Consider the following 111,975-nt stretch of genomic DNA (forward strand, 5'->3'; position numbering starts at 1 on the left):
AAAAGAGTCTTCTTTTAACATGTACATGACTAGGTTTTTCCCACACTGAGTTCACATAAATGCCACATGAGGGATAAATAAGAGAAGTCAGTGAGTTCACCAGAATATGTGCAGGGCAGCTTCTCGCAGGCCGACGTTCTGGGAGTTGACTGAATCAAATAGAAACTTGAGCAACTCTGGCCACTGGTTGTTCCCGTCATCATCTAGAGGACAAACATCAAATGCAAAAGGCAAAAATCAAGATCAGGTGAAACTTTGCAGAGTAAAAACAAAAAACAAAAAAATGTGATGGGACGAAATGCTTATCTTAACATCATAACGCCTCAAAACACACTATGGAGTTCAGGATTCAATGCAATCACAGTATGACACAATAATAAGTCTGAAAACAAACTATGACTGTGCAGAATTACGCTCAATTTCTTGGCCACAAATCTTTCCAGTGATGTTGCCGACTCGCTGGAATGTAAATAATTTAAGACTGCCGTCATTGCAATGGCAAATAATCCAGTTTGCTGGTGAGCTTATTGATACACGAGAGGATTTTTGTCCCGTGATACAAACTGACACAGTTCGCATTGCAACGAGTTTAATTTCAAGATATCTAATTTCAACATATCACCCTTCCTTAGATGGACATTTTGCTACTCTCTAATAACAGAGCTCACAGCCACGTGCTTTTCTAAACACCTGGCCCTCCATGTAATAAAATTAAATCTTTTCCACAGAAAGATTTTATACACAAAAAGGCAGCTGTGGAAAGGCTCAACAAGCTCACAGTAACAGGTGTGAGCTTTTTCTTAAACATGTATTCTCCTGTCAAACAAAACAGGGGAGCCTTACCAATGAGGTTGCGAGAGAGCTCGGCGGCGATGTCGCAGACCTTCTTGCGGATATTGGGTGAAGTCTCCTGCTGGATGCTGGTCAGCAGCTCTGTCTTGATGGCCGTCTGCATCTCCAGTGTCAGGCCGGGGTAGATCTCTTCGAAGGACGAGGACAGCAGCCGCCGCAGCAGCACCGCCGCCATCTGTTTAACCTGGAGGGAACACACACATTTCAAGATGTGACAGGATTCTCCACAATGACTTTTCCACAAGTTGGGATACCTGCTTTCCCTTTTTGGCAAGTTAAAGTTGACAGCTTTTGCTTTGTTTCTTTTACCAGCGCCCTGTAATTGCCTGTCTACAAACAACATGGTGCAAGAGAGCGCAGAGTAAGTGGGAAAAGCTGTCAGGTCAAAAATAAACAAAAAATTCAGAGACAAATTAAGTGACTAAATTAGAAAAGACATGACTAGGGGAGATGCTTTTATGACCAACTGTGGTGTGTCCACTGGTTCCTCTTCTTGATCATTAAACCTGCCGTAAACTTGAACAAAGAAGTCTGATCTCAGTCACAGATAATTTGAACAAATACTTGTCTACCTTTGTGATGTTGCAGTCGTCTCACAGCACTTATGGCACAATGGTCTTATTTATTTATTTATTTTTTTAATGAGGTTATCTGTGATTTGAGCCAAAGATATTTCAGGTCACACCAAATTTGCTGCCAATTTATATACATAAAATACATGGAAACAGAAAGTACCAAGAGACATTCAGCTGCCAAAATAAATATGAAGAAATTCCAGTGGCCTGAGCAGCATTTCCAATTTAGATGAAACATAACTATTTAGAGAAATAAAGGCTGCCCTGGAACAACTTGCAGCATCTCAAAAAGGCAGAGTCACACTCCTGCCTGGGCTGTGCACCTCCTTGGCTGCTCCCATTTCAACACGCTAAAAATATCAGCCTTGAGGTAAGGAAAATGAGGAGGCATGAGGAACCAAGCAGCTGGTGGACGCAGAGTAAACATAACCTGCAAAATGCAAAACACTGCTCAGATGTGATGAGCAGATGACTAATGTATTACATTCTTAAAACGCTGTGTGTTGTGCTTACCTTTTAAAATCAAGGTTACTATAAGAGTAGAGGCAGTTCAGAGCGCACTGTAGTGAAATTAGAGTACGGCTGTGCCGGGTGAGGCCTGACTCCATGACTTTCCAAAACTAAGCCAGTACCTCCATGACCTCAGACCTCTTCGTTCTTCCTGGTTTAATATTTTCTCAAAAAAGGAAGTCAACATAGTCTGTTCCCCTCCAGCTAGGCTGAAATCCTTTCTAACACAACAGCTGTGTCTAACTTACTGAAAACTACATGGGGAAAACACCGATTTATGCAGTTCCTTGATATTTCCTAACTTGCGCAGCAGTGAACACACCATTCCCTTTCCATGATATTCTAGAAAATGTGAGGACAGGTGGGAGAAATCTTTTCACAACACCTTTTCTCTCGAGGCAATTTCACTGTAACAAAAGTATACTGGCAAGTGTTTAGCCACTAATGCAGCAGATGACATAGCATCACCCAGTGCTGACCTATTTTGACAAGCAAGTTCACACTTCCTGAAATACACCCATTTTCCAGGCAACATATTAAAGATGCTGTTGATTGTACCAACCTCCTCAGTGGCAGATGCATCTCTAATGGCCTGCAGCAAGAATGTGATCTTGTTCGGGCCAGGGATGGTATCATATGTCTCCTGCAAAGAAAGTTAATGGACAGTAGTGAGGATAAGATAAGGCAACTAGAACTGACAATCATGAATACAACATAGGCCATTTGGTGTACGCTGATATCTTTAAGCTTAAACAGAACCCCTGGCCCAAGCAGTGCAGCACGTCAAGATGATCTAGTGTTTCTGGTGCTTTTCCAGTCAAAACAGAAGGCGACCTGTTCAAAAAGGCTTTGTACTTAATCTTGAGCTGTTTTGTCTTCTGACTAAAATTCAATCCACCAGGACACAGTCAGGGTGTTTTAGCAGAAAGGAAGCCAGGTTTTATGAAGTGAACACATCTGGAATAGTACGACTGGTCGAAAGATTTATGTACCCGTAATTTTATTTGTTTATTAAAGATACAACAATGGGTATCAATGTGAGGTGTTGAGAAGGTTCATTATAAGAACTGTCTACAGGGGAGGGGTGACATAAAATCCACCAGGAAACCCAGTCACTGGTCTTTAGCAGCATGTTTAAAAGAAACCATCAGCTGTGCGTGTCCTTGGATGAAGTCTTGTGTAACACACTCACTTTACACTCAGCTGGCCCATGGAAAGCTATGCCAAATATGCAAGAACAGAAAGATTTGTGACACAGTGGAGATGAAGTGGAACCTCGGGGTGTATGTGTCGGCTAGCACGGGGGGCAACTCTTAAGGACGGACTCATCCCTGCAGCGGCTGAAATCACACGAGGCTCTGTCTGCATTTCTATTTCCACTTTGGTCTCTGTAGTGTGTCAAGTTCCACAGCACAAATGATGACTTGCAATACTGCTGAAATGCTGCACTGCAATGCTCGCTAACCATCTCCCTGTAGCTTTACTGTAATAAACTGACCAACTGAGGCACAGTAAGTATTCCAATAACATTAACAGGGGTAGGGAAAAAACTGATTCACTTTAGTATCACAATTGCTTTTTTACTCTGTGTTTTATTACTGAATAAATTGTATCATATGAAATGAGCCAACTTAAGAAATCTGTTGGCACCAAGCATGTCATGCTAGGTTGTTGGCAAGAGGTCTAAATATCGCTCCAAAGTTAGGCTACATTTTGGCAAGGGAAAACAGTCATGGCCGTTTTGAAAGGGGTCCCTTGACCTCTGACCTCCAGATATCTGAATGAAAATGGGTCCTCTGGGCAGCCACAGCTCTCCCCTTTGCAGACATGCCCACCTTATGCTAATCCCATGCAGTCCAAATGTGTTCTTCTGGCCTGTTGTAAAATGGTGTGTTTGTGCAGACTGGGGCCTAAACAGTCTTGAAGTTGCATCAGTTGGTTTTGAGTGGAAAGCTGAGACTCTTGTGGATTCAATGAGCCACATTTGATTCATGTGTGGTGATGGGACAGTGATAGGATAATCACAGCTTCATGAAACTTTACACCCACAAACTAGAGCATAAACATTACCCAGACAAGAGTAAGCAACTTCTCTAATACCAAAAACTTACAACTTTCAACTGTTAAAAGCAGCTTGTCAGTATGGTGTTGCATTCATGTACAGCTGGACCCTTTGCTAGTAGCTCTGAGTGAGTGAGCGTGTGTGTGTGTGCTTCTCTAAAGGATGGATTCCAGTGAGCTTAGCCATCGCGGCATACAGTCGGTGTATTATAAAGGAAAGTGCTGACTGCTAGTGAGGGAGGATGATGATGATAAGATTCAACTCGCCCGTCCACAACTCGGGTGCTGAAGAGCAAACTGTGACAACAACAATGTAACACAGCGGACAAGGGGCTAATCATGGTGGGGGGAAAAGTTGAATAGGCCGGCTAACGCAGACTCCAGACCACAGAAATCCTCCGGGTGTGACTAATCCAGTGAGAGGGGACTACCAGACTACCTGATCCCACTGAGATGCACCACAGGAAGTCATTCCTTCCTGTTGCCATCACTGTACACTATTTCACTGTTAAACCATTTCACTGTGCAATAATTAATACCTGTAAACTTGGTGTGTGGTCTTAAAATATGCTCAGTTTCTTATTTCTGCATTTATACTGTTGTATTTCTATAGGATTAATGCACATATTTAAGCCATATTTTTATATTTCTGTTTCTTCTTCTATTTCTTAAAATTTGATTCTTCTCTTGTGAATCTGAGCAACTGCAGCTGACCCAGTTTTACCCTCGGGGATCAATAAAGTATTTCTGCTTCTGATTCAGAGGCAAGGCTCTCCTTTCCGATGACGTGTTTGGAAATGGGGGCTATTTCGTTAGAGACATCCATAACGAGAAATTACAACACAACACGGTAACGCTTGACAGATGTAACCCGCCTCAATAAAAAAAGAAAAGAAAAAAAAAAAACACCTGAAAATCACTGCGGGAGTGACGCTGCCCTGTGAATAAATGATTGGCTCCCAAACTCCATCGTCCACCGTCATCCTCGCCCTCCTGCTCCCACATTAGCCGGCTAACATTGTCAAAACGTGACACGCAAGTCAAGTGAACGGCATTTCTTCTCAACTCTGCCTTTCCACCCTGCCCCAAGTGCTAGCTTAACGTCCTCCTCGGTTTTCCTGAGAGGGGAAAACATTAGCCTGCTAACTAGCCTCCGTGCTACTTCCTCTACTCTACAAAGCTAAGAGGCGAGCTAACGGTCCACTTGATCAGTTTAAGAACGAACAACTAACGGTTTCATTTGAAAAACCACCGACCCGGTAAAAGACGCCCAAGTGTGGGAAATGTTACGACTCAATTCGTGGCTTTACATGCTAATATCGAGCTAGCACAGCTAACTACGCAACATGGTGTTTGTTAGCCTGTGCTAGCGGCGGTTGGTTAGCCGAGTGTCGGCTTCACCTCGCACGTGGGTGCGCGCGGCTACGCTGGATAGCTAGGATGCTAACTCACTAAGCTAACCGGATCGGACCGCTCCGCTCCCCGGCGCTGTCATCCACCGAACCCGGCCGTGTCGCGCCTTACCTCCGCCTGTTTCCTAGCGGTGTTGTCGGGGCTCATCAGGTTGCCCAGCAAGAGGTAGAACTGCTGCTGTTCCGCCATTGCAGTGAGATCCAGAAAAAAAGACCAGCCCGGTGGCGAAGCGGCGAGATGAGCCCGGCAGTTAGAGTCACCGCTCCGGTCACACAATGCTGCTAGGAGCCCATTGGGTCTAATTGTCGACTGGGCTCGCCGCTCATTGGTCAAACGGCCCGCGGCAGAGCCACGCCATTGGCTCACGCAGCTGCCCAGCCCCTATTGGCTGGAATCGACACGGGAAAGTAGATACCTTGTTCTTATTTGTTCGCGGGAAATTTCCAAAGCGCGGGAAAGGAGCAAGTTGCATCAAAGAAGAAAATAGAAACAGATATACACAATGTGTTTCTATGTAGATGACGTGTGGACGGAAACAGTGACACTGAGCCGCAGCCCTGATAATAATGATCATAATCATATCTATTCATGAGGCACTACTCAAAATCGATGTTACAACATGCTTCACAAAGGCAGAAAAAAAAGAAATAAAATAAAATAAATGACTTCACTTCCAACAGATCTTCAGAGAAAATAAACAGCCTGGGGAGAAGTATACTTTTGTTAAATAATAGTAAAGATAATGATGATAATAATAATATTTATTTAGGGAGTACTTTTCAAAATCAGCATTACAAAGTGCTTCACAAAGGCAGCAAAACATAACATAGAATTAAAATACATAAAAATAAAAATGAACAATGAAAAATGAGCAAAATGAACAACAGATTAATTGTACCATAATTTCACTCAGTATGATTAAAAAATATATATATAGTTGATAAATGTTGAGAGGGGTGATAAAAGTGTAACTGGTTTGACAAATTCAGTCCTAAACCGGGTCATTATTTATGTATTTATTTCTAATTTTTAGATGAAAGCACACCTGATTTGACAAAAGCAGAATGAGTGTTGGCTTTGATGAATACTGCAGTCTTTTTATTGATGCAATCTTTACGCTGTAAGACATATATATACAAGATAGATGATTACACATGACAACAAAAATTAAACAAGTGATTTGCCTTTATTTAAAAAATGTTTATGTATCCCAGTAATCCAACAATGCATTGTTTATATGCTGCATCTGCTTCAGGGAGTCCAAAGGCAATGATGAAAACATAAAATGTATTCAGGACCTCAGTGCAATGTGGGCAATCTGCCAGCAGATGGCATCCAAGCATGGATCAATGAACTGTAGCTACTTTCAATAAATAATAAATGGTTGTTTTACTGGCTGTTTACCTCCCTGCATCTGTGTCTGACACAAAAAGTCATAAAAGGGTTTGGCTGAAATTAGCTAGACAGCCGGCCTTTGTGCCCAAGAATCATTTTGTTTCTTGATGAGTTGAATCTTCATCAGGTTTTAGTATTTGTGGAGGTTTATGCGACACAACGGCCTTCCAGTTCTTGTCTTTGTCTAGGTTTCATCTTAAAGACAAAGGCCAGCTACAAAGGCCTTGTATGACCCTTTTTGACTGTGGAATGAACCTGAAACTTTCCTTCATCTTGGAGCAGCCAGAAGCCCTGTGAAGCTCAGGAGCTGCCCTTTTGTTTAGTTCATCTACCACAGTTAGCACTCCCTTATACATGAAGGGTGTGTCTCTTTGCATGGCTGTGCACAGCATGTGGGCCACTTCACCTTCCTCACAGGTACATTCACAGTCACACACACACAAAACAAACACAAAAATAGGGGGATTTGTTTGACTTGAAAATTGTCACATATGAAGACACAGTGTATTGGTGCAAATTTCTTCTCTAGGCAGATTAAGTCCCAAATCATCAGCTTCAGAAACCCATTTTTCATTTCATTTAATACCATTTATTAATTAAAGTTTGACAGCAGCAGCATAAAATCACAGTCTAAAATAAATCTGTAAATTAATTTATGAAACAATCATTCTTGGTGTGAGTGTTTTCTGCACTATCCTGTTTCACCACTAGGTGTCCCTCTTTATCCAGGAAAGAAGCAATCACATTCTCTATCATTCAGCCACACATTTCACCTTTTAGGAGTGTAATCAGTATAAAAACTGTGAAATAATAATAACCAGCAGCAGTTTGGGGCCTCCTTTAGGGATACAAAAGAGTCACAGAGGCTGAGCACATGCAAAAATAGAACTGCCACGTAATTTTCTTTGACGTTTATTGCAATTATTTCTTCATCTGGAGCAATTAGACTAACTGTGGTATGTACCGGACTGCCGGGCGGTTTGTGTTGGAGAGAAAAATGCCTGGTTGAAATAATACTTAGAGAGAAGATGGGATTCACCAGCTCGGCACAACTCAAGAGCTATCAAGTCGAATGTCATTCACAGAGAAGCAAATACTGTGGGCAAACCCTTATTTTCCATGGCATTTCTCCTTAAGCAGCTTCAAAGTTAGAAAAAAGAAAAAAAAAAAACATTTTTCCCCATTTTCTAGGACAGTGTCACATCCATATTCTGTGTATGTTGGCTGCAACACTTCATTGAAGCTCCATCACACTGATACTGAGTGAAATATTCAAAGATGCCGTTTGCAGCGTCACATCAAATAGAAAAGAGCTGCATGTCTTGTGCATCATTTTAGACACATTTCCCTGGAATTCAGCAGCTCATGTTTGGGGTCTTTGGAAACCTCGGGATCTCCGCTACAATTTAAAATAAAGTTCTCTGGGTTTGAACAAAGCTCGGCCACACAGCAGTGGCGAACAAGCCGAAGGGCCTGGCAGAGAGTAAGTAGATTAACTTTCTCTACATCTGCCTGTGTGTGAAACCCCACCAATCTAAAAAACGTTGTCTGCCTTCCACAGATGTGAAACGGCGGGATGAGAGACGAGTGACAAGAGCGAGTTGGGTATTCTGGCGCGGCGCCCTGCAAGGTCAATGTCAGCCTCCTGTCAACATGCCAGCCCGCCTCCTCCTCTTGATCCAGCTGGCCATTCTACTCTCTCTGCCTTTTCATTCATTTTCTCTGCAATGAAAAGTGAGCCAGAGAGGGACTGTGCTGTAATTTATTCAGTGTGCAGCCTCAACCCCGGCTTTCTGAAACATCTTAGATCAGCATCAACTTCCTTCCATCAGCTTACAGCAGGCTTACAACAGTCCACAACCGCAGTGGCAGTATAGCTGTGACTTACTGCAGTAATACACTGATAGATAAAAATAACACGAGGATAAACTGTGACATCGAGTTGGTGATCACTGTCACAAAAACAATCATATTCAATTATATTTCCGACTATATTTTCAGAAAAAACACTGATTTATGTTATTTTTTCCCTTTCCTTAAAAGACTGTCTTCAGTGTATCATTTAACATGACAAAATCTTTACCAGATGAAATCAATATTTAATTTAAATTACATTACATTAGTATAATTATAAATAGCCCTGACTAATCTTTAACCTGTATTTTACTTTGTGTAGGATCTGGATCTGGTTTGCTGCACAAACCAACAGATTTATTTATTAATGTAACAGAAAAGTTTCAATAGTTTCATGTTACACTGCCTGAATATGTAAGTAATGTTTTTTAGAGGAAATGTTCCTTAATTGGATAGTCCACCCATTCTGAAAAATAGGAGGTGGCTAACGGTTAGCAGTTGGAGCATCCAGCCAGTATCCATCACTCAGTAACCAGGCCAGTCGCGTTTCCATCGTCATTTCCGGCCTTTGCTTGTGCCAAACTAGGGCTGTGACGCGGCCAGTTTCCAGGTGCTAATGGCCCACCAAATACCTGTGGGCCAAACAGGGCTAACTGAGGTCTGAGGCGGAGTAAAGGGTGATAAGTGGGGAGACGGTGCAGCTGACAAGTACAGATGTCAGCGCAGCAGCTTTCTTCGTAGCAGAAAAATAACAGAGAAAAGAAAATGGAGAACGGCAGACAAAAGCAGACAATGCATAAAGTGGCATCCAAAGGAAAAAAAATCCTGTGTTACATAGTTCTGCAGTCGTTTATTGGTTTTAACCACTTGCTTCCTACTTCAGGATGAGACTGCGGGGCTATAGGCACAACAGTGGAAAGAGGAATGTTTTTTTTCTTGCAGGTGAGGGCCACGGGCTCGCTCTCAGTGGCACGACAGTGGAAAGATGCCTAATGGGAGGAAGATAGCACCACTACTGACCTACATAACAGCTAGGGGTGAAGTGAAATACTACTTTTTTTTCAAAATGGGTGAACTATTCCTTTAATTTCAAAGCATATCAATGGCTGACACAAAGTTCACATCGTAAAGATTTATGTAGAGTGTGAAACGATGGTAAACTCTACTTCTGCATATGAAACGGGGTGGGTAAAGTGTGCTTAAGTGGCTTTGCCGTCCATGCTCTTGGGTATTCTGGAAACACTATCTGCATCTTACAGCTCAGGCTGACCCTCTTTCCTTTGAGGAGAAGTATTAAATCATCTCCCAACACCGACAGCAGTGTGTACCTTGAAAGAGAATATTTATCATCCTGACGACTTCGGGGACTCCTCTAGTGCAGCACAAGGGCCCCTGGGCTTTCCATGTTGACATATTATATGATAAACTTTATGTCTGATCATAGAAAGACTCGCTTATACCCGGGAGGAGTGGAAAAGGGCTCTCAGTATACATTTTTTTGGAAGGAGTGATGTATTGGAAAAGATAAATTCACCTCAACTCACTTATCCATCTTTTACTGGTGGAGCAGAGCTTTTCATCTTTTTAGGCCCGACATAATTATAATGTAAGTTTGCAGTATATAAAGCCATTTGCAGATGATAAGCGTTCATACTAAGATGTTCATATTAAACTGAATGGGGTGTGAATGGGGGTTAAGTGGTTTTAAATGGGTAGTTTCATGCTAAAGCACAGTCCATTCTGCAAAGTGAACAACCCCCTGCAGATATATTACTGTCATTGATATGAGGGCAGGAAAAAACTCTTTTTATAGCTTTCCATAGGGGAGGCAAAGTGGTATAGTAGTGTTTTTTTTTTATTGCTGTAGCTGCTGTTGTTATTTATTCTCTCTGTCCAGTGTGCCACTTTTTAGACAACAGCATCAACTTTTTGGCTCAAGTGTTTTTGAAGGCCAGCAGGCTTGCTCCCAGCTCTCAGCGGCGCATGAGTCAGTGACAGTAATCACTGCTGGCGAATATGCAGCTTTTTTTTTTTTTTTTTTTCTGATCCATCTCTCTGCTGAGTCAGCGCGGCGGACCAGACACTTCATCCCGGTGACAGTCAGCCCAGCTCCGCTACTGGCCGCCTCACTTGTTCCAGCTAATTGAAAATCTTTTTAATTATCATGAGCTCAGGATTTGGCCTTCCTGGCTTTAACTATATGCAAATTATGATCAGTCAATAGCAATGCACTTACATAGTAAAATGTGTTGCAGCTGGCATACTGTTGCACTGAAACAAGTAAAAGAGTGTAAATTGTGGTTTCTAGTGGATGATTGTCAGGTTAAAACACATGAATATGAGCGATATGTTTGCAGAAAAAAACTAATTTAAATTAATTTAGCCTTTTCCCTCTCCTTAATATCCCGTATTTTCAATTACTTCCATTTAAATGTATAATTTTAATATTTATAGATTTCTTGTAATAATTCCAATGGTTATGTTTGCTAATTTTCTTTCTTTTTCTTTTTCTTTTATTGTTTTTGTTGGATTTTTTTCTGGCAAATTTTCATGTACTTTTTTTTTTTTTTAAATTTAGGTTCTCTTGATGGGTTTATCATTGCTGCATGGCCAAGCTTTGTTAAATTTTAGTGGAGATCCTGAAGTTTCCAAAGATCCCAACCATGTGCAGCTGGATTCCAAGAAAATCCTTATTAAATGATGCACAAGATATCTAGACACAGGGGACTCATATGGGGGAAATGCTTTTTCAAACTTTGAAGCAACTTAAGGGGAAAATTAATTAATTCAGAGTTTATTTCTAGGATTTTACTGTGTTTTGAGGCTGCAGTGACAAACAGCCATTAGCCATAAGTGGTTTTGCATTACAGCGTTGCATGGCTTTATACGAAACAAGGATAATGCGACATAGGCTAGCAGTTTCTTAGTCATTTCGCCCATTTTTAAAAATGGCTTGATCTAAAAATGTCATTCATTTTCATTACAGATAAAAAAAATCCTTTAGATCCACTATATCCTTTACACTATGAACATTGTGATTTCTTCGTGTCAGTTACAGGCCAACATACTGTATATTAAAGGAGACATTACAAGAAGAGACTGATGAATGTTATTGCAATTATACTGATCGCCTATAGAGGTCGATACAGATTATAAATCACTTAGGCTAATGCCGCTTTAAATCATCTTAATTCTATGAATTTATGCTATAAAGATTTGTCATTGCTAAAGAATGTTCTCTGCATCCCTGTGCACATGTTTCCTTTGGCTTTACCTGCACGTCCACCACACACTGATTTGATTTTAACAGGAATGCAGGCTGTGTGAGCTGGAAAAAAAAAAAAAATCCAAAAATATCCACTCTCAAGTCTCAGATGAAATCATGTTATTTAAAGGGATGTGTGATTTTAGAGCTCCTGCAGATTCTTTACATCCCTCGGTCAGCTCTGGGTTTGTCAACACCCCCTCCAGCCCAAGTTAAGCCTGCCCAGTAACTTCCTACCAACCCTGCACAGCTGTGGGTCTACTGTCCAGAGCGCTGGATAGCAGGAGACTGAGTGTGTGTGAGTGAGAGTGTGTGTGTGTGTGTGTCCCTGCACCGATCCTGACTCTGCAACTTACCAGGCTGCAACTTGAATCACCAGGAATCTCAATGAGCCTCAAGTGAAAGGTAAGTTCTGTTTGGTGCAGTATTTTCTGACTGGGTGTGAAATTTGACGACTCAAAGCAGGGGACTGAAGGTTAACAGCATGCATGAGTGTGTGTGCGTGCGTGTGTGTGCGTGTGTGTGCGTTCCTATTTAATCTGAACTGTGAAGGCTATTATGAAGATATTTGAAATGTAATTCGAAATTAACACAGTTTGCGCTCTGGGTGTAGCCTGTTGTAATTGTTTATTATCTAAATCACATATCAATATTAGGGCAAACAGTGTTAAACATTTATTTGGACTATATAAATTAAGCCATATCGCCGCCAGCACATTTTTCTCACTCTTCCCCAGTTTATTTCACCAGTTTCTCCACGTTTCTCCATCAATCATACAACCATATTTTATTCCCATAATCATTATATTCCCGTTACTATCGCGTTGGAATTTTAATCATCATATTATATTCCCATAATCATTATGTTCTCATTACCACACCGTCGGGATTATAATCATTATATTCCACAATCATTGCATTCCCACCGCTACCGAGCTGGGCAGCGGTCACAAAGCGGACCTTTCTGTTTTCTTCCACTGTCTTTAATCTTGTGTGGTGACAGCGTTGCACCGAACTCCGTGCAAAATTATGGCAATTTGATGCCGGCAAATATCCACGCCTCATTAGAAGAGAATAGAAGTCACTAAGGAATCTATTGGATGCAGTCTACTATTCGGCATACGTCTAGTAGACCAAGCGGCAACTACTGCGTTAGTTAAACTTGCTAATTTGGCTATTAAAGGTGCTACCTTCATGGATAAAGTGAGATAACAGTAAACTGCATATTTTTTGAAGGGAGTTTTGTGCGACATTCTCCCCCACACAACTGAAACGCGAGGGTACATAGTTTTGTACAGGTTGTTGCTTTAGTCCTGCGACTGACTTCGTGTTTATTTTAGTGTGTTTTGGTGTGGCTGCGGTCTAGGGTGAGTAAATAAAACTACTGACACCCCCCTTCTTTCTTTATTATTTCAAAAGAAATTAATCTCGTAGGTGCAGTGAACAAACTGGAATTTCCATTTGAAGCACCGGATTGTACTTAACCCTGTCACCGATTCGACCGTCCCGCCAAACTTCATTTAAAAATCTTGTCTTTTAGAGTAAGCCTGCTCTTTCGCAAGGCTACACAGACCTACACAGATCTCAGTGAACGACATAACATCTTTAAGGTCTACGGGTAAATTCGGCATAAATATCCAACCCACAAACCAGCGCTTTGTCACATTAAAACGATGGAAATGTTAACTTTTTGAGCGGATGGACGCTTGCTGCAGCCCAAACACGGTGAGCTTTTTGCAGAGGAAGTTAGGTCGTTACAGTGAGAACCAGTTTAAAAAGAAATAATAATGATAATGCAAATAACACACCATGCTTACATTGAGGTAAAAATGTTTCTTAGGGGTGGAGGATGGAGCATACTTTTTATGGATATGATAAATTAACAGAGTGATGTTTAAATGACCAATGAGGAGCATCAAAAGGTGGAAATGTGACACTAAGAGGGCTTGCAACAGTGAATGTCATATAACTGATTACTTTCCTCTACCCTTCTATCAAGGGTTCAGTTTTCAAAAGGTTGATGCACATGTACACCACTTTCACACCCATTCACTCCATCCTCCTTGTTAATTATTTTTGTATTCAAGGCACTGAAGGCTGTGTGTGTTTTTACTGCTCAATCAGACTATGAGGCTCAAGTACAAGGACTACAGTATGGCCATGTAGTAGCAGCATGTCTAAAAAATGTGTAGTGTGGATCACCGTGAAATTTGCTGTCAGCATTTATGTTGACTCAGGGATGAAACCTGACAATTTTTGTGACCCCATGACCTTCCCCCTTGTCCACCAGCAGGCCTGATGTCGATGTCTCAGTGTTAAAAGTCATTTGGGTTGCACTCAATCTCTTGCCATTAACCACAGTTAGACAGGGCTGCAATACAAGCCTACAATAGATGAAGTTGGTCTAAAAATATGTGTTCTTGTCTACTAGTGTGCTTTTTTCCTGTTTTTTTTTCCCCGTTCTGCTCAGCTCTGCCACTTTATTGGTCTCAATGGAGACTTGTAAAGGTTCAGTCATGCAAATGTAGAGGAGAAATTCACACTCAGAAACCTCTTACACTATTAAATATCATCAATCTGTGATGTTCACCACATCCCAAGAGTTATTCTGTGATGAAGTGTTGCAATTTTGTTTTTTTTTCCTAATGCATTCACTTTCCCTCAACCTGCCTCATGTATTTCTTCATCACTTAAACGATTTCCTATGTTTCCCTGTGTGCCTTTTGGCAATCCCCGAGAGAATCTGCTTGCAAATGGTTGTGCTCGGCTCTGGGTTCATACATAAAGGTGGAGAGAGTTAGAGATAGTGATGAGGTTTTCCAGCTGGGAAGAAGGGACAAAAAAAAAAAAAGAGAAAAGAATGGAGAGGAAAAATGCTGTGATGATGCGCTCGGTAGTTCAAGTACAGGGTGTCGTATTTCAAACACAGCTGATGACAGATCCACAAAGGTGCAGCCTGTGGCCGCAATCTGCTCTATTGAGGCTGCCGTCGGTGGTCAAATTGGTGTCTTTGCCCTTTCTAAGATGGATTTGTCCCTTCTACGCTGCAACATTCAGTCACACCCACAGGCAATTTAGATCCCGCTTCAGTCAACATTACATGTACGTTTTCATTCAGCGGCTAGATAGAAATCCGATTGCCCTTTCCCTGCACTTTCTTTCTCAATATGCTTATTCAGTCCACAGTGACAGCGTACAACAGGTGTCATTTGTACTCAAGCCGTGAGTTTCATCCATATCCGAGTGATGGCAGGGGGTTTTCACCAGCACCCGAACCGCCTAACATTCATTTCCTCCTCAGCTCTGCTCAGGTCAAAACAAAATCACACACAGGGCTGTGGCATTTTGAGGATAGGCTGTAGAGATTACCAAGGTGGCTGGAAGGAACATAACAATTCACACTTTGACAACTTTCGGTCAAAATGCGCCTCAATCCGCCTCCCAATGCAAATGCGTTTACACCTGGGTTTTTTTATGTGGCTATGTGCGATCAGGTTGCTCTCAGTCACGACACATTTTAATGACAGGTGTAAATTGGTTCTTCGGCTCCGTTCACATGAGTGCTAAATAAGGTTGTCGCTCCTCATTTTAGGGCTTAATCAAGTCAAGTTCACACTCAGAGTGACTATTAACGAGAGCAGCAACTAGGAGCAAGCAGGAAAGATGGCAGATCTGTTACCAGTGTGTTTTTCCGATCATGACTGCTGCACTGCTAATAACAAGGGGTGTAAATCACAAGTTTCATCATGATACAACATTACACCGATTCCTTGGACAATGAAGTAGTAGAATGGAGTTCTCCTCCGTTTTGTGGGTGTGTCAGAGGTGTTATCCAATCAGCATCAGCCTGTACTTAAGCCTCTGATTTAAAACACTAGTGCTTCATTATGGCTTCCAAGTTGCTAAATCAGTGTAGCCAATGTTTAAAATGTTACCCATCATTTGAAGAGGTAAAAGCAGGTTTTTCATATTTTATCTCGTTCTGGTGTTGTTTGTACGTGGCGTGCGATTGGTCAGTTGATCTGTCTTTTCACTGAAGTGCGAAATATTTCCACGGTACGGATTTATTTCCTGAGAGGAGTGTAGCTGTTATTATTAGCCGTTATCCGCACGAGCATTATTTGCATGTTTAGGAAGGTGGTGTGCTTGGATGGAAATTGTGACACAGTCATGCCTTTGGATTTCAAAATAAAAGCATATCGGCAAGTTGTTGATATGGATCGATATTTTTGCTTAGTATTGATTATATTGGATGGTTGATCGTTAGAATGATATATTAACCCAGATCAATGGATTGTTACACCTCTACTAATAGCTAGAAATGCTCTCAGAAGAGTGCAGACCTCTGCTGAGGATGCAGTTCACTGAGGAGTGATTTAACAGATTCAACCAACTTTAACCAGTTTTGACGCTGTTCTGCAGTGTCCTGGTTGGTGGAAAATGCTTGCAGGGAGAAAAGCCTTTTGAAGTGTTTGTCAGGCCAGAAATATCTCCTTTAAATGAAAGCATGTGTGTGTGTGTGTGTGTGTGGGGGGGGGGGGGGGGGGGTAATTTAGAAGTATGAGTTTATCCCCATGCTTGCATGAAGATGCGGCACAAGCCGGAATTGGTTTCAGCTTCACCTGTCCTGGGCTGCTGCTGTTCAGTCCCAACCAGCCAATCAGGCGCAGCTTTGTGAGTGAGGTCGGCCTGACTCCTGCATCAGGTTGTATAGACGAGTGTTCCCCAACCCAGTCGTCCAGGACCGCCTGTCCTGCAGGTTTTGGTTTCAGCTCTGCTCTTGCACACCTGATCCATTTAAGGCCCACGCATCTTCCTGCATGCCGTGTTCAGGTAGATCTGCTTCAGCCAATCAGCATGAAGCTCTTAAATGGATCAGGTGTGAAAGAGCAGAGCTGAAATCAAAACCTGCAGGGCAGTCGGTCCTTGAGGACTGGGTTGTAAATCATTCTTGATAAAACACGGGCTGCCAGTTAACAATCACCGCACCCCATTTATTTATTTACTGCCATTTTAATGTCAAAGAAGATATAAATTGCAGCTTAAATTTGTCGTTTACTCGCACCTCATTTAATTTAGCTTGAAAAACACTTGGCTTGCATCTGTGCGCGCCTCCAAAATAGTATTCATTATTTAAATCCTTAAACCGGACGCATGATTCGGTCACCCCCAGACCTCAGCTTGAGCCGCTCACCTTCCACCGTTTCGCTTGAGGTCAGACTGAAGTGGAAAACACAAGGGGAAATGGATGAAGAGAGAACAAGGAAGTGCAGTGTGGAGGGGGCTGATGGATGGGTGGCTCGGTGTCACGCTTTGCACCACGCACACAGCCCGGCATTCAGAGGACAGACTGTGTGTGTGTGTGTGTGTGTGTATGTGTGTGTGTGGTTAACCTTTATTTATCTGGGGAATATCAACTGAGCTCCATGTTTTTTTTCCCCTCTATATTCACACAGGGAGCTGCCCAATACAGCTGCTATTGGTGGCCTCTGAGCAACATCTGGGGTGTCACTAATTCACTTTCCACATGCACTTTTCCCCCCAGATGGCCCAGGGACTCAAACCAGCAACCTTCCAGGCACAAACCTGCTTCTGTAACCTTAGACTACCACTGGCCGCCTGTGTTTACCTGCTATCGGCATGTGTGTGTGTGTGTGTGACCCCTGTAAGTGTGACTTTATTGCTCCAGTAGAAAGGTAAACTGCGCCTGTGGGTTTCGCTCTCTTTTTTTTTTTTTTAAAGCAACACAGCCAGGCTTGTTTAAAACAGGCAAGCTGAATGTTTGAAGTATTAAAAGTCAACATTTCTGCGGAGTGCGCAGTCCCCTGGCTCACAGTGGAGTGCTATGTGGCAAGACAAGGCATCTATTGAGGACTATGGGAGGTGTTGGGTGGGGTGGGTTGGTAGTTAACCAGCCCAGAGCCCCGGTCAACTGGTTGTGGATTATGGAAATCTTGTTGGAGATGAATCCTGCTGGCAGGGCATCACTCAGTAAAATGACTTTATACTTGATTCTGCTGCACAGTTGCAATAGATAACAATGTCTTTAGCTTTATAACTGAGGCAATGGCAGGAATAGGGTTCACTCTTTCATATATGCATAGATTTTCATACATGTATCTATGAATGTGTGCAAAAATCATTATGAAGACTGTTGAGTGAAACAGTGTTCAGCTTTAGAAAGAGTTAGAATCATTTGAACCCTTTTTAAAAAATAATACAAAGGTGAATAAACAACTCCCGCCTGGTTCTTAAAATGTTATTGTAATGCCGCCTCTTTTGACACATTGCAGACACACTGTTAAATGGTTCTTTACAGCGCCGTAAAGGGTCCGCGTAGAACCTTTATAGCATGGCGATACGTGGAAAAGCTGAAAGTGAAGACGGTTTAGAAAGAGCAGGCTTGTGAGTGGACCTGCACGGATCCCAGTTCACATCCCGGGACCTGCTGGGAGAATGTGGGAGGGGACAGTAACACTGTCCGTTCCCTTGACAAGCACAAGGTCAAGGTGTATACATCTCTGTGTTTGAGGTATATGTGATGGATTTGATGTATTGATGTTGTGTTTTGGGATTATGTGGAAACGCGTTTTCTGATGCAGGACAGTTCCATCATATTGCATATGTATAGCATGGTATTGTATCATATTGTAATATATGGCATTGTGTCATATCATATTGTATGGCACTGAATTATATTGTATGATATTGAATCGTATCGTATCGTATGGTATTGAATTGCATTGCATAGCACTTAATCATATCGTATGGCATTGAAACTTATTGTATGGTGTTGAACTGTATTGTACGATATTGAATTGTATGCCATTGAATCGTATTGCATAGCACTGAATCATATTGTATGGCACTGAATCTTATTGTATGGCATTGAATCTTATCGTATGGCATTGAATCATATCGTATGGCATTGTATTGTATGGGATTTTATTTTATCGTTTGGGATCGTGTGGTGTCATTTGGCATTGAATCTTATGGTGTGGCATTGAATCATATTGTATGATAATGAATCGTATTGTATCTCATCGAATTGTATTGCATAGCACTGAATCATATAGTATGGCATTGAATCACATCGTATGGCATTGAATCTTATCGTATGGCATTGAATCATATCGTATGGCATTATATGGGATTTTATTTTATCGTTTCGGATCATGTGGTATCATTAGGCATTGAATCTTATGGTGTGGCATTGAATCAAATTGTATGATAATGAATCGTATTATATCTCATCGAATTGTATTGCATAGCACTGAATCATATAGTATGGCATTGAATCACATCGTATGGCATTGAATCTTATCGTATGGCATTGAATCATATCGTATGGCATTGTATTGTATGGGATTTTATTTTATCATTTCGGATCATGTGGTATCATTAGGCATTGAATCTTATGGTGTGGCATTGAATCATATTATATGATAATGAATTGTATTGTATCTCACCGAATTGTATTGCATAGCACTGAATCATATAGTATAGCATTGAATGACATCGGATGGCATTGAATCTTATCGTATGGCATTGAATCACATCGTATGGCACTGATTCTTGTATTGTATGGCATTGTATCATATCGTATCATATGGCTTTGTATCTTATTGTATTGTATGGTATGGCATTGTGTCATATTGCGTTGAATCATATGGCATTGTGTCGTATCGAGACATATTGTATCATAAAGTACAATTAAAGCAGCTTGAAGCAAGTGGCTGCCTAAAATATTTCAGGGGAAACAGCGTTCTGTGTCAGGGCCAGGCGCTGACAGGATGACAGTCGGCTGGCATCGTCTCTGCATTGCTTCCTGTGCGATCGCTTGTCACTCCATTAGGCGAACACGGCTGCCGACAAACCAGAAAAATGGGAAGTGGTTCTGTATAGAGCTAATTCATAGGGCTAATTTAAACCAACAAAGAAAAAGAAAAATGTTAAATCATCGTTTTGCAAACTCCGAAATGGCCCTTTACAGCGACATAGCGTCTGTTTGGAGCCAGTTGAGCGTGGTGCTATAGAGAACCTTTTTAAAAGAGTTCTTTACTGCACCATACAAGCCTGGAAAGCCATTTTGTGCTGCTAAAAAGAACCGTCATACAGAGCTGGTTTCTTTTCTGTAGTTGTTAGTCATCTGGCTGCTCTGAGTTTTAATATGGAAATCAAGATGTCTATCCTAAATCCACCTCTCGTACAAACCTGTGTAAGATTTCCAAAGTCATGCTATAAAATAGAAGTTATATCCATTTCTTATAGCTGACAGCGTGTTGGCCTTCTCGTAGGCCCCGAAAATCTGTTATCTTTCTTTGGCCCTGCTTTGGCCCTCGCTGAACGTTTGCCTGCATCCGTCTCCGCCTGCAATCTTTTATCTTTAGCAGTGACAGGAGGGCTGTAAAAACAGACTTGGGGAAAGGTGGAGGGGTGCAAGGTGGAGGAATCCTTAAGTTTGCGCAGGCAGAGGTCCGCTGTCCTCTTGGGGGTTTGGTAGTCCGCTGCGGTGAGTGGCTGAGAAAGATGAATGTCCTGGTCTGTAAAGATTAGGGACGAGGCAGGGCAGCGCTATCCGTCTCTTACGCTCCGCTGGGCACACGGGAGGCAAACAATCCTCACTTTTTTTCAGTGGAGATGATTTATGGCCACCATTAATTTACATTATGTGTAGCTGAGCAGGAGGTCACCCCTTCACCTTCGCCGATCTCCTTTCTTTGATTGGCACCCAAATCCACAGCCACGCCTGACTGACTGGCAGGAGGAGCGTGCCTCTCCGTGCAAGGACCACAACTTGGTTGATGCGTGAAAGTCGGCAGCTACAAAGTTTTGAACGCGCAAATTATTTTTTCTCTTGTACTGCCGTCTGTAATATTTCATAATGAGTTAGGAAGAATAGCTTGTGAGTAAATTAAATTAAAAGTAAATAAAAAACTTCTTTTAACAGAATTTAACTTGTCTTGAATGTCTGAAGTTTTTAATCGCATGCCTTACAAGGACTCTTCAGAATGCTTAATGCTTTGCAAACATAATTGTGGTTGTTTATAGCACAGCAACATTTGATTTAATCCAGTGAAGAAGTGAAGTGCTCTAAGGTGCTGGAAAAGCTTGAAAATTCACCTTGAAAATGCTTGAAAAGTGCTTGAATTTGATTTAGGAAAAGGTGCATGAACCCTGGAAAAACCCATTTCTATTTGCATGGAGTTGATTTGCATCTCAAAAAAGCAAAAAGGAGATGAAAACGTCTGTTTCAAACTCTCAGTCCTGACTTTCCATTCAGTGCCTCCCAATTGAATCTGCTTTTATTAAAACAAAACTATATAAACTTATGGAAAAACTTGAGGGCTGATGACTTTTTTGGCTGGCAAGCTTTGTCAGCCAACACATGAAGTTTCCATAGTCACTCAGTCGTAAAGGAAGTTAACACAATTTGGTGATGTGATGATCATGTTGCTCAAAGGTAGTCTTCATTTTAACGAGATTCCCACCGTGGCCTTTATGTGAAATTCCATGACTTTTCTAAGACTCTCTAGTAATAAATCAGAGTACTTCCATTGCCTAAAAACATTATAAGTGACCTGTTTATGATCCCAGATATTCCCCGACATGCCTGGAGACTTTCCCCGGCTCTCCTCTCAAAATTCCAGGAATTCCATGACCACCGGGAAGTCTGTGTTCAGGGTCGCTGTCGTCACACCGTCATCTAGCTGTCCAGCGAATGATTTGACCTTTTTTTTCTGCAGGTCACCACAGGAAACTCTGGAGAGCAGATCGGAGTTGTTTGAATAGGTAAACCAATGTTTGTCAGAGTTAACAGCGTTTACTATTGACTTTGTCTCTTGATTAATTTGCACCTTAGTGACTGTAATTTGGCTCGACCAACAGGAGACACCAGGCTCACAGGTTCAGGATTACTCTGAGGCGCAGCTCTGGAAACATTGGCCCTCCTGTGATCAAGTTGTACACAGTTAATCTGAAAAAATTAGCCGAACAGTCTAATTCAGCCCACTAAATGAATCTGGGCTGCTTCCAGTGCATGAGTAGTGTTTGATTTATAGGCCATATTATCTGAAGTGTCATGAAAGCTGCTTTCAGTGTGTAATTTCACAAGCTCTCACTCTGGACAAAGCTGATCTACAGCAAAGCTTCCCTAAAGTTTTGTTAAATGATCTGGAGAAAAATCTCAAATGACTGTAAATAATGATCATATCTACATCTGCAATGTTATGTAATGCGGAATCACAGAACTACAACGCTGATTTCTGTTAACCAAAATGCTGTTTTATTAGAAGTGAAGTGACGTAATGGTAACTGTGCTGCTAAGCCCGACGCTGTCTGCTCTGTCTGCCGTTATCGCAGTGTCTATATCTCTTGCGTTTACTTTTATAAACCCAAACCAAACTTCACTATCAGGCTTCAGCACAGAGAAGATGGAAGGAGCGCTAACTTTCTGTTGGAAGTAAACTTACAGATAAAGAAATAAAGGGTCTCTGTGACATCTGACTGGTTAAAAAAAAAAAAAAAAAACTTGACAAATAAGAAAGAGCTAAAGCCGTCAACTTGCTTTTGTTTAACTTCATTTTCAGAGCTCAGCATGTCGAGCGTGTACCACACATAGTATTTAGACAAACTCAGCCGCTGTGACTTGAGTTTGAATTGAAACCCTTCCCCATCCCCTCTCTCTGCCCTGACTTCATTTCTGATTCTGATTCGTTCCTGTATCTCTCGACTGTGCCTTTCTAATTCAGCAGAAAGACCAAAAAACAACTTTTTGTCTCATAAAACAGATAATAGTTGCAGTAAATCAAAACGCCAAAAAGTAATAACATACCAAAGCCACAATATAAATTTGAATTTAGCTAAGTTACCATCAAGCTGCTACCAAAAGGTACATTGAATCTCAAGTTGAATGCATATTGTATAACTGTTCCCCAGTACTCATGTGGCTAAAGACTGTAAACTCTGGAGTCTGTTGAAATATCAGGAAAGACAAATCAGGCGTATCTCAAACTTCCTCAAAAAATTAAACCGGCATTTTATCCAGATCTGTAGCCACGAAGCAGAGATAGATGCTCTTAAATCATTAAACACAGGTACATAGGCATTTCTGGGGATAATATTTTTGCGTATCGAGGAGGGCTCGTCAGTCTGTCCATCCATTCAACACTTCGTGATATTTAATGAGCACATCCATGTTCCCTGGAGGATGAACCCTGGCGGTATTCTCAGGACATCTACCCCAAAATGTCCATTTGCACATAAGACATCACAGAATGTAGTCTTTGGGTTGCCATGATTGCACCCCATGACCCGTCCTCTATCACTGCCCTGTATGTTGCGTACATGTTTGACATACATACAACATACAGACGGGCCAAAAAAGAAAGGAGTAAAAAAAAATGTCTTTGTAAGGTTTTGGGCCACCACAAACTGCCAGAACAGCCTCAGTGCACCTCGGCATAGACTCTCCAAGTGTCTGGGACTCTACTGGAGGAATGGCACAATGGCATTTTAGGGCCAATATAGGTAAAAAAAAAAAAAAAAAATTGAGATAAATTTATGAGAAGAAACCTGGATATTCTCCGAGATTAAAGTGGTAAATTTACCAGAAAAAATCTCACAAATTTATAAGAAAAAACTCGACTAAAGAGTTTTTTTCTTGTAAATTTGTGGCCATAATCTCAGAAGTTTTTCCCCAGCTCCATTTTTTTTTTCACTAAAATGGCCCTAATGTGCCATCACAGAATGGAGCTCCATTCCTGCAAAAAGGAAAAAAAAAAAAGTGATATGCTCTGATGAGCCATTCACCCCCCATCTTGTTTTTGTGCCTTTTCGCAAGTTGCTCATGTTGATTTAGCTCATTCAAGTCAGTTGACGCCGTACATAGCCAAGTATGTAAAAGTCAGCTTTATTAACAATAAAAGAAATGTGAACAGAAGTGGAAAGAAGAATCTGGATTTGGATTTTAGATTTGGTCTGTCTAAAAATGTGTGGTCTGGATTGAAATCTATGACGAGTGATTGAACTTAGGCCTGGGTGAGCATCTGTTGTGGTGCTGTGCAGAGACAATCTTGGGCAGGCGAAATGGACTGGAGTCATTCAGACATACCTAAAAATCGCTCCACTCAAATTGGTCTGAACATTATCAAAATGGGACACTCTGCAGAAATGGTACCAATCAGCCATGGTGTCCATTTTTCTTTTCTCTCTTCCTCCATTATTGGCAAATGGTTTTCCTTCATATCTGCTGAACCCACCTTGATTCGGCTGAAAATACACAGTATGGCTAAACTCTACACAACATTTCTCGATGGTCAAAGAATGCATTAGTGCCTCAGAAAGTATCATAAACCATCCGGACAGTCATTTAAGGACTAAATCAGTGAAACGGAGATGATAAAAACAAAGAAATAATCATTTTGACAGAGCTGAGAACCTCGCCATTTCATTATCTGTTACAGTCAGGCATATGCCGGTGTCCTCACTTCACCCGATATAGGCTCGGCTTTATGTGGGAAAATATTCTGTATCAGTTCTGCAGCGGTAAGCAACTATGACATCTAAACAACTTGAGTATTTTAATAATTGCTGCCTTGAACAGAGTGTCCTGCAACTAATGAGAATCAGATATTTACCCCAAGGCACTGAACTGAGCAGCTTTTTTTTTCTCCCATGAAGGGTGGGGAACAAGGCACTGGCCTCATATATCACTTCAGATGATCATTTTGATTATTTTTTTCGTAGACTTTTTGCATTAATTGACAGTTAAGGGTCCGAGATTGGTCTTTCGATGCCGTCGTGGAAGCCCGGCGGCTATTGGCTGAAGCCCCGCCCAGCTGGCCCAGCAGCTATGCAGAAATCTGAACTTAACATGAACCCATTGCAGGGGACAGCTGTAATGACCGAACCAGCGTACATGCAGCATCATCGTCAGCTTTAGTTTGGTTGGTAAAGACAAACCGGGACAAGACCGAATTCTTGATGTGGCATTTGGAGCATGCATGTCGGAGCAATAGGCCGACCGTTTTGGAAAAACTCCATTTTCATGGGTAGAAACTGTCGGCTTCGTGTGGATTAAAGTCTAAAACAAAAAAAAGGATGCATTTCCCAATTGCCACCATCCTAGTGGTCCATCCATCCATTTTCCATTCCCATTTATTCCTTTTTAGAGTGAAGCTGGATTGGGTAAACTGCAAGGAAAGGTGACTGGTCCATTATAGGGCCTCTTAATTTATGCAGAATTATTTATGCACCTCTTTTCATTGATTTTCCATATGATAAACTGTAAACAATAACACACTGTTATCACATTTCAGTTGTGGAACCCAGTGGGATCTCAGTTTGCGTCGTGTTGAAGCAAGACAATCATTATTTTTTTCTCTGATGAAAGCGATATCTCTATCAATGCACAGGAACAAGAACGCTGCATTTACTCAGTTTTAGATTCTTTTACCCCGATAACAGAAGCCAGGTTTCTTATTTCCATGGCGTTTCTGAAAGCAGAATCCTGCCGTACATGGCACGAGTCCACATGGTGGTGAAATCTCCTCATTAGCTGCTCCGTGCTCCCCTGGGCCGCTAATCCACAATACTGGATTTGTATCTCCCCATTCACTTCCATAGGAAAGCAGCTCCCAAAATAACACTTTTAGCGCATAAACGAGCGGGAACAAAGCAGATTATGCCACTATGAAAAAAAAAAAAAAAAAAAAAAAAAAACAGTACCATTGCACTGCCAAGTAGAGCTTGGAATTATTATTTTATAGGGAAATTACTTGAGATAGACTTTGACTTCAAGCAAAGTCATATTTTAGGAAGATATCTTTACTTTTACTTAAGTGAGAGAGTTTTTACAGCACTGCAGCGAGGAGAGCTAAGGAAAAAAAATAATTAGGATGCTGCTCATTACCACTTTAACCCGTATCCTGATCAAAACCTCAATAATAATATTGACCTTAAAACCAACTGAGGGACACGCAAAACACATTACTTGGTGAAATGTCATTCCTCCATTCCTCTGAAGGGCTGTCACTCTGCTTCTTATAAGGACAGAAGTACACACACACACACACACACACACACACACACACACACACAGGGCTGGCATTCCCCTCTCCATTCAGAAAGTTAACGGTTTGTTTTTTTCAGGCAGGAATGCTTTGCAGCTTGCTTTACCCACCCACTCCCCACCTCATCACACACACACACACACACACACACAAACACACACACCCCTTTACTCCTCCCCACCACCACCACCAACACCCCAGACTCCCTTCACACACTCTGCTCGGCATGCCAGTGTGTGTCGATGTGTAACAAGCTCTCTCTCTCTCTCTCTCTCTCTCCCCCTCTCTCTGTCTCTCTCTCTCTCTCTTTTCTCTTATCCCTCTTTTCTGATCTACTATGTGAAGTGTCGGGATCGGAGCCACTCGTCCGTCTCCAGCTTCGCGGTTTGGTTTGGTGATGGTGAACTAGTAAGTTCCACCGGGATTATTTTCTCGTGTGTTTGGTCACTGTTGGCCAGAGTGCATGTGTGTGCGTGTGTGTGTATGTGTGTGTGTGTGTGTGTGTGTGAGTGTGTGTGTATGTATCCCATGTGCAGGTTAGCTGTCTCAGTGCAATTACTTATTCTTTTGTGTCCTCCTTTCTGCCTGTTGTGCTCTCTGTCTCCCTTACTTTCCATGTCTGTGTTCCTGTCTGTCTCTCTCTCCCCGGCCAGACAGTTTCTCCTTTAATGAGCCATAACCCTCCATCCCTCCTTCCTCCCTGTCTCCCCTCTTTCTACTGTTGTCCTCAGACTCCATCCCTCCATCTCTGACCCTGTAGATGACATGTAACATGGACGGGCATCTGTCAACATGTCAGTTTGCCCATGAGGATGAATATCTCCCTGTGTTTTTCTTGGGGTGGTTCAGCCTCTGTGTGCTGGATATTCCCTTTGTTCTGTCTGTGTAAAGCATGAGTGCTGAAATCAGCACGGGGAGGGGAAAACAGAGGGCAGACGCAAGGAAATCGGAAAGGGGTAAAGGTCTGGATCAATAGCCTCATTGTGGATTCCAAAGTTATGTCTGAATGCATGTTTTTTTTTTTTTTTTCAGTCAATCAAATAAATGAAAAATCAACCCTCTGGCAACTGCCAAACGCTGATTGTCACTTGAGGCGATGTTTAAAACTTACTTTGTCAAGGAAATTGGCCAGTCAGTCTGATGCTGACACTTTCTGAGTTGGATCTGGTCGATAACAAATATTTTGCACTGATATTCTCCTAGAAATTGCAGTTGTTCAGTGTCTTCCCCGTCAGTTATTCTGGGTGAAAATTGCAAATTGTACTGGTAAACAATGCAAAAACAATGTTGTGTAGAGCCAAAGACACACAGAATATAAAATGAGAGGGAAGTTTGTGCTCACAAATGGAAGAAAAACCTTGTCAATCAGTTCATTTTTTAAAAAATCCTGCATATGATCAATAAAATGGTGTAACTTTGCATTTTAATATTTTAGTTTACCCATTTTTCTTTGAGCCTACATGCTCTCTTTCCATCTAGATATCTTTTAAGGGTAGAAAATCTTTCTGAACAGCATTTAGACCTCAGAACATTAAACCATATTAATGCATACATGTGTTGAAACTGATCACACTTTGCATTAGGTTGCTCAGGTTAACTGGGCTGACTTCTCTCAAGCTGCAACTCAGCGTGTGGTTAAAAACAGAATCCTAAAATTGTATAGTTTGCCCCAAATTTGCATTTATCAGCAACACTGTAACAGCAAAACGACACTTTAAAAAGCGACTCAACACCAGCGTTAAAGTCCTGCTGCACTGCCCTCTAGGGGTTGAAACTATCAGTGATGCATCCGCAGGTACTTTGCTATGGACTGCTACCAAAAATATGACTGAGAGCTTCAACCCCTAGACGGCAGTGCAGCAAATGGTTCCTGCCTTGTGTGATGTAGTGTTTAGTCACCCTTTGAAGAGTGACTCAACATTAAATCACACCAGGCTGCTTTTTTTAATGCCTTTTTAAATTTTTATCTTAAATACAAACTGGTTTAAGCAACAATCATAAAAAAAAAATATGTGTTGCTGACAAAGTTCTCACGGCATCTCTCTGTTTATCAGACAGACCGACCTCTGGACTGAAATGAAAGTAGACACTGCCCAATAAAATGATACATGATATCAGAATAATAACTTCTTCTTTGAAGCCTGCCGTGAAGTCGGAAAAGCACCAGCACTTTAAACCCAGTTCACGGTAACAACTACCACTTAGTGAATGAAGTGAGTTATCATACCAAAATATAACCGACAGACATGTATGCTTTCAAAAATTGCCACCAAAAATCGATGATGCTGATGTTGCACTTCTTCACCCAATCAGTGATGTCAAAGCAGGTATTTTTTTTTTTTAAGCAGCAACAAGTACCTGCAACATGCCTGAAGGCTTCGACCCCTAGAGGGCAGTGCAGCTAGACTTTTCGCCTGCGGAAAAAACACTGAATAATTTTTAGAAACAAATCTGCCTTATCGCGCTGTTCACTTTTATCGACGTGGCCATCACCTCTGCGTTATTGCACGGCCTACTTGACTTTGTGTAATTCCTTTGTTAGATGTGTTGTCAGAACTTGTTCATTTTTGCATCTTTTCCTTATCTCTTCCACTTGCATTGATTAATACTGTCAGGGAACGCATGTCTGGAAAGAATAATAATGATTGTTTTGCTCGTGTGGCTTCTGACAGGGAGATTTGGCTCGGCGGCGGTGTGTTCAGGGGAATAGTCCAGATACCGATTTTGCTATTAAGCCCCGGTCGCGGCTTTATTCTGGTAAGCAAAGGAGAAATAGAGTTCCTGATAAGAGAAAACCGGGAGATAGAAAGAGAAGGGGAGATAGGAAGAGAGGGAGCAGTGCAGCTGTGTGCCTCTTTAAGATTCTTGTTCTCTACCTCCTCTAGCCGGGGCCAAACCGGCATCATTAGCTTTGGCAAATTACCCGAGCGGCCATTGTGGCGCGGCCATGGCACGTTAGTGTGTCTTTTTAACTGTGGCTAAACTCAGTCTATTCACTTGTAAAAGAGAGCGGCCATTGGCAGATAGTTGGCAACCCGCACAGAGAGGCCATTCACCCCGGTAGGAAGGAGCTGAGAACGCCGCCTCGGAAATGGTCCTCTCTGAATATTTTGATGGAGAGACTTTGGATGCCCTCTCAGTGTCCATTTGCTCCAGCGATCAAGCCCCTGTGAACTGACTTAATTGATTATTAATATTACTATTATCTTTTTTTAAGTAGGGTAATTACAGTCACACAGTTGCTGTTATGTAACATTCAACAAGGAAAGTCAGAGGTTTTTGTTCAGGGAGCTGTTGTTGTCCGACCCCTTTTTGTTCCAACAGGAATTCTGGAGTTAGGATTCCTGGATTGTGTTGGTGAAGAGGGGGTGCATGGGTGGTGGTGGCGGTGAGGGGGGGGGCACTGTTACTTTTAATGATAGCTGGATTCGGTCCAAGTCTTCTGGAGGAGAGCGTTGAGACATGAGGGTGATATAGAAGGGTCAGACACCGGACTCCTCTCCTTTGTTTTTGATGCCAAGGAGGAACGACTCGGAGGGTTTCTGAATGGAGAAATAATTACATGTAATTAATTTCCCTGTCATATATAACCCCGGTAAAGAGGATTTGTCTGGATGTTAATGGAGCTCACTTCGCACGTACGCTCTGCCTCAGCACTGCTGCTGCTCCGTTGATAGCCTGTGTAATTGTGGAAGTGCTGCTCAGCATTTTGCATTCTCCATAACGTCTTTGTCCACTCGCCTGTGTTTATTTATTTATTTGTGTTTTATAGAGTGCTTGGACGTATAGTTCAGTGTGATAGCTGTTTTAGCAGCAAAACAAACAAATGACTATGAATGAGTTTTTTGCTCATCCGGACAAAGAGATAGGAACAGTACCTTAACAAGCTCAATATAATTACCCCATCAGTGTATTCAGGCACAATAACTTGGTTGTCGCTTGGTCACAAAAAAGCTTAATCTATAATTAAATGGTTCTTTCCTGCAGCCATCCATTCTGTATATACTCACTGGGTTGAGGGGTCCAGATGGTACACATCAAGAGAAAAACCTTCCCCTTGCCCTCTGAAAAGACTAAAGTTGCTAAAGTTGGCTTTGAGCAAAAATTAAATATTGTAAATATTGTAAAATAATTCTTCTGGTTAAATGTTGCCCAAACTTTGATGGTTTTACGCTGATATTAGCAATATTATAGAGGGAATTATAGAAACTACAGTCGAAAATGCAAGACGTCATTATACTATTTTGCTGTAGAAAATGTAAATACCTGTTTTATTGATCACATACAAAAAAATCTACAGACTGAGAATGCAGTAGCTGCAACTAACACGCACACACACACACACACACACACACACCGTCCCTCACCCTCTGCAATCATTAGTAGACATTTCTGCATCTGTGCTTATGGTGGTTGGTCTGTCTGCTTTCCAAGATAAAGGGAATGAAATGCACAAAGAGGGAAACCATCCAGTGCTAGTTCAGCCTCATCACTGCACAGCGCTGGCATCGTTTTTACTGCAGAAATCAAAGCAAATGGAGCAGCATCTGACTGCTGGTAATAGACGTCAGAGCAAAACGAGGGGGCATGTAAACACTCCATGTTTGGGCATGGGTCATAAACAGTGAGAGGATCAGTGTTTGGGCGGAAAGTAAGCAGCGGGCTGTTTTTATTGCGGGGTCAGATTAAGGATTGACCTGTCTCAGCGATGCTCTCTCACTGCACAAGGAGTGATGGTTAGCAGGCCACTCTCTGAGCCCGGGAGGACAAAACATGACTTTTAGGCCATTTAGAGACATGATTTGGTCGACGCAACTCGTTTTCAAGATAAGAGGAAGTCCACGCTCTTTTGTGGCAGCTGTAGAGAGGATCTTGTCTATTTGGGATCATCGCTGTTATTTCAAATGTGTTTGGTGTATATGACTTCAATATGGAGAGCAAGGAGAGGAAATGCTTCCTCTTCCATGTTTTGGTTGTGTTTTTTGTAGCACAAGAGGTGTCATGGGTGTTTAATGTGTTCATAAGTCTAAGAGTTCTCTATTGTTCCCTGAATCTACCTGGTTGTTTACCTTGTGCTTCCAAAACCTGTCCGGTTGTCTAGTGTGTGTTCCCTAAATCTTTCCGGTCGTCTGGTGTGTGTTCCCTAAATCTGTCCGGTCATCTAGTGTGTGTTCCTTAAATCTGTCCGGTCGTCTGGTGTGTGTTCCCTAAATCTGTCCGGTCGTCTGGTGTGTGTTCCCTAAATCTGTCCGGTCGTCTGGTGTGTGTTCCTTAAATCTGTCCGGTCGTCTGGTGTGTGTTCCCTAAATCTGTCCGGTCGTCTGGTGTGTGTTCCCTAAATCTGTTCCTGTGTGTTCCCTAAATCTGTCCGGTCATCTAGTGTGTGTTCCCTAAATCTGTCCGGTCGTCTGGTGTGTGTTCCCTAAATCTGTCCGGTCATCTAGTGTGTGTTCCCTAAATCTGTCCAGTTGTCAAGTGTGTGTTCCCTAAATCTAATTGGTCATTTAGTGTTTGTTCCCTCAGTCTAATCGACCATCTAGTGTGTGTTCCCTAAATCTAACCGGTTGTGTAATGCGTGTTCCCAAAATCTGCCTGATTAATGGTTAAGAATTTCATAGATTTTAAATGCACAAAGATGTTTCTATGACTCATTTGTTGCATTTGATTATGATTAATGATGACTTGTTTTGAATATTATCATCATTTTTAACTGTCAACATTATGAGTTCTACCAAAATGTCTTGGCGCAAAATAAATGGAAAGAACAAATAGTCGAATCATTATACTGAACAGCTAAATCTGATTCGTTTGAGGAAATTCTTACTCGGGTACAGCCTGCTTGTCTAGAGTAACTGGATGAATGAGTGAATGAATGAATGTTCTCAGGTGTGAATGTTGTTTTTCTAGTGTATTGTCAGCCTCACAATACTGATTTCCTTCCAAATTAAGAGTCTGTGAGAAACAACTTGTCTCTCCTCTCCTATAGTTCATAAAGGTGCTGTAATATTCAACACTAAATACAATCAAACTGTTTTATCACAGTATTCACAAATATTACAAAAATATAAACAAACCCGGCGGCTTCAAAAATACACAGAAAATATGTATTTTTAAATGCAGCACCTTAAGCTGACACGTACTGTCAACTCTTGCAGCATTAAAGAGGCATTACGTTTCAAAGTGCAGAAAATGTCTCCACTCCGGTAAATCCTTAAGTAAACAAAGGCAGCCGTGGGGAATAGTTCAGCGGAGGGTGCCATACCGCGAGCATACATTATGGTCTAAAATAGTCTCACATTCCTGCTTGTTTGATTTGGGCCAATAATAAGTCTCTGTAAGCCTTTAATGTGTCCTTTTAACCAAAGAAAATATTGTGACAGTTTAAATAGTAATTTCTAATTGTTGCCCAAATTGCTCTCCGTCCAATGGTAGATTACTTGTAGATTAGTGGGGGTGCATGTGCACTGCGTCTGATTGGCACTGACATAGCAACGATTCCCTGAGGTGATTGGTTGTTTGATTGGTGCTGAACAGATTTTAGAAAATGATATGACAGCCCCGCAGGAGCACCAGACCAGATTTTTTTTTTCCTTCAGTGCATTTCATTTGGACCCTCTGTGTGGATAATGGTGATTTGTCAGATTTATGAAGGAAAAAGGTACTGACACAAGCTTTAAACTGTGTTCAGAGAAGCAAATCAGATTTTTCACACATCTGATTTAACAAAGGTATATTTTCTAAAGTTTAAACAGCAAAACCACACTCTCACACATGAAACTTAGCCTGACATTGGATGTTTTTTGTCCATGTTATTTTTAATTACCCATCAAGTGACTTGGATTCAATGTATGAGTGGAACAAACATGGGGGAGAGCCAGCAAGGTGATAGTGGTGCCTGGACAGACAAGACGGCCCTCAGTAAAGTGCAAACCTCCGCCAAGGTCACTGCTATGGCCCTGGTTGTGGTATTGTCAAATGACACACCCCCTTTGGCCAATCGCAGTGGAAACTTGGTCAGTGCCGCTTTGATCCATGACCAACCTCCCTGCCGTTTTACGATGTTATGTAGGTGCATTTAGAAACTACAGCCCTGCTCAGGCTAAGCTCCACCCGCTGGCCCCTGAGGCCGACTGGCCGAAAAGTTAATCACATTTTCTCCGGCCCATGATCTGACAGGTGGACGGATGGACTGACAGGGCTGATCACCAAACCCCCAGCTGGAGGTTTCACCTCCTCGGTGGAGGTAATGAGCAACAGCCAAGCTTCCATGTGATTACTTTGATGCAGCCGAAATTGTTTGACTGAAATAAATGTGTGCATTCCTGCTTCATTACTATGACAATTAATAATGGCATGACCACATATGATTATACTGTTAAATAGGGCCGCCCCTTTTAAGAAAATGCAGTTGGAACAAGTTCAAATGAATGAACCGAACAAAACGTTACAGCTGTACTGTCTGGACACACAAATTTGATTGAGTCAATTAGAATTTACAATGTGGACAGTGAGCCTTCAGCGTAGGATTTGAAGAGCAAATTGGATTTGCCTGGCTGTCTGAACATGGAGTTATTGCTGTTCAGAAATAAAGAAAAATACCAAGGGAACTAGACTTTCCATGGAAAAAATGTCTTCGCCGGTACAGTGTTACTATCAGAAGTGCAACCAAAGAAACAAGGGAAGCTGACAAACGTGGTGCTGTTCTCCCTTATTCTCCTGAATAGACAAACCAGAGAACAGTACACTGCTCGCCGGCCAGCATTTGCACAGTGAGAGCTGCACGGCCGCAAAACAAAAGTGAGGCCAGTGGTGGAGGCTATCGCTTCATTAAGCAGCAATGTTGGACCCAGCAGGTGGGGAGGCCTTTGCCTCCACTCACACACACTCATTCTTCCTGGGGAACAGTAGACAGACTTTCACTACCTCCATTTTCTCAGCTGCCCTGGCAGCTGTGAGGAAACCGATTTTTGGGTTAAGGGAGAAGAAATTGGAACTGGGATGGCAGAAGAAGCTATTAAGCCGCTATGAAGTCTCTAAGCTATGGCGTTGTAGAAGCTTTCTACAAACCTCTGCAACGCCATAGCTTTTTTTTCTTGTGTATGTCAAGACTTGGTTTGCTAGATTTCACAAAGGCAGGTTCTCTTTCACCTGTAAAAGCCCTGTCTCCTAAAAATTACGCTCTCACACAAGTAGACTGCAGTAACGTATCACAAGAGCACAGAGGGATGATGGATCATGACCCACATCTGAGTCTAGGGCGAGTTGTTTGTTGCAGATGGTACATATGTTATGTTATGTTGCTGTATCCAAGTGTTTTTTTCCTTTACCTTAACCAAGAGGTTTTGGTGTCTAAAGGTAAAAAAAAAAAAAAAAAAAAAAAAAAAAAACTGGTCACCCAACATTACATACAAGATTAAAACAAATACTTTAACTAGGAAACACAATTCAGAAATGGAGTTTAGTTGTTGGGAACATAATTTTTAGGAGACAGGTTTGTTTGTATAGCCTACAGTAACAAAATAAGTAGCAGCCAGTGCAGATTCCACTATGAAAATCCTACTATATTGTCTGGAAAGAGAAATTCTGTCAAGGCTAATGTGTCTGTAGAATTGTATCCTGTAAATCAGCCAAATCTTGTAAGGTGCTGCAGGGGAGATGTGACCAGCTTTTTTCCTCAGCTGGAATCATGAGTTTTCTTCTCTTTCTTGCCAGTTTTTTAGCTGTGCTTTGATGGTTTGATGTCCTTGCAGGGAATCTTGTGGACTGATCAGGATCATTCAAATAGTTTCCTGCATGTATGTTCATGCTCGCCCAATTAAAACAAGAAAAAAAAAAAAAAACAATCAAACAACAAATTTCACATTAATTAACTAATATGTCAAAGCAGCTGATGAATTGCTTTAACGTGTACGTGAGACTTGACCCACCACCTGGAATCACATATAGGAGAAGGAGCTTGAAAAGATCGGTTCATGCATTTAAGGCAATTTGGTGCACAGTGAGCCGCTCTTGCAACATTATTCAGATTTCTTAATTTATGTGCGTTATCTTTATGCTCTTCCCTCATGAATGACAACTATAGTTTCTTTTGGTTTGATCTTGAGGAGATGAGTCGATTCCAAGCGGCTCCTGAAATCTGTGAGTCCTACACCACTGAAGACTTGATGGATTTGCAACTGTTTTTGTCTTAGAAATAGAAATAAAAAGATGACACACATTCCTCACAGCTGGTTTTCCATGGAAATAGCCGCGACTCAAAGGTGTTTGTGCAATGTGCGTGTTGAAAAATATCCATTCATGTACATAAAGAATTTACAAAGAAAGGAGTGATAGCACTGCATCTCAGTCAGGGGAGTTGTTCACTAAAGACTGCCGGGGTTGTTGGTTCTATTCCCAGCACAGGTCACTGGGTAGAGAAGGAGTTACCGCTATGAAAAATGAACGCCCTCATGCACAAACTGTATCTGTTATGCTGTGAAAGTGAAGTTGGCATGGTTCTCCATTTGACCCCGCTTTCCTCGGGTTAGCAGACACACGGTGGTGAGATAAGAGCTAAATCTGTCAGGTGTGGTCTCCTACCTGTTGGCCTCTTTTTGGCACCACCGAGGGAACTTGTCAGGACTGCTTTGTCAGCACATCGCTGCGGGTTCTCCGGGCCAAATGTTGGAGGAGATAAAACAAAACAGAACGGAACGGAATGAAACAAGAGGCGAGCGAGGGGAACAGAACCAGACAGACGTGGGTTTTTTTTTTTTCTAGGAGAATGCACCAGCCTCCTCCTTTCTTTCTCTCTTATTCTCCTCTGAAGATTTTTTTTTTTTCCCCCCGACGATCTCGGTGCCCGGTTGCCCAAACAGACAATGTTCCATAGATGGGCAGATTTGATATGTACATAAAGGGATTTTGGTGTCCACACAAAGAGTCTTTATGCGGCTCACAGTTCAAAGTTCAGACACTTTGTTGTCATCTTTACTCACTCTCCGAGCCACCCCGCCCCTCCTCCCGCTGTGTTTGGCCGAGGCTTGCCTCTGAATGGGTTCCTCCGGTCATAAAGGGCTCTGTCGATGGCACCCCTGGTTTGAGAGTCGGCATTAGAGAGATTTGGCAGCTCCGGTCCATTGAGTTGGATTAGCCATGACCGAGTCCTGCTGACATGGTGTGGCTGGAAACCCAGAGCAGACAGAAGAAGCCAGCGGTGGGAGCAGTGGGCCGGGAGAACGGCAAAACTAATTAGACAGAGAGACGGGCGGACAGACAGAGAGACAGACGGACCCAGAGGGACGGTGTGCAAGTGAAAGTGTCAATTAGCGTCGGGCATATATGGGTTCTTACCTGCCAAGACTGATATTTTTGCATTGAAAGCATCCAGTAGGAGATATTTTGCATGAATATCCAGTATCTTTATTCTTGTTGCTATGTCTCTATCTTCATATGAATTCATGCTTTATTCATGGACTTTTCATTTACTTGAACATAGTTTAAACATCCTTTTTGGATTTCACGGGAAAGATCAGGTGGAAAAATTTAGTTTACAGGTCAAACTTGGAACAAAACTGCATGAGTAAGAACCTGAGATATTATTTTATGTAGGTTTTTTTTTTTTTTTTTTTTTTTGGCAGTGGTTGTACCTATGTCTCTGTTTTCACTGACAGTCGAGCAGACAAGGTGTGCAGCGGCAGCGTGCCTCTGTTGAGATAGTGCCCACGGTGCACTGGGCATACAGATGTTGGCATGGAGGGTCTGTGCAGAGGCCTGAGGCCAAGGGCTTGGAGCCAGCTCTCATTGTCTACCTCTCCGTGTCTCTCCACCTGTCTTTCTCTCTATATATCTCTTTCTTTCTCTCTGCCTCTCTCTTCACGCCTCACTCGCTCTCAGTCCAACAGCCCTGATTTGCTCGTTCTGTCACTGCACATCTTTATTACAAGGAGGTGGAACAGGTGAAATGTCTGTTTTTGCAACTATTTTCCTCCTTTCGTTCTTTCTTTCTTTCTTTCTATCTGTCTTTCTTTCTTTCTTTCTTTATCATCTGAAAATGCTCTCAGTGTTTGTCGTTGTATTCATCTGTCCACAGTCTGAATCACTTCTCACTGTCTGTGTGTTTCGACTGACAGGTGTCTCTTCTGCTCCCACAGGTGTGTTCTGAGGACCTTATAGACTGGATGTGGTTGTAACTATGGTTACGTCTGGGTGGGGGGCGTGGCCCCTCCCCCCCTCTGGGCTCATGCTCTTTGTCTGTTTGTCCGTCTGCCTGTCCCGGCAGCCCGATGCGAAACCTGCAGACTGCAATAGAAAGGAACATCCTGCCGTGTCTTACCAAGGTGAGCGCATGCATAGAGGTGTCTTTTCCCCATCCATGCATCCATCCATCCATCCATCCATCCATCCCAAGACTCCTATATTTTCATATTTCATATTTTCAAACCCCCATACCGGGACTCTTAAGTGTACTGCACGTTCATGCATGTACACAGGTATGCGCTTATGCATGCACCATCTTTCAACACCATCAGCAGATGAAAACTTGTTTTGTTTCCCAAAATCCACCCAAACTTGGCTGAAAACTGTATAGCAGCACTACTGCAGAGAAAATGAGGAATGCACTGGTGCAGCACAACATATGTACTGATGGACAGATACCCTTTAAAACGAAACACAGGGTATTTGTGCACAAGTGCAGACTGAGGACTAAATGGCTGACTGTGACCCATTCTCTGCCAGCTGTTTTTTTCAACTTTTTCAACCCTGGCATCATTAGATTCAGCAGAAAACACTGAGCTATTTGATGTATAGGACGGTTGTGTTTATGTGTAAAAATGTGGGAGCAGAGACACACAGTCTTTGTGCTTGTAGAGCAAGACGTTTCCGTGGAGATCTGCCAGCAAACTCTGTGCTGAACATGACGTCGCCGGCTTCTGGGGGTTAGCAGCGTCAAGAGTAGAGGTCGGATTGCTTTGACCCTGGCACCAAAAGATTCAGAAGAAAATATGGAACATTTTTGGTGTATAATATGTGTATGTTCGGTTTGAACTGCAGGCGTGAATTGCAAAAAATTGGGAGAGTTTGTTTTCCAGGCATGTGTCGAGACTTGGCTCACCCAGTAAAAATTCTGCTTAACATCATCAAACTCTAACTTTGTTTATTATACAATTTGAGTGGATTAAGGCAGTTATTTTTAAGGATGTTAGCTGAGGGGAAGGCCTTTTTCTGTTGTTTCGCTCGATCCAAATACAATCCGGTTACCCACAGGATTCACGCTATAGTTGTGTCTCATGCGTAGGAACAAACATTTAAATGAAGTGTAGCGTGGAGAATGAATGCTTGAAATTCATCAGTGAGTGCTGTATACCTGTTTTTTTTTGCTTTTGTGTGTGTGTGTGTGTGTGTGTGTGTGTGTCTTTTTAAAACTGCATCTTAAACCACACTTGTCCTTCTCGCTTTCTCCTTCCACCTTATTACTGTTTTCTCTTCCAGCCCTCTCTCTCACTCTGCACTCATTTCCTTTGCTTTTGCACAGGACAAAAGCCCTCCACTCACATCCTTTCATTCATCTGGGCTGTGGTTTTTGGGTGGGGGTTCAGCTATCTTGGTCACCTCGCTCCCATTCATTTCTATCAGTAATGTTTTGCATGTCACAGTTTTTTTTTGTTGTTTTTTTTTTTACTTTTATCACATCCCTAATTCATAATCACCATCTCTCGCTGTCCCCCAGTGGCCTATTATCCTCACTGTCAAAAAGACTGATAGAGAAACACTTTGACGCCACAGGCATTCAAACAGACTGACACTGACAGAAAGTAAGAGGGTGCATTATCACCCACTCAGCCTTGTTGGACTTGGAATAGTGCTTATTTACAGAGGCAGACATTAAGAGGAGAGAGTTTTTTCTTTCCCTTGTACCCTTTGTGTGTCTTGCTGAGATCCGGAGATGCTGGAAAGTTGTAAAATTCTGCTTTCCCACCGGAAAAATTGCAGCTGAGTGGCCGGCTCGTGTCAGGATTCAGCGATGCCGTTCTCCGGTGCCGACGTGGCGGTGTGCGGCGTACACAAACCATCAAATTTGACATTTATAATCCTCAAAATACCTGTCAAGCTCCAGTTTGCACCTTGAGAGAGGAAGTGCACCCTCATTTGGCTGGGCAGATCTGAACGTAATTCTGAAGTTTTTTTTTTTGTTTTGTTTTTAATATACCTCAAATTGCTTTGAAGTGTGCTCGATTTACGCATTAAAAAATATTTAAAGGATAATACCAGTGATATCTAGAAAATGTATATACAACTTCACATTTCTGCTAATCTTTTCCCAAAGCAAAAAGTGGTATTTTACAACTCCAATATAATTTTTCCTCCCTTTTCTCCAGCCGTTGATTTCCGTTCATTCGACTGCGATATGAAAATGAACTTTCAGAGACTTCAGACTTTCTTCCCACCAGATTTCCAGATCACCTTAATAAAGTCCTCCACATTAGTTTTCCCTAAAAGCAGCAGCACTGTTGTGTTTTGATGACTTTTTGAAGCCTGGAGCACAGTGAAACACTCCCTCCGGGTAAAATAGTCCCCGGGGAAACATTTTGCTTTCCACAGCCAATTATCGGCTGTGTGATTTATGAAGGTTGAGGGCGTTGTTAGCAGTTTTGAAAAAGTTCCCAAAGATTAAGAGGTCAGAGGCTTTCATCGATCCAAAGATGAGCATTTAATCCTTGAGACAGAACATGAAACCCACCGATAAAATGTAATTAAAATCTTACAGTGATTTGCAAAATGGTTTGTTACAATGTAAAACGTGTCTAAATCGCATATAAATCACCAGTATGGTCCTTTAAAGCCCTTAAGTTAATCACATTATTCACATTATTTATTCTTACTATGGGTAAAAATGCACAAATGATCATATGATAACACGTTGTTTATGTGTATATGGGTATATGGTTTAAAAAAAAAAAGTAAATTGGATAAATCGTATGGAAGTAAACTATCAGTAGTTACCGAGAAGTGGAGAAGGGATAGGATTTAAATAAGCATATGCTTCTTTCTACTCCTTTTTGGACATGTTTTGTTGTTTCGACTATTCTGTATTGTTTTTTTGCATTGTGTTTTTTTTTTTTTTTCACATGTTCAGAATAAAGCCTTCATTCATTCAATCATATATGGGTTAACCTTGACAGTGTTTGGGTTTCTACATAAAGTAGGACATTTTCTTGGACATTAGCTGTTGCACTGTGGAAAGAATGCAGCCACACAACCATCGTCTTCTTGCGGGCGTTCACGCTTCTGCTTTGGTTTGTCCGAGCCTAAAAATTTCCCACTTGCAACTTAAAAATGGAAAGCAACACGTAACAGAAGCCTCCTGCGTCCGTCTCTCTGCCTGACAGGACTCGCTCGGCTAATGAGAGCCTTGGTTTCGAATTCGTCTCCTGAGTCTAAAGGGGAGGAAATGGGAAATGATTGCCACTGTCAGTCTGCTGTGACGTTTACTGTTAGAAAGCTGTCAGTCATCTTCCACCAGTCTCTCTCTGTGTGTGTGTGTGTGTGTGTGTGTGTGTGTGAGCGTATGATTGTCAGTTTTGACTTCCTCGCCACAGGCCGCGGTGTACAAGTCCTCAAAAGCAATTTCGCTCCACTACCTCCCCCCTTGAAGAATCGCTGTTGTTCAAATGACGCTTTGCATTCATGTTCCATCGCTGCCCTCATTCTTTTTTCCTTTCTTTTTTTTTTTTTTCTCCCACCTAAACTCAAAGTGGGAGGTGCGCCGCGAATAAAGCCTCAATATTATTTCAAACGGCACAACAGTCCTTTGAAAAGTTTTTAGAGTGGTCATAACCTCTGAAAAAAAGTATAATTTCACATTTCAGAGGAGATTGATGAAGTGTAGTTGCTGCCACCACGAAAGAGGCGGCGTTTGGTCTCTTATGTGGATGATAAAAAACACGGCAGCGTAAAAAAAGCCCTCAGATATGAGCATAAAAGGGCCTTATTAACAACTCATAAGTGTTAGAGTGGTGTTGATCTCTTTCGCCGCGGCTCTCAGGCGGTACATTAAAAGGTCCCTCTTTAAACCGAATGAATATAATCCTCAAGCGTGTTAATTTTTAGAGTTACGCTCGCCGATTCTTCAAGATATATTTAACAATTAATATGCTGAGATTTATAGTAAAAATGAAGGCGGTATTGTAAAGCATAAATACGTTGCTGCGCCTCAGCGTGAACTGGAAATTGCTCCATAATGCATGAAATGATTTGATGATACGTTTTGAATGCTGCGCCCTGTGGCCTCGCTAAATGCCCCGCTTCAGCAGGCCTAAAAGCTGTGAAAGGGCTTTCTGATGGTGCTGTTTTGACCGGATGTCAGCTTGTTTTAAGATTAAAGTGCATGGTAAACTATACTATTATTTCTTTGAATCTATTCTTCCCTTCTGAGCTGTCCATCTGATCAGCTGGGCGGCCTTTAGTTTATTATTACCGTTGTTCTTAGGCTGGAAGCATTTTCGGTGTAGAATGTGTTCAGTCGTGACATGGCGGACCAAACTGATGAGGTAAGATTGGATGTTGTCTTGAACGTGGCTGACATGCACTAGTTATTGTCTTTGAGAAATGGTGCAAGAGGAGCGTTTGGGTTTCCAAATGCACCTAAAAATGCATGAATCAACTGGGCTGAACAAGGCAGCTGTGAAAACACTCTGGCTGTAAAGGCGAGGGCAAAAATCCTAGTTTTTCCTCTCAGCTCTCAGACTTGATCTCTGCCCTCTGACCCCCACAGACGACGCTGGTACAGTTTGGGCCATACGTTGTGTTGATGTTGTGGAGTGACGGCCAGTTTGATGTCCTGACGTTGACTGAAGGATGAAATTCTCCGACCTCTTGACCTTAGGAAACCTTTTCAAAAGCCCTCAGAGAAACTCAAAACGCAAAATCCCTCCATTCTTACCTGTGAGAACAACAAGGCGGTGAAACAACCACCTTATCATGTTCTGCTTCTGCCGCTACCAAAGCCGTCACCATTCATAAACCACAGAACTGATCATTAGCTGAGTAAAGCAAACGTTTACCTGGGGACTATTTTCCCTGGCGGAGGGAATTTCTAATTCATCCACAACAGTGCTGCTGCTTTTAGGACAACTTAAAACTAAGCCAGCTACTAGTGAACTTTGTGAACATTTGCAACCTTAACCATGACCTTTTCCTAACCTTAACCAATACGGCAAACCTTTTCCTAACGTTAACAATGACCTTTTCTGAATGTTAACCAAGTATTTTTAGCAACCGGGGAGCCGGTTTGCCAATGAGTTCGCTCAGGAAACGGTTCTTTGGGTCGCATTGGACGGTTGGAACAAACAACCTACAGTACAGGCCAAAAGTTTGGACACACCTTCTCATTCAATGCGTTTTCTTTATTTTCATGACTATTTACATTGTAGATTCTCACTGAAGGAATCAAAACTATGAATGAACACATGTGGAGTTATGTACTTAACAAAAAAAGGTGAAATAACTGAAAACATGCTTTATATTCCAGTTTCTTCAAAATAGCCACCCTTTGCTCTGATTACTGCTTTGCACACTCTTGGCATTCTCTCGATGAGCTTCAAGAGGTAGTCACCTGAAATGGTTTTCCAACAGTCTTGAAGGAGTTCCCAGAGGTGTTTAGCACTTGTTGGCCCCTTTGCCTTCACTCTGCGGTCCAGCTCACCCCAAACCATCTCGATTGGGTTCAGGTCCGGTGACTGTGGAGGCCAGGTCATCTGCCGCAGCACTCCATCACTCTCCTTCTTGGTCAAATAGCCCTTACACAGCCTGGAGGTGTGTTTGGGGTCATTGTCCTGTTGAAAAATAAATGATCGTCCAACTAAACGCAAACCGGATGGGATGGCATGTCGCTGCAGGATGCTGTGGTAGCCATGCTGGTTCAGTGTGCCTTCAATTTTGAATAAATCCCCAACAGTGTCACCAGCAAAACACCCCCACACCATCACACTTCCTCCTCCATGCTTCACAGTGGGAACCAGGCATGTGGAATCCATCCGTTCACCTTTTCTGCGTCTCACAAAGACACGGCGGTTGGAACCAAAGATCTCAAATTTGGACTCATCAGACCAAAGCACAGATTTCCACTGGTCTAATGTCCATTCCTTGTGTTTCTTGGCCCAAACAAATCTCTTCTGCTTGTTGCCTCTCCTTAGCAGTGGTTTCCTAGCAGCTATTTGACCATGAAGGCCTGATTGGCTCAGTCTCCTCTTAACAGTTGTTCTAGAGATGGGTCTGCTGCTAGAACTCTGTGTGGCATTTATCTGGTCTCTGATCTGAGCTGCTGTTAACTTGCGATTTCTGAGGCTGGTGACTCGGATGAACTTGTCCTCAGAAGCAGAGGTGACTCTTGGTCTTCCTTTCCTGGGTCGGTCCTCATGTGAGCCAGTTTCGTTGCAGCGCTTGATGGTTTTTGCGACTCCACTTGGGGACACATTTCAAGTTTTTGCAATTTTCCGGACTGACTGACCTTCATTTCTTAAAGTAATGATGGCCACTCGTTTTTCTTTAGTTAGCTGATTGGTTCTTGCCATAATATGAATTTTAACAGTTGTCCAATAGGGCTGTCGGCTGTGTAGTAACCTGACTTCTGCACAACACAACTGATGGTCCCAACCCCATTGATAAAGCAAGAAATTCCACTAATTAACCCTGATAAGGCACACCTGTGAAGTGAAAACCATTTCAGGTGACTACCTCTTGAAGCTCATGGAGAGAATGCCAAGAGTGTGCAAAGTAGTAATCAGAGCAAAGGGTGGCTATTTTGAAGGAACTAGAATATAAAACATGTTTTCAGTTATTTCACCTTTTTTTGTTAAGTACATAACTCCACATGTGTTCATTCATAGTTTTGATTCCTTCAGTGAGAATCTACAATGTAAATAGTCATGAAAATAAAGAAAACGCATTGAATGAGAAGGTGTGTCCAAACTTTTGGCCTGTACTGTATGTGGTCGTATGGATCAGAGGACTTGTTGGATTGTAGATTTACACTAAACCTGCAGAATCACTGGTATAAGTTCTTTAATTTTGACTTTGTCCCATTGGTCCAATCAGTGTAATTATGGCAATGCTCATGCAGAGTGCTGAGAGGAATCATGCCCCCCAGTCAGCAGTGTGTGAGATATCATGTTGGATGGATGGATGAAGAAACAAGCAAACGAGTGAGACGAGTGAAGTTTTGGACTGAGCCTGCACCCTGGCCTCGGTCTCAAAGCATCATGGGTGATTGTGCAGCTGTGCGGTTGCCAGATCAGGTGATTCCCGGAGTCAGCGGAGGGAAATGTGACACATGAGTGAAAAAACAAGCGAGGGCCGGAGCAGCGAGCCAGATGCCATTTGGTGGAGAATCATTCCCACACAAACACGGGATAATGATGATGCCATTGTTTTTGTCTCCGCTTGCCTCCTCCTCTCTGCTCTTTTGTTCCTCATCCTCCTGCTCTTCCTCCCTGGCTGTTCCTCCTCCTCTTCATCCTAATTCTCCCTCTCCTCTTCCCTCTGATTCTACCCGAATTCACCTCCCTCTCTTCTTCCTCCTGCTCCTCGTTTTCCACGTTCGACTTTAATTATCCCGTCTTCCAATTGATCTCACGTCTTCTCTTTTCTCCCACCTCCCCTCCCCTCTCTCCTCCTCTTCCTCCGTCCAGCGCTGAGGCCGTGGTTATCGGAGTTTTCCCGTCCAGGAGTGAGGGACTTCTCCCAGCTGGCCCTGGACCTGACCAGGAACCAGCTCGTCGTTGGAGCAAGGTGACCAGCGGATTTACCTGCAAAGTCAACATGTTGCCGATTTCTCCATCACTCTGCCAAGATAATTACACATTAACACTTGAACTTTTGCATCATTACCATGTGTGACCAGTGGCGTGTGGCTTTTTATAACACTAGTCGAAGGAATAATCAGTGTGTAGGTTTGTGTTAAATGGTTTTAAGGCATGATATGGAGGCAAAGAACCACATGATGCAAAGTGCCTGAAATCTGCTTAATGCACACTTGCAGGTTGATTATCCTTCTTATACCACGGTTATTTGCCAACAATATAAAATCATACATTTGCAAATTTTTGGTGAAAGTTTTGCACTTAAAACCCAAAAGCCTATGAGGCGGGAGCTTTCCGATGATATAATTTGCATCCCTGTTACGACGGAGTCAGTTAGTCGCAGTATAAAGTACAAGCGGGGTGACGTGAGAGGAATGTTAAATTCAGCCGTCGGTGTGTTTGAGTCGATAACTCGGCTGTGCTGCTGCAGGTGACATCGATGAAGCCTCGACTGTTGTGCTTTTTAACGTTGCTATGGTTACAAAGTCGGGTAGCGGATGAATTTAGAGTGGAGATTCAAGTTTCACCTGCCAGCCAATCAGAGAAGAGTATTCCACCAGACCCATGGTATAATCTGAATATGATGCACATGTAGACATTTGGATATTCCAGTAAACACTGTCGTATTATATGTATTATATATACACTTTTTTAACATTTTGTAACACTTTTGTAACTCTGTATTTATTTAAACCCCTTTTACTGTAGGCCAGATTTTTCAGAAAATGCGATATATTACTCATTACCAACAACTCATTTTAAAAAGTAATCTTGTTACTTTACTAATAACTCAACAGGAATGTAATTACTAATTACTATTCATTTCCCACCTGATAAAAAACATCTGAAAAAGGTTAAAGGGGCATAATAAATATCATTACCACAGTGACTGATGTGTTACTGGGACAGTGATGTGATTTACTGACTTATTAAAAATTATAATGTTATAATTTGTTACACTCCGCATTTTTTAATTTCACTACATAACTCTGATCTTAACATATTTGCTCAGTTACTTATACTTAAATACAGCAAATTGTGTTTATTTATACATACTGGTAGTTTCATTCATACTCATACGTTTACTTATATACAAACATATACATCTTCTTTCCATAAGCTGTTTTTTACATACAACAAACTGCTGCTTTACTGTTATTTTCTTGTTTCTTTTTTCTTTTTTCTTTGCAGAAACTACCTTTTCCGGCTGAGTTTGAGCAACGCCTCCCTCATCCAGGTAAATGCATCCTGACAGCAGGCACAGGTTTTCCAGGTTGTGTATGGACAGGAAGGGTGGATATAAGGAGTAACAGAGGAGTGACAAAAGAGGGAGGAGGGAGGAGGTGAGAAATGTCAACAAGCAGCAGAGTTTACTGGTGTTTACCGGCACGAGCCTGACACACATCTGGCCGCCTTACCTTCGACTCAGATGACCCGTCTTCAATTCCCGGTGACTTAGCTCATTTAACCACGATCAACACATCAACCGCACTCTTTTACTCAGCCGTTTGCTCACCTTTTCATGTGACGAACAGGTGAAAATGGCATGGCCAAGGCAGCGGAGGCATGAATATTACTCACATTAGTCAAATGTTGTTGGTTCGGCGGCCGGTTTTCTGCTTGGTTTGTTGTTTCAGTGATGCATTTCAGACAGCAAAGAGGCAGAATGAAAGGGCAGGGGGTAAAAAAAAAAATTCACTCGGGCATGGATTTTGTGTCCCAGATACTCCAGGATGGTGAGGAAAAACTAAAAGACAGAACGCCTCTGGAGCTGTGAAAAATATTAGTTGCTGTATTCCTCAAGCAAGGCTTAAGCCTCTCTTCCCATGTCCTGAAAAGACACAAAACAAAAGGCCAAATCTTCTGCTGAATGGCGCACAAAACTCAGAATAGAGGCCGGGGGTGGGAGAAGGTTTAGCTTTAGATAAGAAATGTGTCTTTGAACTCTGACCTTTTCTGAATATTACAAAATCAAAGCTGTGTGCACCATTGTACCCACATTAAGCTAAGACAAAAGTAATATTCATAATCAGTGGAGGTGATAAATCTGGAAAAATATTCTTTTTTAAATTGTATTTGCCATTTCTATCAGTTATTCAGTCTCACAACACCCATCCGTCAATGCTGTGATGAATGGAGGTCTTTGGCAGGGGGAGGGACACTTGCCTCTATGTTTTATCAATGGTATGTCAGGAAAGATGGAGGACTGGGAATTATATCCAGCAACCAAACCCCTTTTTAATCAACTGCTGCATTAGTGCACAATGCCATTATGCCATTGTGGAAACAAAGGTTTGCATTCTCTCCGTTCATTCAGTTCAGCGTGGCCCGGGCTTCACAAACAGATTATCTGTCGCTGCAAAGCATCGGGGGGAAAGCTCCAGCCTTTAGTCTCAGGAGTTACCATCCCCCCTTTTTTTTTAAAAAAAAAAATTATATTTCATGGTTTCAAACACTGCGACAAAGCTGCAAAAAGCATCCATCACTGATGAAAAGTCTCATAAATGGAACAAAAGACCGGCGAGCAAATTTCAGAGGTGTCTCCCAGTGTTTTTGTAGTAAATAATGCATCGCAGCCCATGGCAATAAATTCCATACAAAACAATAGGTTTGCTTCACAATACTAGAGGTACATGTATTTACTTATTTATTTATTTGTTAACTTTTCTTTGTTACCTCAGGAAAGTCAACATTCTGGCTCTTCTCTACTCTATATGAATATAGTTACAGTTTTCTGCTGGTCATCACTGGCATCTTGGTAGTAATTTCTGAGCGCGGGGAGAGAAACCCGAGCTATGGCCATTACTTCAGAGAAACAAACAAAAAAAAAAAACAGTGCTGTACAGTGTTTTGGCCATCGGGGGCAGTGCAGAGCAGAACACATGGCAGCCAATGAAGCTAAATGCTAGAAAATGATCACTACATTGGATTCTCAATGTTTACCAGTAACTGTAATATTACTGTAAAAGTTACACAGTCTAATATTGATAATGAAGGCAGACTAACAAGCGGATGTAAAATCGTTCCAGAATTCATTCGTCTAAGCTTGTAGAAATGTGGATCTTCTTAACCAGCGTTAACCAGCTCATTTTCACCAATGCAGAGGTGATTTTATGGAAAAAGTCCCATTGACTGCTGTTCATTTTGATTTTGTTTAGCCTGTTGTAGGGGCCTAAGTTGCCTCCTGGAGGTGGCATCACATACTGTATGCTTGTAGGTGGAATATCCCTCGATAGATATCTGTGGATTAGGACTTGGGACTTTGCGGATCAAAAAATTTGTGCCTGAACTGATAAGGACTTGGAAATGTGCCACACGAAGCTGAACAGGCCCTGTCTATTATGTAAAAAACTCATCCCAGACCCATGAGGAGCCGAGAAATGTTGGTTCTGAATAGACCTGATAAGCACCCATTTTAATTTACAAAGTTAATTTACAAATGGTCAAAACAAAACTTTGTGTCTTATCTAACATTAGGAGCTTTCTCCCCTTTGCCTGGCCGTGACGCAGATAATGCATCCTCCTGACCAAGAAAGCTGGTAATATAACAACATCCAGCATGGCTAATCCACTCGTTATTTCAAAATAAAAGTTCACTTGCAGTCACAGTGACGGATATCATCTCATTTAGAATCAGCTTTGCAGATCTTTTGCATCTCGCATAATCAAGATAATTTGGACTGTTCACTCTTTTGATTCATAATAACAACCTTAGAGCATCTTTGCTTTATTTTCATCAGAATGGGACCCAACTGGACCTGACTACTGTATAAATTAAAACTTGGATTTGAACCTGTACGGGTCCCAGATTGGGTCTCAGGTCCTACGATTCAAATGGATTTTCCCATCTGTTTTCCCCACCTATTTTTTTCAGGTGCAAACGACTCAGATGCTCTGATAGTGCAGTTTTGTCCAGTTTTGCGTAAAATCCCCACAGACTCAGTCTCTGCCGGGGTCTCCCAGCGGTGAAGCCGAGCCAAACAGCAAATCACTGTCAGGATTTCACGCTTTAAGTAAAGTTTATCTTGCGTCTTTGTTGTTTTTCTCTCCCGCCGTGGCAGTTTTTTTCCCTGCTCTCTGCAAGATGAAGTGCTCTTGTGTCCAAATTGCTGATTCAGATTACTGCCGCGCTCCGAAACGGTGGCATGTTTATGATCTGAGTCGACAAAAACCTTATCGTGTCCCGCACTCCGGAGTGGGATTGCTCGGTCATTAATGTGTCCCGCGGTGGATGTAAACCTCTGTTGTGGCAGAGGCTTGAACCTGCAGATGCATACAGAAACGTGCACGGACACTGAGGATGGCTATTAACCCGAAGTCCAGAGCAACAGCCTGAATTACAGCCTTTGTACAAAAAAGCAAAAAAAAGCAGGAGTCAAACCAGTGCTGGTGTGAACACACACCAGAACTTAAAAAACAAAGATACGGTCTGAGGATGCTATATTTGTACTGTCATGTGGATATTAGTCTATTTAAGGATAGATTGGTCTGTTTTTTGTTTTTTTTTTTAAACAGATGACTGAATTCTGGGTGTCTGCAGCTTCTTAAAAAGTCTTAAAATGCCTTAAATTCAATTTTACTAACATTAGGTCTTACAAGTCACTAAATAGTGTTAAAGAGCTCATGAAATCATGAAGTCTCTCTTTCTTGATTTGATGCATGTCCTGTATTTTCCCTGAAGTGTAAAACCAACAGCCCTGACCAAATCCTAACCCAATAAGATATCAGTTTGGTAGAGAAACACAGTTTTAGGTGAGGTGAGGTGAATGAGAGAAGATATTTAAAGATTAATTTCCGCCCATTAGTGCAGGATCATCTGTTTTACAGGAGGTAGAGGTCATGTGAGGTCATTTCATGGGGACTTTAGATGCAAATTACAAGGTCTGAATCCCAGCAAATGCTTATTTAACTTATCCATCTATATCAGTCCAGTTTTATGCATCAGATTCAACACAAATAAAACTATAAATCCACTGCAAGCTGTTAGTTGACTTGTTACTGACTTGCCTGTTGGGAAAATATCTTTTGTAGATTATCCCATCGTAATTTGTTTTATACTTAATCTGCAGAGCCTATAGAACGCTTTGTCTGTTCATCACTTTCACGACCCTATGAAATGGACTCTTACTTTCTTGATTTGATGTGTTTCCTGTTGAAACAGGAAGTTTGGGCGGGACACGGTGCAGGGAAGGATCATTCCCACGTGTAAAACCAACATAATATCAGTTTGGGAGAGAAACACAATTTTATTTTGAAGGGATGATAGAGGATTAGTTAAGTCTTTATTGGTTGAAATTTTAATTTACGGCCACTGGTGCAGCATGGTGTTTAAGATCCTCTGTTTTGCAGGAGGTAGAGGTCATGTGAGGTCATTTCATGGAGACTTTATTCAAATTTCAGTTGCACTTGATTATTCTCAGTCAATTCATACATGAACTTCATATTTTGGGAAAACTGAGCTCTTAATTAAAACTATACCGCCCATATATGAGCCCATACACCAGGGATACATGATTTTGGTTCTCATCTCTTAATCCTTTCAGTTGGCTAACTTTCACACATGATGTTTGCCATCTCCTGACGTTGTTGTGTGACGTTTTTAAAGTAAAATGATATCTGTCCCTCTCAGGCAGCAGAGTGGGGCCCCGATGACGACACCAGGCGCTCCTGTCAGAGCAAAGGGAAGACCGAGGTAGGCTGTGCTCACATTCATGAGCTCAAACTGTAATTCACATTATAATCATACAGAATCCATTCGTAATATTTTGTGGATATTGTGGCTGTTTTTGTGTTTGAAGGAAACTCTGCTTCCTTAATCGAATGAATGAGCTTAAATTTGGACTGAGCCCGAGCCCGGTAGGTGAGATTGAAATGCCACAAACAGAACAAATGATGGGCCAACTTTTTTGTTTGTTTTTTTTTTTTGGTTCCAAGCCCAATAAATCAGTTCTTCCAACAGCAATAAATCAGTTTAGGATCACTTCGTTTGATTTATCTTTCTATAAGTGACAGTTGGGTTGCCGGCGGCGCTTCAGGCTATCCCCGGGTCCAGACAACAGATGCTGATTCAGCAGAAAAGCCGCTAACTCATGCAACAGCGACTGAAGTGCTGATGCCGCTGAATGAAACGTGCACAGTCACACTTTGGATGTGAAGTGGCACCACGTTTGTCTGACTCAGCTCATTTTGAACGGCTGTCCATACCACAAAAATAAGTGATTATTGTTTGTGTTTACTTGTGCTAGAGTACAACTGTGTCCAAAACATCAGATTAGGATTATTCCTCTTGTAAGTAATTTGTGCGAACCAGAGGCTTGTGAGTGTTGGCCAGTCTAATTTCCCAGGGTGGCGTGGGTGAGCTTTTATTTTGAAAGGTGTTCTTTAACCCACTGAAGAAAATTCACTTTATTTTTTTCATTTACATTTTACTTTCTTTTTTTGTGACTTTGTTTTTGTGACTCGATGGTAATTTTCCTATAATTCCTATAATTGATTTTTTTTTTTTTTTTCAAATTTTTGGTATCCCATGTTGTTTATTTAATGTTAACTTTCTAGTAATTTTCTGTCAATTTTTCTTGTAATTTGTACTCTTTTTTTCTAATTTTCTGTTACTTTTTCCGTCTAATTTTTTTTTTCCAATTTCATTTCAATTTTATGACTTTTTTTTTCAAACAGTGGAGTAATTTTTTGGCTTAATGTTAATGTTTTCAAAAGAAACCAAGTGAATTTGCTTGGGTTTCAAAAGGTTTAAGGCTGGAGTATGAGCATTCAGGATTGTTCAGAGGTATTTTTAAATCTTGAACCAGTGAAGGCGGGTCGCTTTTGAACTCATGTGGGACCGACAGATCGTGTTTTGAAACATGAACGACAAAACTGAGCGGTGTTGTGTTTTCGCCGCCCGCAGGAGGAGTGTCAGAACTACATCCGGGTTTTGCTGATCAGCGGCAGGAAGCTGTTCACCTGCGGGACCAACGCCTTCACGCCCGTCTGCTCCACCAGACAGGTTCGACTTGTTGTCTCTTCTTCTCCTTCTTCTGTTTGTTCCCGACAAACTGGGGACATAAAACACATCGCCTCCTTTGCAGCAGACGGCAGGAAAAGTGTAGTGTCGTAATGTTCACCCCATCATGTTTTTGTTCCCTGTTTGAGGTTCATTCGATGCAAGAATCCAACATCAATCACAATAAAAAACAATCCTGTCGCCGCTCTGCCTGGCAAGCCGGGCGCACGAGCCGGAAAGGAAAGTGCTGCAAAGGAAGAAACATTCAGGGTTTTTTTTTTTTTTTTTTTTTTTTTTTTCTGGAGGCTGATTGATTTGCTGAATAACATTTGCACCCTCGCTGAGAAATAGCGATCGCTCTAGAATACAGTTATCCAGGTTTGAGTGAATTTAATTAAAGGCAGTGTGATTTTGTGTTTGCCTGGAGGAACAGTAGATGAGCAAATCGCAAAAACCTTCATACATAAAGCCAACAAAATGAAAAAAAAAAAAAACATGCTCAAACAGAAGTAGGGCATGTTTTTTTTCCTCTGTAATGAACCTGAACCATTTATTTTTCCCACTGACTCGCTGAAAAATCAATTCATTCTTCCTCTCTCTCTCTCTCTCTCTCTCTCTCAGATTGGTAACATCAGTCGGGTCGTGGACACGGTGAACGGCGTCGCCCGATGCCCCTACGACCCGCGCCACAACTCCACCGCCATGGTAACAGAGAAGGGCGAGTTGTACGCCGCAACAGTCATCGACTTCTCGGGTCGTGACCCCGTCATCTACCGGAGCCTGGGGAACATGCCGCCGCTGCGCACGGCCCAGTACAACTCCAAGTGGCTGAACGGTACAGCCGCCAATGCGCCATAATTCTTCAATACCTGATCGCACTTTAACTTTGAACCAAACTTCCTCTTACACTGATCTAATGGATCTTTGTATTGGAGTTTGTCATCATCAAACGTCGTCATGATGTCAGTGTAGTGAGTTCTTGACCAACAATTCCCAATCAATAATGAATACGATTAGATTCTTGACGTTTTATCCGTTCTTTGTCTAATTCTGCCTTTTCATACATCTTTTGTCAATCGTCTAAATGCCACGTCGGATGACTTTTGTGCAAAATGCTGAATCATCTGAACTTGTTGGACGAGAGAAGGGGTTTCATTTATGTCTCTAGCTGCCATTTATATTTTATTTGTATTTTATGCATATTTATTGTCTGCAAGGCAGCTACTACCATGCACTTGAGTCCATGACAAATTTCCCCCAGGGGACATTAAAGTATATTCTATTCTATTCTATTCTATTCTATTTCTCTCTCTGTTGTTTTCCAGAGCCTCACTTTGTGTCGGTGTACGAGGTCGGCCTCTTCGTCTACTTCTTCCTGCGCGAGAACGCCGTCGAGCACGACTGCGGGAAGATGGTGTTCTCGCGCGTGGCCCGGGTGTGCAAGAACGACATCGGCGGGCGCTTCCTGCTGGAGGACACCTGGACCACCTTCATGAAGGCGCGGCTCAACTGCTCGCGCTCGGGGGAAATCCCTTTTTACTACAACGAGCTGCAGAGCACCTTCTACCTGCCGGAGCAGGACCTGATCTACGGCATCTTCACCACCAACGTGTGAGTGACGCTCATTCTCACAAAGAGTCATCACCTGTGTGGTACTTTATATCATTAATTATTCATAACTTTACCAGCTCAGGTCAAAGGTCAGTTGGTCAGACTAGGGTTTTAAGTGTTTGAAGGCTGATAATGAGATTTTTTTGCCTGCAGTTTCCACCGGCTGGTATTTGGCTCCGATGCTCAGTCCCTTTAAATTGGACCAGTTTCGTGCCAAAAATTCACCAGTTCCAAGTTTTCCTCATTTCCCCCGCTAGGTTTTTGCTCTCCTCCATGCTTCTGACTGCCTCCATTTCTTAATTATATCACTGTTGTTATTCTCCACTTGTTTTAATTTAATTCATTCTACTTTTTGTCTTTGTTGTATTATTATTTCATGTAGGTTTTTTTTTAATCTATTTTAACTGTAAAGTGTCTGAGTGCTAAGAAAAGCTATCATTATTATTATTATCATTATTATGTCATCTGCATTTCAGTCCATACACTGAAATGTAGAAACCTCCCAAGATTTAATAACTCTGATGAACATTTTGATCACGTATTTATCCTGATGATGCTCCTAATGATCCTGAGTCCTGATTAAGACGCTGAAAAGAAGAATTATTAAATCTTGGGAGCTTTCTACATTTCGATGTGTGGACTCTACAGTTATCCACCTCCTGATTTAGACACTGAACTAATATACTTTACATAATAATGTATATTTTCTATAGTATTTTACTGTATATTCATGCCCATGTGTGTATAGTCTGATGTAAATGTCTCATTGGGGTGAGTTCAGGTTAAGGGTTTTACATAGACAACCAAGCTGCACCTAATCCATCACATCAGAGGTGGATTGCACTGACTCTGCACACACATATACACACACACACACACACACACACACACACACACACACACACACACAAGCATGCAGCAGGATCAAATGCAGTGTTTATTAGGAAAACTGTGCTTCAGGCTGCCTGGCAGCTACCTCCCCTCGCTTGACTTCCTATCAGGCTCAACATCCCGGTGAGACCGCTGGTATTGTTTCGTCGCCTGTAGCAGCTTCACTCTGCACCTGCTGCGTTTCAGGAATCCTTTGTTCCACGCAGCTGAGAGCCACTTTTCAGAAACTCACAGACTGATGACTTCTCCTTCTCCTTCTCCTTCGACTAGCGGTGGCAGGAAATCACTGCATGGTCTCACGTATAAATTTAGTGATGAATTTAGTGCTGAGTTGGCCGGCTCACGTGCCTTGAAATCAATCACCTGCATTAAGTGACTGAAGTTTTCCAAGACTATGAATTCATTACAATTAAAAACAGGATTTAAATTCATGTTTGGAGAAGGTTTTGGGGTTTGCGGGATTTAATAAGGAGTCCTCAGCATTTTATTTGCTCAGGACAAGCAATATGCACATCATATCAGAGGAGCTGCAGATGGCTCAGTGCAGAGGGGTGAGCTGGCAGCTGGCAGGTCGGGCCCTTTCACAGCTGCCTCGTTTGGTCCGAACCAAAATTACAGGTGTGAAACCTCCCCTGGACCAAACGGCCGAGCAAACTGCACCACACTTCGCTTTGTTTCTACTTTGAAAACTTTTTTTTTTTTTTTTTTGGGTGGTTCGGACATTCAGACCAATTACAGGAAGATCTGGCAGGCTCTTGTGCAGGAAAGGGAAAAAGAGGAAATGAGCCGCGGCTTTGCAAGGAAAAGACAGGAGGAGACCAAGTTTTTAATTGAATTGCAGTCCAACAATGTTATGAAAACTCCTTTCGCACAACGAGGAGGTTCATTTGACGAATTCGAGCCAGTGTTGAGTATCACGCTTGATGTTGAACCTGTTCATTCATTTTTTTTTCCATTAACTCAAACGGTGACAATCTGAAAAACACACCGAAGTCAGACACACGTTGGCATGTCCTGTAAAACTCTTTAGTGCACTCGCATAATTAAAATGTGAAACCAAAACTAACTAAACTAACATTTGTTGGGACTTTCTGGTGTGAAAAGGCCTCAGAACAAAAGTCCCACCGGCCTGAGACAAAAAGGTTAACAGTCAAAATAATAATTGATAAGTGAACATAATGTTAAGCCAACAAATGAAATGGGCACTGTGCATTTCAATATTTATTTCCACAGTGAGTTTAGCTGAGACCTGCTCAAGTTAATATATCAAAAAAAATAAATTATGTAAAAAATGGTGCAGACACTATGTTCACTTTGTGTGCGAGACGTGATTTAGCAGAATCACCCATCGAGCGAGGTCGGCGTTCAAGCTTTGCCACGTTCTCACACTCCACAGAATCTATCAGTTTTCATTCCCCCTTATTGTGCATAGAGCCTACGAGCACCGGAGCCTGAGGTTTTATCTCTGCCAAAGAATATTTTACAAAGAAAGCCCCGGCCAAGCAATCTGCTCAAGTAATTTAAAGCGTTCTGTCTAAATGTTTAATGGTTAAATGATGGAGGAAAATCACCCCATTCCTGCATTTATTGCGTGAGCAGCTTTGGGTGCTCGGTGAGGTGGAAGTGTTGTGGGTGTGATGGAGGCTTGTCTGAAGATAATGTGACACTTAATTGATGCTTTTGTGGATATCGGGTCATGGAAGGAGAAATGACATGGGATACAGCAGGGAGGAAAGGTAAATAGACACAGAATACAATAAAGCAATGAAAACAGTCAGAACAATAGAAATTATAACTGAATTTTCTTGAGCGGCTCAAGAAAAGGTCATTTATCTATCTAGTATTCCTTTTTACTATTCAATTTATTAGCTCCTATGTGTCTTATTTTCTTCTTTTACCCTTTTGTATGTCGCATTTACCTTGTTTTCTTATGTTTTTCTGTACCTATGTTTCTTGTTTTCCTATTTATTTCCATTTTTTACGCCTTTGCCAGATAATACGTTTCTGTGCACTTCAATGGAAAGCACTTTGAGCTGCTTTTCTGTGAAAGGTGCTATATAAGAGACGTTTGATTGATTGATTGAGTGATAGTCAAACACATGTACCATCAAATGTTTATTTTAGTGAGGTGAAAATTTGAAGCGTGAAAGACGACAGCGCTTCTGTAGGATCTTCTATAGGAAGGAGATAGAAGACTTCAGCTGCACTCCCTCTAGAAAGAACGACTTTTTTCTTAAACGGACTCATCATCGCCCCCTCTCAAATCACCGCATCATGACGAACATGTTGGGCGTGAATGGCAACAAGTCAATTTATAATGTGACAAATCATTTTCTCAAAAAAAACCTGTTAGTTCAGCGCACTGAGGCAGTTCCTCCATAGACTGCCATTCAAACGAAAGAGCCTGCGGTGTTACTGTTGGCTCCCCCTGGTGGTGGATCCCTGGTATGACACTATCAGCCAATCACGCTTTCAGAGTTTGTGTAGATATTGCGTTTGATATTCACGACAAATCGCACAAGTAGAGGGCAAGAGCTCAGCGAAGACAAGCAAGCTAAGTTCAGCTACGAGTCTGACATGACTTCTTGCAGTTACCATGGCAACGGCATGTGACTAGCACATGCAAGTGGAAAAATATTGTCTTTTTCCGTGGGACCGATGTCCTTCAGAGCAAATTTTATGACTCCATGTTGCACGTGGTTTGACAGTGACCCCGAATATGAAATGCACACGATAACACAAATAGCACAATGTTAAATATCGCAACAACTTCCTATTCAAAGGGATCAGGCTCTGGTCTTACTGCCTGCGGGTGATTCAAAGATAGCGCTTCAGGGCCCGATCTCCTCTTGTTGTAAAAGAGTCTCCGAGTTTCTGTTTTCACTTTAAATGTCAGCTGGGTGGGCACTTTTATTTTGCAAGTTATTGTAGTTGGGGCTTTTTTGCTGGGTATTTTTTTTTTATTTATTTCAGATATAACTTTGGTTGCTGTGGCACTTTGATAGCGTGATTACATAGTTTTTGTATCTTTTGTTCATTTGGCATTGGCCATTCATCACCCTGAAGAAGCTCCTTTAGTGAGATACAGCATCTTTCTTTCTTTCTTTTTTTCTTTCTCACTAAATTTCTGCGAAGATCTGACTGTCATCACATCCCTCCTTCCCTTCAGGAACAGTATATCGGCCTCTGCTGTATGTGCCTTCAACCTGAGCTCCATCACCCAGGCCTTTGACGGACCTTTTCGATACCAGGAGAACCCCCGCACCGCCTGGCTCTCAACCCCCAACCCCATACCCAACTTCCAGGTAACCGATTTCAAGTGCATTTTACACAAAGTTGACTAATTCACATTGAGGCTACACTCAGGACCACTGTGACAGGAAGGGAGGGACATCCACTGATCATTTGAGGAAAAAAATTGGTAAAATTAACTGTAATCGTTGCTTGTACGACCATTATAAGTCATTATTCATAAATAAACACATTTACCACTGGAGTTTATGATTTTATTTCTGTATTGCACATCATAAGCATCTCATTAGGACATAGGATTACAACAGAGTGGTGTTAGAAAAACATCAACATGCAATAAAATAATATAAGGTGTTATGAATAAATGAATCAGGTACAACTTAAGGTCAATTAACATGCTTACCTGTATTTTATGAGACAACTTTAAGTGTATTATAGGTTGTGGAATTCTTATTATTTCTTTCTTTACCTTATTTATTTATTTGACAGGGATAGTGTGCCACAGCAGCCTCTTGGTAATTCTAGGGCTAACCGTATTATCTAAAGTGACATGAAAGGACAAAATATAACAAAATCATGACCTTTCCATAAACTTGTGCTTTTAATTTTAAAGGCACAGTCCTCGATTTTTGTTCAGATGAAGACTGTTGAGAAACAGTTTGTTTGTGTGGAAAGTTTACATTCATGAGGCGCTGTTGTTCCTCATAAAAAAAAGGGGGACTGTGCCTTTAAAGTAGAGCAATGTAATATGCATCTAAGAGTTGAAATATGATCTAAAAAGACAAAATTGCACATCAGGTTTCAGTGACCTTACTGTTCACTGTGTGTATGAGAAATTAAATTAGCTCATGATACCAAATATTATCTAATCTACATCTTAATCTACTAATTAAAAAACGGTTTAATATACAGGACTTGCAGGTATATCACATATTTCCCTGAACAAGCTCGCCACATCGTGCAGTGTGGCCGAGTCACGTATTGTGTATCATGTAATGTTCTGGTATTGTTCCCATTGTCCCACAATGGGCCAATCAATGGGTGTCAGCACACTGCTTTTCAATGTGTTTTTCACATATATAACAATTATTATCATGAGATTCATTCTGTCCTTATTGGCAGTGTCCTCTAGCAGCACAAGAGGAGCGACTGTATTGTTATGCACAGCCGTTATGCAACACCATATATTATAATCCACAGCAGCCTATTGATTATCACACATTTATGATCTGTTATGGAATAAGGTGGCACTGGTGGAAATTGTAAACCTGCATTAGAATAAAAATCATGTTTATAGGAAAAAAAGGATCCAACATGCACTTCTACAGTATAAATGTTGCTATATTTGCAACTCTTTTGAGGCCTAATTGGCTGCTCTGGTGCGCTGGAAAGATTAAAGCTCCAATTAAACGTTGCCCAAATTCCCACTTTGATTTGATCCTCTTTGTCGCATTTGAAAACTCAAAGCTCAGCTGACTGGTGGAAGTCTTTGTGCGCGCGGCGGAGAGCCGACGCGGAGGCGCCCGCACGGTACCGTCTTTTTCGTAACACTGATTTCGGTTTGGAAGTCGGTGTATACATTCTCTGTGTGTTGTGCATCGTTTGTGCATTTCGCCCCCGGGCTGTGCAGCTGTGTGCCGCGGAGGGCTGCGAGTGTGCAGGTTTCATCACAACTGGAGAGGCTGTCAAGGTGTGTTAACCACTCAAATCACCTTTATAAATTGCACACACTCCTTCCTCCATGGCACGACTGAGCACAACTGCAGTAGAAAGCACATAAGCACACGAGGCCTGAACAATTAATCAAAATAATATTGAAGTTGCAAAATTGCCACATCAGTTTTCTCAAATCGTAGGAGCTATAAATAAAGTATTAGGGTGCCACAGACATGCCTTGGCCTACAAATTGTATTTCCCGGATGTAAGAAAACATATTTGTTTGGCAAAAATGACATCGTTTGAGTAGCTTTTTCAGTGAAAATGAAAATTATCTTTCCTCCTAAAAACATAAGTCATATCGCAGTTGCAACATCTTGGGAATTAATCACGTTTTTTTACCAAAGTGTTCAGCCCACATACGCTAATTTGGCTGATGTGTAGGCACACAAACAAAGCCCAAATGAGATAATAGCCGATATGGAAAGCAGATGGAAGAATCAGTAATCATCAATATCATGGAGTGTGAAGCTAGTGCACTTGTGGGCCATGTTTACGTCACGCTGCACAGACGGCGATGCACAGTTAACGGCAGGCAAATGGGTGTCTGGCAGGCAAAACGAGCCGTTCCCGAGTGGCACCGCGCTGATTATGCTTTAATTTATAGATGGCAAATTTGTTGACATAAAGTATTTACTATTTCTCCAGAAAAACTCGAGTCCGCGCCGTCAGTGCTGGCTGGCATCGGCGAGTCGTTTCTGGTCCAGTCTTTGGCTTGTCTCCCTGCAGACAGCCCACGGCGGCCAGCTGAGGCAACATTTAGACACCCTTTACAAATAGCCTCAGCTGCTGAAGTTAAATTACAGTCACTGGATGGATGTTCAAACCAAAACTCTGTGTTCAGGCCCCTGCATTTTGAAAGCAGGGTCAGTCGTTTCATATAATACCTCTGTCTTTACAGAGAGCCAGAAATTTTACTTTTTCTTCTGTCAAACACCCAACAGCGGCAAGAAATTTGATATAACACAGCCAATCCAAATCAAAATGTGTTGACTGACAGTCATGCAGTCAAACAGAATGGAGGATGTAAGAGATGTCTGTCGCTCTGATCGAGACTGACCCGCCCACAAGATTCAGCTCAACGGCGAGCAAAATTTTTGAATTCTCAAAAACAAAATTATTTGATTTGCATTAAAACATTTTTTGATGATTGATTTTGATTGCAAACCACTTTTTTTTTTTTTTATCTTATTGCATAATAAAGAAACAGAAACACCCCGTAGCTGTGCTGCATGCTGGCCAGTCCCGATGGAAATTAGTTCATGACTTCATGGAGACAAACTTGTCCCAAAGAGGACACCATATTCTTGATACTGTTTATTGGTTCTGTCGATGTCACTGTAAAAGAAAATAATAAACAAGCTCCTTTTGAATAAGCTGCTTGAGTTAAATATAACTTGAGGAGAATTACAGAATTCTAGCTAAAATTAGCATTTGTTATTGTTATATCACCAAACCAACAAGATTTAATCGTGTTAGTTGTAGCCTGTAGTTTTAAAAGTAGCAGTTTTAACCAGATGAAGTCACCTTATACTGGTATGAGCTGGCAGATAGAGGTAATTAAAGCAACTGAGACACAGAGGGACACAGCACACATCCATAAAGACATAAGGAGGTTCAGTGAAATTGAGTTTGGCACTCTCATAAAAGCAGCAAGGCTCAAGATTAAAAGATTAAAAGTACACACAACATAAGACAATTGGTAAAAGCGACGACAATAAATAAAATGCTAAATAAAAAAAGTAAAAGGCAGTTTTCAGTGCAGTTTAAATATTGCATCTATAGTAAATTATATTGTACCTTTTTCCTTTAGTCTTTATTTTGAATACATGAAATTATTGGATTTTTTTTTGGAAACAGAAATGATAAAAAAAAAAAAGATCATGATGATAATGATGGTGTAATTATTGAATATCAGCCATTGGTAGCTTCAGTCCAGCACTATCAGTGGTGGTATTGGCCCATACCAGTTGAGTTGGTTGGCTCTGGTTGAGTGAGATGAAATGTTTTATGATTGAAAACCTTCACTCTGATCCTTCACTCCTGGGAAAACAGTGCGGCACCCTGGAGGAAGGAGGCCCCGGGGAGAACCTGACCGAGCGCAGCCTTCAGGACGCCCAGCGGCTCTTCCTGATGAACGACGTGGTCCAGCCGGTGACTGTCGACCCGCTGCTCACCCAGGACAACCTGCGCTTCTCCAAGCTGGTCGTGGACATCGTGCAGGGCCAGGACACCCTCTACCACGTCATGTACATCGGCACTGGTGAGCACGCTGTCTTAAAGAAAAGTTGAGTTTTGGTAGCGTGTTGGGTTTTATCCAGATTGCTGTATTTCTGTCTCCCCATTCACTTTTTTTGAATAGCAAAACCTGTCCCAAAATAACACTTTTAGTGCATAAATGAACATCAACAAAGCAGATTATGACAGTATAAAAAAACAACAAGTCCCGGTACCCACTTTTTTGGGTAATTACTAGGGGTGCTCCATCGCGGGTACCTCACGATTCGATGCGATTTCGATTATGGGAGCTTCGATTTTTCGATTATAGCGATTACAGTGTTTGTCGATTCGATGTGATTATTGGTGCCACTATTCTTCGATTATTGCGATTTTTACAGCTATTTTCCATGCAAGACTGATTTTGTGTTAATCTGTGGCTAGCTTTGGAAATAAATAGCCCATAAATTAACTCATGTCACTCTCAAAATAAAGATTTTTTTGACTAGGAATTATTTTTCAAAGACACAAAATATTTTGACTATGTAATCTGGGAGTGAAAGAATTGCATGAGCCAGTTCCATCATAACAAAGTAATTAAAAAATTTGGTACACAGGCACTACAGTACACCATTGACTTTTATGTATGTATGTATGTATGTATGTATTATAGTTTATAATTTATCGTGTTGTGAAAGTACTTGACGGTGGCGTTCGTTTCGTGGGTGGAGATAAAAGGCCGGCGGATCAGGAGGGGGCTTGTCTGTAAAGTCTGGTTTGACGTGCAGCTTCATGGGACGCAGGGCGAACGAGGGCAACCACAAATTAAAGCCCGACTCCTTCAGCACTCACCACGACGAAAATGGCCTAAAATATGTCACCGTGTCTTTCAACAAATGCACAAAAAATCACAAAGATGCTGCCGAAAAAAACATAGAAAGCCTGCGGGGATTCATATTTGAGTCAATATCAGTATAGAGTGCCTTTGAGACTTCCCAATGACACAAAAAAAAGATGAGATTTTCCACTGAACTCCATATCCATTGTATAAAGTAGACCTTGAGCTGTTAGAAATGCATGTTGGTCAAGCTCCTGCACCTTTTATAAATTGACTGCAAGAATAGAAAGTACAAGTGAATTGCAAAATGTGTCCACCCTGTCATGGGACAATTTCTAAATAGAGTAAATATGTTCTAATCATATTGATTACAAAATGTACATTTTCAGAAAGGTATTTGGTCCCTCGTTCAGGAATATATTTTAGTTTCTGGAAAACATCTCTCAAAAATACAGAAATTATGGAAAAATATGTTTGTATATGTAAAATCTGTGAAAGTTGTACTTTCTTTTCTGAATAAACTCTATAAATAAAGGTATCTGGTCAAACTTTGAAATAATACTGTTTGGCCCTAATCTCTTCAGAGCAAAATCACACAAAAGGTTTTGATAACTTGTGAAAATAATTATTTATTCACATAAAACATGAACATGACAGGGTGGACAATGACATGACGGGGTGGACAATGTTATGGTTTTGTCAACAAATGTTTTTTGTCAAAACATGACTTTTTTCACCTACTGTATTTTGAATTGTGCACAGGTAGGCTACATTTGGAAATGACACTCAACAACAGCAAATTAAATAAATAAAACCTTCAACTAGAGGAACAAACAAGATTGATATAAACAAAACAAAAACATGTTGGTCCCTAAATGTAGGCCTACCACAAAAAGTATAAACATAGCTATCCTTTCAAATGGTTTCTTTCTCTGCATATGTTTTGTCCTCCACTTGACTTCTGGAACACTGAAAAACTTATAAAACTGTTATAAAACTAGACTTGATGACAGGGTGGACAATGACAGGGTGGACGTTTCTGGCTGAAGTTTGCATTTAATGAGCACATGGTGGGCCATTAGCTAGCAACATGTATCAGTTAGGAAGGTGACTGTGTATACTTTAACAAACATATTTTGAATTTCTGAAAAGCATTTATATAGATTCATATTTTGCAATGACAGGGTGGACACATTAAGATTGAACACATTCAAGTTCAATCATAAAATGATGAAAATGTCAAAATATAAATGTTGATATGTCCTCTCTCTGCAGGAGCTATTCTTCACTCCATTTGTAAAAGACAAAGCAGTGGTAGTGATGTTACTGATTACAGCTGGTGGTTTCTTTTAGTGGCAGTAACCACCTAATGACAGGGTGGACAGCAAATCCAGGGACACATGCAAAACGTTTATTATTATTATTACATTAGACCATAAATGATCCAATTGACTCATTTTATTCAAGTACTTGATGAGAGCAACAAGAGCATGTAAAAGGTTTGTACATTGTATATCATTTATCTACTTATTTCACTCAGTGAAGTTAGTAGAGAGGAGTTTGGGACATGGCAAAATCACATGCATCTAATCATAGAAAAATTTTTTAAATATGAAAAACACCCTTTTAAAGATGTATCTCTGTACCAATGTGTGTTTAAATGTTTGGCCATTTATAATAAACCCTCAGAGTTTTGTTATTTTGCAAATTTTTCATGAAAAGTGAGTGATTTCTGCCTGGGACACCAAATGGTACCCTATATTGATATTGACTCATTTGAGCAGCCGGGTAACCCACTGTGTCCGGTGGCCTCCCTGGAGAAATAGCCTACCTCTCCCTGCTGCCTCCTGATCCACCTGCCTTTTATCTCCACCCAAAGCGGACACAGTGTGACAGCGCCGATGTATGGTAAATTAACAGTATACTTTTATTATTATTGTTACAGCCGACGTTAGGCATACGTCTGCGCAAAAACGCACCTGTTGCGAAACGCACACCACCGTCCCTGCAAAGAGGAGTCCAAACATAATTGAACACTATTTTAACAACTGCACTATTAATGGAAATATCCAATTCAACATTAACGAGGCGAAATAGCCTGATGTGACATGATGAAGGTGCTAGATGAAAAAGCAATCTTACCGTCTGCGCTCTGTTCATTCTGTCCACTCTATCTTGCTTGGTGGAAGAATGAATAGTTCTCAATTTTATTGTTGCATTTATACCAATAAATTATTGATTTTTTTTTCTTGTGTGTTTATTTTATGGGCTATATGTAGGGTAACCGTTTTATAAAAGCAAGTCCCTTGAAGCCGTGAGTTACATTTATTTTACAACGGCTTTCCGTTTGCTATGGTCCTACCTGCTAAACTGTCCGGGTGGCGTGCGCGTTACCTACTTTTTGTTCCGGGTACCCGTTTTTTTTCCGGGCTTGATGGAAAAGAATCGACGTGAAAAAATCAATGCAAATCGATGCAAGAAAACATCGCGATGCATCGCAATTTCGATGAATCTAACCCACCACTAGTAATTACAGTTATTTGTGAAAGTACTACCAGGGTTTTTCTACCTGGCGCAAGGCTACTAGGCAGAAGTTTGTGTGTGCTGGATCTACTTTCTAATTCAAATGGGGAAATAACATTAAAAGAGATGTTTAATTCCCTCAAAAAATGGGTACCAGGACTTCTTGTTGTTTTTCATATTGGCATAATGAGCTTTGTTTGCATTTTTTTTGTGCTAAAATGTTATTTTGGGAGCTGTTTTTCAACACCATGGAAATATATGGAGAAATAGAAATACAGTATTGAGTTCAGTGAGTTTAATTTTGCTTTAAACTACAACATAATCCAGCAGTTTTTACATTTTGAGTTGATACAAGCCCATAGAGTTTGAACAAAAACGTTCCACTTTCCACAAATATACTGGATTAGATCAATCCCAAAACCTTCCTTCTGGTTTATCTGTCCAATCAGAATACGGCACCATCTTGAAGGCTCTCTCGACGACCAATAAAAGCCTTCGGGGCTGCTACCTGGAAGAGATGAGGCTCCTCCCCGAAGGCGAGAGTGGGACAATCAAGAGCCTGCAGATCCTGCACAGCGACAGGTCTTTATTCGTGGGCCTTGATGACCGGCTGCTGAAGATCCCGTTAGAGCGCTGCTCCAGCTATTCCACAGAACGGTACGATCCGCATCACTTTTTTTTTTTTAGACAAAAGTACTGAAAAGTAGCTCCATTCACATTGAGGAAGATGATCATTTCTCAGAGGATGGCACTTAAGATTTCACTTAATGAGAACATGAACGCTGTCTCCGTGACCAAACTTTGATAAACTACATTTCTGTCGCTTGCAGCTGATCGTATTTTTCTAATCACTGACCAAAGCAACCTATTAGCATTAAGCAGCAAAGAAAATACTGTTCTGTGTATAAAGTTCAGTTTTTTTCTGTATGTTGGTTCTGATGAATACAACCTCATTAGTGCTATGTTACGTTAACTATCAAAAAGAGCATCACATTATAAAAAGGCAATTCTAAAACAGAGGAAAACAAATGATTCACTCGTATAAAATGTCCAGAAACTGCAGATCGCTACACAGAAGCAGTCGGAGCCCTCCATGCTGTTTATAGACCAGATTCATGCAAATGATCAGCAACTGAGAAAACAATCATAACAGAAATCTAGGAGGGACATCGAGCCATAACTCAAGGAAAAACAACATATTCAGGCATGCAAAATTGTCACTTTTTGGTGAAATTTGCCGCTTTGCATCCAAAATAGGTCACCTAGGTGATTATAGTGAGTTTTTGAAATTGGTGGAGCGGGAATCTGGGTCTGCTGGAGATCATTTTGACGATTAAAAGTATGGTTTTACATACACCGATATTAAGGCAATTTTTTGCTATTTTGCTATTTTTTTGCCGCTTTAGCGAGCGGACTTGAAAGAAAATGTGTCCTAGATGTTTGTTGTTGATATTCCATAATTAATTTATGCCTTCCCTATTGTGTCATGTTGTCTAACGGTAGCTAATGGGTGATCAAATATGTTCATGTTGTTTTACCTCCAGATTTTTACCGTCCATTGTTTTCTCAGTTGCTGATCAACTGGAAAGCAGTGAAACGAAAACAAAAAAGCTCGCCGTGGGAATATGGTCTCTAGTCAGAATAAAGTGATACAATAACCAAGTCACTCACAATGTGACTGCACGGTTACATCTTGACCAAGCGATTTCTCTCCCTCTTGAATAATTCAGGCCATCTTCCATAGTGTCAGTGGCTCTCGATGCATGTCAGCCATCCAGCCAAGACTGTCTCCCCTAATTACATGTGACCCTCTGGTTTCACACGCCTTCGGATAATGAAAAGTGAATTCGGTGGCCGTCTCACAGTGCCGGAGTGTGTGTCTAAGTGTGTGTGTGTGTGTGTGTGTGTGTGCACCTCAGCTGCTGTCAGAGTCAGAGTTGCTGGAACATTGCTGCGCTGACAGAGTTTTTCTCAGTGATACATTATGTCGAGCAATCAGTTGCTGCTGAATAACCTGCAGAGACAGACGCCGTTCGGAGAGAGCCGGTACCCTGGCAGCTTTCGCTTTTTAATCATTGATCCGGGGCTGTCAGGAAAACACCCTTAAACAGCGCCGGCATTAATGGTCTTTTCCTCGACTCGCTCAGGTATTCAAAGTTTGCAAGCCTCTAGACAAGTCTGAAGAATCTCAAATTGTCTGAACTGAAGGCTTAAAAAGTCGTGCAGTATCTTAAATCCTGTTGTAGTTTTTGCAGCGACAGGTTTGTACTTTATGCCTACTTTTACATTAAAACGGAGTTAGCTGTTCAATCTACGTTTTGTCTGATGAACGACAATTAACTTCTCATTGTCCTTTTTTTTATTCTGTCCATTTATAATGAAAGAACTTTTAGTTTCGTTTTCATTTTCTCTGTGCAGATTTTACTTCTTTACTTCTTTATTTTGCTTTTTTGAAACGGTCTTAAATTAATTAACACTGAAAAGCTCTTTCAAGTCTTAAATTTGGTTTTCCGGCACCTGCAGAAAACCTTCACAGGCCTGCAAACTGACATTATGTAGCAGCAGTGTTTTCAGGACATGTTAAAGAACTGTAAGTAGAAGAAATCATAATTTCATTACACTGTGTTGAAGGAAGCGTGCGCAGCCTTTTTCACTTAATATATCACTCGGCTCCAAAGTCCTCTTTTTTTGTAGCAGCAGTGTTCATTAGCATTCCTCTATGCCGGCTTTGAAGTGTCACTTACCACTCCACAGGGAAGGAATGTAGAGCCTTTTTTTTGGTAAATTGGATCTGAAAATCCTCAATTTGTCCCAAATAAAAGCACAAAGCAGGCCATCGGGGCTCCTGGTTGTAGCATAACAAGGTACTTTTCTGTTATGGCGAGAGTATGAATGCATAATTATCTGGTAGAGAGTTATCAAGGAAGAAGTTTGTTAAAACAACATCAAAACACCCGCAGGGCTGGATGGTAAAGTGTGGACGCTCCATGCACACAATATATTATTCTGGACAGATGAAACACTTCTTATTGAAGCCACATCACGTCCATCTTCTTTATCCGAGACGACACAGTCAGTCTCCTAAAATCATGTGGAAAACGTCTTCAGGTCTGATGAAACCAATGCAACTTTTTTTGTTTTTTAATGAATTCTGCTCAGGACAGAGGAAGATACAGTAGTTCCACATACCAAGATGTTTTATTTCTTAAAAACAGAAGAAGAATTTCACCCTTAAAGTGATACAGTGATTTGGCCTATTTGAGACAATTTCCCCACATTTTCCATTGCGACAAACCATTTTGCAAATCATGCGGGGGAACTAAAGATCTCACAGCATGTAATTGAAATCCCTCCGTTTTCAAATTAGACTTTTTGGTTGAAACATGTTCTGCTTCTGCGGCGAACAAAGTCCTCAACGTTCATAAACCACAAAACTGATAATTATCTGTGGAAAGCAAACGTTTCCCCGGGGACTATTTTCCCTGGCGGAGGGAAGTCGGGAAAACCCAACAGTGCTGCTGCTTTGAGGAAAACTAATGTGGAGGACTTTATATTCTGGTGATGGAAAACTGGTGTGAAGAAAGTCTGAAGTCTCTGAAAGTTCATTTTCATATCATAGTGGAATGAATGGAAACCGACGGCTGGAGAAAAGAGAGGAGAAATGATATCACAGCTCTAAAATATGAGAAAAATTTGGGAAAAGACTGGCAGAAGTGTGAAGTCAGAGAGAGAAAATGTCTGCACTGATCTTAAGACTTTAGTTCCCTGCTTAACTTTTTGAGATTGCCTCTCAGCCTGGTGTGTGTGTGTGTGTGTGTGTGTGTGTGCATGCTGACTGTGAGCTGGAGTGTGTGCAGTGTGTTCACGCTCAAACTTTCAGCAGGAGACAAGAGGCGAGACAAAGCAGCCGGACCGTCTCACTTGGCAGCCGCGTGGTCTTTGAAGCTGGCTCGTTGTGATCTTACACAGGAGGTCCCCCTCCGGTCTGCCTGAGCCGCCCTGCAAAGAAGAAGAATGGGATAAAATTTAGCTGAAGGGTGTTTTTCCATTTTTAACGCAGCAACCTTTTGTTGTAAACTTAATTATTCCGTTTACTATCTCCAAATGATGGTGAAAAAGTTTTATTTGATTGTTTTTTGTTTTTTTTTTTGTTTCAAGCCTCAAGGCAGTAAGAGCTAGAGTAATGGAGTAGCTGTGCACACTTTTCATTTCGTTTGTAGATAAGTAGATTTATACAAAATAATCAGACTTGCACCGCTGGCTCCATTAATGCCCACTTTGCCGAGCAGAGACGGTACAAGACGGCGTGAGTCATGTGTGACTTGAAAGTCAATCGGCGAATTGAAGGCGAGGGGACAACAGCTGATCCCGCTGCCTACATCAGCAGTGCTGCCGCAGCAGAACGAGAGCGAGCACAATGTTGCTGTCAGTCACATTTTGTGACGGATACCGACAAGGAAGCCGTTCTTCAGGGCCACCATTGTTTTGCAAACCAGCTGGAGTGTGTGTGGCCCGAAATGATCAAAGCACGTCAGGCGTTTTGCAAAGAAAAGCAGAGAAGAGAAGGCACACGAGCATGTTTGTACCAGAGAGTCCCTTCGCTAAATTAAGCACCAGCTTGTTCACAGGCAGCACTTCCATTACATAATCAGTAATTCTGCAAATTTGTTCAAGCACACTTTGTCATTTGGCATTTGGAGTAAGCCCCGGCAGCAAAACACGATCATCATTATCATCATTTTTTTGTCAGAAAGAATAATTGTCGGCCTGTTATGCGCAGCTCCAGTGGAATATCATGCATGGCGTGGTCTGAAAACGATTAGTCACGTGTGATTGTTCTGAATTACAATTCAATTTATGAGTAACGATCCGAGAGTTAAGGTTATTCAACTTGCATAAAGCGGCGCAGGAGGGCTTAAAAAAAAACAACAAAAAAAAAAAAAACACCAAATGTTATTAATGAATCTGCTGATAAAGTGTGTGTGTACGCGGCTGTAGAGACAGATACAGCCGCAAATCTTGGAGTCTCGGAGCCAGTTTTCATAAAGCAACAAAGTCATTTACTCACAAACCTGTAAAGTGTTCGACTGTCTGCCTCCAAGTTAGTTCCTCCCTAATTACAGCGTGTGTGTGTGTTTGTGTGTGCATGTGCTCTTGTGTGTGTGTGTGTGTGTCTCCAGGCCTCCGATTTATGAACTGTAGTTATTTGTTAAATAGTTGAGAGGAAAAGTTGTACCCCCCACCGCCCCAGAGGATGAATAATCATGGTAATGAACTTGGCAGCGGAATCACGAGGCTGATGCTTGACTTGGACTCGCTCGCTCCTCGTAACACATTCATGACGACGGGGAGAGGGAGCGGGTTCTCTCTCCGTGTGACTGGCAGCGCTCGCGAAATAATCTTCTAAAGCCGGGCTGTGGCAGACGGGTTAACGCACCAAACTGTTGAAACTGCAGATAAAAGTGTAGCACCTTTCTGGAGTGAAATAGCTGTTTTTTCTAGAATTTGGATTCATCCATCATGGGGAATAAGTATGCTAAAATATTCCCCCCCAAAAAATCCAAATATTAAGTGTTTCCCCCTGAATTTTGTTCTCTTCAGGGTGGAAAAGCACCTGAAGCAGCGATTACACCATCATGGGACGCTCACCCTCCCTTTGAAAGCCAGAGTAAGGGATTTCTTTTAAGTTAGCAGCTTTTTAAGGCAGAAGAGGCAGGTTTCCGTTGAAAGTCTGCCTTATCTCAGGAGTTAAAAAAAAAAAAAAAGAAGAAGGAACCTCAGTTAGTTCAGAAGTGGGCAATGCTGACGGGCTAATATTTCATTTTTGCCCCACCAGCTGACATTCATCACTGAACTCCAAAGCAGCGTTGCGTCAAATCATGAAATCTATCAGGCGGATTTACCATCAGATTTGTGAAGTACGTCCATGCTCCTCTGAGGATGAACCCTTTCAGTTTTAGTAGCATCATTACTCTAACTCCACCCGCCAAAATGACAACTTTGTGCACAAATTTTACAAAGTGTTTCCCCTTGATTGTGATCTTTCCTCTAATGCCACCATGAGGCCAAACATGTGACTTGCATGCAGCACGTCTCTAAATGTAGTGAATTTAATTTTGCTCAGGATACTCGTGCTCCTCAGAGAAGGAACCCTCTCCATTTTGGTTGCCTTTCCCGTTTCTATATGATTCTCTCTCTTGGACTGATTGGAAATGAACACTGTTTATTTTGGTGACCTCATGATGTTTCCTCTACCGCCACCCTTACACCAAATCTGCCAAATCTGGTATCTCAAAATCTGGAAATTTGGATTAGGCATTCATGCTCCTCAGAGGATGAACCCTGCCAGCTTTGGTGACATTATCACCTTTCCTCTAGTGCCACCTGCAGGCCAAAATACACAAGCCCAATTCTCTCAGTGTACACTCAACATGCGCATACAAGGAGGTGCTTCATAATAAAAGCCAGTATCTGTTTTGTGCACTGGGTGGCGCTGTCTGTGTGGGTTTCCGCTGGGAGCTGTGGTTTCCTCCCACAGTCCAAAGACGTGCAACTCAGGTGAATTGGAAATACTAAATTGCCACGAGGTGTGAACTGGCGTCTTGTCCGGGGTGTTTCCCGCTTTCCGTCCGATGAGCGCCGGGATGGGCTCCAGCACACCAGCGACCCGAATTAGGATAAGCGGCTTGGAAAATGAATGAGTGTTTCGTTCATAGTGCAAGAAAATTATATGTGGCAGCTAGAGGGAAATGTGTAACTCCCAAGCCCCGAAATGTTTGAGTGTTTGTTGGGTGTCCTTCCTCTCGCCACTTGATTGCAGGGTTTTCTGCCAGCAGTAGGAGTTTGAACACAGAACCCTGCCGCCTTAATCTGTTCTCGGGCTGCCAGTCAGGAGCTAATGGACCGAGTGTTTAGTTTGTCTGTGCATGCACGTGTGTGTGTGTGTCTGTTTGTGTGCATGTGTGTGTGCACATGCTTTCACTAGCTTTACTCTCAGTGCAGAATGCCAAAAGGCCGATGTGTTGGTATTCAGGCGATGCATGCTTCTGAACTTCCCCTTGAGCTGATAAAAGCCTGTAAAGGAAAGAGGGAGGAAGGAAGGAAGGAAGGAAGGAAAACAGCTGAGCCTGCAACTGTTGATTCATTTCACTTTTGAATAATCAAATCTTACATCAGAGCTCATGTTTTTCATCATTTCAGTGTGACAAACGTACTTAAAAAATCAAAACGGTACTTTTTTGACCTAAGAACAAAAGTCCATGCAGAGTAATCCATCAACTAAATATTAGAACCCAATAAGCTTAAAGTATTCAGCTTTTCAAAATAAAAAAAAGAGAATCCAACTGTATTTTGGCCTCTTTTTCTTACATTCAAAGTTAAAGGATAATGTCCAACCCAGTCATTTTTATTTTACTTTTATGCAAACCAATAAATACGTTGAAATGTCAGCGTCTCTGAACCAAAAATAAGCTGCATATCAACGTTTGGAGTTATCACCCGTGTGGTGGAGCCACAGTGTTTGCTTCATTAGACACCAGAATTACTTCATTAAGGTGAGGAAAAGGTCATGTTTAACATTAAGGTAATGTTAACTAACATTAGCCGGCGTTTGCTAATATGAGACAAATAACGTTTGCTCGCTAAAAACAAACACAGCTCTAATTTAACCAAAATTTGCGAGGGGAAAGTCATGACGATGGAGCCATCCGTCGTTACAGAGACGTAAAATGCCAACATGTTTTCCTGGTGACTGGGCTGGGAATGTCGCCCGTGCTCAGTAGTGAAACTGGTCTTTCAGGAGCTCTTGAGGAGCCCTGTGACCCTCCACACACACACACACACACACACACACACACACACACACACTCAGAGTTTGAACCAGGTCCAGAGCTGCTGCCAGGCCCTGCCGGGTCAAGTCACATGAGCAGCATATGCACCTCAAATGCTAATCTGTCACGCCCCGTTTCAGTACAATGCGGTGTCAGCGCGCGTTTGGATCTCAGATGTGAACCCGGCCGTTTGAAAGCAAATTCTGAAGTTGTTTGAGCGTCTCCATCTGCATGTCCAGACCGAATCTAGAAACATTTCACACCGCCAGATAAGGACAAGATTAGGATTTCCGCTTTTCGAAATCCTCTCGAGTGTTTTTATCCTCCCCGCGACTACATGTGCAGTCTAACAGCCAGATCAATGTGATTAATGATCAGAATACAAGCAGGAAATGGCTCCCTCCCATGCAAACAGTCCTCCAGCTCCCACATAATATCACACACACGTATACACACACCTATATACGCAAACAGCAATAGAGGAGCCCGTTCACTGGGGCGCTCGTCCGAACCTCTAATTAGCTTGTGTTTGTCTGGAGCTTACACAACATGTTTACCAAGGCCAGAGTCAGTTTACATTCACTTCACACTCCACTATTCAGCGGGAAAACCTCTTCACAGAACAACGACAGAGCCTTCACTCCACAGTAATGTCACATCGGCTGGATTTGAGTACAGCTGCAGCTTCCGATTCTTTTCATTACCGATCATCAATCATTTTCTCGATTATTCGATTAGCTGTTTTGGTCCGTAAAATGTCAGAAAACGTCATGGAGGAGGAAAGAAATCAGAAAATATTCACATTTGAGAAGCTGGAATCAAAGAATTTGGAAATTTTCTTCTTAAAAATGACTCAAAATGATTAGTCGATTATCAGACTAGTTAATTGTCAATTAAACATCCATTTCCTGAACTGTGAATTAAATCAATCAACCAATCAATCTGAAATGACATCAGCATGGTTTGTCATGTAAAGAAAACCTTTCACCGTCCACGCCACAATATCTTGTCTTCCGCTTGTGTTGTCGCTGTCTCATGTCAAGCGATCAGTCAACCGGTGTCTTTTATTGTGGCGGGACAGGCATTGCTTAGGCTCTCGGGACCCTTATTGTGGCTGGGATCGCAAACAACAGCGCTGCACCACCATCGAGGAAAGCTCCAACATGAACCAGTGGACCCAGAACATCACTGACTGCCCGGTAAGACACACACACACACACACACACACACATAATGACACATGCATATACACACAAATGTGGATTATTCAGTCATTCTGTGTACCTGCCAAACGTCCTCGCTTTTCAGTAGAGAGATAATCAGGAGGTCTTTCCACAACACTGCATAAATATATTCATGCTTCTGTCCTTCACCTGAGGTTACTGCCCAGTATTGCAAAAACTTTTCATGCCACCTTTTTTTTTTTTTTTTAAGTGAAGCTGACATAGTTTTGAAATGACGGACGTGTCATTAAAGACGGGAACTCGGCAGAAATTGGCCAAACGATTCAGCGTAAAAGCGCCTCAATTGCTCTGCATGTGCACTTTGATGCTCTGATGCCATTTTTCAGAATTGATGCCATCACCAAACGGATTGGCCACGGTGGACACCATTTTTTCCCCCTCTGTTATCAGTAGGCACGGTAAATTCATTGATTCTGTGTAAAGAAATACGCCTGTTAGAAATCCACTCAGTAGCTTTGCATAATATTACTGAATCTGCCGTTATATGATGAACTGAACAGTTACTTATTATTATTTTTTTTAGCACTGGTGTGTTCCTTGGCCATCAATGCAAATGTGTAGATGTATAGGCTATTATTAATCTTGTCATGGTTCCACAGATTTTGAGGGAAACCCATTTGCTGTCATTTGAGGGAAGAAAAAATGACCCCCTCACTTAATAGGCGCCAATTTTTGACGATGGCTCCAATTCTGAAAATGTTCAGGGGATCAAACCGTGCAGGTGGACCAATTTTGGTGCTTTTACGCAAGTCTGAGCGAGCCACTTTATTGAACTCGCCGCCTCACCAATCCTCTCTGAAGGTGAGGAACCTGACGCAGGACGGCGGGTTTGGCCCCTGGGCGCCATGGCAACCCTGCAACCATAACGACGGCGAGGGCTCCGTCAGCAGCTGCGTGTGCCGGTCTCGGTCGTGCGACGGCCCGGCGGCCCGGTGCGGCGGGGCCGAATGCAAGGGCCCGACCATCCAGGTGGCAAACTGCTCCAGGTACGCTCTCTCACAATCACCTCATGCTCCTCCTCAGGATTTTTGAATTTAACCATCATAAAAAACCCACAAATACAAATATTTAGTGTACAATACTAATTTAGAGATTATCAGAGAAGATCAAGGCAAACTTTCCTGTCCCTTGGAGCCCAAACTAGTGAAATATGTTCAAGTTAGCAGCATTTTACAGCAGAGTGACACACACCTATTCCGAGGAAAACGCTTCATTTAAATGGAAAATTAATTCAGCCATAATTTAATGAAGAAATAAAATGTGTCACATTGTCAATGCAGGTTAAACAGACTGTAGAGTAATTGTCATCACACTTTTTTCACACCACGCTGGATAGAAATAATAATAATAATTATACTGATTGAGAGGAACCTCCATCATATCAGAAGTGGATGCTGATATTTATTGAAAAGTCAGTCCTGGCCTCTGATGCCTCAAGGTAAATAACTTAATTTCCAAAACGCTGTGCACACATTTTTGAAAAAAACATCCCCACGGTTGTTACACGGCGCTCTAATTAGCTCTAATTACGTCTAATGGGTTTGTTTATGAACTGCCAAACAAGAATATAATTTACCTGCTATTGTTACCAAACTGTAAGAACTGGAGTCAATCAATCATTTCGTTAACCGCAGACATTTTTCAGTCGGTGGTCGGCTCATTTGCGATGAAACTACGCAACCGATGCCATTCTCAAGAAGTCAAAGTCATGTTGATGTATTTCCCGTGACAGTTCTCTGATTACCGGCACCTAAAATTTGATGATCAACACCTGCTGTTTGCAAAGATATCTTGAGTGGCAACGCGCCGGGATACTTAAGATTCAGAAAAGGGGGACATTTGCATTTCACTTTCACCTGTACTTTATTATCAGCACCTCCCTGACAAACTCAAATTAGCAGAGCTAGCGATTCCGTGGCACACCGGGAAAATAGCAATAAGGTTGAAAATGTGAGCGATCGATGCAGAATTCTTATTTTCATGCTGTGTGCGCTCCCAGCAGCCACACCAGGTAAACACGGCACAGTGATCCATGCGGCTAATGTGCACGCTGCATATTTCTTTATCCTGGAACATCATTTAACAGAGAAGTAACACCAGGCAGGTTGGTCTGCACCCAGATTGTGGGTTCCCGTCACCAAGGGGGAGGAAGAGGGAGAAAGTGCGAGCCGGAGAAGTGCAGAAAGACGGGAATCTGCACATGTGAGAGTTGGTGCTTCGGCCCCGCAGGCGTTTTGCTTAAAGCAGCAATTTTTAACGATGTCCTGCTTCCATAATTCCACCTGTTGCCGCCTCAAACAGGATGTCGGGGCAGAACGCAGCGCAGGGAGGGACTGCTCCAGCGTTAATTAACCCTCTGTGAAAAACTCAGTCTGTTGCAAACTCGAGATTCTGTAAAATAAATAAATTCCCACCACCAGATGCAACTATGGAGTCTGAGGGAAAGTTAGCAGGGTTTTCACAGCTGTGTTGTGTTGTCACTGTATTTTATTATGCATTACTGTGTCACTGTGTCTGTTTAATATGATGGAGGGGACAAAGGCAGGACTGACCAGCAACCTGTGATGGCTGTGATTGGCTTTTATTTTTATACATGCCTACTGTTGTGCTATGAAGTAACCTCTCTCTCTCTCTCTCTCTCTTTCTCTCTCTCTCTCTATTGTGTATTGAGCAGCTCATTTTTTCAAGCTTCAGTTTTATACCTCTAATCTATCTAATTATCTATATCTATTGATAGATTTGGATATACAGATGTATAAAAATAACAATACATTTATTCTTCAGCAGGTTCTGATATGGCTAATTAGCTGATGAAAGTAATGGTGCGCTTCATTGTGACTTTATCCGTGCATCTGCCCGCTCTGCGTGTGATTAGTGAGATGGGATGGCTCCTTCCATCTTAATCCGTGCCCCGACGGTGGGCGCTGGTGCATTATGGCGGAGGAAGTGAAACTGAATCGTGTCCTTACAGGAAACGTCTATTGAATTAGAGCGCGAGGCCCCATCGGACAGGAGGCACTCAGGCAAATTGAGGAATGTTTTATATGGCGTGGCTTTAGCTCAGATTGCTTCCCAGCTCTGTCCGTCTCTGTGGGACCTTCGGGTCTGGATCTCTGGATGGAGGGATAGACCGATATGTTGGGCCAGAATTTTTATTTTTATTACTAAGGACGTACGGTGACATGGATGTGAGGCTCCACTCTGTATTTGCTTTTGGTTTGTGGTGTTGAAAATAAACTGTTATGAAAGTATCTCTGAGGATGGACATTTTTGCAGTAACCACTGTAGGCACAAATGTCAACATTCAGCTGAGTGTTTTTTTAAGGAAGGTAGGTAGGTAGGTAGGTACTTTATTAATCCCAGGGGGAAATTCAAGTGTCACAGCAGCCTTAGTACAACAATGGACAACAATAAGATTAAAACACAGAAAAATACAAGTGATGGGAGTGCAAAATAGAAAGGCGCCATGTCAAAGAACATAGAGCACAGAGCCAGTCACAGCCACCGTCCATAAAAAGTAGATTGATATAGAAAACACAATAAGGTTCATTATGGTGAGTAAACGCACACCCAGGGACCCTCCTCGGGTCATTATTCTTGCATAAACTAAATCGGAAAAGTGAAAAAAATGCACCCTATGGAATATTACCACTCAATAATAAATAAATTTGTGTTTTTTGCATAAAACCAAACAGAAAAGTGAAACAAAATGCAGCCTCTGTTTATTAAGAAGAGAATTGTGCAATAGCTGTGACTTTCAGTGCAATACAATTCACAATTAAAGTGTCAATTAAAGGGTCAATTAAAGGTGGCATTCCTCCTCTGATGATAAATACAATGCAGTTTGATTTTTTTTCTGTATTTTTTGTGGAATTATTGTCCAGGGTGGAATGGAAAATTTTAGGTCCTGTGATCTAAAGGCTCACCCTGACAAGAATAAAGATCTGGTTGACACATTGAACACTGAAAAAATGCATGTTTTTTGGAATATACTAATGATTATTTGCAGCTTTAACCCCCGCAAAAAATGAGTACGTAATAGCGTTTACATTTGTCTGGTCACATGGTGTCCCGCAGGAACGGAGGCTGGACCCCCTGGTCGTCGTGGGGCCAGTGCAGCACCAGCTGTGGCATCGGCTTCGAGGTCCGGCAGCGGTCCTGCAACAATCCCTCACCTCGCCACGGCGGGCGAATCTGTGTTGGCCAGGGCCGAGAGGAGCGGTAAGAGGGACTGACATGTGGACATCATGCAGGAAATCTATACAGTTACCAGGTGTGAATGTAAGGGGCTATATCCAGGTGATGTGCTGCATGTGTCCCGCTCTGTGTCTCCAGGCTGTGCAACGAAAAGACCCCCTGCCCCCAGCCGGTGCTGTGGACGGCCTGGGGCCCCTGGGCTCGCTGCAGCGCTGACTGCGGAGGGGGCGTCCACTCCAGGACCCGAGTCTGCGAGAACGGCAACAGCTGTCCTGGATGTGCTACGGTACGCTGTCACGTTCATAAAGGAAGATCTCAACCTGTTCAGGCGATGATGATGACAGCGCTGTTTCAGTTTCTTGGGCCAGTGGAGAGGAGGAGCGTGGGATTTAACCCCCTGACACCCATGGGCTTTTATTTTTAAAGTGCTTTATTAATCTCTCTTAACAAGGTAAAAGGGCCAAAAGTAAAAAAAAAAAAAAAAAAAAAAAAAAAACAGAAATTTGTGGTTTGAGAGTCTTTTTGTTTGTTTAGACAAGAATCTGCATGTTCCAGCAAAAACTTGCATCTTCATAGGTTGTGTAAGTACTGATTTTAAAGTATTTGAAGTGTTTGTGAAAAAAAAAAATACATGAAAAAATACGTACAATTTTGTTTCACAAGTTAAATAAAGCATTGAAACACTAACATAAGATAGGCTTCTGGGTTTCAGAGGGTTAAGTCTAAATCTCAAAGGGGTGGCATAGATACATTTCACCATCTGTAGGATCTGATGAATCCAAACTTGAGGGATTTCCAAAGTGACTCTGACATTTTTGATTCTTTGCTCCTCTCCCAGTGGAAAGTTTTGCTATAAAGCATCATAGTCCAGCCAGGCGTGACTTTTCCAAAGCACGTTGTTGCACCAAGTGTATCGTGAGGGAAGCCACACGAGCGTTTCCTGAAGCCGTTTGCAGCTCGAGGCGGTCCTGCAAACACACACTCACCGCTCCTGATGGGCAGCTTGGCACTTTGCGTAGTAGCCTCTGCCATCAGTGTGTGAATGTGTGTGTGAATGTGAGGCAAAAACACTGTAAAGCACTTTGAGCAGTGTGTACAGTAGAAAAGCGCTACAGAAATTCAGTCTATTTTTACCGTTTATTTGTAGAAGCCCCCCTTTCTTCAGAAGATTTTCTGTCTCATCACAAAGACATTTCATTTCATTCTTGATGAAAGTGGCTGTTTTCCTCTGCTCTCCACTGCCATTCGTTTCTGTTATAAGGAAACTGATCTTGACCTGTTGGTAGAGGCGAACGTCTACTTTTTGATTGGGTAATTGGATGGCAAGTTAACGGACGCACTGATGAGCAGCGCGTGACTGAGGTTCAGCGCTAAGGAAGTGGTTTGAACTCCGTGATTCTTCTAGTTTTCTCTTGAAAATCAGAAGAGCCCATTGAACGACAACCACAGCTCGCAAGGGCATCAACCAGCCTGTTGCAGAAATGAATATAGATATAGATTAATATAGATATGCAGTTGTTGTAATGTCTAAAGCCAGATTTGAACTTGATTCAAGCCTTTGCCACTGCAAAGCAAAATATGGAGAAGTACACTCTGCCATCACCAAAGGCAATAAGAACTAAAGAAATTAGGCTGCATTGTATTAATATCAAGGTAACGGGTAAAATGAATGTATTACAAAAGTTCAGTGTAGGCAGATAACCGTATAATGTTTCAGGTTGTCATTTTTATGCACTGTGCTCCATTAATTAATGCCATCCTTTAATGCATAGATCCAATTGAAATACACAGGATATAATTGGAATTTGCTGCCATATCACCAAATGCACATGTGCACGCTGCATCGCAAGAGTGGTAAATATTGCATATGTGGCTCCACTTTCCTTAAAGTTTCTTAAAGCAAAATTCAGCTTTACTAGGGTGGTGGGTTAAATAGTTCCCTGGGTGTGATATGAGTCCACATGCTCCGTGCTCCCCTGGGCTGCTAATCCACAACACTGGATTTCTATCTCTCCATTCACTTCCATAGCAAAACAGCTCCCAAAATAACACTTTTTAGCACATGAATGAACACAAACAAAGTGAATTATGGCGGTATAAAAAACAAATTTGAGGGCAATTAAACGGCTCTTTTCTTGTTGTTTGAACTGGAAAGTAGATCCAGCAGGTGGTGCTTACAGGAAACTTCTGCCGAGTAGTCTTGCGCCAGGAGGAAGCAGCCTGATAATACATTTACAAATCATTTAATTACCCCAAAAATGTGAACCGGGACTTGTTATTTTTTTTTTTTTTTATATTTTCATAATCTGCTTTGTAATGTGCTCCAAGTGTTATTTTGGATGCTGTTGTGTCACGACAGATAATATGGTGGATTAGTAGCCCAACACGCTGCAAAAGTTCAGTTTTGCTTTAAGGCTGGCTGAGGCAGGTTTTACAGACTGACACCGTGTTTTTAGTCCATTTTGGCAGCAATGACAGGCCAATATAGGCTCTAAAGATTGATTAAAAAAAAACAATATATTGATCTACAAGCCTACTATCAGGCTTTAAGAGTCACACACATCATGTAACATGTAGTAACAATGATGCCATTGTAATTGCTGCAGACTGTCCTAACCCATCTGAACTCAAAATGCATGGTGTTTTACTTTATTTTTTTTAAACCCAGCCTTTCTAATCTGAAAATACATACAATTTTAAAGTGAAAATAAACGCCTTCAGCTCCATACATTTTATCCACCCTTTCCATTCTCCTTTTCACAACTTGCTGCCTCTTGTAAATTATATACACTCATGCATGAATCCACACAGATTTATTGCTGCAGTGTCCCGGCCAACTAAATTAGCTGAGAGAGGAACAAAACCACCCAAATTGAAAATGAAGACAAAACACCATTCTCGTCTGCCATGTGGCTGGTTCAGCAATATTCATTATGTTATTGTTTGTAATCCATTTGCCTGAGCCCAGAACTGGCAGGACCACCAGCCAGAATAGATTTTTCCAGATTAGAGACAGCTCGTTTTCAGATGTACTTCACAGCAGATATATCTGGATATTAGCTCCGATCAAAAACCCCATAATATTTTTTATTTCTCTGCTTTTTGTAAACATACAGGCGCAAACTAATTTATTTATCTGAACATTTTTATCCAGGGTAAGTTGACAGGGTTCTTTGCTCTCTTCTTGTAGCCACACACACATACACACACACACACACACACACACTGGGAGCTTCCCTAGTGCCATCACTGTTGGCTCTCCTGTTGGCTACAGAGCAGCTCTACTGGAAATGATGGGGGTTAAATGGCTTTTTTTTTTTTTTTGCTTTTTTTTTTTTTTTTTTTTTTAAAGTGCCTCTTTCTCAGCCTGGATTTTCTCCCAAACACCCCAGTGATCAAGACAAAGATTCAAATTGGCTCGTAAACTTGCTTCTCATCATCTTTGTGATTAGAAAACAGCCAAAACTGAGCAGATACAACAGAAGAAACACACAATCTAAAGGTAATTCAGCAAACCAGGATTATATGAACATGCTGAGTTTTGCGCCTCAGCAAAATGAGCAATAGTTCAATTTCTCTGTAATTTATAACACTAGAGATTGTTAGAATGCAGAAAAATGTATGAGTGAGCATTTTAACATTGTCTTTGCACCGTGATTATGGCAGCTAAACAATTTAGCCCTTTGAAATGTAAGCAAATTCACTTGATTTCCTTCAAAAAACATGGGGGAAAAAATCATAAAATTGAAAAAAAAAAAATTAACAGAAAATTTGTGGGAAAATGTGAAAATAAATTAAAAAAATAAATAAAAATAAAAATAAATTGTTTAAAAAATTAAAAATATATATTTTTTAAAATGATGAGAACACTATATTTATAATGGTCAAAGTGATTTATTTAAAGGTCAGATTAGTGGTGCTCAGTAAGATTTCTTGTGTTTAAATGCTGGTGAAAGGGGCTCTATAGGGTAAAATCCCTTCAAATGGGGGGTCATCTTGGTGGTCCAGAACATGGAAAAGTTTGACTGCTTTAATTATATGTAACACAACATAGAAAACATAAAAACAGCAATTCAACAATATGAAGCTATGAGCAGAGCCTATGTTGCTTAATACAACCATATGAGGCAGCATATGCACTGGAATATATTTATGCCTCCTCTGTCCTGTATTCCAGGAGTATAAGGCGTGCAACCTGGAGGCCTGCCCCGAGGTGCGCCGCAACACCCCCTGGACGCCCTGGATGCCGGTCAACGTCAGTCAGGACGGGTCGCGGCAGGAGCAGAGGTCCCGCTACACCTGCCGGGCGCTGCTGCCCGACCCGCAGCAGCTGCAGCTCGGCAAGAAGAAGGTGGAGACCCGGATCTGCCCGAACGACGGCTCCGGAGCCTGTCAGAGCAACCGTGAGTGCTGGGATGGAGCGGGGCGGCTGGGGTGGACCGCTTGGGGTGTGGGGGTGGACAAAATAATGGAAACACCACATGGAGAAGAAGTTTAAACAGCAAACATGACGCAACATAAAAAAAAAAAAAAAAAAAAAAACATCTGTCTGACTCATGTTTACATTGGAAACAATTAAAAACTAAAAATCAGCACATTGGAAATATGACACGTGCACAGCGGAGTGTAAAATGCTATATTGTCTTGCTGTCCTTTGTGCAGAAAGCATCCAAACTCACTGTTGGGATGCAGACAATGAGGAACAGAAGTGCAAGGAGACAGCACACACACACACACACACACACACACACACACACTGCTTCTTTTACTGTGTGGCAAGCAGCGCAAGGAGGCCTTAAGTGAACTGAGATACACTCAAAATCAGATAAAAGCACCAAAAAGACAGTCACGCAAAACAGAATACTTTACGTCGTTCTCCTTCAACACGCGCTTCTGTTCCCCACAACAAAACGAGGTGGAGTTTTTTTTTTTTTTTGATATGATTAATTGATTAAAAAAAAACAAGGAAACAGGAGGTTGTAGTAAAAGAACTTCATTAATACAGACACATGCACACACACACACACCACATTTTCCCATCTGTAAAGTGTGTCTTTAGACTGTGAGTCATGCATATTCAATCACCTACACCCTACACACACACACACACACACACACTTGCCTCTTATAATAACCATCTGCATATGCGACCATGGATCTGTCTAATCTGTGGTGTGTGTGCATTCACATCTCCGGATTTTTATATGTTGCTTGTTCTTCACCCCGTCTACACACACACACACACACACACACACACACACACACACACACACACACAATGCTTCAACACCCCCAAAGTGTCCTGAAATCCACTCGTCACTAAGCTGCTGTCTAACTAGCTTGCAGTCTAAACAAGAGCCGAACGCCACGAAGGATCAAAAGCCCCTCCGCCTCAAACCTCCGCCGTTGCTCGTGGGAGATTTACCAGAGAGAGAGAATCCAACGCCAGCCGACAGCGAAACAAGGGGGTTTTTAAAACAGAATCTTAAAGTGCGCAATAATATTTTATAAGATAACATCATCAGCGAAAGAAAAAAAAACAAAACAAAACAACCAAAAGAATCAGTCAGTAAAAACACCAGACATGATGTACAAACAGGGAACATCCGTCTTATTCCTGTTCAGAGAGGAAGAAAGCAAGCAAATATAAGAATAACATAAATCAAAAAAATGTGTTAAAATCTTAAAACTTCATGTAGCATTCTATAAATTATGTAAAGGGGAGATAAGTCATTTTTTCACAGCTCTATATCGCATACAGAGCTTAAAGGGACAGTTCACCCGTTAAAAAAATGTGATATTATTTGATTTCCCCCCTCTGGTTGTTATGTAGGACAGCAGTGGTGCTATCTTCCTCTCACTGTTACTGAGTGGCTGGATGCTCCAAATGCTAACCGTTAGCCTCCTGCCATTGAAGTGAACCTCCCCCCGGCTAACACTCTCACAAATAGAGATCAGAATTGGGGTTTCCCGTTCATTCTGATTGGTAAAGTCACCAGAAAGTACACTTCCGTGATATTTAGCCGTCCTCTGTCGTCACATTCCTGCGTTTTTGAGTTGTGCCCTACCGGTTGGATATTGGAAACTGAACCCCAAACCCAAATCTGTGTAAAGCCTGACCTCTACTGGTGGAAAGTGGGATGCCTGCTGCCTGTTGCACCGGCTGTGCATACGTTTGAATGCAAGTTTGGGTGTGAAGTCGATTAAATCCTACGTTGTACTGAGTCAATTTCAAACTAAAGTCTACACCTTAACTACGTCCATTATAGGCAAAACATGGTCGCATTCGGTTGCGCTTCATGTGTGATGCTGCCTTCAGGTGAAATAGGACATTAGCAAGTTGTTTTTCCAGCATGGGAATAATATAAGCTATAAATGCAAACATATACTATGCTATAAATAGAAATACATCATCAAGTGTTAATTAGCTAACAGGTATATATGGCTTATTTATTTCTATAATATGAATTTGTGCGCCTGTTTGTGTTCTGGCATAACGTCAGGAGTTGTGACAGAGGTTTGGCGATGCTTCATAACAACATTTGAGCAAGACTTCATCCTGTTGAAAAGCCTTTCAGCCGAGATCAAAACTGCTTAGATGTTGTTTTTAACGGCCGTCGGGTCATTTAAAGCTGGAAATTCCTCTGGACATCGAATGCATCATGAAAACTAGAAGGACACAATCCATATATTTATTGATCAAATTCTGATGCGCATACATCAAAAGAAATTCAGTTCGCAATCTGTAAATATATGCCAAGGAACTCACATGTTTGTTGATGTAATTTAATGTAATATAAATACATTTTTGATTTGATTGATTGATTTTTAGTCTCATATGTTGGTATGACAGCAGAAGATATTCTATATTATATTGGTTTGGTACTAAAACATTGATAAATTTGGATTTGTACGAGTCCTAAATACATATCATCAGTATCATCAGAGTAAATAAAAAGTATTAGTTTTGGATTAGGATTAGGATTAGTTATTGGATTAGGATTCAGACTGTAGTCCAGGCTGCTGTTATGTGAAGATTTGGGTGAAACAAGGTGAAGGAGTTACTTTTCATTTCATTGCGGCTAAGTCATCTGAAGTTGTGTTGCAGGGTAAGACCTTTTGTCTCGCGCTTATAAGGCCCTTCAAATAATTATTAGAATAAAAAAAAAAAAAAATCATGAGACATTTCTGCTGACCTCATTTGAAGCCACAGGGGCTACATTTGATTTATATGTAAATAATTTGTGACTGCGGGTGTGTGTCGATGTGTGTGGGAGCGAACGAGAAGGGAAAAAGTTGAGAAACTCGCTCATTTTGCAACGTGACCCACATTGCACCTCACGAATTAATGTTTCATAACAGGCTGTCTGCTGAGCTTGGCAATAAAAAAGATTATATTCTGTGGCTGGTGTTTGAACCAAAGTCATATTTGCAAGTTTAGATGTTGGGAGAAGTTTGTTCATTGAGCAGCATGGGTTTATTAAAAAGTGTGCAGATCGATCCACGTGGGGTGAGGAGTAAAGTGTTTTTTTTTTTTTATTTACTCTTTCATAACCTCACATGTCCATGTTGCTGATGAAAAATGAAAAAAATACATCCTTTTGGAGCTACGCAGTACAAATACTGTCCTGTCCTTGAAAAAATAATAAAATATCAGTGACTATTTGGTTGATATTTTAAAGTTCATCTCTGCTGTACAGATGCAATAGAAACAAACAATAGTGGACAATTTTCAGCCGTAATTATTCTTTAAACGCAGACATTTTACCTTTGGCTTCTTCAAGGACCAGACTAACGATTTTGAATCTTTGGGATATTTACTACAATTTCTCTCTACAATTTCACAACATGTAATCAAAATCCAACTATTTTCAAATGTGATTTTTTTTTTTTTTTTTTTTTGGTTGAAACAGCCTCCTTATAATGTTTTGCTTCCAACAAAGTTGTCAACATTCATAAACCACAGAAGTGGTAATTGGCTGTGGAAAGCAAACATTTTTTCTCGGGGACTATTTTCTCTGGTGGAGGGAGCCATTTCACTTCGCTCCAATTTCGAAAAGTCATTAAAACCCAACAGTGCTGCTGCTTTTAGGAAAACTGTTGTGGAGGACTTTATTACAGTGATGAAATGAAGAAAGTCTGAAGTCTCTGAAAGTTCATTTTCATATTGTAGTGGAATGAATGGAAACCAACGGCTGAAGGAAAGGGAGGAGAAATGATACGGCAACTCTAAAATACCACTCCTTGCTTTTGGAAAAGATTAGCAGAAACGTGATTTGTACATTTTGTAGATATTATGCAAAACAAAAATCACTGGCATGCTTCTGTAACTACAACAGTTGCAACTAATATTACTAGTATTACTATTACTGTTACTATTACTAACACAACTGCATTGACTAGTGCAGTAGAAATGCGTAAAACAAGATATTTTCATTATTAATAGCAACACCTATAAAAAAAAAAAAAAAATGGTGATGGTTAAAAAAAAACACCCATGAGTGAAAACACAACACTAATTTTGGATAAAGCGAATCAAACGTGTGTTTCTGTGTTTTCCAGCTCTGGCCGAAGACTTTGTGAAGACCAGCGGCCGACCTCCGGCCCGGTCCCAGGGCGCACGCTGGGGATCCTGGGAAACGTGGTCCGGCTGCTCCCAGCAGTGCTCCAAAGGCTTCCGAACCCGCAAGCGTAGCTGCTCGACGGCGGAGGGACGGACCAACCCCAACGCCTGCCTGGGGTCACCGGTGGAGTATCAGGACTGCAACCCTCAGCCCTGCCCAGGTGAGACACCCCGAAATCACCTGGAAAAACGTTAAAATATATTCATAATATATATAAAAATACAGGTTTCACTCAAATATAACAAGAGAGCAGTGATGTGGAAGATGTCCTAATGTTCTGCTGTGTGTGTGTGTGTGTGTGTGTGTCCAGTGAGCGGCGCCTGGTCCTGCTGGTCGTCCTGGTCCCAGTGCTCGGCCAGCTGTGGGGGGGGGCACTACCAGCGAACCCGCACGTGCAGCAGCCCCCCCCCTGCCAATGGAGGAGACATCTGCATTGGCCTGCACACCGAGGAGGCGCTGTGCAACACACACACCTGCGAGGGTACACACACACACACACACATCTTTAAAACTGCACTTGGGAGCTTTGGGGACATAAAGGGGCAGTTCACCTATTTTAGCCCGTGCCATTGAGGTGATCTTCCCCTTTGGCGAACATCCGTACAAATAACGTTATAAGCAACATTACATACACAGCAGCTCTCCTCAGTGCTGTGTATGTTTACACACCTTTATTCTTGATTCTTTATTTTCATCCCCCGTTGCTTCCAGAAAGTGATCGCTAACCTTCCTGGGGTCCGAGGCAAAAACAGCAGCAGTAAAAACAATGTAAAGATCAGTAAATAAGTAAAATAACTCTATATGTGAAGCAAAAATAGTAACCCACAATGAAAACAGAGAGGAAATTGTCAAATATGCATCAACAAAAAGGAAAAAAATAAAACCAGTCAAAAATTCTGATACATAGAAACACAATTATATCTATAAGAAATCATTAGTATTTTTTTTAGTAACTGGGAGGCAAAGCTGTCACCTTTAGCTGACTGGTTTTCAGAGGGGGTCCACAGTAAAATGAGGAATGAATGACTATTTAACATTATTTTTTAATCTTGCTACTTTGAAGTATGGCGTCAATTTTATACTTAATACTTAACGCAAACCAAATAATGTGTTCGTTTCAGGATCCATCGGGCAAAATAAGTTCAAATGGGGGTTCATGGCTTTATGAAAGTCAGTTTTGGGGGTCTGGAAGATGAAAATGTGTGAATAGCTCTGTACAAAGGTGGTGGATGACAGATTAACAGATTAAAGTCACTAAGATATTATTAATTCACTAAATTCATTTCCAGCACAATCATTTATCACATTATTTCTTGATCAACAAAGTACTTTTTCACCTCAGGCAGCTGCAAAAACATTTTTACACTGTGCTGTAGAAAATTTATTGACTAAAAAATCACATTCACTCTAATTCCACATAAAAAACAAAATTTTTTCGACATATAGAGTGGCTGGATGGAAACCCAGCTAATGTCTTTCTGTCGTCCTACCCCTCTCTCTCTCTCTCTCTCTCTCTCTCTCTCTCTCTCTCTTCATCAGTTCGGGGCGGGTGGACAGAGTGGGGAGATTGTGATGACGACGGCCTGCAGCATCGGAGCCGCCTGTGTGGCGAGGACCGCGAGGCCGATGCCGGCCCGTGCCACAGCAACGTCACCCAGTCCCGGCCGTGCCAGCCTCACGAGGTGCCAGGTAAACCCAGCCAGCCGGCCGCTTTCCGTACCGGATTATTCCTAATCCAAGCCGTGCGTCCTGGGATCTATCCCAGCATGCACTGGGTACAAGGCAGGGAAACATCCTGCTCCTTGCACCCACTTTGTACTTAATTACTAAACTGAAATAAGGCTGCAACCAGCGATTACTTTGGTAATTGATTAATCTTTTTTAATAGTAAAAATACTGTTAATCAGATAAAAGCAGAATGAGTAAATAAAGTATAGACTCTTATAAAAATAATCCCTCTCCATCATGACTTCTGAGCTACTAGAAGAGTGTGTTGGTTAGGGTTAAGGGTGTTAAGCTCCCAGCCAATCACAGCGCACCGTGCCAGATCGATAGCAGAGCATCCAATAGGAAGCTGAGAAAATTGCAGACATGGACCGTGGACTGTACAAAAAAGGAAATAGGAAAGAAAGAAATATTTTTCTTAGGATGGTGACAGTATGTTTTACAATTTGGACAGTCATTTAATTCCGTTGCCATCCTTGAAGAGGACAACTTCAAATGTTGTGTTTACAAACTGCAAAGACAAATCCTACTCATTCTGCCTTCAAGAAATTATTATTTTTCTTTTCTTATCAACATTTATGCTGACCGGACATTTGATTCTGGATAGAAAACAAGAAAAGCATTGCATATTCGCAAAGTATTCGAATTTTAGGCTAGAATAAAACTGGCTCATGTGGAAGCAATATGGTTTATGGGAAATATGGAGTATTATGAAACAGAGGCTATCAATCATCTTTCACTGGGATTTTGCCTTTCCTGCTGTATTCAGAGATATAACCTACCGAGATTCATTTTACCAACTTTTATATTTACAGAAAACGTTGGCATAAATCCTGTTTTATGCAAAATCTGTTGTATACACCACAGAAAGTGGCGTCATAGTGAGATGAGTAATTGTATTCTGTGACCCAGTCATAATTAATCGTTTTTATTGAACACAACAGCACAGGTCAAGAGATTTGTGGATACCTGCTGGTGAAAGCTGGAAACTTCCTGTTACATTTGCACAAAAAGTCCATTATAGACAATAGACTCCTGATTTGTTCAATCTGCAGCTGTGGAATTTTTTTTAAAAAAAAGAAAGATGTGCTAATAAAGATGTCAGGTTTCTGCCTTCCTTGGGAACGAACAGTGAAAATCCTTTGTGGGAAATTAACGGGTCTTGTCATTTTTGTTGTTTGATGTTTTGGATTTAGAGTGATTTGACTCAACATCGGTGGCTTCTCTCTCTCTCTCTCTCTCTCTCTCTCTCTCTCTCTCTCTCCAGTCATTTTACCTGGACAAGATGAGCAGCACTGTGGAAGTAAGTGAAATGAAGGGATGCCTATCCATTCTCTTCCCTCCATCATCATTACTCTCTCGCAACTCTCCCTCTGACACTGTCTCTCCCTCTCTCACACATTCTACACACACACACACACACACACTCACACACACTCACACCCTGCAACCCCCCACAGATAATCTGCTTTCGAGGGTACGTTAAGTTTCACGCCCTGCCACTCTTGTTGCGTCCAAAGCAAATCTACGTCACCCCGATTTCTCACAGCGTCTGCACCCGTCGCCCCGCGGAGGGTCACGGCGTCTTAGGTGAACCCGTCTCACCCCTGACGAGGACGTTCGTTATCTGATGAGCAAACTTCTTGGCCCGACTCACACTCCAGTTTGCAGCGTATTGACTTTTGCATGTAGCTTTGGGTCTGTCGGCGAGGGTTGGGATATATTGGCCTTTTATAATTAACAGGCGTGTTATTTTTGAAGGCAGACGCCCCGCTGCGTCTGCTGGTGGGGAACCCGCCATGAATAAAATGTTATTTGTCAAGCTTGACTTAAAAATAATCTGGATTTGAATTGACCTACTTTTATTTTCAGGTTAACTGCGTCAATATAACCTCAGCCAGAACAAACAAGAGCCACAGATTTACAGTGGCTAGCTAGATTAATTTTAGAGTGGCTTTCATGTCAGTTTAGCTGGCAGAAAGATGTCAAAGAAGACAAATGAAGAATATTGCAACTTTCAGCCACATCAGACGGGTCAATTTGCCTTTATTGAAGAGCCGGCGGCTTTGTTGTGTCTTTTTTGTACTGAATATATCGCACATCAAAGAAATCAAGCATGAATAGGCACGTTGAGACAAACCGTGCAGAATTTTTGACTTAATACTGTGCTGAACATCAAATGGAAAACAGGAAAATCGAGGAACAGGAAGGTCAGCGGGTCACCAAAAATGCTAATTTCATCCTCATGAAAGGTGTCACCAATTTCCATGGCAATGCAAGAAAAGATTTTTGAGATAACTTCCAGATAGTGGACACACGTCGGCTCAATGAAGCCTGGAGATCCAAGATGGTAGATCGGCTGAACGTGGAAAAGCATCTCTCCTGCGTAAATTCAATTTAGGCATTCCACCAGAGTTTCATTATGATCGATAAAATGATCTCCAGACTACATCGGGATGACGTGGACATCAGAAGTTGATCGGTTTGACGTTGGGTCGATGAGAAAACTACGTACAGGCGACATCAGTCCTTCATCAGTTTGAATCTGGGTAGTTTGAGTCCAGTATTTTTGTAAGATTGCATTAGAATACTCCAGGAATCAATGGCAAACCACAAATCTCTAGAGCCCTTCAGGCATAATCATCCCTCCGTGATCTGATTCCCTGTTTCCTGTCTTCCTGTCCGTCTGTCTCTCCAGCCTTCACCCTGTTCCAGTTGGTGGCGGTGGGCTCGGCCAGTTTCTTCACCGCGGTGCTGTTGTCAGTGCTGGGCTACGCGTACTGCCAGCGTCTGAACCGGCCGTCGGCGGAGTCGGCGGTCATCCACCCCAGCACGCCCAATCACCTCACCTACAACAAGCAGGGCAACGCCACGCCAAAGAACGAGAAGTACACCCCCATGGAGTTCAAGGTGGGCCGGCCCCAGCCTTTTGTTCACCAGCCTTTTCCAAAAAAAAAACAAGGAACTGGATCTGTTCTGGTTTGTGAAACTAATGTTGAGCTGGTCTGACAATTTCAACCAAGAATAAACCCGAAAAGCTGGTTCCCAAAAAAGTTGGAGCTGTGATGGCAACAAATGGCCATCTTATTCTGCAGGGAAAGACGGAGATGATGGAGAAATCAAGCGTGCTTTCAATTTGGAAAGCTACTGAATTCCAGTAAACGATGGAAAGCAGTTCTAGAAAAATTAAATTGTATCTCAAAATTGCTGAAGAATTGGCGAAAAGCTGGGTTTGTTAAAACAGGGGACCAAATTATCTACAAGTTCCAACAAAGAAAAAAGAAAAAAAAAAAACTGCAGAGACTCAAGTGGTTCTTGATGTGGCAATATAGGGGAATATTGTGAGGTTGATTTGTGATTTACCCCCCAAATCAAAGCTGTTTTTTCATTAAAATGTCAAGCAGTACAGCTTTACTCTGCAAAATGACTGCAGAACCAAAACGCACCTCAAGTTTTTGAGGACAACACCCTGTTATCCTGTTTAACCACAAGTCAAGTGGTAGATTATAATCGAAAGAATTTATCTGGACTACAAGGTTAGGTCTTCCTTGCTTCGGCCTCAGAAGTCCTGTTTTCATTTGTCTCTGATTTGCTAGAATTTTTAAGACTTTTTAAGGCTCAAATCTTAGACTGACCGTTATAGTGATTCACCTCTTAATACTTTGGTCATCCTTGAACAAAGACAACAGATGGAATAAAGACATGGACATGGCGGAAACATGTAGCTAACATTTACAGCTCCTTTTTTGTGATTTTCCCCAAAGAGGAATTACGTCGGATTCAGAACTCCAATATTTAGGCAAAGGTTTGCAGACTTTAGAGGCTTGTTTCCTTTGTGCATCTTTTTCTAGTCACCACTGTGTAGCAGGTCTCAGTGATCTTCACTTCACAGAGAGAGATTTTCATAATAACAAAGAAACAAAGGAAGAAAGAAGTTTCAGAAAGACCAAAGAAAAGAGTAAATCTCTTCGTTTACTGATGACCTGAAAAAGATCATAAATCAAACCAGTGACCCCCTCTGAGGCTTTAACCGGGGCTGGAGGTCAGCAGTGTGTGAGCTGCATAGGAAATGAGGAGCAGGTCAAAGGTCAGAGTCAGAGCGCACACAGTAGGTCAGAAAAGTTCATTTTGTTACAACATGAACTCACTCACTCTGTGCAGTTAAAACACAAACTAGAAATCTCTGATCCCTGTTTTCTCTCTCTTTCTCTCTCTCTCTCTCTCTCTCTCTCTCTCCACAGACGCTGAACAAGAACAACCTGCACGTGAACGACGAGACGTGCAACTACTTCACGTCGCCGCTGCCCTCCAGCAACGTGTACACCACCACCTACTACCCGCCCAGCCTCAGCAAGTACGACTTCCACCCGGACTCGCCCTGCAGGAACTACATGCACAGCTGAGGGGCGGCCCGGCTCGCAAAACAAATGCACCCTAACCCTCCTCCACCACCACCACCACCACAAGCGCCACCGCCTTGAGCTCTGTCTTCTCTTAAAGGGTACACCAAATTTTCAGGAGCTTGTCTTGAATCATCCATTTGTGGTTTGTGGGCTCCACTGCTCCATGCTAACACTTTAACATATGTTATGTTATGGGATGGTAGCTACCATTAGCATTAGCATTATGTAATTAAAAGTTGTTAGTGTTTTTTTTTTAATTATATGCTTACAGATTCATCACATTAAAAAGAAAGATAATTAAAGAATTGTTATGATAAATAATAAACAATATGGTTTATTGGTATAGCACTTATCCAAACTAGCGCTAATACATAAAAAACACAATAAAACACACAGTAATTTATAAAATGGGAAGACATAAGGAATAATAAAATGTAAAAGACAAAAGGCATCAGCTGGAGTTATTTTTCAAACTGTTTTACATGAGCGACGGTGATTTTTAGCTGCACGCAGTTTCCCACTCAATTTCAGTCTTTGTTTTCCATGGACACAGGAAAAGTAGTCCCTCGCTCAAAACAGTTAAAAAAACAAACAAATTTTATGTCATATTTGGTGTAAAATCTACACATTTTCCACACAGGACTGATTTGGCCACATTTTCGCATTTTCAAGTACTCATTTCCTCACTTTTGACATAGTGCTGTTAGCCTGCTAGCATAAAGCTTAATGTACTCTCAGTGGTTAACACTCAACAAAATGTGTCCTAAAGTCTTAGCATTAGACCAAGCATCATTCAACATAGTTTCTGCTCAAGTTTTAGCACAAACTTTATCCATACACATTCGCATTAACCTTAATGTACGCTAAATGAAGTGTTAGCATGGAGTGCTGTGGCCATGTACCCAAAATGAATCTCCCAATACTTGGTGTATCCCTTTAAAACCCAAAACACTGACACAATATAATTCATTTCTGCTTTATCAGTCAACACAGAGTGGAAAGTGATACCAGCGGACATGTGAGGGAACTCATAATGTAACACAACACATAGAGAGCTGCATGATACCATTTACAGGAAATGTGATATAAACCTCATGATGGAGTCCGATGCTCATAATGCAGAGAAACTCTGGACACATAATGCAATACCAACCCAAAAGTAATAGAATAAGCAGTGAAAAACCAGGCAAATTTATTTGGAATGCCATATTTGATTAAGTTAAATGTAAAAAAGTGAAATATAAACAAAAAGGAACAGTTGGGCAAACATTCTCCATTAAGACAGACAGGTAGCAATTACAATTATGATTTTAAAGCCAAAGCACTGAACTTTTATATGTGAGTAAACACACATTATGCTCAATCTTAAATAAGGTGGGTTATATTGGATATTGCCTCCATTCCTACTGTTTTCTGTGGGGGAGGGAGATTCGATTTTCGCCAGAATAATCACTAGAGACCAACTTAAAATAAATTAGTTGTCATGTAATTAAGTAAGTCAGTAAAGTTTATTGGTATAGTACATTTAAACGCAGCTCAAACTGACCAAAGGACATGAAATACAAAGTTAACAATCAATAAATCAACAAGAAACAGCAAAGGACACATACAGAGTTATAGACATGACAACAAATCAATAAGTTATTGAATAAAAACTTTCACCAAGAAGCAAAAAAGCAAGAAAACAGTTTACAATATAACAACCAACATAAAACACTGAAACATTAAATTATCAGCTAGTAGGATATTGCATTATGTGTCAACAAATTTACTCCATTATAGACACCTGATGACATCGTGAGTTACATTTTTACACACATTATGCACAGTTGTTACATTATGAGCTTGCCACAAACAGACACACACAGCGCTGCCGGTACGTGTTGCGTGTGTGTGTCAGTCTCAAAGACACATGCAGGGTTTTACATGCAGGAGACGGGACTCCCACCTCACACACCCCGAGGTGCCCTCACCCCTCAGGTGGGCCTGAAGCGAGGTCAGACCCAGAGCCTCCATGCTCCGGTGAAACTCCAGATTAAAAGCAAAAGTCTGCAGAACCTGCTTTCCCACCGGAGCGACAAGAGACACTGACCTGCCGGTTATTATGACTGTTTTTCTTTTTTTTTTTTTGTTACCATGATGTGATTTTTCTACTTAAAAGAGCCCGTTATTTTTTGCAGATGAGTTCAGAGGGCCGACTGTTTGCTATAGGGCAGCTTGGCTTCCAGTCCTGGAGGATGAGGTAGAAAACACAGAAATAATGTGTTGTGAGGAAAATCCCAAAAGCTCATCCTTGACGGAGCGTGCACGGGAGCGAGCAGAGACTTGCAGCTTTCTGTGCAAGTCCGTTTTGTCCTGTTTGCCTTCACGGCTGGCAGAGTTCACTACGGAAAACAACGCCGAGGAAGACGTTTCTGACAGGCCTCGCCATGCATGTTGGTGGATGCGGTGTTTAAGCTCCCCCGTGTTTCCCTCAGCACATTACATGATCTCACGCAGGTACGGGCTAATCTGTCAGGTGCGTTTGAATCGCTTGCACGGGATTCGCCCGCGAGCGCCGGGTTACTGACAGCGGCTCCGTGTCGGTCTCGGCCGAGCAGATCCCTGGACTGACTGAACAGTAATGGAGTGCAAATCTTGTTATGTGGCTGCACCAGCATATAAAAATAGGGGTAATTCTCATTCAAACAGGAGAGGACTGTTTTAAGACACGCCGAGGAGAAAACTGTGTGTCATCGCCTTCACTTCTCAACTGGATCTGTTTCATCGTAATGTGTCCGGGCAGGAGAAAATGGCCCAGATTCCCAAACCCTCACAAAATGCATGTCAGCTGTAATTGGTGTGGAAGGGCCACTTATTCATCGCCATGTCAAAGGGAAATGTTGTCAGAGGATATGATGCTGCATTCATGTCCTGTTGGAAATATGGTAAATGCAAGCCCCGCACTGGAAAATCTTTGCTTTCAGATGGAAAATACAACTATGAACATCATGTTCACCTCAGTTTCAGCTGGTTAATACTGTGCCTGGCAATGGACTTCTCCAAAATGTTAATGTTCCCAAATAGGAGACAGCAGTAGGGAATGATAATGGTTTTTAAAAAATCCAGCAAGACAACTGCATGCTGGATTTTTGGCTTGTTGATAATGCAGTGTTGAGTTTGTTGTAAAGCATGAGCTATCAAAGCTAGGCTCATGCGTGTTAAAGGAACAGTAAACCAAAAGTAATTTTTCATGAAAAATGATTTTTATTAGCATCAGTGGGTGGAGAAAACATCACAGAAATGATAATCTGAAGTAAATGTGCAGCTTTAGATAGCATCACATGTGGAATTTGTCACATTAAGTATCTACTGCACGTGTCCCAAGTAGAAATTTTTAACAAGCGAGCTCTACAGCACGATGATGAAGACTGTACTCAAGAGCAGTTTTTAAGAAAATCTGTTTTTAACTGGGCTTACTGTCCCTTACTGTCCCTTTAAAGGAATAATCCAACCTCTGTGTATGTTCAGTGGTTCGGTTTCTCCATAAGAGCCAAACTACGGGGCGCACAGAGTTGAAAACGGTATTAAACATCTTGTCTGAGCTCTAATAAGTCGGAAAAAGAGGATTTTGCCCAAAACACGGAGTTGGAGTATTCCTTAAAGTGTGAAAAAGCTAGTCGAGCAACCAAAGTACCTGAAAGTACAATCCTGACGTCTTGACAGCTTCACGTGAATTTGAATGCATGAACACGTGAGTTTTTAGTTGTTTCGAGGGTTTCTGAATGCAGCTTGAAGTCGTCAGTCTCCCCGATGGATTTTGGACGACGATAACCGAGGATAATGTTTCCAGCTCTCACACAAACATCAGCATCACTCTCAGCACCTTTTTTCACCGCTTCATCATTTCTCATATTTCTGCCACAGCAAAAAGCACTGTTGGGAGAGCAGCGTCTTTCAACAGACTTTGAATTGGTATGTGTGTGTGTGAGTGTGTGTGTGTGTGTGTGTGTGTGTGTGTCATATGATCACCCGCGGCTTACATACAAATTCAGCTGGTGTACAAGCCAAAAGCGGCAGAATAATGAATTGTATTAAATTGGTTGTTCAACCTTGTACCCGTGTAAAACAAGTGAAAATATTGAACTCTCCCGTTTTGCCTGAACGCCCCGCGCATTGACATTCCACAACAACAACATCAGTAACGTGTCCTGTAAAGTGTGTGTGTGTGTGTTGCATACCGTGCGGTTTTTAAAGCCGACCGTCGTAATTTGTATTTTGTAAATAGCCGAGACCAACAAATGAATGCAGCTGTTTTTATTGCCATTTGCAACGTAATGTAGCATGAAACACGCAGCCCTGATCATTTAGCTGTCAAAGTAACTGCACAGTCGATGCTAAAGTCGCAGTTTTTGCTCTGAATGATTGTGTGAGAGTGTGTGTGTGTGTGTGTGTGTGTGTGTTTGCATTTGGGTGCCTGCACACAAGCGACTGCATGCATGTGTACACGGACAGGAGCATGCTGACGTGAATATCCATGTGTGAACTCTACACATGCATGCGTGTCTGCGTGTGTGTGTGTGTGTGTGTGTGTGTTTATTCGGTAAAAATGAGGAATGCAGTTCATTTCTAGTGGGGGGGCGGTGTGTGTCGTTCATTCCCCCCCATGTTGGGACGGGATGAGTTGGTTTTTGCATGTTAAAGACTTGATGACCTTCTATGCAGCAGTGCGATGTTTCCTCCTCACAGGTTGTTGATGGATTTGCTTGCCCCCCTCCCCCTCCTCCCTCCCCAAAATGATATATATAAAAAAAAAAAACACATCTGTTGAATATGACTATGTGGATTTGACTAAACACTGCCTTTTGGACACTGTGAACCTTTGGTACTCTATTTTTTGTATATTGTACACTGTAAAAAAAAAAAAAAGAATAAATCTGAACTTTGGTGCCAAACACTTAGAATTCACTGCTAATCTGAAAAGGTAACCCTGGATTTGCTCTCTCTCTCTCACTCTCACTCTCTCTCTCTGTCTCTCTTCATATACATATGTATATATAAATGTATAAATATAATCCCTTTCACAGTGATACAAGCTCATTAAGGTCTTATAAGCTTAATGCATTTTCACATCCCAGCCACAAATAGGTCTGTAAATGAATGAAAAGGCTCCGCTGTAGAATATTCTACATGGCGCTGAGGGGATACGCACACGCACACAGGTAACATGTTTATCCTGGCTAATATTGGCACATCCCAGCTATCATTTGGGATTTCATTTGGTCTCAGGTTACTCGAGCTTAATATAAGCCAGCAGCTTATCCCGGGCTATTTTTAAGACGGCTCCAGCGCCGCTTTCCAGGCTCCAGCTGTTCAGCAAACACTCCTACATATAAATCTGTAAAACGCTTGTAAATAAAAGTGAAAGGATACAGCAGGTTAATTTCCAAAGTGAGGTTAAACTAAAAAGAAAAAAAGGGAAAATAATCTACTCAACAACACTCAAGAGCCACTTGAACAAACTAGCCAGTGAAGTAATACAGCAAAACCGACTGCTGCTGGTGTTAAAGGAGCATTCTGGTATTTTTCAACCTGAGCCTATTTTTCCAAATGACTTATAGGAACAGATTTTGGGGAATTTGTCCAGTTTTGTCCATCATTTCAGACACTTATAATAACAATCTGAACCTGTCAGTGGCAAATCAAGAGCTTTTATTGGATGTAAATTTACCCCGTTCGATCACAGTGTAGCCTGTTTTGCGGCTGCTGGCTGAAGCCAAACATATAATTTTACTGCACCAATTCCAAATTTTGTGTCCCAATCAGTAATTTGGATCCCAAACGATGGAAAAATGGGGCCCAGGTTGAAAAATACTGGAATTATCCTTTAACATACAACTTGTAGCTACTTCTACTATCCAGTTAAAGGGATATGTCACCCATAATGCCCTTTGTCCTTTTTTGATACCAAATATGCTCTCATAAAATAATGTCTCTTAAATGGGTCTTCAAAATGCGCTCTGGTTCCACAAAGAACCATCACCAACTGAAGAACCTCTTTATTTAGAGGACGTTCTTCACAATAAAGGTTCTTCATTTTTGTTGGAGGTATTTGGCGGTAGCCTGAAGTTAGGGCTGCAGCTAACAATTCTTTTCATTGTGGATTAATGTACAGATTATTTTCTCATTGAGTGGATTAATGTCTTGGTCTATAAACCATCAGAAAACATTTTTAATACCTCGTCTGGAACCGAATGAAGGAAAAAGGAACGTCGAGAAACGGCCAACGACATGTTCATGTTGGTTTTCAACCTGCTCACAATCAACTGATTTAAAACACTCAGAGAACCTTTTATTCTGAAAAGCTACAACATAAATAAATAAATAAATAAATAAAGGTTCTTCACTGAGCCAGTTTGGTCCACAAAAAACTTCCTTAAAAATAGGTATAATTTTCCTAAGGTTCTTTAAAGAGGCACTTATAGCTTCTAAAGGAACCATTTTTTGATGGTTCTTTGAGGCAGGTTTGGGGGTTCTTCAAGGAACCGTCTACAGAAATGGCTTGCTAAAAGGTTCTTTGTGGAACCAAAAATGGTTCTTCTATGGCAGGGATGTCCCAGCTGGAGCCATGGAGAACAGCCTCTCGGTTCTCCATGGCACATGGTTCCTCACTCTGTTCTGTGGGAACCATTTTGGACAGCCAGAGTGTTCAGGTGTATATTCTTACCTAAAAATCTCACCAAGCGCAGTGCCAGAAGAACTGAAAGACATGAAGATCAGAGTGTTTTTGTGGAGCACGATGAACATTGACGGAGCTGCTCGGACCCGACACAGCAGGTCAGTCGCAGCATTAAACTTTGAAGGCGTCTTATATCTTCTTTCTCCACCTCTGCCTCAGCCTCCGGGGCCTCAGCATCAATAATGAACGTCTCCCGTGACTCTGCCAACTCTCACAGTTAATTCATTTGAACCTAACTAAAGCAAAATGAATAATCTGTGCACTGGATCTTGATGGATGATGTTTCTACTGTTCCCTAATGTGAACATCTTGTGCTTTAACATCTTGGTTATCAAAGGTTTTTGGCATCAAGGAGGGCAAAACCATCTACTCTCTTAAAGGGATGGTTCACCTATTTTAAAGAAAAATAATAATATTATGCAGGAGCCTGTGCTGCTCTGTAACCTAATATCACTGCTGTCCAGCCAAAAGCATGTATCTCCATAATATCAGCTTTTCAGAAACTAAGGAAAATGGCCTTGTCGCAAGATTGACGACTGAACATTTTTCATTTTCAGTGTAAAGGGTTGTAGAACTTTCTGAACTCATAGAGCAGCATGTAAATACTCAATTTAAGCTAAAACATGAAGCAGGAAACATGAAAATCACCAAAACTGGAGATGAAAGTTCAAGTCCCATGTCACAGTGTCCATTCCCAAAAAACTCATGGATAATAAAAACACAAACTCTACAAGTCTGTCTTACACTCAAAATGATCTGCCATTCTGCTTAACATGACAGTAAAATGTGCTGATAGTTAAAACACAGACTTAACAAAGTAGAACCAATACAGTATTAAGTGTATGATAGGGATTAAGTGCTAGTTTTTGGTAGCAGCACAAGATAAGAAGAAATGATGTTGCAGCAGCAAAATAAATAAATAAATAAATATATTTTTAAAAATAAAATAAAATAAAAAATAGATTAAAGTAAAATAAAAAATAATAAAGTAATAACAAAAATCAAAAAGAAAAAAAATGATCCTAACCCTAAAAATTCTAAAAAAAAAAAAAAAAAAAAAAAAATATATATATATATATATATATATATATATATATATATATATATATATATATATTAAATTTAAAAATATAAATTAAATTAAATTAAAATAATGATACAATAATAAAACAAGAAAAATGGTATATAAGTAAGAATATAGCCATCAATGTTTAAGACAATTTTTTTTGTGTGTCTGCTTCCTTCCTTGCACTTTCACTGAAAAAATCCAGATGTGATGTCACATTGTCTGGCCGTTTATGTGCAGGAATAAGAAAAATACACAACCAAACAATAAGAATATGCACCCAGACATGCAGACCAAACCGTGGAGCTGCAGTGTGTGTTTCTAATGGTGGCAAAAGTGTTTCAGCTGTTTTTTTTTCCTCTCAGTGGACGCACTGATGAACAAGCAGGAAGTCAGGGGTCACAAATCACTCCGTACTTTTAGTGACTTCACTCGCCCAGCACCCCTCATGTCGTTAATAATTTACATCCCCGGAGAGGAGGCAGATAAAGAGGCCAGCCGGCAGGACCTTGATGTCCACTGTTTTGCCTCTTTGCATGATTATTGAGTGTTTCTATATTTCACATGGGCAGGTGAGGAGAAGTGGAGGCATGAATAATGGAGGTTACACACCTGGCTGGAGGCAGATACCACGCTTGCTGATGCTCATTCAATGTTCTGTAGATAAGATGCATGTTGAATGGCTAAGTGGCCATTGCTGTGTGAATGCATATTTATTTAGAAAGCAAGTTTCCCTAACCAGAGGATATAGAAGCAAAATAGAAATGCAGTTCCACATACGTCGTGAAGAATGTTTTCATGCATCACTATAATTTTAGATCCAAGTTGAAAGAAGAACAAATCATTAATCTCAAAACCAATGAAGAACAATAGTGTACCTAAATATAGCATTCAAAAATATGTCAAATATGTCAATATGTCAAAAATACCAGTGTATATATATTGTGGAAAACAGCAGAACTGTTCTGAAAGGTATCCTGTAAACAGAAACAATGTGTAAAAGATTAAATTTATGTAACAAAACTGAGGAAAGTGGACCTGAGCAATCATACAAACCTACAAATCTCAGCAGTGTTTTCTGCAAAACGAGGAAGAGTTTAAATGTTTGCAAAAGGCATCTGAATGCTGCTTCACCACAAAAAGGAACCTCTAAACCTTTAAATGTATCATTTTAATTACTAGAAACACAGTTTCCCCATGTTTTTGAAAAAAAAAAAAATCAAATGAATTTGCTTGGGGAAAGGTGATTATCAAATTGGCAAAAAAAAAAAAGTAAAAAAAAAAAAAAAAAAAGAAGGATAAACCAATAAAACTAACCAACCCTAACCAAATAACTGGCAAAATTAAAAATAAATAAATAAATAAATAAATAAATTTAATTTTACAAAATTAAATTTTACAAAAAATATTTATAGCAAAACAATATCTGTAATTATTAAAATGCCACATTTAAAGGTCGGATCATCATAATTCTTGTGTTTCAGAGATTGGGGAAAATCTGCGTTGATGTAAGGGGCACAGTGACTTCAGACGGGCATCTGCGGCTCATTGAGAGTCAACTTGGGGGTCCAGAACATGAGAAAGTTTGAAAAGCCATGTCTTATCGTTTCTTTAAAGCACTGTCCCTGTGGTTTGGAGAGACTGCAGATAAGTTCAAACGTAATTTCAGTGCCTCGATCAAATCTATCGCTCGGCGGCTGTGAAGTTACCAAAACCTCTCACTGCCGGTGGGATTAATGCTCCCACGGGATGAAAGGCACAGCCAGGCCCGGTTCCTGGAAATCCTGCTTTCCATGGCCGAGGCTGTAATCCTGTGTTTGTGTTTCCCATTGATAGTGAGCAGGTTGGCTTAGCGGTGCAGCCGGGGCCAGACGAGCCTCACTTCATTGTGTCAGGGGGTGCACAGCCCATACGTTTAAAGGAACACGCCAAAGAAAAGTTTTTGTCCACTAAGAACAAACGGCAGACACCAAAACTATTCAGTCGGTAGATTTATTCCAACATTTTCCATCGATCCAAGGTTTTTATTCTCTGTTTGACCAAAATAGAGAATTTGGGACATTTACAGATTAATTTATTTGCCAACAGGCAGCATGCAAGGACATTTTTTGTGTGTTTTTTTTTTTTTTTTTATACCACTGCCAATGGAGTTGGATGGGAGTTATGTTAAATATTCGCCCCATTCTGTCTGCTTCTCAGTTTATTAGCAGAATCTCTCAAAAAGTTATGAATGAACTGTCTTGAAACTTGGTGGAAAGGATGACCAGGGGCCGAGGAAGAACTGATTAATTTTTCACACTGACTGGCCAAAGTGGGATGAGGCCTCACATGAAAATGCATGTAACTTTCGAATGGATTCGCACAACATCATGAAACTTAGTGGAAAGGCTGATCATTTGGCAAAGAAACACAAATTAGCTTTTCACTCAGATTGGCCAAAGGAGGTTGTGGACGATTAACTTTTGGTGAAAATCCAACATCTTCACAGTTACATAGTGCTGGTGGAGGTATGCACTTTACTGAGTGCTTTTATTGCCAATTTGTCTTAAATTTGTGATATGTAAATCATGAGGTGGGCTTGTGGGAGTCGTATCCAGGCTGATTATAGCCTGAAAAAGACTAGCAGCCAATATTATGAGGAAGCTTTATCCATTAAAACATGAGAACGCCTCTTGCAAGCCTCATTGAATCGTTCCTCCTCTGGTATACTCTGACAGGGTAAAAGCAAAAGACAGTAAAAGAAAGCAGTAAAAGAAATCCAAATGGATTTTGATGCTCTGAACTGAATCGCTGACTCGAATCTGAATGTACAAACTCCAAATTGAATTGAATCGTTTATGACGTTAAGCCAAAGATTCATACTCCTAATACATTTTTATTTATTAATATTACAACTATCAGCTTCACCCAAGTGTCTTAGTGTATTTTAGTGTCTCCTTTAGGGTCTCAGTGCTGCTTGGGACGGTTTTTCCACACTGACACTGTTTGGCTTTTCACCCACTGGTTGAAATTATTGCTATCATGTTACAGCAGGATACAAAAGTTTGACACGTTTTCAAGGTCAAGATAAATGTAAACCTTAGACATCATCAATGGCAAGAGAGAGCAAAAAGTGAAGTTAAGCACCTTTAAGAGCCGTCCCTTTCTGCAGCTGCAATTATAAGGACTAAATAGACAAGCACTGCGAATAGAAAACCTATTAAGCCTCTTACACTCATCAACCTGCCAGACCATCACTTATAAACAGTACCAAGGATGAAATGATCTAATAGACAATGCGCCTTTCAAACTCAAATTGATATTTGCTTGAGTTTGGTCCATTTTCTTTTGGCTAAAATTGGCAATAACACAAGGCCGTGCGTTTTCTCCTTAAATGTGGAAAACAACTCGAAGAAACAGAATTGAACCAGGTGTGATATTTAATAAAATGAGAATATTGGCCCATATGTTGGTCACACACTAACACACATCCTGCGTCCTCCAGTCAGCGCCTCTGCAGCCCGCAACGCTCGGCCACACAAACACCGCAGCCCCATATGTATATTTATTTATTTAGCCATTGGTCTTTATTTATCTCCCTGTTTGCTCCCATTCAGCGCTGGGAAAAAAACTGGAGCAGGAGTCCATAAATATTAAAAATTACCTGGAGGATGCACTCACATTCGCTAGAGTGGTTTCATTCACTCTTTCTACCTGTTTCTCCGCTGCACACTCTCTGTCCAGATTTGTATTCATATTCAAGGATGCATGGACGATGTATAAGCACAACCGCCATCTGCGCTACACATTTTTACTATTTTTTTTTTTATTTTTTAAAGCACTTCAGCTGAATGCAGTCTGAAATAGTTTAGAATATCTGGGTCAGAGTGTAGTAATGTAGGTGCAAACGGTGAGTGCTGTCTCTGCCAACATCAGGCAGTTCACGGCTTTTGTGGTCAAAGTGGCTCTTGGAAACCACAGCCAGCCCGACATTTCAACGCAGCCTCTGCAACGAAACCGCAAAACTGAGTAAACTTAGAGCAAAATTGAACTTTTAGTTTTTAGAGTCCACATGGTGGTGAAATCTCCTCATTGGCTGCTCCGTGCTCCCCTGGCCTGCTAATCCACAACACTGGATTTCTATCTCTCCATTCACTTCCATAGCACAGCAAACCAATTCCAATTCCTACACTTTTAGCATACAAATGAATGTAGTCTGGTTCCAGTACAGGCCAATCAATGCAGGGCGGAACAAACATTGTAATAAAGCTGTATCAAAGCCAGAGAGATCACAGATAGATGATCGATAGATTATTAACTTGTAGGTGCTGCTATTGATGTGTAGCTGTTTAGCTGTTTGTTAAAATTAACCCGACTTCATTTAATCATTCGTTCAAATAGTTTTCATTGGATTTTTGGTGAAATCGAGCTATTTTTTGTTGTTGTTGTTAGCCCTTTCACCAACAACCTGACTTGGCATAAATGACATTAAATGTCAACACTGACGGACATTTTTGGACGGCCAAATTTGCTAAGTTAGATTAAATTGCAGAAACTGGCTAAAGTAGCTACTGTGACGACTGAAAACCGAAATTGAACACATCAGTCGTGAGTCATTAGTCGGCAGGATTCATATCCCTCCGCCTACAGGAATCAGCTAACATGCGGGACAGTTTCAGACTGATGAATCTGAATATAAGCCTAAAATGAACCTGAATAACGCGGATTATTCCAATTTGAAAAGCAGCAAGTCCTGGTACCCATTTTTGGAGGAAATTAAAATGACTCTTTTCTTTTTTATTTTCCTTCTTGAATTTGAAAGTAGATCCAGCAGGCAGCGTGTGCAGGACACGACCACAACGCAACCTTGCTCCGAGAACAAACAACCTAATAGATGCACCTGTAATTACATGGAGGGAAAAAATGGGCTCTGAGACTTGTTTTTTTATATCGGCATAATCTACTTTGTTCATGTTCATTTATGTGCTAAAAGTGCTATTTTGTGAGCAGTTTGAAGCAACTAATGAGGATATTTAACCACCATTTGGACACGTAACACCCAACTAACCAGTCACCGCAACACCACTAAAGATCAGTTTGCGTTAGGACAAAGATCATGTGTACATATCACATCCAAAATGCAGTTACAGTGCAGTTAAGACAATAATGTGAGGCACTAACCATTCCTGAGAGCCATTTATCAAATCGAATATTCCCTGCTGCTCGAACCTCGAGGCTACCGTCATCTCCCTTGAGCTACCCTTGATCCGAAATGTTCTTTACTTTCTTTCTTTCTCTCTCTCTGTCTTTCTTTCTTTCGCTCCGCCTCACTCCCTCATTTGCTGCACTTTATCACCGGGGCCTGGACTCACTGTTGTAAATGATTACCACTCAGGGTGATGCCAATATCACGGTTCATTGCGCTTTATTAAATCACCTCTCATTCACACTTTGGCCGTGGAGGTCATTCTGCCATCATTTCTTCTACACTCAAACTCAAACGGCCTATTAACAGTCATGCTGATTCAGTAACCTTTCTAATGTGGCGTCAGGGTGCCGGTCTCCCTGAACTCTTGCAGGGTAATTCTGGTTATATTTCATCGCAAACGGCGACTGAAGTGCAGTGACACGCTGATCGAACAGCATTTCAGTCGTTATGCTTTCTTTATGATTTGCTGCATTCAAGTCACGCCGTAAAAAAAACCAGAAGGATTTGGTTGTTTATTTTGTGCGATTGATCATCAGTGAACCACAGAAACTGCTTCCTGCTTTGCATTTGATTGTATTAGAGGGAACACATCTGATCATTTGTTTTTTTAATGTCTTCGATGACCAACGTCGGTAGATTCTCTGTAATGTTTGCTGCTTCTGTTTACACACTTCTGGGATTCATGACGCCGGGTCGCAGACAGAGCGAGCAAAAAAAAAAAAAAAAAAAAAAAAATCCCACATATCCCACTTGTTGGAGATGAGAGAGGCAAAACATCAATCATCCAAAAGCCCGGCTTTCTCCAGGCAGGGTTGTTGCTCGCTGCTGTTTAGGAGACATTTTTGGATTTCACTCAAGTTTCATTGCTTGGCGTTTGAAGAACATTTCCCCCCAGTGACCAAAACTGGCAACGAAACTTCATTTGGGCAAATAGAGCAAATCTTTGGTGTCTCAATCAGTGGGGATGGGACGCCTGTGTTGCTGGCTCGCTTTGTGATTTAACCTGATAAAACAGCTTTTTTATATTAAAAAACTGATGAAATGCACTGCAGTGAGATCTGGGTCATATAATCTTTGCAAAGTCTTAGTTTCAGTTGTGAACTTTCTGGGTCAAGTTTAAACAAGGTGACTCAACTCAACTCAAAATATCAGCTATTGGCAGCTGTAATAAAATAGAAATAAAATGTGTGCACTGGTTTAGGCCCTCAAAAACTTGGAAAAAAATTAGATTAAATATAAGAATATTTTTAAAAATTCTGTCATTTTGTCTGATATTTCTGACCCTATATGGAATTATTTTCTATACATAGAAAAAAACAGCTATCTAGTACCCCAAAAAGAAATCCTGAGAATTATTTGGAAATAGTAATCTTCACCCTGTTGGTGGCAGTAAATCCATAAATCCTCACCGTCCTCACCAGGCTGTCCATTTCTGCAGCACAGGCTTATGCTTGGTTAACATGTTAGCTGGCCAGTGTCTCCACATGGATCAAAAAGCCAGCAAAACAACTTAATCCCTCTTTAAACTCAGTTAATCCACTCAGCATCCACCTTGTTAGAGGATTTCTCTGATCAGACTTTCCCTTAACATATGGAGACATAAGTCCCTGCAATAATACCAAAAAATCTCCTTTTTATTTGTTCTGGGGACACTTGTGGACACAGCAAAAGTGGTGTTCAAAGGCAGTTTAGTCAACGCCTTATCACTAATGATATGATTTATGAATTATGTATGAACTGTGGTCTGAACTCAATGAGCAGTTGTTTTAAAACAATGCAGTGATGGCAGGACTGTTAGGGAATGACAAGCAGTGACGCCGCGGTAAATAAAACGGAGGTTAAAGGCTGGAAACACATTTGAAAACACAATTTCCTTTTTTTTTCATCCTCCATCCACATTAAACTGCTGTTTGTTGTTGTTTCCACTTCATCGCTCCCATACTGGTCTTATGGTTCGTTGATCTGATTGGTTGAATTCAGCTTGCGATAGACAGACGGTTCATCCAATCGCCTGCCGGGTATTTTTTGAAAGTGCTTCTCAACATGCAAGTTATGTCGGGTTACATGTTGTAAGATATTTTTTTAAAACACGATTCATCACGTCTGAGGACCCCTGCTGGTGGTATTGAGCAAAGCGGGACCCTGCAAATGGCATACAGCATGCTCAGGCCTGTTTTGGTGCTATAGGACCAATTAAACTCAACTGACACAAAATAAGCCTGTAATTTATCACTTAGTCGGGTAAACGATGAGAAACATGGAGCCTCAACCTTTAAATTCCCTGTTTATTCCATGTTTATGTCAGTTGAGTCTATGCAAATTTGCATAGTTCACCTTTAAGGGAGTACTATTGTAAAAACGATTATGCAGTATGAGTATAACTTTCTGCCCCAGTTACAAAGGAGAAATCCATGCCAGCGATGTTGAGCGTGATGTTTTTATCTGATGATGACTTCTAAAGGGATTCACGCAACATTAAGGAACTGACCGAGGCGCTTTTTCCTCAAACTTTCCGGGGTGAAAGACGGTCCCTCCCCGTGCACAGGCTGAGAAGAAGCCACAAAGCAAAAGATGCCTATTCACAGTACACTGACTAAGTGAATTACAGGCCATCCATTTACCTGGCAGGTGAGTGCAGAGCCACTAACCCAACATGGGGAGAGAGCTGACCACACACACACACACACACACACACACACACACACGGACCACTTGGAGACTCAGAGGCCGACATTAAGTAGCAGAGATGGACTGAGGAGCTGAAATAAGATATTTTTGTCTTGTAGTAGGGCAGGGAAAGAAAAGCCTTTGCGACAGATTGTTCCTTTTATAGCCTCTCAGGAGGCAGGTGAAAAACTAGTGAGGCACATTTTATATTTCTGCGAAGCTCTTAACCACTGGAAGTAATAGGATTTTTTTTCCTTTTTGCACGACAAATAAAAACAACAAACGGCCTCGGCAACGTTAAGAATAACTTCCTGATAATATGAGCTGCAGGTCGATGGCCTGTAATCGAGACACTCGACACGTCCTGCGCATTAACCGCTCACCTAATGCAGTTTCTTCCAGCTCAGCGGGCAGGCATGCCACTTCTCAGTCTCTGCAAGTCAGTCCATGTTCAGCTGCATTGCCCCTCAGATAAATGGCTGTCTTTGTGAATATAAATACACATTCATTCCCCATTCGTTTTTATAAGAGACTCTGGCGTCTCCGCTCACCCTGATGAATTCTGCCATCAGACTGCAGAGGAAACCCTCCTCTCTAAACGGGATTCGATGTGTCGTCCGTGTCAGACTAGTTTGGTTTACATTTTTTAAGGCTAATGCTTTTCCTAAACCTGGTCCAACTTCATTTACTTTGTCTGTCATGGACCTCACATTTCAATGCATTGATTAGGATGCTGAAAAGGACAGAGCTTCTGCAGGTTGATGCACATATCTCTGACAAATCTCGGTCATATTTTCACACTTGGAAGCCAATGTGCACTGTTTATTATCATCATTGCTCTGGTCTCAGTATTGACTTGGTCAACCTTTACGTAGGTTCCTAATTGAGTGAAATGATCTGGAAGTTTCTGAGTGGCAGCCGTGATAAGAGCAAATCCAGTTCTGGATCCAAATGTTAAGGAAAGGTGCCTCAGTGCCTCCTTTCCTATCTCCTTTAGCAGAGGAAACACTGGACGGTGCTTTACGAAAGGAAAGGAGATGTAGTTCCCTCTAAAGCAGCTCACCATCCAGCTGTTCACATTTCAAGGTGTTTCCTGAGTTTTATGGTGTTTTTTAAGGCGTATAATCACCATAATCAGAATATTAACCACATCACAGGAGTCTGTCTTTGAAGAAAATCTGACACGAGACAGTTTCGGCATGACGATTTTTATAATTCAACATGTTGGAAACTTGAGGATGATGGTATGTACATTGGTAGATTATTAAGCCACACATGCTGTACCCATAATCTTGCAGGAATCTAACAGTTATTTTCATACAGTCATACTAACTGGGATTCATGTGGATAAATATGAGCGGACAGGAGGGTGAGCAGCCATTCTTACTCTAACAACCGTCTGGTTTCACTTTGTTGACTGTTGACCTATATTCCTTTTTTGATTTCAAATCCAACTTTGGTGATGAAATACCATTTTTCACCGTGTTGTTCATGTTAACAATAATACAGCCTCCATGAAACAACACAGTAAGAACACACAAAGTTAAATATCTAAGATGAGCTATTTGTCGGACATTTTTGGAACATCCCAGTTCAGCAGACTGGATAACAATCCACCGTTGTGTAATTGCACACAGAGCCGTGGTCGATGTTGGCTGTTAGATCAACTGTGAAAACAAGCAATAAATGAACCATTGTTGGCTCATCTTTGTGCTTCTTGTGGTTGATAATCTAATGACAATCTCACCATGATTCACCCACGACATGTGCTGTTGGGTCGGGGCGGCAAAAGCTGAATTGCCCAATGAATGATGGAGTGCACCCAGCGAACAGTGAACTATTAAATATTGACTGAGTTCACTTATCAGTCGTCTGTTCAGTTTTAAATGTGAATTGCACTGCGCTGGTGCTTTAAGAGAGACACAGAGTTTTTGTTTTATCCAAGAATAAATAAATAAAACTCATAATTTATTGATTAATCGACAGTCATTTTCCACAGGTGAACGTCCTTCCACTGCATGACCCACAGGGGGCAGCATCACAAGTAGACGCTGTAATTAAAATGTGAAATGTGTGCTGCCCCTAAAAGTCGCCCTAAATCTAAATGTGATCAATCTGACAGTCTGCGTTTTATATTCAAGTTGCCCTCTGATGGTTACTGCAGCATTTTCAAGCGAGACTAAAGCCATCGCCATCTTTTGCGTCGAGGCTGAAGTGCAAATAAAGAGCAGCGCTTTGCATCAGTAACGCCGTGTGGCCTTGTTAAACAACACGGAGCTGATTTCCCTCCTCGCACTGAAGAGGCTGAGGCCCATCCAGACTCTCTCATAACCCAGTGTCATATTCCATCTAACATTAACTTTACTCTCCTGATTTCAGCTCTCATATCAAACAGGGCATAATTCCACAGTTTTAAAAGAAGAGATATTACATAAAATGTCTCTCTAAAGCCCGCAGAATAGTTAAGCGCGGCTCTGGCTGATTTTAATTAAATCTGGTGTACATCTAAAAGTGCAGACAAGCATTACATGGCTCCACAAAAGACATCTCCTGCTCATTGTCTATGGGACAATTCAAGGCTAGATTCTGAATGTCTCGGCTCTCTAGTGGCTTTTTTTTTTTTTTTTTTCATTTCATGACAATTCTTCATGTTCAAGTTCACAATCTGCTTGTGTGTGTGTGTGTGTGTGTGACATTGCTTTTGTTTGTGTATACTCTGCAGGGAAAATTAGCCTGTCATTCATTTCCAACAGAAATGGCCCAGACAAAGGATGTTTTCAGTACAACCAGGAACATTATGCTCAGGCTTTACAATATCACTGCTTTAGATTTTCATGCCTTTCCACAAAGACGCAGGTTTGTTATCGCTTAACTCACCACATGGACTCTGCTGCTGTTTTCCTGCACATTCAAGGTGAATACACAGTTTAAGCAAAGTCATGTCACCCCACAGCGAGAGGGTGCTGGGACTCCCAAACACTGCACTGCTATAGGGGTGTGTGTGTGTGTGTGTGTGTGTTAATCCTGGGATGGAGTCCGGGTTGGTCCAGGGTGTCTTCCTGCCTTCTAATCCAATGCATGCTAGAATTTCCTTCACTCAGTATTACTGTTTTATTATTATTTTAATTTGTACTGACATCTAATCCAATGAATTAGCCACTAGTAGCTGTTTATTTATTTATTTTTATTTTTTTTCACTTGTGTGCAACTGGTGGCTGTCCAATAGTTTCCATGTTTCCTGTCTTCTTCAGTAGGAAGTTTCATGAGAGCTTTTTCTTTTCTTTTCACTCCTCCATTCTGCTCTTTTCTTCTTTTGAATTTTTTTTTTTAAATTTATGAATTCTGAGAGTACAAAAAAGTACTACTGCTTTACATCATATCAATAAATAAATAAATAAATAAATAAGTTAGATTAAATCAAATTGAAAAA

General features: G+C 41.4%; 2 protein-coding genes across 4 annotated transcripts in view; one reads left to right on the forward strand and one right to left on the reverse strand.

The window, feature by feature from the left end:
- kpnb3 (karyopherin (importin) beta 3) overlaps window positions 1–5,690 on the reverse strand; it is a 21,571-nt gene extending 15,881 nt beyond the window's left edge. Inside the window, exons 1-4 of the mRNA XM_030070767.1 lie at window positions 5,523–5,690; window positions 2,500–2,580; window positions 844–1,036; window positions 101–203 (exon numbers count right to left, since the gene is read on the reverse strand). Coding sequence (XP_029926627.1) covers window positions 101–203; window positions 844–1,036; window positions 2,500–2,580; window positions 5,523–5,600 — 455 coding nt within the window. The 5' untranslated portion in view covers window positions 5,601–5,690. The remainder of the gene's footprint in view (window positions 1–100; window positions 204–843; window positions 1,037–2,499; window positions 2,581–5,522) is intronic.
- A 6,504-nt stretch (window positions 5,691–12,194) lies between these two features.
- Window positions 12,195–97,719, forward strand: LOC115374506 (semaphorin-5B-like). Of its 3 annotated transcripts, XM_030073470.1 has the most exons (23): window positions 12,195–12,330; window positions 26,343–26,405; window positions 37,130–37,315; window positions 44,666–44,765; window positions 46,028–46,073; window positions 50,466–50,528; window positions 51,741–51,839; window positions 52,458–52,671; window positions 53,162–53,447; window positions 57,508–57,643; window positions 61,362–61,569; window positions 65,334–65,541; window positions 73,795–73,912; window positions 74,759–74,943; window positions 78,035–78,178; window positions 78,293–78,440; window positions 82,332–82,557; window positions 86,717–86,938; window positions 87,089–87,259; window positions 88,318–88,467; window positions 89,771–89,806; window positions 91,202–91,413; window positions 92,745–97,719. In XM_030073470.1, the coding sequence occupies exons 3-23, from the start codon at window positions 37,171–37,173 to the stop codon at window positions 92,904–92,906; spliced, it is 3,279 nt and encodes a 1,092-aa protein (XP_029929330.1). In that variant the 5' UTR covers window positions 12,195–12,330; window positions 26,343–26,405; window positions 37,130–37,170; the 3' UTR covers window positions 92,907–97,719. The 3 variants fall into 3 exon arrangements, with proteins under 3 accessions (XP_029929330.1, XP_029929340.1, XP_029929348.1); XM_030073480.1 differs by lacking the exon at window positions 26,343–26,405; XM_030073488.1 differs by lacking the exons at window positions 12,195–12,330; window positions 26,343–26,405 and adding an exon at window positions 15,827–15,875.
- Window positions 97,720–111,975: the final 14,256 nt, after the last annotated feature.

Source organism: Myripristis murdjan, chromosome 2 (genome assembly GCF_902150065.1).
Source record: "Myripristis murdjan chromosome 2, fMyrMur1.1, whole genome shotgun sequence".
NCBI classification, from domain to species: domain Eukaryota; kingdom Metazoa; phylum Chordata; class Actinopteri; order Holocentriformes; family Holocentridae; genus Myripristis; species Myripristis murdjan.

What these genes read in the sequence shown, in the direction of transcription:
- LOC115374506 (XM_030073470.1), top strand. Translation starts at nt 37,171, where the DNA reads ATGGTTACGTCTGGGTGGGGGGCGTGGCCCCTCCCCCCCTCTGGGCTC. An exon ending in AGAACATCACTGACTGCCCG is followed by an intron (nt 73,913 to 74,758) that starts GTAAGACACACA and finishes TCCTCTCTGAAG; the next exon opens with GTGAGGAACCTGACGCAGGA. An exon ending in AGATGAGCAGCACTGTGGAA is followed by an intron (nt 89,807 to 91,201) that starts GTAAGTGAAATG and finishes CTGTCTCTCCAG; the next exon opens with CCTTCACCCTGTTCCAGTTG.